Here is a 131,366-nt window from a genome sequence, read left to right on the forward strand (position 1 = left end):
ACATTTATTAGTGTTGTATATTCTAACTGTCATGTGTCAAATGTCAACATTACGTGCTAAATATGACAGAAAAATCTAAATCAAGTATTTTAAACTTTAGTTATGTGTGAATTGAATTGATAAAAGCTTGATTTGTAATTTGGATTGAGAAAATGCTTAATGGTTTAATTTGATTACATAATTAATTAACTTAATCTGAAATAATTCGTTAAACACCTTTTTATTTATGAGGAAAATATTTTAACCCCCGATTTAATAACAGAAGAGTCCGTCCTATCTAAGTTTAATAATAAAACCTTTGATAATGTTGCGAACTTAGGAGAATGATGAATTGCGTATACTTTTTTACTATAATGCCTAATTACTATCTATCTAATGTGTGCAGTGAAAGCGTGAATTTTGGTAATATATATATTGAATATAGCTAAAAATACTAGTATTCATATTTCAAAGTCGACGCGTTGTTAAATTTCGACCGCTGAATATACGTAGCTACCGTGTAAAAGGGAAAAATATCAAAAAATAAAGTAAAACCAAGTGACAAACGCGCCACGGGACTCGGTTCCGGCTACCATGAATTTGTTCGCTTTGGTTCCTGTTAATATTGTAGCTACATTTTATCGAAAGCTGAAAATTCTTTGAAATTACAGGAACTTTGTTTGTAAAACTTTAAATTAACTCACTCGTGCAATTGGTTGAGTATTTTTGTTGGTACCTTTGTTACAAGCAGTGTCGTGTATATTGCTTGCCGTGTATATTTTTGTACATATAAGTAAGGGTGTTATTAGTGACGTTTAATCGTGTAATTAGACTACAATTTGTTGGAACAGATGTTTATTATTAAATTTCTAACAGTCTCCAAGTTCTAAACTGTAAATATAGTAAAGATGTTCTTTACTACATGTTTGTGAATTCATATTTGTCACACACAATGAGATCTTCTATTCTATATAATTAAATCAAAAAGATAATAAAAATTCAATACCATTGTTAGATGTGAGCCATAAAAAAATCTCGAATAATAATTAATAAAATTATGTGCGAATATTTAATCAATGAGTAATCATTCACACATGATAATTAAATTATTGTGCCATTGAATATCGGTATCCAAACCTTATATTGTGACGAATGCTGTGTAAACTGTGTATTTATAGATAATGTATTTGCATGGTCCTGACGTTTTGGTAAACAATTTACTATGTAACATAAATTATAAATAGATATGTATTTTAGTAATATAGTTCATACATACATATACGGATCCGTGACCTTTTCTATATCTGTTTCCTTCATGATTTTTGTTTATAGTCTACTGATCAGCCTTTTCCTGTTGTCTTCGACGGGTCTAAAACTTATCCGTCATATCCAATGTAATAATTCAGGGTAAGCTAAAAGTAGATCGGTGGAATGATATTGCAATTTATAGCCATTGTTCTGTACTGAGAGAGTTCAATCAATATACACAGATCAATGGTTATAATTTGTCAGTGATGAGTCACCACATGCATCTTGCGAGCCTTAGGTTTCCGCTCACATCCAGCGACTATCAAGGACTACATTTGGAGGTAGTGTATCTATGTATTTGTCACCACCCGTAGGAGTTGTGTTCGTCAAAAGAAAATAAAGTAGGAATACATTTTTTTTAATTTCAAATTGGATGGATTCAATTCAATTCTATTTTTTTTTTATCCAACCCAAATCTAAATAATCAGACGCATAAGAACCACAAAATATAATAGATGGCGCCATGAAAATCAATGCAGCACAAAAAATCAAGCGAACCACAAACTACATTACGTACTTTCATTAACAATTAGTCGCCGCGTACGCCGGGCGGCGGCCAGCTAGCAGTATTCAGTGGGCATATTAAATTGCTCTGTAAAAGCGGATTGCCTTTGCTTTATTAGTCCACTAATTTGATTTTATGTCCAGCCACTGCGGTGCTCCCGTGACTGGAAAAGTAAATAAAATATGCGTGCTTTGCAACGATTTAGCTACAGTTTATTCGTATTCCACTTTAAAAGATACGTCTGAAGTTGTACAAACAGAAATACCTGGGGCTTGTTTGCTTTCAGAATGAAAAAAATATACAATTCCGTTTTTAAAATAATTCTGCGGAAGGCAAGATAGCCTGTTAAATATTTTTGGAAACTTTAGCTCAGAAATTGTATATTTATTTATTAAGTTTAGACAATATTTATAGATTTATTGATTAATTAATAGCATAAGAACGCTGATATAATGCGAAATGACGTATATATCTAAACAATTAATAATTAATTTTTTTGTTTCCGTTTTCATAGTCTTTCAGGCCGTAATCTTAATAAACACTCCCTAGCTATAAATCAGAATCATTTGTGCTAATAAAATGTACCAAAATTGCAAACCCGACTCCAGCTTAATCATTCTTTTTACATCCAATTCCACTGTTGTCGAGAAAAAGGTTAAAAAAATCATAACAGATTAACATAATTTGCTCATGCCGTACAGAAAGTGCCTCGCGGGTCGTATGCCATTAATTTTGCAGCAAATTTAATTAGCACAAGGGGTCAGCCAAAATACGTAATATAATCAACGGGCCACAGATACATTGTACTCTAATTAGATGTACATACCAAAGGACAAACACAAAGGTTATATTCCTGTTGATGCGACTTGGAAGCCCATTAGGAATACAAAGGCGAAATAAATTCTCTTATTTTAGCTCTGTCGAGTATCAGAACATTGTAAATTACCTTGTGGTTATGTCAAAAAGTAGGAAAACCTGTGACTGACTTTGGAAGCCAAGAAAATTTATTGACGTCACGTCAGATTTTCCCTTAAGTAGGAGTAGAAGCTCAAATAATCGTGAGATTGATATAATTTATAAGGACGAATTATTTCCTGTCTAAATAAATGTTATGTTTTTGACAGTGTCATTTCGCGCTTCAATTGTATTTTAATGAAGGTTAGTCCTACAATGTTAATAAAGAGTACTACGTCGTTATTTATTGAAGAAATCCAGTCTCTGCATATTATATTTTCTACACAAATACGAGTATATACAAGGTAGTTTATTTTTGGAATTTTTTTATCTATTGTGAATGAAATTTCTTTGTTGTGCGCCCTTTTTAAAAAAATGTCTGAAAACATAAAACTTACAGCAATCTATTTATTCTAAAATCAAAGGTAAATCCTATGCAGGATAAATATATGGATTTTAGAAAAATTACTGTCTTACTATAAATAGTGGTACATTTATATTTTTCAGTATAATTAAATCAAGTGCTTCGATGAGCGCGCGCAGCGCAGGTAAATTCAGTTTGTTGTTTATACCCAGTTTATTGAATTTGTAATTAAGAACGTACGAGATTTTTCATTAAAATAAAAAAATTAAGAGAAGATTTCCTTTTTAAAATGGTTATGCGTAGTACTATAGATTTTACTTGAAACCAAGTCACATAATATCAAATCGATATACTATTTATGTATAGGTAACATGATCAAAACACTCATACACGTCAATAAGAAAATAATAAAATAAAATGTACAAGCATTTACATTTTCTGGCATTTTTCAAATCAAGGATGGCGAACAGACGAGAATAATTGCCTATAAACATTCCGTCAGTCTTTTTAATCGGCCAGTTTTTTAGCAAATAACGTAAGATGCTGCAACCATTATTATACTTCTTGTCAAATACGTAATAATAATAAGATAATAAATAAGAAATACAATGTTTTACTTCTATCAGTAATATAGTGCATATTACTTGCGTCTTCATCTCCAAATATATATGATAAAATGTTTTAGATACTAAATAGAATCTTGTTGATATTATTTTGTACAAGAAACTATTAAATTTTCGAGAGATTTAGATAAATAATATAATCTACTAGTTAGATCAGGTTCGTTCTAACCGAGACGCATTGAACAAAACATATTTTATAACAAAATAAATATTGTGTGAATGTTTTGATCGCCTCGTTCTCCGATCGGCCGATATAACTTCAAGTCGCTAGAAAAGTTTTCGTCAATATCTGGTGTCAGCAAAATTGCTTGTATATATTATTCCAAATGCCCACAAAGAATTTCCAACTTTTATCCAGCCTTTTTTCACTTATCAATATTCCGATATGTGGGATAACGATTTTTGGCTATTTAGGAATGGTCTACGTATTTACCGAGGGCTCCATTGTAGATTCGAGGAGTGTTGCAAATTCGAGGGGTCTTACGAGAATGGTCTTGCGAAAAGGTTACTATGACCTATTTCACAGCGTTATAAGGGCATCTGAATGATTAGTAACAGTAGCTTGCTTTTCAAATGTTGAATGTATTTTGTGTCAGCATATTCGTAAGATTCCTATTGAAAAATGCCATAACATATTACTATTTTCTAATACAAAGCCAAATGAAGTGGTTTTGTGGCATTATACATTTTATAAAGTATTTATTTTTTGGCAAAATACATTTTAGAAGAAATGTTATACAAACACTAATAGTAAAAAACTTCTTCGTATATCTCTTTCTAAATAGGTTTTTAAACCACAGAATATTAGCCCAATACACTACACAAATAGGTCGCTCTCAGACGAAGAGTCGAGAAAACTATTAAGCTACGTTCGCACACGCGGGGAATGGGGGTTGCCTGATCCTGGACAGTACAAATAGAGAACAAGCAGAAACAACATGTTTTAAAAACGGGTAGAAAATTATTGTCCTGACAGCCTATACATCTAGAAAGAGTGTGCTTACGTTCTAATGTAATCTGACGATGAGAGCAGTGTCGGTTTAACCTGTGCCTTTCAACCAATGGATTTTTCTATCTGTACCAGTACTATTACTATCTGTACCAGTACTATCACTATCTGTACCAGTACTATTACTATCTGTACCAGTACTATTACTATCTGTACCAGTACTATTACTATCTGTACTACCAGGACCAGCATATTTTAGGTAGAAAATATTCGATAGAGACTTCTTGTCTTTAAATAAATCGATTACAGGAAGAGATGCAGGCCAAGAACCATAAAGCGCCGCGTCACTGGATTATCTTATGGTTATGATAATAAAAAACTTGTAATTCTTATTAATGATCACTCTCAAATACAAGTACGTCATTTAAAACGGTTATTACATAATTTGATCACAGTTTGGACTTATTAATAAAAAACTAATAAGTCGTATAATTGTGTTTGTTTTAAGGATTATTTTTTTAGAAGTAGAGGTGGTCTATGGAAAAGTTTACGATGGGTGAAAATTAAAAATAAAATACGTATTTATAGCATTTTACTATATCAATTATTACAGCTTGACTTAATAATCTATATGTACATAATAATCATATTATCACAATGAAATTATAAATAATAGCTTTAATCTTAATATGTAAAACTTTATATGGACACCATATGACTAATACACAGACTAAGACACCATATGTAATATTTATTTTGTCTTATATATTTTGTTTCTCAAGTCAAATAACATAAATGTAATATTTAATGTAATTCTTAGTTTATTTAGTCATGAGAATAAAATAAGGTCGTAACTGTTTTGTCTTAGGTACTCATGATTCTCAGACAAATTCTGTTTCTGCTATGTAGAATTCAGATTAGTACCCTGAAATTACAATAGAGATTCCGACGACGAAGCAATTTCGATGACTCCGTTTTTCTACACATTTTTCGTATCTTTCATTTCCGTACCACATATTTTGCGACCTTGCGCGATACAAAACTCAACATAAAAGTTTGTCAGTCAATTAATATAACTTTAATAAAATCTCCTTTAACTGATATAAACGAAGATTGTTGACATTATTTTCTTTGCTTGTTTTTAAGCAATCGAGTTTATGAGAGTTCTATTTAAATGTATAGTTTTCGTGTAAACTAAAGACAATGTTAAATAATCTACGTGACACTGGACACGTTGTCCAGTGTCACGATGAAATTGAAATTGACAACACATTTAATACTTGAAAGTACGTTTATTTATTATAGTCTTAGAATCAGACAGATATTGATGCGACATGAACCATATAGTATATATACTACATAAAAAAAACAACTACTAACTGTTTTTGTAACAGTTCAGACTCTTTCTTTCATAGCAGAAAAACAATTTGAAAGACAGAAACGAAAGGGTTGTAATTAAATTGAATAATTTTTCATAAGGTCATAAAAACATAAGCCCTAAAACTTAATAAGCATTATCTTAGAGATTCAAATATACACGTCAACGATGTTTATAAAACCGAGGAAAATTCTTATTATAAAATGCTTTAACATTACACTTTTTATGAAAACATTTAGCCTTTTTATGATGAAGCCAAATGTTGGGTTGTCGTTTTATGAACTCCAGGTAACTAATGAGATTTACTTTCGTTTTTGGACGAAATAATTCACCAGGAAGCAAATTTAAATTCCGTACAATTAGTTATACAGCACAATACGTACAAAATTTTACATTTCTGTATAGAAAACTTAAGAGTATCCGGAACAAAAATGCCGCAAGTAACTCGTTCGAATAGAATTCGTATAGTAAATTATAGAAATCATATGAAAAATCAATACATTCGAGCTGTCAAAAACTACCAGTGTATTGAAGTATATGACTTGAGGAAACTATAGGAAAGTTCGTGGTAAGACCTCGGGACGCACATGAGCCGTCCATTTACCAAACCGGCAGATTTACTTAACATAAGCTGTTTGCTTAAAAATATTAAACCGCGTTAAGCTTAGTTGAACCTGCACTAATTAGTTTTTGTGTTATGCATTCGGCAAATAAACGTTTTGCTTTACAATGCCAATTTTAGAATCATTGTTTGACCACAGTCGCGGTTACTCATGACTTACATATGCACTCCTTGCTTGTCAACATTAAACACTACACACAACACTATTTAATTCATCTCAAGGGCATCACTTATAAGTGGTATATTTTCGGGTTTAATGTTGTTGAAACGTTTATTTAGACGGAGATAAAATCAAGCGCTCTTCGTGGATTGTCTGTTTTCATATGTGCGTCTGCCAGTAGCATAACATTGAAATGAATATGCCTGATTTTGGAAAAAATATATGCCTGATTTTGGACGACCAGCGTTTTTTTGGCCATAATTTTGTATCAGTTTGGCACCGTCGTGGTCGGTGAGTATAATCGGTGATATTTAAAATTATTTTTACACAGTACATGATTTATATCTTCTGGGAATTAATACTTTCAATTAAACTCGGGGTAAATATTAATTACTTGCCAATAAACGATTCGCATATATTTACATTGATATAGATGTGTTTGATTAATAACATAGGGAGCTAAGATCGCGTCATAATATTTAAAAAAAAAACTTCTTAATTTTTTTACATACTAACTTTTATTACATGATTGCAAAAGACAGAATTTTTTTACATTTTAACATCTTTTTTCATCACAATAACGATAAATTAACAATTATGTTGAACATCCTAAAATTTCTTCAAAAAATCATAAAAATAACACTTTTAATATATATTCGCTCCATATATTCTAGTACCTTCTCGAACTAATCAGCAAGACTATTGCATAAAGCAATATAGCACATGAAAGATGCGGCGCACGCGACGCAAGGGCGGACGCTGGGTTCCGTACACAAGCGCGAAAATCAAGGAATTCGGCATGAGTTATGGCGCAATAGTGAACGTGGACACAGGCTGTATCGCAGTTTGATATATCTGGTGCATGACGTACGTGGAGAGCCATTAAGTACCTGGAAATAAAAGTTGATATTAACAAAATTAAAGTAGCAAAAGTTAGTATCTGTACTTGTAATTTTTAGAAAGATTCTCGAATGATTATTTCGAAAAAAAAAGTATCAATCAACTAGGTAAACAAGGCTGCTAATCTTAATTGACAAGTTGATAGTCTTTATTTTACTTTTTATTAAATTATTGGAAAGTATTACTTTTTCATACTTGACTATGTATTTAGTGACAAATATGTAACAAGTTCCTCCCTTCGTTTTTCAAACAAGTGGCTCTGTGTGTATTAATTATTTAGTCTTTATGAAACTATATGTTATTCGGCTGTGATTAGTTGACTTTGAAGAATGACATATCAACTAAGGATGCAACTTCTGTAAGATATCAATTTAGGTAGTATAAAATGTCTAGAACGTCATTCATCATTGTATAAGTTTTATATATAGTTGATATGTCATTCTTCAAAGTCAACTAATCACAGCCGAATAACATATAGTTTCATAAAGACTAAATAATTAATACACACAGAGCCACTTGTTTGAAAAACGAAGGGAGGAACTTGTTACATATTTGTCACTAAATACATAGTCAAGTATGAAAAAGTAATACTTTCCAATAATTTAATAAAAAGTAAAATAAAGACTATCAACTTGTCAATTAAGATTAGCAGCCTTGTTAACCTAGTTGATTGATACTTTTTTTTTTAAAGTATCAATCAACTAGGCGTTATTTTATTTTTTCTTTCTTTATTAAATTAATAAAAAATATTGCCTACAGGCTAATAAATAATGCTAATGTTAGACATACGCCTGGTTTGAATTGTTAAAGAAAATTTAATACTATATTAACAATGGTTATCTTACTTGTGTAAGTACGTTCGGTCGTTATAATTTCTTATCTTCTTCGATAAAGCATCCAATGACACTGCAGTGATTTCCCGGAGATTATAATACTGTGTCAAGTTATATTCGACAGCCCAATGCAATTCCCCTCTTTTGTTAGTTACGTCTAAGTAGAACTGGGTATAATCCAACACCTAAAATAAAAATAGGACTTAGTTTTTTCGACTAACGGTTAAGAATAAAAAATAAAAGACAATAATGCTTTTCGTTTGATTGCTATTAGTTAAATAGACCCAACACGTTAAAGAAATGCTGTTTAAATTCAATTACGGTCTATGTTCGTCTTTTGTTTCCTATCTTATGTGTTGGGAAACTTTGGTTTTGCCTGCAAGTACAATAAATTATATTAAATATTAAAATTGAAACGACTTCAAAGACAGCTGTAAACTATATAAATAATGAACAAAAACACATTTTTAATTTAGGATATTTAAGACATTTTTTGTGCTTTACACATTACTATATTAGCCTCAGGAAAATACTGTACTTTTATGACTTCTTATCCTGTAAAATTACATACAGTGAATTAAACGAACTGTATGTAATTTTACAGGTCATAGTAAATAGTCAAAGATTCTATACAAGTACAAGTATATAAACATTAAGCAAATACTGATTGCCACTTAAATATAATCATAGTTAATTTGACAGCGTGTTAATATAAACACATTTCGCACTACAGCGTGAGGTTGTTTGAGAGGAGCTTTGAATGCGATCAAACAACAAAATTCCTAACACGAATTGGGTGGAGAGGTAAAATTAAGCGGCATCGCGTACTTAGTTCGGGAAGTACGAAAATTCATTTACTATTAACATTTTAAGTGTGGGATTATGTTGTTATTAACAGCTAATCTACTGATATCTTCCCGCTTTTATGTAAGCATATTGCTATTTGTAAATATATTGTATAATGTGTAACGTTAATTTTACGTATATTTTGAATTAATTTGTGTAACAAGTATTTAAGTAGGATACAAATATATGTAGACGTATAGTAGTGTGCGAAAGCCCGACAGTGTATCAATAAAGAATGTTTGTATGAATTACAATATCTACAGAGTAAATAGCAAAGCTTCCTATATTAATGCAAACTTGTTTTCTTAATGTTTTTTTTTTCATTTTTATATAACCATTGAGAAAACGTTAATCCTCTAATCACTACGTCTGAAATTGATTAACTGATAGAATTATTAAACTTACTTTTCCATTATTTGTATCAAATTTGTAAAGCCTTAAGCCTGGATTAGACGTACTCCCAGCGCCCCTCGGCGTTACTGAGGGTGCTAATAACGCCCATGACACTGGACGACCTGTTAAATAAATTATCATATAACCGATATTTAAAAAAAAATATTTCGTGTAGAATTTTATTTAAAAAAATTGCGAAATTGCTCATAAATTATAGTTAGTATCAGGGCTTAATACACAATTCAATTAATTTCCAAAATCAATGCCACCTAAATTATTGTTTCGCTAGAAATTGAACCTGTACTAGGTTATCCAAAAAGGTGATTTCCAAAAAACTTTGCAGTCTTTTAACGCTTCTTAAGATAGCAATCCCTACTCAAGCTCATAATAATAGGCACCGAACTATTCCAGACAAGACAGATTGTTATAAATAAAGATATTATAGGCAATGTAAAATTAATGATGATTTTAAGTAGTTTAACTGGCTTATATTAAATTAATTGAGGCACTCGTAACTTTTAATCGTGTAAAGCTTGGGGTTAACTTTGTTTCTGACTTATAACTTCATTATTATGCTAAGGCTTTATTGCGTAATTAAGCTTTATTGACTTTTTATACGTTGTCGTTAAGCACGCACTGAAAGTGTATCGTATTCTTTATAACGTAAATAAAATGTGTCAAATAGCCGAACATTATTGTAGCTTTACTTAATACGTTTCAACTAAAGGTTTACTAACTTTTATGTAGTCTATGATTTGTCACTCATGTCCAAGCGCAATGACAGTTGACAATGTCTTATTTGATTGACGTTTATGACAATGTCCCTTGCTTTTGATGACTTAAAACCTTATAGTAAGGTATAAAAATAAAATACGGTCTTATGTTTTTACTGTTAAAAATAGTACCCATGGTAACAGACACCTTACTAATAGCTAGTCCATTGAGTAATTTTATAATATTTTCATAGAGTCGACATGCATTTAGATCGACTCGCGGAAGAGCCAAGGGGAATCTTAAGGCTTGTTTACGCCGAGTCAACAATGAATGTCGCATGCTACAAATAGAAAGTGTTTGCGGCATATGTGGCATACTAGTATTAGATAATTGTAGTGTATTATTAAGTAACCGGGCATTTGATTAAGTAGCCAAGTTGCAATATCAAAGATAATTTACTGGCCCACCCTGAGACTGTGATCGTAAACGTTGTTTGGAGAAACATACCTTCATTATACATAAGCCTAAAGGTGTCAGAATGGCGGTGGCCATAAAACTGCCCAGCGATGACGTCACTGAAAGCTTTGATAATGCGTACTAAATTTGAATTAGCTGTTGGAGTGAGTTCTCCACCTCCAGCCGCTGAAGAACTTCCAGCGTTGTGTCTCTCTTCAACACCTGGGCCAGCGTGAGCGACCAGATATACCTAAAAGAACGAATGGTATTATAACTAGTTTAAAAATATCCTAACTTTATAGTAATTGGATTAGGTTTTTATTTTGGTTATAGTTCCATGTTATTTTCAGTTTTTTGTTTTGTTAATTAAATTCATATTTTTCTTGTACTTTAGCCTCTGTAGGTGTTTCTTTTTTTTTATTTGCCCATATTAGGGTTGCCTGGAAGAAATCGATTGTTAGCGATAAGGCCGCCTGATGCCTAATAACTTATGTAACATACTTACTTTTTTTGTTGTTTGTATATTATGGCAACAAAGTATAAATAAATAACTTACTGGAGAAAATGTTAATATTTATATTTTTGTAGTGTCGTTCGTTCAATATAAAGCCGAATCATAAATATCTCCTAGTGGAAATTTATAGGAAGGTTAATTACGTATTATAAATAATTGAAATTATTGCCAACGACTTAATCTTTTAATGGTGTTCCATACTCACGGTAAGGCGGACAGATAATAAACATACCATTTCGTTTTTCCTTCTAGCCTTGCTTAAAACGCGTTCTAACCACTCCCACTGAGCTCTTCCCCTATGGGGACCATCAGTGGTGGCTGCTCCGCCGGCCCACAGCACACTATTTAGTACTACAATACGTAGCTTGCTATATGATTGTTCAATCGTGTAATAACCGCCTGAAAAATACTTATAATATCATAACAAATAATACATTTTTTTTAAATATATTAATAAAGTAAAAAACACAATATTTTGTAATATGAAAAATAAGTTGATGGCTACGCGTTATAATTATGACTAAAATAACTTTGGGTAATTATTTTCCTAATGCACCTCAACTTTTCTACGTTTTCTCGTATAATAATTCCTACGCTATAGTAAAACAAGACGTTTATTTTATTAAAAATTACAATCTTTTACAATACTTGTGGTATTGGTACCTGTTTCAAATGTGGTCAGCGCATCAGAAGGCAGCCATTGCATCCACATGTCAATAAGTCTTCTGGAAGGTGGAGGGTCGTTATGACCCAGAGCTGGGAACACAAACTGACTGCTAAATGTCCGACTTAGCAGATCAGTTACGTTCCTCACAGCTTCCATTCTGATTTCGTCACTGAGGTGCTCCATAGACGACGATAGGATGTCTCTATAATTTTTTACTAAATTAAAGTAAACGGTGTCTCACCAATTTGTGGAATTTAAAAAGATGATTTCTCGGTGTAACAAATCAGGAGTTATGACAAATTTATATTTATGTATTAATTGAACTTATTTTATTTTATTTATCGGTGTTGTATAAATACGTTTTCTTATGTAATGGGAGGCAAACGGGTTCACCTGATGTTACTTGATACCGCCGCCCATGGACACTCACGGAAGGACCCTAAGAAGAATTGATTCGAAAATACTTCAGTAGGCAGCTGGTTCCACATAGTAGTGGTGGCTAAGGGGCTGAATTTTCTTACGTATTTACAAAGTCTTATTTCTAGCTCTAGGAATCTATCTATACCTGCAACGACGCAGAACGACGCACGACGAAAGGTTAATAATATACTGAAATGGCTTGTAATAATATTCGAAAATAAAATACAGTATGCGTTTTGCAAAGTGATATAATAATTACCCCGTCCATAGAACAAACTCAAGGGTGTCTGGATGTCTCTCCGCCATAAACGAGACAGCACTCTGTATGAGGAGCCATGAGCTGTCACATGTGTGGTCTCGGTGGCGTCCATTTCTGTGGTTGTGGTCATTGTTACCACGATGTTTGCAGCCTGTTTAAGATAATTAGTAAATCAGTCCGTAATGCATTGAGTGACTACCTAGGTTATTGTCTTTTGTTAAAATAGCATTTACACATTAAAAAAATTAAACGTATAATTATAAGTTTTTAATAATAATACATGGCTTTAATCCGTTCAAAAAGTGTTTTTCTTGACTACCTAGGTTGTCATGGTCTATCTTGGAGCTCCTGCATTCCATACTGGAATGAAAAAATTATTATTCCTTAATTGTGCGCAGAATTGTGTATTGGTTTTTTTTTTGTTAAGCTTTATACAACTTAGTGAACAACTTATTAGTGAATATTCTAAATCAAGACTAAAACTTATTAATAAAAATTGTTTAATTCCTTTTATAGACTCGCCGACGTTGCATATAAGTTAAGAATTAACAATACAAAAAGACAATTTTGTAACCAGCTCAGGTAAAGTTTTAAATTTATTTTCACAAATAATTATAGTGCGACACAACAATTAAAATATGAAAATTTTTAATTCCATATCGCGATAATTACTGGACGGCGATGACACTATCAATATTATTTTCTCAATCTGAATTCATTGCTGATTTCAATACGATATGCATTTTGGAGTTTATAGTTATCGTATTATACGACAAAGAGAATATCTATAATTACCAAAATTTTAGTCTTATTTTAATAATCACGAAAATAACTAGTCTTGCCATAAATACTGTTACATAAAACCTTTCCTTTTTTTCAACTGTTTAATTATTTTGAATTTGGAACACGTATGTTATTTTAAAATCTTGTTTCGATTTCGCGCCATTTCACATATTTTCGACTTATCTTATCTTATAGACTTAAATTACAATATAGAATAGGCTGTTAAATAAAATAAGATTGCAGTGATCGCCTTGCTCAAAGTGGGTATAGAGCCTTCGGTCACATTCCAGACACTTCAGAAGCTTGGTATCAGCTGTATTTCGTATATCGTTCTATCAACAGATACAAAAACACTTCGCACAAAGACTAGAAAAGATCGGGGCGCTTTTAAAGCCAGAATTCGTCGAAACCCTATTGGGAAGCAAATAATCTTATCGCGAGAAATGAAGATTCCCGCTAGGACTCTATCGCGTCTCATAAAACAAGACATGAAGCTTGCAGCTTATTGTCGATGTATAGGGCATACGCTAAATCAATTTTTACAATTAAAAAGAGTGGATCCATCAAATGGGCTTCTGCTGCGATACGCAGGTGAAACGCATGGAAATATCCTCTTTATGATTTTCTTCTACTTTATAAGCAAAATCTGTATAAGTACACGCTCACATTTCTATAGAAGCTGCTCAAGTGGTTGGAACGGTACACCGTGGCATGTCTTATCAAGGAGTCACATTCAGTGACTTATTAAGTCAGTTATTTAACTAAATTATTGGGAAAAATGAGTGAAAACTGCAGCCAAAGTGTATCAAGATACAGTTTTGGATCATGTCGTAAAACCTCTCAGCAATACACTTTTTCAAAATATACTGTGGACTTACCAGCAGGAATCTGCACCTGGTTAAAGGCACGAAATACTCAAGCCTGGCTTGAAACAAACGTTCCGGCGTTTATAAGAGCTGAAGACTGGCCCTTATCTAGCCTGGACTTCTTAACCTTTAGAATTCAAATTATTGTCAGTTTAGAAGACATGACCTGCTCTTAACGACATTGAGTCTCTTAAAAATCTTTGGAGCAAGCAGTGGCGAAATTTCCCTAGGAAATAGTGCATAAATGCATAGATTCGTGGCCAACCAGATTAAAGGTATGTATAAAAGCCAAAGGTGGCCATTTTGAATACAATTTTTTTTTTATTTTTTGCTGAGACTAAATAAATATGTAGGTATAGATTTTAATAATATTATATTACTTCATTTAAAATGCATTTTCATTTGTAACAGAATTTATAGTAGAAGTTTGCTTATATCTAAAACATTGTTTATATTACTATTCCAATTCATATATAATCAGTATTTATTCTTGAGATATAAATTGGAATTATCCTGAGCATTGTCTCATATGACTTATCAAATGTTATATAATAACTGAGTTCGGTAAATGATCATAGGAATATTAACAAATTGTTCCATTATATTGTGTACTTATTTGTGTTCCGTTTGTAAATGAAATATTCGATTTCTCTCTCGCTACTACTTACGCGATTCTAGACTTGTTATGGAACAAAGAGTTTAGAAGTACGGCAGAAAATTCTTAGTACAAAACTTATTTTAACGACTGTAACATTGTGTAAGCATTATTAAATTGCAAACGTTAACTGCACTACGCGATACGTCAAGCTGAGAAAGTATATAATCATTTAAAGTTATTTAATACAAATTAAAACTGGTAGATACGATACTGAAGTTATTATAGATAGGTTTTAAGTTGTTGTTAATTGTATGTGAATTCATTGTTTTCAATACATAAAGTTACATGTAAAATATTGTACTATACATTCCAGATTTAAGGCGTAACAAAAGATTTGTATTAATCATTATACATATGAAAAAGAAATTTTTGCACGCATTACAAGTATAACAATACTTCTGATATCGACTGTACACTGTCTATGTTGATGTATATTTTTTATTTTATTTGAGTTTATTTCTCGTAAATTAAAAGCAACTTTTTAATATGGTTTATATATAAAATCTTTCCAAATTAGGAGGCTTTTACTTAAGTTCGCATATAACTGGCTGTTTATGTAATTATTTAAAAAATATATGAGTAACCTTTAACCTTTGACGTAAACCTTTAAGCCTTAAAATAGTTTAATAGTTTGTAAAGCCAAACAATTATGTTTATTTCTCCCTAATTTGAAATTGCAAAATTAATTTACTTTCGTTAAATAATAATAACACAAGTTTATGCATTTTAAATTCCCAAGAACGTGTCAATTATTGAAATATGTAAATTGTTTTCGTTTTTCATTAGCATTGCCGTAAACATAAACGTATAAATTCTGTTTTATTAAAAGAGACCGGTTCCTTTGACGTTATTGGCAATTGTGAATAAAATAAATTCGTATATATTTAAAATGGTATTTCATACTTATTCACGTACCTTTAAGAGTGTATTTTAAATTTATTATTTCCGTTTTCACTCTATGGCTAGGAGACAATTATTTAAGTTACTAGCAATTAAGAGGTGGCGGTCCATACTATGCCACCTTTTGGATGCCGATCATTTTAATTTTTTTCAGGATGAAATCTTGCAACAGCAAGCGAGGCCCTTAAAGCCTACATCCCTTAACAGATCAGCTCGGGTTTATATGGCGAAGCCGAATATCAGGTGGGTTGTCTCACCGCATCACATTCAAAGATATCATCCGCCTCACTCTTGTCTCAATATCACAATGTACTAAATTTTTGAACTAAAAGTTTTTGTTAGGACTTCAAACAGGTATTCCACCACTTGCAATGTCGTTTATTGATAAATCGGCGTGCGTATTAATAGAAGCAATATTGTAACTGCATTTTTTGATATTTAAATAAATATAAGGGTAATGTAACTGAGGTTTCAGTCAACGTCTAATGTCATTATAAATCTATACCCTTTTTAAGATCCATCATATTTCGAGCTCAAACTATTTATATAAAGAAAAGTTATTCAGAGACAGATATTAACTTGTAAGGTTGAGATAAAATTAATTTAATATAAAACATTTTTAATTTGAATTACACAAATACTTGATTCCAATTAAAACAAAGGAAAACTCCCGCTTTTCATATTAGTACTTGCAGTGACATGATTCATCGCATACGAACTTTGTTGCAAACAAAGGACAATTATTGCGCTTTCCGCGATACACTTTAAAAATTAAAAACAAAATTTTCATAATAACGAGCGTACCTCTATGGAACTCTGGGGAGTTGTGAAACGGGTCATAATGAAGATCTGTGATGTGCCAGAAGTACCCTGTAAAGAGTTTCATATTTTTTACACAAACTATGAACAATACAAGTGATAGAAAATATGATATTTAAACATTGCAGTTGTATATAAGAAAAGCTATTAAAAAAAATCTTCCTGATCTCTTAAAAAATCTGGTACATGGCAATACTGCTTCATCTTTCCATTTATGGACCCTGGGGTATTCTTCTTACCGAGGAAATAAATTTAATTCAAGCCAGCTTTTTAAATAGTCGTGTCGCACCTCTAGATTTGTGCTCAACGGTGCTTAGTAGGTAGAATAAAACAACTTGTGAGTTTACCACGCCGTTGCTTGCGTATTTCCTCACATTACTTTGTTATTTGTCCTCCCTACAAAGCCCCAGTTTGTGTCGGTTTTTTTGTCCTACAAAAAAACAACCCATGATCTTACCAGTGCTAAGATATTTGATATTTCGAGATGGAGGTCTGTTACAAATAATGGACTGTATTTTGGTTTCCGGGTCATAATGGCGAGGGCATGTTTCGTATACAGTTATAAATCGAGCTAAAAATTCTTGAAACTAACAGAAACAACTCTGTGAAATTCTCAGTCTCGTTTGTAGAACGCGTCAGAAAACACAGCGCATTGACACTTTTTTCGTACCCAAATCGTTATGGATACTTTTCATAGAAATATTTATTTCATTCTTCATAGGAATTTGAGTGAAACAAAAAGAAAACTTTACTGGAACCGTATCAAGTGGTTACATTGGTATCGTTTGAGCTTTTGGTTATTTAGAACTATTCAAAATGGTACGGAACAGCTCTGGAGACATAGAAATTTCTACGGCTTTCTCTCAAACTTGAATGTGGAGTTTCGGTCCATTTCCTTCACTATTGCGATGTGAATTTCCATGAAATCCCGACCGGTTTTGTACCACATATATGTGTTTTGTAAAATTTTCAGACTCGGAATATAAAATTCCATCTTCCATCCAGGAGCTCTTTGTCCGACGTTTTAGTCCATGATGATTAGCACTACTAAAAACTGCACTGTATTTAATCTGTTAAATAAAAAATGAATTTGGAACAATAAACAAAGCATCAAGATACTTTTTTATTCCCGATGCTGTTAAATTTTGATTTGATTGATTGAACATACTAAATATAGTATAAAAATAGTTAACTTACCTATTTTAGCGTCACTCAGGTTAAGCCAAAAGAGGCTGGTGATGAATATTGCAAAGGTAAAAGGGTTCATGTTAGGATGTTACATGTTGGTCTGACACGTGAATTTATGGTTAACATTATTTTACCTGCAACAATAAAGACAATATTCGTTAATTTAATTTAAACATAAAACAATATATAAACAAACAGTATGGGGTTACCCATTGTAACACTTAATATAAGCACCCAATAAGTTAACACATTAACTATAATTCTTGATCCAACAATTTAAACAATGTTTAGTTAAAACTGCGTAGTAAGACTGTACTCTAATTTAGTAATAGTGTATAAATGAGAGTGTTTGCCAACAAAGGGTTATATTTTAGTGTTTTATTCACGAAAAAGAACGCCATTTTTTTAAATAAAGTTATGACTACGTTCAACAAATCTGATAAAATAATAATGGCGCCAAAGCACCACAGACACAGACACCGCAACTATAGACTAAAGCGCGCCCTGTCACAAATACGGCGCGCTTCTTCTGTCTATGGTATATTTTATAAATCACAGATGTTTTCTTGGATTTCATAAAGTCATGATAAAAATAATCCTAACCTACTAGGCTAATAAAGATTGTTTTAGAAAAAAGTTTTAAACAAAGTGTAATATTTTTTGTATTATCACTTGCCTTAGGCAACATATAAACCGTAACAACATTAAAATGGATAAAAATGAATTTAGTGCTCAACTTCATGCAAATCACTTTTTATCTTTAATACGATTTGAATGAATAAAACTAAAAGTACATTTACATATTTTATATTAGATATCAAACTTCCGATGAACTATTCAACTTATACCCAACTATTCATACCTAAGGAAATAAAACAGTCCAAGCATAACAATCGATAACAGTTAGACCCAAACCACATACCACAAGTAAACAAAGCGAACTCTGAATATCAAGACGTGAAATTCTCTGTCAATTGGTCAAGCTCCGTAGCCCGAAGCTCTTGAGGCGGCGTGACGGACAAATGGGTGCTTGACATGAGTTAGAACCACTGGAAACTTGTGGTCCAAGATATAAAGTTTACGTTTAATTAAACTTATTGAATATTATTTTAGATGGTCCTGGGTTGTTGATTCAAAGTTAATAATTTAGAAGTAAATTCCTTTCTTCAATTCTTTTGCTACTTGCGAATGATGACATCATTGTGATTGCTAAACTCATACTTATGCTATTCACAATTTCAACATTTTATGTAGTTCCATTATTTAATATATTGAATTTTAAATGTAGTATTAATATTAATGTCGCGTTTTATAATTGTTTTGTTTCGTTAGCAATTGCCAATTATTGTATATTTAAAATACGCTTAAGCTTATAAAATGCGTTGTTGTAATGCGACGCACTCTTATTTGTTCAACATACAATGCTATCACAAATCCTTTACTAGGGTTTATATTTGTTTCCGGTTGACGAATATTAAAGTTTAATCATTCCTATTTCTTAAATTGGTAAAAAAATTTAAGGTAAGACAAGTTTTTCACATGAATGAGGCTATGTAAAATTTTCAATGGGTAAGAATATATTTTTTTACAGATATAATTATTTGAGATTTAGATTATATAGGTAAAGCAACAATTGTGTTGGCGAGGATATTGATATCTACAAAAAATATATAATTATATGAATTGTACTGTATTTCTGTATTACTTAAACGAAATATAAATAAATAAACAATAAACACTTTCAGTAGAATATTTTCCTTATTTATCTAGTCTTAGGTACGATTATAAAAGCATAAATATTATTAGGAAAATATAGTAGTCGAGGAATGAAATGCCAATAACAATGGACCGTGAAAAAGATACAAAAACGTGCAATGGACATGGTTAGCCTTTCCGACTGCAATCCTACCGCAATTATGATATCGGGATTACGGATCAGTATCCGTAAGTAAGTAAGTAGTAAGATATATTGACACAAAGAGACAGTTCTCTTTGTGTCAATATCTTTGAGCTCTTAGTTCACTGCTTTCACAGTATTCAAGTATTGATTACACTCCAATTAATGTTAGCCGGCAGTTAAATGTTGCAAATAATGGCTAGTTAATTTAATTATTATCGTCACTTTATGAATTAAAACTAACTGTTTAGTCTAAGTGTGTTTGCTAATGGAATTGTTAATTGGAACATTAGTCCGAATGATAAAAGTGTACGGGAAAAGTATTCCTTTTTTATGTAACTGGAGGCAAAGGGGCAGGAGGCTCATATGATGTTAAGTGATACCGCAGCCCATGGACACTAACATTGAAAGAAGGATCGCAAGTGCGTTGCTGGCCTTTCAATAATGGGTACGCTTTGTTGCTTGCATTTTATGTTCCACATTCACACTTGACTTGATTAAAAATATCATAATTCACTTATACTTGAAGATAAGATTTAAAAAAAATATCTCAGAAATAATTTTAGTACACATAAACATAAACATATTTATCCCATGATAAAAAGCTTGTATATCTTATAAACATAGTCCAATTTAAAACGAAAATCTCTGATATTTCGGATTAATTTCAAAAATAAAAATGTAACTTTCAATTTTACAACGCAATATCCGAAAGTAAACATTTGTACCACATTTATTTAAATTGCACTTTTTCCTTGTAACTTATAACTTTATGCTAATTATCTCCATTTATACCTACATCTATTTATTTTTCTTATTATTCAAATATAGGTAATTAGTCTACGCAGTTAGTTCTTTACGATTTTAGCCTTTAGCACAAACATTACGTAGAACCAAAATGTTAACGTTATCGAAAACAAAAGTAACAATACGTTTATTTATTCGATTGTATGTAAAATCTGTTCTTGAGTTCTCAGTATCAGGCCGTCATTTTCAAATTCTTAACGAAAGTACCCTTAAGTTCTTGCTAAAGGTACAGAGCCCGTACAAAAGTTAACAGTCTCAATACTGCGACAGATATTATGATTGTCTTTCCTACGAATAAAGACTGGGCACCTTTATTATATATCGAGGTCATAAATAACAAAATACACGCGTGTAAGGGAAAGGTATAATTAACGCTGTCCTTAATATTTAAAAAGATTTCTCAAGACAACTTTTCACTGTGCGCTGACCTATCACGCAAATACCAATTACTATAGAATCGATTTCTTATAAAATGGAATTGGATATTGTGAGGATACGTAAAGGATTTTATATTGATTAACCTAGTTTCGTTTATATAAATAGGAATTATTTTATTTTATTAAGGTATTCCTACAGCTACTCATTAAACAATATTCAAACAATTACATTATACACAAAAGCCATAAACGGAATACACATTCAAACATAAACATAAAGCACAGTATTTATACAAAAAATATAACAAAGTACAAATTCATACCAAATTCTAGATTATAAGTTCTTAGTTTCATTGAATAAATATTTAATATAAAGGAAGAATAACAAAGCCATTATTAATAAAATATACCAGAGTTTTTTTAAATATTTTTTTAAGCATTCTTTACTCACGTTAAATATATCTATCTAGTTGCTGGTAATTTGTGTTATAATTGGGTTTGCCTTGTATTGTATGATGAAGGGGTGTGAGTAAAAGCGACAATAAGTTATGGCAGGTGTAATTCTGCAATTATAATTCTTCCTCCATTTAAACCTCTTAACCTCTCATATCATTTCCATGTGTTTAATGGTGACAAATTCATTTTAATTTTCAATTTTTCTCTTTGAAAATTTATTTAAAATGTGACAATAACAGTACGAAAGCCTAAAAATTATGTTCTAGTCCTAATACAAAGCCTGTCGCTAGTTTATTATAAAACAATTACGTCTATTGTGAGTTTTGTTGTTGGGAAATTTCCAGTACATGGCTTATTAAGGCACCTCGGGTCAATCAACCCTCTTGTATTGTCACAATAGATCGTATAACAATTTTCAATGGTCTTTGTTACATCCTCCTTATTGTCAAGATACTTATTTCGAAATATGAAAGTGAAGTTGGGAAGAATCGTTCCTTTGATGTTCAAATTATATAATCTTAGCAACGAAGGGCTTTGTGTAGGCTTCGTACTTAATAAACGCGGCATTTTAATAATCAATCAGGTCTATGTAAATGAAGTCAGGTATGCAGTGAGCACATAAAACTGTATGATGAATTAAAAACAGCATGAAAAAGACATTATTCTCTTGGATGAAAATTCGTAAAGTCTGTAAATTTTTAGTGGAAGGATGTTAATAGTAAATAGTATTGTAATTATTGTTGCGGTGTTCTGATAAATGAGTTAGAGAAAACAGTTTTGTATTTATATTGTAGTAAACGGTTAGATGTAATTTATTATAAATTTTATTTATTTACACTTCGTTACACTACAAAATAAGAATAAAAATTAACATAATTAAATCAAAAGGAGGGCAACTGGTGGCCTTATCGCTTACGAGCGATCTCTTCCAGGCAGCCATTGTAAGTAAAGAAAAAATAAATTTATTAAGTAAGATAGGCAAGTATTGCAAAAATACATGTAATACACAGTTATTAAAACTAAACAGGAATAAAATATTAAAGATACATTAAAGATAGAAAGTAAAAAGACACATAAATTTATTATGGAAAATAAAAAATAAAAGAACATCATACTAAAGTTATAAGTAACTATCATACAAAAATGAATGTAAATCCTACATACATAGAGGTCCTGTCGCTCTGAACTTTTCTACCCACGACTTAATTAGCTGAATGCTAGGGGCGTCACTTAAACGGCGGATTTAAAAGCGATTACAATGACCAAGAAATTTGTGTTTAATGTTAAATTCGGGGCTGAGATATACTCCACTCTATATAATCCATAATTATCAAAACAAAAATATTCTCGAAAGCACATTCACTCGATAACACAATATATATGCCATGGCTGAAACAGTGATTCGAAATTCAAACTGTAACCGTATAAAGACGTTGAAGCATAAGGTTCATTAATAAGCTAAAGATTTCTTAATGTACATTCTATGTTAGGCTTCGTAAGCTCCCAGAAGACTGCAGTTGACCTGGAGCAACGGATTTGCATAGATTCCAGTACTTTGCATGCAAATGCTGCTATTTCGTTAACCAAAAACCGATACTTGCTTGCCAAAAGTAAGACTAGATGTGGCGGCTTTAAATAAATAATGTTTAGATAGAAGAAACGATAAATTTACATCGTTTCCGGTTTTGCATTTAACATGAATTTATTGCTACGTCCAAGATAAGGATTAGGTGTGGTTACTCCAAATTTCGTATATATATGTAACCTAGGAAACATTAGGAGAAGTATATTTTATAACACATATCTTTAGATGTATATAATATAAACACAACAAGTTATTATGCAAAATAATTTTAAATATTTGCATAATAGAAAAGTCAAGCATCTACGAGCATTTGTTATATATATATTTATATTGATGTTTTATTGTTAGATGTGCGATTAACAACATCCATAATAAAAAAGAAAATAAAAATAAAAAAGCCTTTTTAATTCTTGCAAAAGAACAAAGTAAACTTAATACAAATTATATATATATATATATATATTTATAAGATAACAAATTACACTATTTATCTTTCCTTATATTTATATCTATTTCCCAATTACTTTGCAAGAACCCTTCCGCAGGTGACGGCCTCCTCTAAGGATCTCCAGGTATCTCGGTTTTGGGTGAGTTGCATCCAGCTCAAGCCAGCCGTTTTAGCAATGTCGTCCCCCCATCTCGTGAGCGGTCTTTCCCTGTTGCGTTACCCAAAAGGGCCATCGATCATCAGTCTTGCTGCATGCCCTGCCCATCTCCATTTAAGCAATGTGCTCTGAAGAGCATAGTTAAGTAGTAGTAGCTTTAGTAACGTTTCTTATTTTGAGTGTCTTATTTTATTAATTTTTCTAATGTTACATGCACATATATAAATATATAAGATCCCTATATAAAGATACTTGAATATCGCTGTAACATTTTTTATAATATTTTTATTCTTGTAATATTTTTTATTCTAATACTTAGATTTTGGTAGAATTCACGTCAACCAAGGTCTACATTAATCTTATGACATATAATACATCCCTATAAAAACATAAGCCAAGATGCACAAATGCATGAAATGCCGCATATATGTTCTATAGATTTATGTGATGAATATTATTCGTATGATATATGTATTTCATAATAAGATTGATTTGATAAGCTCAATATAAATTTTTATATCAAAATAATATCACGTATATTCGCGGTAAAAAAGCAGTCGCAGTCGGTTTTTAATAAACACCAAAAAATAGTTAAAGTTGTGCAATTTTTATTAAGATGTAGTAGATCTTTTAAATCTAGAAGCTACATAGAGTGTACTTCTATGTTCCCATTTTTGCCTGGTTTTAAAATAGTGTACAATATTTTATGTTCAATAACTAACATTTGTAATACCCATATAATTATACCCGTTTCATGAGTTCTTTTGTACGATAAAATTGCTACGAGGATTATTGTATTTTTCGTCTCAGGTGTTTGCTTGGGAACATTTGGTGAGCGGTACATTTGTAGATAAAAGATAACTTTGTTTGATAAAGTAACTATAAAAAGATGTAAAATACTTGCCTTACATATTACGGATTAATTTACTTAGCATGATATTTTTTATGAGTGCAAGTAAAGTTACAACTTTACCAAATTTCTGTTTAATGAGTAAAAATTATATTTTAGTTTTATTTAAAATTATAAATCTCTTTTTATGTAACTAAAGTATGTGATTTTTCTCTTTTATTTGTGAGCTACTAATTATTAGATACGTCATATACACATTTATAAATACAAAATTCAATGTAACTATTCCAATGTGTTCTCATTAATTCAAACACTTTACAACGTGTTATTCACATGTTATACCAACACTTTTTAAATGGTTAAGTAATTACAAATAAATGTTTTACACACCGTCAAACGAATTACTTAAAATCCCATATTATATAACAACGCATAAACGGATTGCCCTTAAAACATTCATTAACGTAAATGTAACCGCGGGAAAAAGGATATAGTATACATTACATGGAGTCCGGCGACGCAGGTGCGCTTCCCTCCTGATTTATAATTTAAATCCTCCCTGTTAAGTGGTTAAGTCGATATGACGTGTCGCGCCGAGGGTTGTATTCCTTTGGGATATTTCATAATATAAGTTTATCATACTTTATAACGCTGTAAAGCTTTAAAGGTAGTTCTCATAGTTGGAGACGCTGCCTAGATAAATATCTAGACAGCATAAATAGCTCAGAAATCTGAACTATTAAGTGATGCAACTCGTGAGATTTTGTTTGTGTCCATGGGCAGCGGTATTTACGTCAACCTTTAGCACATCCGTTTTATACTATTGTACCTTATTTGTTATTAAATCAATTAATATAATTAATTACTTTGTAATATGTTTTAAATCGCGAAATATTAAATCCATTCTTATAACCTATTTATTTATTTTGTTTAAAGCGTAGCGTGATATAAGAAAATAAACAAGTTTTATGCACACTTCTTTACTTAGGCCTACATTAATTGGTAATAAAAAGCTGGTTATTTATATAAAAAAACTTCACTGAGTACGTCAAAGAAATTAATTTAACTTGTTTCCGCCATGATTGCCATAAAGTTCATACGGGTTAATCAAAAGCAGTAAAAACTAAGAAAACATAAATGATTAAACGCTGAAAATAGATCGAACATTTGAAAGAGTCTATATAATTTTTTTTCAAATGTTCGATTTTATTTTGAATTTACGATAAACTTTAGGAAAATGCAAAACACATTTGTTATAATTTTTTTAAGAACTTTATTCATATAGGTAAATATTTATTGACATCATAAAAGTATTTACAATAATTGAAAATTGTATTATGACAAAACAGAAAAAGTAATAAATTCCAATATCAATTAAGCAGACACTTTGTACATATTTCTAGGCTATCTTGAAGACATCGTCTATTAACTATCATAAGATTGCTAAGAACTGAATATATTTAATTGATTTACGAATTTAAAAACTTGAAAATGTATCTAATAGATACTATAAAAAGCAGGTTGATAAAAAGTAACGTAAACAAAAATAAACCCTCAAAAAATTGGGTCTTTAGAACAGATGGTAAATTCTCATTCACAGTTTGCACTTACAGATTAAACCATCTAAAATAGCGTGGAATAATAAAAGTTCCAATCCTTTTAAGCAAAAGGTCTAGAAAAACTCAAACGTCGCCCTAAAACGCTCAGTATGACTCCTCGATTATGTGCCGAATGCGGAACCCACTTGGTTCCACTTTGCGATTCTAATAACACAAGTTTTTCTCGTTCAGCTCACATAACATGCCCCGTTTGTCCTATAAGTACTTGTAAGCTCAGTTTCGTGTTTTCTAAGTCCACTATGGGCGGTAACAATGAAAATATAAGCGTTAAAAGATTGGCCACTTAGGAGTTTGGGTTTTCTTACAGCTCTTAGAATATTTACGAATTTGAACATTACGGATACGGACTTGATCGTTATCTATTTGGACTAGTGTTCATGTAGTCCATTGGCTATACAATTTATCAACACTGACACACCAACGATTTGTGCAGCTACCAATTCTTAGTTGGAGAACGGCTTAGAACCAAAAACAAAAATATCTATGTGACTATAGAACTACTACTTGCATAAGATAAAATATCAATGCAGATGCAGAAATGTTTGCCCCATTCTAACTTCCCAACACTGAAAGATAAATAATACAACCGTTTAATAATAATATTAATTTTACACGCACGCTACTTAGTTTATTTATATTTTTGTTATAAATGTTGACTTGGATAAGTGTTTGATATTAATTGCTAGTGAGAGCATACCTATATACTTCCACCCTCTTATATAATTATTTATATTTAAATAACTACTTACGTTACTAACGTAGTTGAAGATTCTTATAAGAAACCAGTATTGATTATTATAAAACACTTATGTCTTACCCTAAAACTTAAAAGTATTTTTACAATTATGTCTAACCCAAATTTACTTTTTGTACTTTACAAAACTTCTTTTGATGCATTATACCATAGAGTAAAGGCTCATAAAAGAAAAAAGGTTTACTATATTCCGTAAATGCATTGTTAAAAGTATTTACATAATGTCACAATAATGGGTTCAAGCTGTAAACGTCGGGCCTTCTCACTTAACTCATATCATAGGTTACATCCTTCTTGGCTAAAAGCCTTTGTGATATGCTAATAAGGGCTGGGTTGAACAAAACTCCGGAATAAATGTTCTTTAGAATTCTTTAAATATAAATAATAATAATAAGTTCTTGTAACAATAATCTATCTATATATATAAAATTAATCCCTATTTCCCTTGGTCATGGCATCATGTTTGCTGGACAGATATCGCAAATTATTTTTTTGTCCTGTTTGTTATTGACAGGAGACGGTTCTTATAAAAGAAAGAAAATAGCGCGGAAAATTAGAAAATGTAAGAGTACTTAACCACCATATTAAGTAATTCTAACTTTTGTTACGATACCAACTTTTTTATTAAATTTCATTCAAACATTTTTGATGTAATCTTATGGCGTTTGATATAACATTGACTGAATGCGTAAAAATATAGTCAAAGAAAACTGTATGTATGTAAGAAAACTGAATATCGTTTAAAACAAATGCTTCGATCGGAGTTATTGTATTGAAAAAAATATTTTATGAGTTAATTATACCAATTCAAAATCAATATTCATAGTTAAGACAGGGCAACGTCTGTCGGGTCCGCTAGTAAATGATAAAATTTTAAGCCCTTCAACATTTTGAAAATATTATAATTTAAAGAACAATTAAATTTTTATATTAAGCGATTTTAATATTAATAATAGAGTAATAATTAATAATTCTGTTTCCTATAGATTATTATCATTAGACCAAAGTTCAATTTATAGATAAAATTTTCTCTAAATTCTTAATATTTAAAATTATGTATATTAATAAAAACTTTTGTGGCTGTTTATATCTGCTTTTAAATGGTGTGATATAATCAATCAATAAATGTCATTATATTTAAGATAAACCTCTAAAATACACTCATGCATATAACCAAATGTTATAAGGATGGTGAACCGTGTTTCTACCATGGTTACCTATATTTTTAATGGAAAAATAGTATGAACAATCCAATAAATGTGACAAAAGGTTCCAAGGTTCCCAAATCAAAACATGGATCCACTTTACAAAGGGTGCGTAATTAGGCAACATGATTTGTATGATAACGTGATTTGACGAAAGCAACGGAAGCCTATCCCAATTCCCCTGATGTGTCCTGAAACGTGTCTGACGTCATTTCCTGTCTACGTGTCCGCACCCTAAGGAGGGTGGACAGGGGACATTATGATTTAATCAGAAAGAGAAAGCCGTCCTCGCATTTCCCAAATCTCATTATAAGCCCATATATTTTTGGAATGAATTCAAAACGAAGTCATAACATGACTTCGGGTTACATTTCCTTTTTTTTCTCTGACCTTAACTTCATTAAGTGTTAATTAAATAGTATATTTTCATTTTAAGAATATTGAGATCAGAATATTATATTATTGGCAATAACAATATATGTGACTCGGCGTTCAACTGTCACTTCTAATATTAATACGGATAATGTTAATGAGAATATAAGTCTATTGTTATGTTTTAATGATCTAAATTAGTAATATAAAATACCTAACCTGTTACTAAGTAATAGTTTTATAGTACGTTTATAAATAAGACCTCGTGAATATTGTATGAATGTAGATAGGCTCACAGCTAAGCTGTCATAGGTTTTATTCTATTTCCTAAGCTCGGTTAGCACTTATTTTCAGGTTAAATATCTTGTGAACCCATTTATAAACAAACAATTAATATCAAAAGGTGTACAATTTCCAAGAAATTAATTAGATAGAGATCAGAGATATATAGCTATATAAACCTCTGTTAATTGCTGTAATCAAAGAGTTCTTTATAAATTAACCTTTCTCGAGGGTGCTCTTATTTCAGTATTTACGTAAAATTGAGCTTTGTGAGTAATTACGAGTGGCCGTCCACTGCCTTAATCACACGGTGGAGGCTACAATGCCCGGAATCTAAACTAGAACCTTAAATAACTCGGTTTTATTTACAAGCTTTACAGGAAAATGTTGACACTATTTGTTTTGGAATTTTGTAAGTTGTGTAGAATTTTTTGCGCTTTCGTTATGCGCTTTGAAAGTTCTTTCTTGTTTTATACGGATGTCAGTGATCTCTATTAAAATAGTATAATAACTAAAGGTAATACTAATAAATGGCCATTTGTAAAATTGAATTTAGCTATTATTATTATTAAATTCGTTTAAAGCCAGGGCTGCACAGTTTTTGGTTTATTTAGATTTAGACCCACAATTAGTGTAAGCTTCTATATATATTTGGCCTGTTTCGTGGTTTAGGCTGTGGTTTCATCGCCTAATATATCTCGACTAATTTGCATAGTAAATTATAGTTTAGTATACATAATTTTATTATATGAAATCTTATTACATAAAGCGTCCAATACTCTTTTTAAAGTGATTAAGATCAACGATTAACAACTCCAATTATTAAGACTACTACCAAGCAGTTCAGTGTTGATATAACGCCTTAACATTCTCATAGGGTCGTTACAATGTATGTAGCAAGAGGCATCATTGTTTAATATTATAATGGGGTATACTTAAGACAAAGATGAAAAGATTTTAAAGTGAAGATCGGCTACCTGTCTTTCGTTAGAGGACTTTTATATTCCGTAATTTTCTCACGGCATTTCGAAACAACCAGTGCTCAGCTTCCTTTCACGGTGGCGTTCTTCAACATTATTTTCCTACATAAAAACTAGGACAATAAACCTTTTTTACTGTGAAAAATACAGCTTCTTTGGAATTCGCCGGGAAACTTTGTCATTATGCTTTGACGCCTCTTGTTTCGCAAATTTTAGTAGCTGCAGACCGCTCTTGTAATGTACCGAAACTATTTTTGCTGCAGTTTTCTTGTACTCATTAAATATAACGAGATTCCTGAAGGTGTTAGCGTTATACGACTTTTCCTGGATATCTTTATCTTTGCATTCTTTAGTGAATTTCAGAAATCCTAGCTTTAATATTATAACAATTTTACGTTGTAAACTAAGTAAACATTTAAAAATTAGCTGGCATAATAGGTTTTTTTTAAAACCTCAACAATTGAATAGGACATAGGGTAACATTTCTGCGTTGGGTTATTTCTTTTAGAGTGATCGGTCTTCTGTTCCCTTACACAATAAATCTTTTGCTGGAAATCAGTCCAAGTTCTAGTTAAACACAGTGGAATGTGTAAATATAATTAATTGTTAATTGTTTTAATTATCATATTAATAACAAATGCATTCAATTATCTATATAAAATTAATTTCGTTATATTTATACTTTATGATTGCCAGTAATATTGTACCCTTTCCTTTATTAATTTCCTTTTACCTCTTCCTTAACATGAAATTATTCTTATGGTCTTCTGTTCTTCCGTTTCGGCTTCTTCATTATCAGATGGGAAAAATATTTTGGTGAGCAGATATGCTGATTCTCGTGAGTTATTTTCCCAATTTTCCCATTCACGACTACTCTATATTTACCCTGCCATATACTTTCCCTATCTTGTTTGTAACTTTTTCAATATGGACTAAAGATTTTCTAATTTGTCATTTTTATTTCAGGTATCTTCTATTGCGGTTGCGGTTCCTACTATTCTGATGCCTTAAGCTTTCTTTTGACTTTTTTCAAATGTACCATTGTGTTCTGATTTCAGCATTGCTTCTTCCACTCTCCAATTATCTATTACAGCTAGAAGATTTTTGGTGCATACCGTTCTGTCCACGAACTGCAATATCTTTTGCCTCTTCTGATTGTGTCGAATGTTGGGATATCTGCATTATTAAGTATATGCATATTCATATCATAAAGTAAGTCTGCCATCGTTGCGCCTCGATACTCTTCTGTAAAGGTTAATGGCTAATCGAGTATATTATAGTTATACTAATGAGAATAAATAGTAAACATTAAATGACCCATATAATTTGCAACGCTGTGGAAATTTTTTTCTTAAGTTGTAGGCATTTAAATACGAGTGAGCTATTTTCTTGAAGGCCCTTAAGAAACAAATCTAAGTACAAACTAGCTGAGAATTTTAAAAGCATTTTATGATATGTTACAGAATTAATTTTTGTATAATAAATAATACGCCTTAATGTTGTCTTTTGTTTCGCGGGACTTTGAAAGAACTGGATGAATTATATCGAAATTAATGTTAGTTTCCGTAACATTCGTGGATAACAATCCATCCACACTAACACGCGTCAGTAGTAAAATTATGGCCAATTGAATTCAGGATATGCCAAGGTACAGTTTAAATTAAAAGTATATAAAGGATCCCAGCGTCCCATCGGAATAATTAAATAAATTACCAAAGTTACGTGATTGCTTAGCCACGTAATTCGTATGTAAGTACAGTTAACTGTTCTATTATTAAGTTTCGTGACCCTTATTAAAATATTCATAATTTCATACTATGAAATACTGATAAGGGACAGGAATTAATGTTATCCCTCAAAGTTGCCTCCAATGAGACTGCTGTACGCGTTCACTAGGGAGCCTCGTAGCAGCCTCTGAGTAATGTTTATTATACCCATTGACCGTTTTAACCCTTTCTACCTTTAACGTGAGTATTTTTTGTGCTTTTATATAACGAGGACAGGATATTTGTCGATTTTTCTCTAGTATTAACATCTTTTTATAATGAGTAGTCATTATTTTAGTGCTTCATCGGATGTAAAGTGATGAAGGCTTGCTGGCGAGATATCGATTGTATCAGTGAACATATATTTTTGGAAAGCAATGTTCCATAAATTAGTTGTCACCATTAAATCGTTAATTTTAAGCTGCGTCAAAGGTAGAAACTATCAATTAAATGGTCTTTAAAGACGAATTACATAAAATAATGAGATATACAAATAAATTACTTGTCTGTATTATTACGTGTATAAGATAATTAGAAATCTTACAAATATAGAGTTTAAGAGTATAAGTGATACTTCTTTTGGCGCGTTAAGGAAAAATGATGAGAGTAAATTTTTACGATGCCCACGCACACAAAAAAACCGACACCCTGAAGTTAGTTTTAGTCAACATTATAGTTTTTCTATTGTTAGTGTCGTATTTCTACAAACGTATAATAAATTTCTTGAAAAGATTTTATCTTGTTATGCCAAGGAAATATAAATTCTGACGCGTATACATAAGTTCACACACATTTTTTTTATATTAAAAAGGACACTTATTAAATTCAAGGCCTAAGGACTAATTCCCAGAATGTAAAACTTTTAGATATGTAAGGCACATAATTAGCCATAATTATAATGCAATAATCAAAGTTGGCAAGGAAGTCATTTGTCCGCAATTTGTTCAAAGTGAGACCAACGGCTTATTTACGTATTAATTAGAAAATACGAGAAAATAGTTAATTAGTTTGTAGGAAGTTGGGAATTGAGATTAAAACGAAAATAGTTCGCGAGTCCGTACCGTTTGAGTATACTTTGCAACTTTGTTGTAAAGCTTTTGATATTTACAAAAGTAAATTAATTTATTATTTGGCAATACTATCGTAAGGTAATCAAAACAATTTTACTACGTGATATAATTATAATGTTCGGTATTCAGATCCAGGCTAAAAAATTGAGTAAAAAACAGAAAAATCCAACGACTTAAGTGGTCTTGCAATCATCATTCGCCAAGTTATTTTTATAAAATGTCGTAAAAGACGATCCGCTGAATTTCTTGAACGTTTTTCTCAGTTTGGATACATGCTTGAGCATTCTGTTAAACTTGAGGAATTACATATTGTAAGGCTCAAATAGGGAATTTGGTTATTGACAAACATTTCAAAAGTTTTCATTTTCAACTTGACATTTACGAATGTTATTCATTATTTTATGTTTCAAATAGAAATTTTGGCTAGACATTCATATAATATATTACCAAAGCTCCAATATGCTTTATGTGTAATTAGCGCTTTGTGGCTTTCCATTTAAAAGCAACGGTATGTTATTCAAAAGGTCTGTATTACCAGTATTTTAAATGAATGAGTGAGCTCACTTACATATTATATGTAAGTTATACGTAATAGCATTAGTTAAAAATATTATTAATATTAATTGACGAGATATGAAATGATTCGTGACGAGCTACACATCGTATATGTACTTCATGGATAAATTTCTAAAATTAATTTCTAAACCAAGACCTACCATAGAGGTACAGATACCATATTTTATGGTATACCGAAGATATACCATAAAATATACATAATCAAAACTTTAAAGCAAAAGACGATATTAGAACGGATTATATAATGAAGCTTCCGTTTAGTAATGTTGTTAGAAAGTGGCTTAGAGTGGCAACGACTTTCAATCGAAACAAAAACGGAGTTCGAAACTCTTGAAATAACAGAAAATCTAATGGTTGGAAGAGATCTTGGAGATTATCTGAATTTTTTAAAGTCATATTCAGGAGAAATGTTCAAACTAAATACAAAAGCCAGCATTTTGTATTCTAGCCACATGAAAGATAATAAAGCTATAAAATTTTATACGATTGTTGGGTATATTCGTACATGGTATTGTATAAAAATATTGCTCTTAAAAAACTCAAGTTTATAAAAATCCTAAAAATGTTTTGTTCCTAAAAATCAGATTTTGTGATTCCAGTGTTGATATTTTGATGTAAATAAAAAATAAACGTATTAAAATCGTATAAGTTGTTTTGTTCCTTATCCTGCTACTGTGCAAAACCCTCTCAGTTTATAAATATTTGGAAAACACTCTGCTATTCGACAAGACAATCGAGTAAAGTTAAGTGATATCGCCATCCATAGATACTCATAGTTCTTCGAATAGGTGTCTATTTATTGAAATAAAATAAAAATTGATGGTATGGTGGAACATAAATTTTAATATTTAATGTTTTCAGTTGAACAACTTTAAAAAAAACGGACAGAGTACTAAAATTAATATAAACTTTATTATAATTTCTTTGTACCTTACAATGTATGTTATATACATTCATGTGCAGTCTCGAGATACCGAGTGTCGTTTTAATTGACTACAACGTGTAGAGGTATAATGTTAAGTTAATCCTACACTTATTTACCTTGAGCATGTTTAAAGCAGTCGTTTTTATTTATTAAAGTTACAAGTACTACATCATACATAGTACTAAATCTACTGAATATTTTACAAAATCTTCCATCTAAAATGTATGACAATTGAAGTAAACATAAGAGTTTCAAAAAAAGGAATTAAAAAAATACAACATAAAACATATACAAGATAGAATAAGCACAGAATAAAATTAGCAGAAATTTTTGGTAAAGTAGAAAAAAAATAGAAATAAAAAAAACATCAGCAAACAGTGAATTGGGTTCTATATAGGTACCCAATAATGCTTTCTCTAAAACCGATCAGCCCTCTACCGAATATATCCAGTTCCGCATAAGATATTCGTGCTTGGACTCCTAGGTTGGTTTTTGTAGGAGAAATTTGGAAAATATTTCCCGTTTTAATGATTATACCCAATAGCTCGACTATTGAATAGTAGTCCAACTTGTTTATACTCGTAGTACTATGTAATGTTATCTGAGTATGTTTGTGCCATATGTTCGGGATAAAAACTAGCTGCGTTAAAAACAAGTTTACTTATATGATTTTTTTACTTACCTACAGAACACATGGAACATTTTGCTACCCCACAGAAATTGTTCATATTTCTGGATAATAACAAAGAAATCGTACTAAATAAATCTACGTTTTTATATTTTTCATATATTTGTCTCCATAAACACATCAGAACTCAAGGAATAAATCAAATAAACATATCCGAATTGTGATTGATTTTGATTTATCGTATCGTCATAGATTTTTCTGTTAATAAATAATTGTCACCTTTTTTTCAAAAAAATCTTACAGTTCTTGAATATGTATAGTTGGTAACTCAATAAAGAGTGATCATCATTATAGTATCGATAAAATAAATAGTTGGAATTTACTTTGTCGTACAAAGTATTTCTGTACAAATTTTACATTTGACCTGACGAAGAATGTACTGCTTTAAATATTATAGTTAGAGTCCAGTCTCTTGAAATGAAATTCTTGTAGTTCTTACAAAAACAAGTATTCTTGATATCTTTATAATTATAAAATAGGTTTTAAATTAATTTGTATTTTAAGTTGTTTTAATTTAATATTTTATGAAATTCCAAACAGTACGAAAAAAGTATATTTTTACCTACAAACAAACATTATATGACTTAGCATTTAACTCTTTAAAGGTGACAAAATTCCGTTTAGTATTTTGTTATTAATTAAAATTTTACTATTAAAACCGTTCGAATAATTATGTCTTTACATATGAAATTGGCGTTTTTGAATGGCACGAATAAAAAGTTTTTTTTTTAAATATAATATATTTAATGAATAAAATTTTATATTGAGAGTTGAGTGCCAGATTGGTACCATTGCTTTCTATGCACTTTTGCCATTTTATAGGGAGTACATTGACCCCTTTAATAAAAAAACCATTTGGAAATCAATAAAATCATTGACAACTGCCCCATCAAAGTTAAATTTTTTGGAAAAAAATTGTCATTTGTTGGAGCAAGGGAGCATGGTGGGTGTCTTAGACATCCCAATTGAAGCAAATCTAATTTGGCAGCAGCAGCAGTGCAGTGTGTAGTATAGGGTTGACGTGAAGCAGCAGTGGCCTAGAGCGATATGATTGCAAGCATGGTTGTTTAACAGCTAGCTTTTCCATTATGGTTTGCAGTTGCTGACAATTGACATCTGTTATCGTTTGGCCAGCTTAATGAAGGTCATAGTGAATGACCCCGGCACTCGTCCACTAAACACACAAGTAACTTTTTCAGAGTAAATTTTTAGTTTTGGGCACGATTTGTCTAGTTTGTCTAAGTTCAGCCATTGCGATGAGCGCTTCCGATTACCGTACAGGGTCCACTTTTCATCACAGGTAATAATTCGATTTGAAATCCCTTCATTATTGTGCCGGTTGAGTAATGTAACGCAGCAGTCGAAGTGTGTTTGTCCATTTTCTTAAACACCACAGCCTGCAGCTATCTAGTTGTTAGCATGTAGTTTGGATGGATGGATTCGCTTCAATAATAGCCTTAAATTTTTCGTTATCATCTTTTGTCTCCATCCGACCACGGGGCTTTTTCTGCACTTCGAAAACGTTGGAACCAACTGTGTTTTCTTTTGCGATACCGCCGCCAGACACCATTTTCCGTTTTATAAAAAGAGTGACGTAAAGAAAATAAATATAAAAGGAAAACGAGATGAATCATGGTTTTCGAAAAAGTTGAATTTGAAATTCCCAACCAAAGCGGCGATATATGAAGTGAAAGTGGTCAGTACGACAAAAGGGCAATTTTATATGTAAGAGATTAATAACCTTAGAGCTTAGAGTAGTAGAAATTCCTTATAAAAATAATCTTAATAATAATTAATAATCTTTAAGTTTAAGTTCACCGTCGACTTTGATCGTAGTACACTAAAAGGCGCAATAAAGCTAAACAATTTCAGCGATACAATATCAGTCTAGCGATGGTTTTACAAACGTAACACAAGCTAGAACCGGCTACAACCAGATATTGATACCGCATGTTGCATGTAATGGCCCTGTGCTATCATAAAACATAGGTACGCCACCGGAATCCTGGTACTATACATTGCTATTGACGGTTGTTTTGTGTGATTTTAATAGTCGAATACTAAAATTTCAATAAATACTAGTTTCGCACGTAGAACTATTAGACTACGTTCATCTATCACAATTAACGGATAAAGATGAAATAATTAGTAATAAATTAGAGAGGTTATAGTTACTAGACGTCTGCTAAGAACGGAATTTGCGACGGGGTCATATAAAGGATCTTCATTACTACGTGGGTGTCATGTCAACCCGGGAATAATACTCTTTTCTAAAAAGGCCGGCAACGCACTCGCGAGCCTTCTGGCATTGAGAGTGTCCATGGGCGGCGGTATCACTAAACATCAGGTGAGCCTCCTGCCCGTTTGCCCCCTGTTCTATAAAAAAAAATACACAGAATACACCAGAATCGAATAAATGTAAACAAAATAATATATTATATAATACCTAAGTAACAATATACTCGTGTGAATTGTCCAGAAAATATATCGAAAAAAACAGACAGATGCCATAATATTATAAGAATGTTATTCATGTAATATCTATAAAAAGCGTTTGATCTAATAAAAGAGAGGCATAAAAGCGACGCGGCAAGATCGATGCAGATGGAATATTGACATGCTCGTAAGAATCTGTCCAAGTTATAAGATTTGCGTAATTTTTATAAATACCTTACTTAATTGACCTTAATTTTGTTTTAACATTTTTTATGATATTCCACATCGAAATTCTATATACCATCATAGAAAGTTGTTAAAAAAAAGATACAAAACTTGACTTACGCATAACTTAAAGAATATAACCCTTTCATAACAAGTAAAGGAGAAAGGACCTTCTTGTGAATTTTGCCAGTGTTAAAATGTATCGTTCTGTGTGTATACCGCAACATTGTTAATGCGCACGTGAGTGGCGCTTTTCATGTGTTAATATCTATACAATGTATTTATTATAACAGCATATGCCAAGGAAACAGATACTTGATTTAACATAAACATTACTTAACTTTGATTAATTTCGTCAAGTACTTAAATTTAACAACCGTTTATTTTGTATACTAACTAAACCTGTTCTAACGCATATTTAAGGAAATTGTTGACTTGCATTGTCACATGTTGAACAGGAAGTTGGTGAATTTACAGGCATGACCTATAAATTGCGAGATCGTTTATTACTAAACAACATGTAAGGTGCATAATAAGAAACCACAAATGCTGATTGGTTTTCGCTCGATTGACGAACACTTGTTCAGCCAATGTTCAGAAAGATCTGATGTAGTATTGGATGAACCTAGATGTGACTAGTGTCCCAACGAATGGACGACAAAGAAAACTGTCTACTCTAAATCCTTCTTTACAATCATACTTGACAGAATCCAATTATAATTTCTACACAAAAATATCTTAATAAATAGTTTGTTCAATAAGAGCAAAAAGTTCCCACCTTAAACCACACTCAAAAATAGCATTTCATTTTCTCGATTGAGAACCAAAGAACTCTTTGTAAAAAGCCGTGTCATTGAGGCAGCGACACGAAATTGTTTCGACGGTAATATCCTTCGAGTGCAGGCAATTTGAGAGTCGCTAACAAAATAGAAAATTTGTTCAGCTCTGATTTCTGTTTGCACGAATTCAGAACGTTTAAATTGCTTGATGTATCGCATTTGGCTTTCACTCAACAGTTCGTTTTGAAGTATCCATGTATGTCAATAAAACTAATAATTCTCTTGATTTATTCACGATCTGGACGTCCGCTAGTGATTCTTGGAAAGGACGCTAAAGGGATTATATAGATGATATAAAGAATATGTAATATAAAACTATGTACATCCTCACACCTTTTTCCCAAAGGGAAAGGCGGAGACCACGATGACCACTTGTTACGTACCTTTCTCGCTTCTCATCCACTTTCATGATATTTACCATGCATACTTGTTGGTTGCAAGTACATACGACCTTTACTATTTCTAATTGTACTTTTCTTTACGAAATATTTAATTTAAAACATGAAAGAAACATATGAAACACAAGACCGACAAGGCCTACCGACTAACACTAACTAACACTATTCGTAATTTCTACTACTCAAAATTTTTATAGACTCTAATGACCTCTTTTAAAAAAGTAATTATCTATTCCTTTGGATAAAACCCGGTATTTTAAATATCAGTTACGAGTGCGATTGGAGATAAAAATAAAAGGTCAAACATATATCAAGATTTATTCTTAAAAATCCACAATACCAAGTACACAGACGCCGAAGTAAACCTGTAACATGAAAGTTTATTTCAAATCTGACAAACGTTCAGGACGACATAACAATGCAAAGTACGAACTTGTACGGGTGTCGCAAACTTTCTGGGATAAAAACTTTCCTATTTGTTAGCTCGAGTCCGCTGTATGCATGTGAAATTGCATCAAAATCCGCTTAACCGCCGTACCGTGATCCAGTAACAAACTGGAGAGTAGTACAATTTGATTGAACTAACGCTTTTTCTAGGTTCTAGCTTGGCACGTACGGGATTAGCGGACTCGTTGATGCCTCTGTGTTTTTGCTGAGGGATATTGAAACGGCCGAATTTCGATACGACAGTAATTGACAAAAAATCCATGAGATTTGAAATTGGAACAAAAAATTTTATAGAGTACCTATTTGATTAGTTTAATCACAATTCTTTGAACAACTTTTAAATAATTTGTTTTATGTTATTTCATTTTTTTGTACCTTTCCCTCAAAGGTCAAACCCGCAAGCCCCCCGGCGTTGCAGGTGTCCGGCGGCGATTAGAACCTTAATCAAAGTGGCCCAGCTTGCCATGTCCAATAAAAAAAATTCAAATGGTTTCTTCATAACGAAATTAATAAGATAGCTAGATAGTATAGCTAGTACTTATTCGACCATAGTAGACTGTGAAGGGGCTCGCCCATTAAAGGCTAATTTAAGGATGACAATACCGAGAGTTTGCACGACAGTTTAGTTTAGATACTGAAACCTATTCACCAGATTACAAAACCATTTCTTTATCTTTTTTCAAGTTCCATTTTTCAGCAGAAATTTTTTGACAATTTAATAAAAGCTATTAAGTTTCCCTCAGCTCTGTTTGCTTACTGTGATAAGTACACAACAGATATATGAATTTGTTACAGAGAATACAAATTAATTTCTATGTAAGCACAGATATAAAAACAAGGTACAAGAAAAATATCTAGCAAAAATAACAAGGATTTATATCAAAATAATAATAAATGGTATCCCTGTGACGTTTCCATTTGTCTTCCTTCTGTGAATCGTGTAACGACATCATTTTCCTTCCCATGAGATTTTCCGCACAAAACTTTTGGGATACGCCACGCCCGACGTTTGATTCGAAACTTTTTTTCATATTTGTATCATATCCATTGTTATTTTGTTACAACTTTCAGAATAAGTTTGGCAATAAAGGTATGTTTTTGGAAACAAGTATACGTTTTTAAGCCGAAAAAGACACAAGTATAAAAATCATATCGAATTACTAACAATTTTTTAAAATATGTGTTTTTAAGATGTAAGCTATTATTTATCCCATAATCCCATGAGCACAAACCACAGACAATATCAGTAAGAGACCATTGAGAGTAGTACCAACTTTACGGAACAAAATAGCTACGTTAACGAAATTTCACTTACGTTCCGTTTCACCGAATAGAGATGGATGGACCTTCACGTCTCTCTTGATCAAATGAAAATTGAAATGACAAACTAAACCAATAACATTATATGGCAAATAGACGTAAAATTGGCGCCCTAATAAGGAAATGGTTGAATTAAAATCCTAAAACCAATATTTGAAACATAAAATATTCCAATATACACGTGAATTAAAAAACAACCTATTATATCTATAGAGTTCGGAAAAAGTCGTTACAAATTTGAAACCAAGCCCAATGTTGATCGCCCCATTCTTCCTTAGGGGTCTTTTCTATGGCATTTTTGTACGCTTTCACCGCATCTTCAGGGCTCGTGAAGCGTGTTTGCTAAGAAGTTGTTTTATCTTTAGTTCTTGGGAATAAATGAAAACACTAAACACACACTAGGCAGGCCAAAAAGAAGATGGGCTTATGACTGGATAAATAGCCGGAAAAGACTGGCATATCATTGGCAAAGATAGAACATCTAAAATGGGTTGGAGGAGGCCTTTCTGTAAAGGGGTTCATACAAACATATTCACAGGTCATACACTGATTTAGCTATAAGTATGTTTTGGGTCTAATTCAGTAATATTTTTGAAGGCAAGTTAAGTAAGCAATAATTGTATGGCTACACACCTAAACATTTTTTGTTTCGCTGGAATACAAATGCATACACACCAAACGCGTTAAGCACTGAACCAAGTGACAATTGAACTATTGTGCATATAGAGATGCTCTTTTATTAATACATAAATCTAGAAAGCTATATTTACGCATTGTAATGATCTTTATATCAATTCAATGCGTAAATTGCCTTAAAAGCTTAATGAAGTGGGAATATATTTTTCAATATGTTTAAAACAAATGTCTTATTATTCTATTAAGTGCTAAAATGACCACTTATTCTTTAATACCCGGTCTCGAAACATGCACAATTACGTGTCTAGTACGAAAATGCAACATTGCGTGCTACACACGAAATACGTGCATAGAAATATAAGCTAAACTACTCAATAAATTAAGCCCAATTTTCTATAATGTTGTTTTCATGCTGTTGGTTGAGATCCTTATCTTCAAGAACTGTAATAAATTTCAGGTAACCACCATGCTTATGTGTGAAAATATTGTGTGTGTTTAACTTGCTAGAATTATATTTTATTTCATGTTTCCCGTGGGTTAAAAATTCTTGACAAAATTTTTAAACCTATTTAATAAGACAAAAAAAATTACATTACTAATTTGTACAGTATTTATTCTTCTTTATTCACGAAATGTACGCTTGTCCGATTCGAAGTCAGGACACTATATGTATGCACTCCGTAAGTAAAAAACGAATTGGATTTGATATCCGGGAATCATACTTAGCGCTAAGCATTGACTTTGAAATTTCCTCTAATTTCAATACAATTTTAATAGAACGTAGTTTGATTAAAAAACAACATTTATCTGTAAGAGGATTATTTAGATTAAAAAAAAAGAACTATCTATATTAACAATTTCAATGTAAGCAATTATGTTCAATTTAGAAATAGGCGATATTTATCAAAGCTCTAGAAATTATGTAGGCATCTGTTGTACTGTCAATGTGTGAACTTTTGACCTTCGTATCATAAAGCCAAGTAGACAAAAATAGAATATGTATCAAACAATTTAAACATGATAATGAAAAGCCTATAGATATCAGAACGCATAGAATGTTTTGAGGTATTTATAAAAAAAATATTAGCCTATAATATTAGTCTGTGTATATTTATCCCATTATACTATTATAATTTTAGTTTTTGTTTTTAATGGTAACACTTTTAAATTACACAACCAATTTTAAGCATTTCTTCGTAAAGCTATATTATCCATGTACACTAACATCACGCTACGATAAAATTGATTCAATGCACTTGATTCATATTGTTGCAAAAGCTTTCCTTAGTTCGATCTCAGAATCGGGTCGAATTAAAAAAAATATATTTATAGTGGATAGTTCATTTATAGGTAGGCTTTATTTTAAATCAAGTTTAATTAAGGCGTAATGTGGGTGAAAACGCAGTTTTTTAGTTTCATATTAAATAGTATATCTAAGCCACAAAATGTCACATTAGAGAATTATGTATTAAACGGAGTATTCTAAAACAATTTTAATTTATTATAACACTCAGTTGTTATGTAATCCAGGATATCCGCGCTATACTTTAACGAAGATAGACCAATTAAAATATTGTGTTGATAAAGATATTGAGCTTTATTAATACGTCTCGCAATTAATTTCCATAAATGAAATTGGCTTTAAATGTATCTGTTATATTATCTTACTTACATTACGGACTTATCGTAAATTTCAGAAACAAACGTTGATTATACATTTAATGTCTAGATATTATGTCAGCCGGCAAATCGAATTTAATTAAAGCTTATTAACAATTGGCTAATATAAAAGTTGGTGTCAAAACTTCCACCCTTTTGTCGGCATAATTTTGCTTTAAAACAAACTTCAATATTGAATTTCCAAGCTTTGCTGCCCGTATTGTTTTCTATTGATTTGTTATCTTAGAATAAGTTATTTAATTGATAAACTCAGTGCAACATGTTTTAGTTTAATTAAATGTCCTTTTCGCCGGATGTTAAGGTTTTCATTTATAACATATACTTCTTAATAATGTTTTGGCGCTTATATTTTAGTAGAAATACAAAATAAAATCTCAAGCAATTACTTCTGTATGGAAATGTTTGTAAAAAAAACTACACATTTATCTCTTAATATGACCTGTTTTAATTAAGTGTGTTTGACCCTCAGTGAATTATATTTAACCACTTAGTATTCGTATATCATGTGTGATTACAGGAAATCACAATGTAAAAATATAAAGTATGTTTCAAAGTAATAAACTCCATGTTCAGAACACGTTAATAGAGGAAATGGTAAATCAAAGTAAAATCCTCAAACAAAGTATTAACATAAATGAAGCTCTTACGTTTTATATTCCATCGACGTTCCGATTTAAATGTTCTCCCAAAGTCTGTACATCAGTCACGAAATTAACAACAACACGTGTACGAAACACTCGTGAGTTCACAGCTTAACGCCCACACGCGTCCGCTCCAGTCAAAGGACGAGCGACGAATGAGTACTACACTCAGTCGCCCTATTTCCCTCCCAACCCCCAGGTGGGAAAAAGGCAAAAGGCATGCTCAACTAGGTACGGGCCGCGTTAAAACACGCGTAATACCTTCTTTCAGACCGTTCCATAAAGTCGAGAGCTTTCCATTTTTATTTTCAGCTATTCCACATTGTGTTTATGGATCATTTCTATTCTTTGTGGTTTTATTGAATTTTATTTAATTAGAACCACTTGTCATTTGTATGTAAGCGTTAAGTAAAGTGTGGAATTGCCTTCGTTTAATACAAATCATTATTCCGGTTTTTATACAATTTTCCATTTTATCTGATTCTCTACAAGATTTGAGTAAATATTTCAAAATATTATGAAAATATTTCGCGTTATTTGACATTCAAAGAACAATTGATTCAGACTTTCTTACTGTCAATGAAATTATAATTGGTCTAAGCTCTCGTGTAAGGTAAATATAGTAAAGGCGTTCTGGCGCAACAAAGTCACTAATATTGGTGTTAAAAATGTTTTCCTCTATAATATTAAGTTGTCGGGTTACGAAAATAAAATTTATTCGCTTCCTTTCTTCTTAAACGTAATCTTAATCTAATAGTTTGAGGGGGATTCAATCGTGGTTTTCAAACCCGATTGTTTTTTTTTTCGCAAAATGTTTTTATGTGCCCCGTATTATATGAAGCTAAGTTAAGCTAAAATTGTAAAACAAAAGGCCATGCGGAGTTGTTATTGTTAGTTTTTCTCTGGAAATGTAATGATTAAAATTAATGAGTTTCTTCCAGTTATAGACAAAACAACAAGCTTAACTGAAGTTAATAAACAAATAATCGGTAAAAAAATGTTTTATCTTATTTGTTATAAGATAAAACACAGTTCACATTTTAAAGCTACGAGCTTTTGGCTTCACGAACGCTTATTCCATATTCAAAATTAAAAATACATCGTAAAACAAACGTGCATTGAAGTGTCATTTTAAGCATGAACACAAAAGGCCACAAAATAAACACCTCCGGCAATTGTCGGGTTAAATTCCTGTATACATCGCACTGAATGGCATGTAAAAGATTCGGTACATGTTTTATATATCTTGGCCTCACGCCAGTCCAGCCATGGTATACCCACTGGAATTTTGCGAATTTCTTTTCAAAGGTAGGTAAATTGTGAATAAGTAATGGGGTGTGAAAAATGAATTTGAATCATGTGTAAAGAAATAGTTAGGCCGGCGGGTGGGTCGGAAGTTCTGCAATCTCCGTAATGACGTAATGGTAGACAAATTTCTATTAAATAAATACGATACCATAAACTCGTTGTTTCATAGGGAGTCGAATCCTGAGGACCTAAATACTCCAAGTGTATTTCTGACCACCTGAAAAGCCGTTTGCGAATGCATAATTTTATTACAATTACTTAACAGTTATGTGTTCATTGCATAACAAGAAGTCCTAATAATTCGAAAGTATGATTTGTTTCTTTGTTTGTAAGAATGTTCTTGAATGACTACTAATATAAATATAAATTGTGCTATATAGCTTATCATTTATGATATATTAGCCGCACAACCTTAACGTTGAGTTGATTCTATCATGAATTCCTACCTCCTAGTCTTTACTTTAGTCAAATTATTATTTAGCTATTAAGATGAACTAGGTTTGCGTATTCGATAATCGAGAACTGTATATGTTTTTATAACTTTGTAACGCGTTTCGAACATGAAGACTTCCAGCATTAATTTGCTCCAAATTTTGAAGTAATACAAAAGATCTTCAACATTTTAAGTTGCACAATAGAATGTAATTCCTTGGTATATTGAGCTAGGTGATAAAGCATAAATTCTAAGGTAGTGCAGTAGAGTAGTGATAGAAGCGATATAAAAAAGTTAAATCTTTTTTCGGTATGTACTGCATTTTTAGCCCAACAATACTAATTATGTATTTTATGCTTACTGATAATGGTTTAAATTTTCTATGAAAACCGAACTAAATATGGACCACATTCAATAACTGAGGCAAAGATGAATCGTTTATTGTTCGTAGAATCATATTCGAATACAACATTATTTTGTTTGATCTGAAAGTTTAATTGGATAGGCAAATTTAATTGGATTGCAAAGTTCCCCTGCCGCTACGCGTATGACAGAGGTTCAACCCTAACCACAGGTAAAGCAGCAAAAACCACGAAAGGCTAACCATAAACTTTGATTAGATTTTGTTACACGCCGCGCCACGGTACATTAAAATGCGTGAATCTCGCCTGGCAGAATTGAATTTTCTAGGTCATTGCTTCACACAGTTCGTCTTGAGATTATGCATTATTTTCTCCGTCCCTTTGAAGCGCATAGTATGTCCATTTGTGGGATTTTCCTCAAGGAAAATTCCATTTGCATAGAAAAGTTCGATGTGTGAGGAAATTCCCCTGCTCGAGACTATTTGCAATACATTATAAATTCAATAGGTGACACGTAGTTGGAAGAATAGATTTAAAGGGACGTAAACGTATGAAGATATTATCATAAAAGGTAGTAGATTTCTTATACAAATATAATATAGATGCGTGTCACGAACAACCTGTATAAATAAGGGCACGTTCCTGTTTATTGCCGACGTCTGCAATTTGTTTCACCTGTAATTTGATGTATGTACACTGAACTAAACAGAATAAAGCAGAGATTTACTTATAAAATTTCTTATTTAATATTATAAAATTTTGAACTTAAAAATTATGGAATACGTTTAGTTTGATCAATTCAAACACTTTTTCGTATGGTAGTAAGAAGTATTACAGTATACGGTTCCACATTACAACGTCCATCCAAGACCAACGTTAAATTAGCAAAAAAGCGATACATTTCATAATTTCTGTTATACTTTTATTCTATGTATTTGTCTTTTAATTAATACTGTTGCAACATGTTGTGCTTAATCTTGTGAAGCGTGCTCGTTTATAAAAATTTATAGAGTCGTTCGAAGAAAAACTGTCGCACAAAAAACAGCGCTGCCGTGCATACCAGATGCTTGTTTTTACAATACCTATTCACCATTAAAATGCAAGCTACAAACGAAACTGTAATTGAATTTTCGTAACCATTGTCGAACGTATACTTGAACAATTTTTATTGACAGTCTATATAATGCTTAAAAAAATTAATTCATAAATATTTACATAACTTTAATAAACTTTATGAAATCTCCTAATAAAATAGCCTAAAACTTATATTTTACATATATTATTGTGTGTAAATCTGTAAATTCCTTTACAGATTAAAATATTATTTTAGTAATGTTTTTTATATAATAAATAAACATATCATATGAGTTCTTTTAGTGCTATTCTTATATATTGAAAAAGGGAATGACACATCTTTAAATAGTATTTTACAAATATTAAATGCGAGTGTAATTTCTATAGAATTACGACCTTCACTTGCGGCACTGAACTTTATATGCACAAAGCTCTAGTTAATACTACCTTTAAAGTTTCTTAGTAATTAGAGGAATGTTAAACAGTTCAATAACAACGCTTTAATGAAGTAAGCAAACTTAAGTAGAAAGCAAGTCTAAGTAGAATTTAATCAGAGTCGACACGCGACGTCAGTGTGCCTCACCAACGTTGTTTCTCAACTATTATCTTGTCAATTTGGTTTAGATTGTTTACGGCCTAGTCAAAATCTATTTCAAAGTAGTTTTATTCGATATTTAAAATGTAATACGGAAACGTTGATTGTAATTATAATCTAATATACAACAGTCGTTATACCAAGTAATGACTCCACTCTATATAAGACTTTTTCCCTTAATGTTTAAGAAGATACATCAAGACTAAAAATAATCATATGTAGGACTCAATTTTATTCAATATTTCCTACATCTAGGCACATGGGCTCCTTTAATCGGTGGCTAAATATGATATGTGTACTTTCTAATATCATAGGGTGGTGGGCTTTCGTGAATGTTTGTACAAGTTTAAAAAGGTTATGATGAAATTATTGGCACAATTATTTATTTGACAATTGACGCGAAAGAATGACGATTAAAGGCTATCTGTAAACCTTTGGTTTATACGTATACGTACATTTAAATTAAGAATAATCATAGTAGTGTCTCATATAACGTCCTTGGAACATACTGGAACTCTTTTTTACACTTATATTATGTCTTAACGTTAGCACGATGACTGTCACGTATTCAGTGGAGGGATTACTCAGATCTTTTGGATAAAAAGGTATTTTAAATATGGCTACTATATAGCTATTATTGACTACTTATTTAATCAATTCAAACAATTTAAAGGTGGGTAAACTTAATAAACCAATTTCAAAATTCTTTCTCCATTAGAATGTACATATATATAATATAACTCTCTGTTTTTTATCAAAGCATAAATATAATCTAATTTTAAATGTATACCTGGTTAGCCTAAATCAAATTAAAACAAGCCTTAATTAGATGATATACTATGCCGTACATATGTACATATCGTTACATAATTCAAGTAATTGTGTCATAGTGACCAGATGTTGTATGGCACGGCGTGATTTACAATGGACTAAATTATGTCGAATGCATAAATGGGAGCTATAATAATTATTGTATCATATTATCTTAACTATAATTTGCGTTATCAGTGAACAAGTCATATAATAAAAATATATGCCTTTTTGAAAGTAATAAGTAAATACCACAAACTTCGTATTGTTAATTTTGTTAGTGGCTCAGTTGCTTTCTTGGTAGAAACTATTTTGGGTGTGATTTTTCTAATTGTGCAAACAATCCTTGCTGGTACAGTGAAGTTATAAAGTGTGTACTAGAATCATAATGGAAGACGTGTGTGAAAGAAGGCCTACTTATGTATATCGAAAATATATAAATGTATAAAGAAATACAGCTGCCAGATTACCCAGTCAGTGGAGAGAAAACAGTCCGTCAAAAATTGTATCGTATGGTTGTTGGTTATTTGCATTATTTGGTATCATCTTGATTTTTTATAAAATGATCAATGAAATAGACGAAATGTGCTGCAAAGATAGATATTAGAATTCCAACAAACAGATCTCCAATTAAATATTGACAAGCGTGCGATATTGCCTCGTCATCATGAGTACGTGTCAGGGGCGATAATGAAGAGGGAAACGTCAGTAAAAGACCTAGGAGTGCGAGTGGATGCCCAACTGAGCCATAAAATCCCTGAAACCCTTACATTAAAGCCATCAAGCTTTGGTTAGAAGTGTGTTAGAGTGTAACTCATCTGTTGGGCTCCGTATGAATCAAAATACTGTCTTATGTTGGAATGCATACAGGATAATTTATCCTACACGATACCTTTATAACATACTGTATGGCATTTATCCCTACTATCCTTTAATGTACCCAACATTATTTATCTTAGGGATGATGTGGTACAGGAAATTTGGAAACCAGACGGGACTGCCAACTATGTACTGAAAATCTTGGGGGGGGGGGAGTATGCAATCAAATAACTGGGTTTCTTTGTACTTATGGGACCACACGATTATGGGACATGTGCGGTGCGACGGCGACGGCCAAGGTTATTTGAAGAACAACTCTGTGGTTAACAGTGTGGTAAACAGAAACCGGTTATCAAAGATGTTGCGCCGTCACTATCAACATATTTATATGTTCGCAGAGTGAATTCACAGTAAAGATATTGTGTATGTTATGGTTTAAATATAAATACTTTATTTTATTTGTTCTCGACATTATCGAATGGTTTTAGTCTGTAAGGAATATGTATTTCTGTAAATAAATACAATTTTTTAGAACGTAACCTTCACTAGGTATAAAACTCATATATTAAAGGTATGCCGTTTTATTTTTTAACCTGTAAGGGTAAAAAGGAAATTGGAGTGAGCTCGTTTCGTGTGATTTTATTTTTTACATGCTAAATAGAAACAAAAGATTACTGTTAGTATGAATATTTATTCAAGAACATTCTTTTAATACAAATATTGTATTGTCGATTTAAATATCAATATTTAAATACTTAGCAATCAAAGAATAAAATATATTTATATAAAAAACTTTGAATTTTATCAAAGTAAATGTTGCTGAAATAACTACACGAAATTTTATAATGTACATTCCAAGATTTTTGCTATAATTAAAAACAAATAATTCAACTTAAAAGTGAAAGTGTGATAAATTTATTTTGAATAAAAAGATGTGTTGTAATGTATGTCTAAGCAATGACGCTGGTATCAGCTGCCATTGTCATTATATGTCACAGGCCTCGTTAATTTACGAGGTACAACGTCAAAGTGTAATTAGTTTAAAGCCGTTAATACTTGTGGTTTATTCGATTTGTCAATATGACTAGATCGGCAAATTAAAGACATATATACGATAGTCTATACTAATAGTAATTTCATTACATTATTATTAATTTCGGAGAAATGGCGTTAGTGTCAGCTGCCATTGTCGAAGTCAAAGTCAAAGTCAAAAATCATTTATTAATTTAGGTAACACGATGTATACTTATGAACGTCAATAACAAAGAAATTACACATTAAATGCTTCTTATTTTGCATTTACTGCCAGTTCTCAAATCAAGGGCGTAGAACGGAAGAGAAGAACTGGCAATAAACTCTCCGCCACTCTTTTGAATCGCCAAGTTTTTTTTTGTTTGTATTACACAACGTTTGTAAGGAACTGCAACCATTACACCATGTTCCACGTGACATATTTAGTAATAAATAATAATAAAATTAATTAAAGCACAGATATGTCTCAGACTGTCCGTCGCATATAATAAGCAAATATTTTAAATTTTTTGTCACAAGCCGAATCTCTTTTTTCACCAGAAATGCAACGTCTGTGGTCTCAACAAAGTCGGATTCTGCCGCATTTCTGTGATTATATCTGAAGAGGCATGTGAACTAATCACAGTCAAACGAAACGCGGCGTACTTTCGTGTTTCGTTTTATATTTTTACTTCGTCCTCCCAGTAACTGTATAAACCTATTGCGTGGTTGTTTTAACTTCTCTTAGGTAATTTTATATATATGAGAATTCATTACTCCTTCGAGTGCTTTACAATAGTCCATTCTAGTACAAAATTTTCGCAACTTTCGTGTAGTATTATAAAGTATTCGTATACGTTTATACAATAATATCAGTTTTTGGCAGCTGGAAATTATCGACTTACGATACAATAGTTTTCTAAACGTATTTCATTCGAGTATTGTACGTTCCTGATTTTGTGTAAATTGTCAAGCGCTTAAGTTTTCCGTACAAAAATATCCAAAAATCTTTAATAGCTAATCGACTTTATGTCTTGTTTATTAGCATTGAGTTTTTAAAACATTCATAAAAAACATCATAAAATCACCCACATGCGTGAGCAAACACATTAAACTTTTATACGCCTTCACGTGTCAATCAATCGCGCGCTTGAATAGACAATCTTATCATTTATTAATCGCATAATCTATATACACAAAACATACAAGGGTTTCACTCGATTCATGCAGCACATTTTCGAAGCATTTTTGGAGGACACAAATATAGGGTTATTTTATTGAAATGAAACGGATTAACAGAGTTAAATTACTTGATTGGTACACGTGATAGCAATAAACTTAATGTCATCCTTCTTATTGCGCTTGATATTACTTAATTATTGTAAGGACCTATGTAAAACGAATTATTAACATTTAATTCGTATTACATAATGAAGTTATGGTGCATCCCCACCGTTATTCGTTGGAACCCATACGTTAAATATTTGGATATACAAAAACAGTCTAATTAAATTTCTAAAATGTATTTCATCCTATCAAAGTTTTAGGTCGAGAATAATTTCTGATACGATTAATTTACTAAAATAGAAGCAATCAATTATAAACTGAGCTATCTCATTGAGATCGTCTCATGTATTTTCATTCAAAAAAAATATGAAAATAACTAATGTACGTGATTTTGTTTTTAATTTGGAATATATTATTGAAATTACCTTTTTAACAAACTTAAAACAATTCTGTCGTGTAACATTTTTTTGTGTATGGTGTAGTTCTGCCGCCGTTGGTCCAAGACCAATGGAAATATGTGTCATGATTCCGATTTAAAGAAGAAGTTTTCAGAATATTATAATAAACTGTCATAACTTGCGATTCAAACATTGTAGTACACTCGGTATTATCTTATAATAACTAGAACGAGAGCTAAACATCATAAACTATCTTATTATTATTAAAATTATCTTATAAATGTCAAAGTAATTCTAAACTTATTTCTAACCAACAGTATGACGTATAGTGGTCATGACAAAACAAATCCCAGTAAACTTTAACAATATTATTAAAGTGATCATTATAGTATATTAATAAAAATTCAATTCAATTTCTTGATAAAAATATATATATATATATATATATATATACTTTATCAAAATATGCACTTCGTTTTTGCTACCATCGAAAGATAGGAGCGATACATTATCTTTGAAGTGATACTCAGCATATAAAAATCTTTTATCCTTTTCAATGATTTTCGTGTAATAGACTCTTGAATCTTTGTTGTAACAGTTACCACATCGCTTATTGCAGCTGTAAACTAAAGCTTAGCTGTCTAATATAAATTCAGTGACTAAAAGATAAACATTCATACGGGATTAAAACGTTTAATCTAAGTGTAATATATTATTTGTACATATAATTGTAATATTGTGATAATTGAATGCGATTTAACTAATTTAAAATTTATTCGAGGATGCTGTTCCTTCCACCTAAAGAGAGCAGAGCGGTCAGAAAACTTTGATAGCGCGATATGTAGATGTGTCAATACATTCTTAAATGTGTGGTCCTCGTGTAAATTAAAGACTTGCGATTAGCCTTGACAGTTAATATTGATCTAGGACGCGGAGGAACTTAATGTTATATGATATAAAGAATAAAGAATATTGATAGTGCATTTCTCATTTCAACATGAGCTCCACTCAGATTTAACCTAAAAAGTTTCTATTATTCACAACACATGAATGCGTAACATTCATACAACCGCACAATGCTCGACCCCACCAAATTCATGTTTACGTCAGGAACACTGCAATGAAGTGTTTCATATTACTCCATATTAAAAATTCTTTTCGACTCTATTTTAAACGGTATAACAGCCTTTTTCGATTGTAGAGCTCGAAAAATTCGAAACATCAATCTTTCCGACTCATCCATTCAGTCAATTTAATAGAAATAGAATGAAATACATTTGTTGCTTGGTGTCGCGAAGTCTGATGAATACGTTACTAATTGACGTATCGATTTTATTGCGCAATGCTTATAAAAGGTAAACAGTTTTTATAAGCATTTCAAATAGCTGCCACGGGGTTGTTGGTAATTTGATTTCTAGGCAGTGTATTTTGATAATTGTTACTATTCAGGAAAATTATATATACCGAATGTAAGAGCGAGAATTGTATTTATAATCTTTCATAGAGTTGGTTAAAATAATGATATTATTATAGTTTACTATTCTCGGCAAATACAGGTAGAATAAGAGAATAGTGAAAAAAAATTGTTGCTATATACAAATTATTAACAAACTAATACTGCTATTTTTTGAGCAGTGTTGGCTTTAGCATGCGACTCTTATCACTGAGGTCGTAGATCCGATCCGCGGATATACACTAATGCACTTTCTTTCTATGTGGCCATTTAACATTCATTCGAACGGTGAAGGAAAACATCGCGAGGAAACCTTTGATCCAAAAAGTGGACGGGGTGCGTCAGGCACAGAAGGCTGATCACCTACTTGCCTATTAGATTAACAAATGTTCATGAAACAGATACTGAGGCCCAGATCTTAAAAGGTTGTAGCGCCATTGATTTATTTTATTTTTAATATGGCTGTTTAATACATATATTTATTTATTTTTATTTGAAAGACGGCATTAAAGCATTATTAGAAGTGCAGAAACTGTAAAGTTTATGAATTATTTCATTACACGCAGTATTTTATTACATGAGACAATTAATGTTATAGTTTCGTTATTTATTTTGTAATACTTTGGCCGTTTTAGTTTTGGTCTTTGGTTACTATTGTGTTCACCGTTATAACACATTATTGGTCATATCTGCTATTTCATATATTAAAATTAAATAAGAAAAAATTCCAAGAAATCAACGTTTATAACAATGTTATATAATCGCGATGGCTTTATAATAACAAAAAATGTCAGATCATTAAAAATCATTTGCATACTTTCCTCCTATCAACTTATTCAAAAAGGTAATTCATTTGTCGGTGAATAATTGAATAAATCACACTAATGGATGTAGGTTTTAACGGATTTAAGCAAATGGATTCTCTATGAAAAAAGACAGCGTGTCAGATATAACAACGCCCTATCCGCATGCTTAATTTTAATACAGGTAAACAATTTATAGCATAGTATCAAGATCATTATCGGGACCTAAGTTTTGACTAATTGACACTGAGTTATTTCTCATATCGTTTTAATGTTACCAGTTCTATACTTTTTATAAAAATAAACCCTTGGTGCCTGGATGCAAAGATTCACTGAAGTGTCTGCAAGTACTGGAGTATACTGAGGGATTGTTGGTCCACCCAATCGCATTTGCCTATAAATACTTCATATTTCATGCTAAATTATTTGTTATTTGTATTAAAATTTTATTCACATATATCCGAAGGAAAAACGTCTTTTATTAATACAGTTTTCATTAAATATCGACAGGATATAGAATTGATGTTTCATCGCCATATTACGTCTGATTTTCTGTAGACTCCGACCAAGTACTCCCACAGCGCTATAAATTGAGTCCACGACTGTAAATATGCCATATTAAGGCTATATCCTGATGTAAAACTGTTGTAAATTACTGTAAAATATCCGTTTTGTTGTTAATAGTGTTATATTTTTACGTAGTTAGTTCTAACGCTATTTATGTTATTTAATTAGTTTTGTAATATACCTTGAAAATATTGTGTACACATTTCAGGTGACAATTAAATTACGTTATTAGGCTTTATTTAAATGTCGCATGTGATAGCCTTCAGTAAACGCCTTAAGAAGAGCCTCAGATAAGTACTTACGGTACTATTTATTAGATATACATCAGTTACATTGAACATTTATACCACCGGAGTTATGAAGATATTTGAATTATAATATCACCAATGTTGTTAAATGGCTAATCTCAACAGGGGTAAGCAACCGTGGCCGTATCTACGAGATGAACTTTCAGATATAGAATAATCACACAATAAACAATGACATGTATCGACTGATTATAAGGTAAATAGTTTGTATATAAGTATCTAATAGTCAAGTTATTTATACATACCCTACTTAGAAACGCAAATAAGGAAAACTTAATAAGCTATCAAGAAAACAATTTCGCAGTCACTGTTTCTATTATCTAAAGAAATAAATAAAGGTGAACTGAAAGGGAAGGGCGTTAATATAATCTTCTAGTGTTGGGATAAATTAATCCACACTGTCAGCACAAAATACCCGAACAATAACTGGATGGAGTGTTAAAGTCGACACTACTGTGTCTACTATTTACCGTTTAAAGTATGGGGATTCTCATTTTATTCTATTTGCAGTAGATAGTTATTGAGTTCTTACTAAGCTTTTTTTTGTTACTAATATAGCTTACACCTATCGTTACATATAGAAATGTATAAAATTTTAATATATTTTAACTAAGATACAATTATGAAATTAATAGATTAAATAGAATCTGTATCTAACTTCTACAAACGAATAATAATAAATCATAAAATAAAATAAAAATAGTTGTTTAAAATTGTCATTAAACTAAAAAAATGAATCAACGTTGATCTAAAACAACTATTACAATTACTTCAAAATATCATCAAAATGTATCAAATATATAATTTCCAAATTTCATTTACAACATATTAGCTTGATTTAAACGAATACTAATTGAATTAAGTGAAACAATGAAAAGATGTCTCAGTTTGTTTGTTCAAAGATTGAATTTCACTTCACATCCGTTTAGTCTCATTTCTGAGTAAAAGCTGTTGTGTCTCAAGAAATTGCATTATAAACTCTTTGCCTCTCGTAGCACTGCTACGCGGTGTGGTTGCGTAGCTGTTACGTGCTACGACTGAAACCACTACATGAACAAGATAATTGAAAAACTTCCTGTGATCTAAAATTTCTCTGTATAAATGGAAATTACTACAAAACTTTTTGCTTCTTAAACCCATTAAATATTAATCATATTAGGATATAAACATCTTGCCATGCAAAGTATATGTGCAGTCTTTCTAATAAGGAAATAATGATATCAAAATACTACAGAGAGACATCTGTCGATATCTGTAAAACTAAACTGTCAATGTCAAGTGTCCTTTTGTTATTTTTTTTCTATTAAATTATTTAGTCGTTACCATGTAACAACGTATTTCACTAAAAGGAATTATCCAAATCATTGCAGACATCTTCAATTAATTGAAAAAGTCCGTTTTGTTGATTAACAATGAATTATATATATTTATTAAAGTGGTATATCCCTACAATTATTTCAATAAGACGTCGCCGTATTCTCTTAATTTGTAGACCGTATCGTTTAATAACCTAGCATAAACATCAAATATCCAAAGGACTCCTATTATCCATGAAATGTCTCTGCAATTCTTATTGCTACCGAGTTTAACGTGCTTAATATTGTGAAACTGGTGGCATTGGGAATAGTTAGACCTCAGATAATTTGATCAAAGTTTTGATCAGTTTGGGATTTCAGTCTTGAGAATTGTTAATTCAAGTAATCAAATCGAAGGAATTTGAGTCTTGCGAGTTTAAACACTTAATTAGCAAATTACTGATAAGTTTGTTAAAAGTGAGAAAGATAGGAAGGTAATTAGTCAATTCATGTTACAAAAAATATAACGAGTTATTATGGTGTTAAATGCACACATAGAAATGCACGCATGAATTCATGGCTGATAGTCTTATGCGACTAGGCCAATACAACTCTACTAAATGAAGTAGGGAATAAATTATTTATAAGGATGAGTCATCATTAAAAAAATATTTTTATCACAATACTAATACTATTGGTAAAAAAATTTTTTGAGGTCAAAGAGTTTATTAAGAAGTTTCAGCAAATAATAAATAAAAATTATTAATTAATTATGCTTACATAAAATACTTTCTATTACAAGAACAGCGGTTCAGTTATATTTATGTAGACACTTATAATTTGTTGTAGAAGAAACGTTTCGGATCCCTTCAGCGAAATCAGGGTGGCAAAGTTTTAAAGTTACAGTCGGTTCCGAGCTGGACTTTGTGGGATTAAATTAAAATGTAGCAATTTATGGGAAAGGAGCCGTCATAAATTTCAGCTTCTAATTGGCATTGCACGGTAAACTGTTTGACGACTGGCGCGTTTTATTGAAACATCGCGTTTTGTGCGTGATAATCCTGAACCTTGAACTCAAAGTAATGGGTTCGAATAAACATTTACCCTTACATAAACGTACTAAAGCTAGCCTAGCTAGCCTCATGTACATGAATACGCCGTCCTTATCACTGTCGTGGCATTGTTCCTTTCATTCTAGCGTCTTGTCTATTATTATCATGATGCCTCCTATAGAGTATATGGTGCTAGTTTAAAATGTTACGCCACGGATGTCTTAATTTGTAGCACTCCCAAGTAAAAAAACTTGATGTTTTTCTTAATATTTTAGTATAATAATTGAAAAGAAATATAGATAAATAGAATATTACTCTACTTTTATTCGCATATTTAATTGTATATGTCATTTTCACGGGGCTTGTTGGAGGTAGTGGTATGAAGAGAGAGGCCGCATGTAACAACAATATTTTAATATATTTTCCTTTAATCAGTATTAGTTACTGCCATTTTGTTGTATTGGAGATGAAACTGGCGTGTATCTCGGAATACCTACAGACTGTATTCAAGATACGTCTCCGTCACTTAATGTATTTAAAAACTTTTATATATAAGTAATAAAACATATACTAACGTAAATTAGGCACATATTCAAAGCAAATACTTTAATAGCTGCGATAAAGCTATGCGTTTATAGTTGGAATTGGTCCAAAAGTTTTAATTAACTGACCAAATCCGGTTTCATGCAAAAAATCTATATTTAACATCTGCAATTTAATTTAAGTAGTTGGTTGGTGGTATATGAACCCTAACCTTAATTATATAAAATAATATATATGGGTAATGTACAATAACAAATGATGATCCCTGCGGTTGAACGAGGCGTTTCGGTTGAATATTTGTTTTTTATTATTCCTCTCCAACTGTGTGTATAATTAAATTTATTTGGCTATAAGCGAATCTCTTCATTGCCGTCTCCCGAACAGACCTTTTACTCTGTAACTTCCAAGAGCGATCCCGATCACTATGAATTTTTGTACCGCATGAACAATAGGACATCTTTGCGAGTGCAGTTATTGCGAGAATTATATTATATATTATAAAAACGACGGCCCAGATATGTAATATTTTACAATGTTAAAACTTAAAACTTATAACCTTAAGAATTCTAAATTCAAATTTTAATTTAAGATTTCCATTAAACTTTGTAGCAATCAATTTAACACGGCATTCAATCTAAAAGGAATGCTTTGCATATTAGAAAATGTACAAGGCGATGTTTTGAGGACACTGGTTGAGGTGACCGCATTTTCATACAAGCCTTTTGTGTTCTATACATAAACGACATTAAATATTTATGTGTACGTACATATTTCACTACTGAAATTTCATTTTACGCCACGGCGTGAATGTAGTATCCAAAATAGATTTATATTAAAGTTGTGTATGTGAAATTAAAGAGTTATTTGACATCATTTTATGGACTCTATTTGTAGGGAATTGTATTATTGAAATAGTTCTATTGACACCTTCATAGAAATGATTAGATTCAAACAGACGCGGGCTACTGATATTAATTCCGCCTCAGTTATTAGCTGATAACGCATAAAATATACCTGATGGCTCTTAACGTTACGTGGGGCATGATGAAGACCCATCTCTGCCTTTAATTGTGTTTTACATTTATTATTTTTAATTTTCTGATGATCATTTAATTATATAAGTAACATAGTTTTTTGGGTCTTAAACAATTCAGTTTCCTCACGACGTTTTTGTTTGACTTAAAAGCAAGTTAATTGAGTATGGTATCAATGATATGTTGCAACTTAGCATTAGTCGGTGATATATTTTTTCATCTCTAAAATGTGTGTGACTTCTAAATTCTGGGGTAGACTTAATCTAGTCGAATTGAACCCCAAGAAGAGACAAAATTTTTGAGACACCATTTGTCACTACTGCTCTTTTCGAAGACACTCTTCTTAAATCCACAGCCAGCATCGGAATGCTTGGCGTTGACATATCGAACGACGAATCAGTTTCGCAGTCGTTTGGAGGGAATGGTTAAATTAGCTTCCATAAAGCTTGGTGTGCTCAGGAAGGCAAGACGGTAATTCACTTCGGGCCACCGCCTGCAACTGTATAAAGCGCAAATTCGGCCCCATATGGAGTACTGTCCTCACCCCTGGGCGGGAGCTCCCCAGTACTAGTTCTTTTCACTTGACCGTATTCAACGAAGAGCGGTTGGAATAATTGACCAACAAGTCCTCTCCAAGCGGCTTGATTTCGGTATTGCGTAGAGATGTGGGGTCACTCTGCATCATCTACCACATTTACCATGAAGAGTGTTCAGAGAAGAGTTCACCCGTATCACCTTGACATCAGTCGTTCCACAACTGAGCATTTCTTAAGGCAGTATTTGCAGGCCGCGCATCACCACCATGTGGAACCAGCTGCTCATTGAAGTATTACCGAATCAATAAAACCGAACGACTTAGGATTCTTCAAGAAAATAGTACCAATTATTTAAAGGCTGGCAACGCACTCACGCTCACTATGGCTTTGAGAGTGTACATGGGCGGCGGTGTCACTCAATATCAGGTCATAGGCTTGCATGCTGTTAAATAAAAAAAATATTTCAAATTCCGTTTGTCAAAATCGCATGCTTAACCCCTAGACTAACACTGTTTCCAAATTTCTAAAAAATCATGCTTTGACATATAAGGCTTTCATTTGAAGGTAGAACACCTTTTAAAAATCTTCTTTTTAATAACATTGAAATATCAATCACTGCAATCAAATTAAATTTTTCATTGCCTTTATAAAAGCAATTTTCTTGATAATATAGCCTTAATCAAAGGTTTTAATGAGAAGGTATTTTTATGGATCACGTTTATAACTTGACCCAAAAATATTTAATAAAATGAATTAATAAATTCACCGTTTTAAATAATATACTGTAGGCTTTATTGGGATATCGAAATAACTTGATCTGAATGAATGATGTATAAATTTGGTCTATGTTATATATATACAATTGTATTAAAACCTCAAATTATTTATGATATGCGAGATTTTATCTTGTTTTCCAAGCTCCTTCCTGTATCCCAAAATGTCCAAAAGAATTTACGGAATTTACACTGATGCGGAGCATATTATGAATGTCTATGCAAAGTCAGTCGTGACAAAGTATGCCGATGCTAATTCAGAAGGTTATGAAACTGGAGAACTGAACTGGTTTAAGTCATATCTTGATTATAGGACTCAGTTAGCAATTATTGGAGGCGCTGAGTTTACTCCCTATATTGTGCTATCTGCTGTTTACCAAGGATCCTGTTATCCCTTAATTTTATGCAAAAATATAATGCGCAGTCATATTGAATACAGTAGCGTTATCGAATGGATTTTAAGATCATTCACTCGATACATTAATTTCTTTGACAGAAAATTAAAACTGTTTTGACTAATTTGATTTTGATGTTATTAAATTATAATAATGGCAGTTGCCAAAAGTGCCACTGCTCCAACCTTATTAAAAATGACATTGGAATGACATGGGTAAACACGGGCTTGAAGCACGAAACTAGAATGGTTAATGTTTTAAAGAGTTTTACCAACACCATCACCTAACTATTGGGTATGTATTCATCTACAGAAATGTACATGGATCTCCCCTGATGGTATCAAGAAAAACGAAATAGACCACCTTGCTATCAGATCAAACTGGCACTCGTCGCTGTTCGATGTTCAATACCGAAGAGGCTGATATTGACAGCGACATCTGGTTGTTACCGAAATACGCTTCAAGGTGCACGACCAGCAGATGCTCCTGGTAAGGCTGCAAAAAGGTTCATCGTCACTAAACTGCAGGATCTTGAAACTATGAACAAGTTCAGGTATGAATTTCATAACTGCTTCACCGGACTTCACGCTCACGATGACTCAATAGACAAAGAGTTCCCACGTTCAAGAGCTTGTCAAGAGCACGCGGGCGTTTGACAAGGCTGTTTACTCTCACCACTACTTTTCCTGGTTGCTTTCGACGGGATTATGATACCATAAATAATAACTAAGGGTTGTTAACATCGTATCACTTAAATAGTTATTTAAAATTAGTAACTTATAAATATAGGTACATTTATAAGTAATTTAAGTATAGTATTAAATTGCCTTCAAATTAAATGTACTTACAAAAATCAACCAAGAAAACAATGACGTCACTACTAAAAATAACTGGAAAAATCCAAAGTTATTAAACGAACCAACAGACCATAGTCATTAGTCCCCTCGTTAGTACTAATCATATCAACGTCACTTGTCAGCACGGAATGAATTTCAGTCACCATTATTACCCATCAGCCATATACAAGTCGCGGCGTCAATTATATTCGTTAAATACAAGTAGTTGAAGCCTTCATTTGTCAAAATATTTGAAAGCCGTATATTAAATCACTGGTAGCATTAATTAATTTTGAAGCTCTCACAATAGTAAGTAGGCTAGCGTATGTAAACGCTACGGCGTAGCAAATCTACGCTGTGAAATATTCTTGTTTATATTTCGAACAATAAAACGAAGAGCAAACTGTAAACGTAAAATAATGATGTTGTTGGTATTGTTTAATTAATTGCATAAATCTTAATGCTTATTGTAACAGTGAGTAAGCCTGGTGAAGAGTACAACTTATAATATAAAGGCGATACTCAAATAATTATTTCCTGCAAAGGTTTAAGCACAATTTTTTTGTATCCTAGTTCTCTTATACCAAACTACATGCCTCGTCATAGGATAGTGAAAAAACGGATAAAACTAATAAAAATTGCACTTGATATATAACAAATATTTATGGTTAACATTACATTAATATTAAATAGTTAACCACTAGGTTAGCATAAGGCTAAGGATACGGCTGTCAATTGCGAGTTTAAATCCTAGCTAAATATCTATATGCGTAGGGCACACACTTAAAAAGAATTGATGCAGATGCTGCGTCTAAAAGGTGTAGCATAACTAATTAATATTTACTATATTATATATACGTACTCCTCGAATGTATAAAATTGATTCAAATCAAAAAAACGCTCCAAGGCTTAGCTAAATTACTTCCTAGTTCAATGGCCAGCTGAATGTTATTTGAATGTGCGTTCCATTCAACCGTTTTGTGAGCGACAATGGAAAAAATGGCTGAAACGGGAAAATGCAACAGCATTGAAGCATCGCACCCGCTCGCCCGAGATCGTGTTACGCCAATGCCTGGCTAAATCGATTTTAATATTGTACAGATCGACATGGCTTACATTGAATTGTTTTACTAAATTGAGTATTGTTTCTGTAAAAATCCTTAATAAGACGCTAACTTCAACTTCAACTGAGAACCGTTCTAAATTCGTGTTAAATTTATAAAAATAAGAATAAGTCAATGGCACTACAACCTTTTTAGGTGTGGGCCTCAGATTCTGTATCTGCTTCATGATCTTTTGTTAATCTAATAGGCAAGTAGATCACCCTTCTGTGCCTGACGCACGCCGTCGACTTTTTGGGTCTAAGGCAAGCCGGTTTCCTCACGATTTTTTCCTTCACCATTCGAGCGAATGTTAAATACGCACATAGAAACTCCATTGGGCCACAGTCGTGGCTCGAACCTACGTCCTCAGTGATGAGAGTCGAATGTTGAAGCCACTACGCCAACACTCCTCTGTATTACATATAAATCTTATTATTTTTTTACATAGTTTCAACTTTTGGATCGGTGTATTTATTTATTAGGTATTACAGTAATAACTAAGAGATATTTCGGATTATTGCTGTTAAATTTATGCATTCATATTAATTAAAATTAATAAAATCATTGTATTAGCTCGTTGGTACTTTGCGTTAACAGAATATCGTTGAAAGCGAGAAATCCGGTCATAATCCGATTATAATAAATTGCATGAGGGTTTTCAACTTTATTTGAAGGTTTACTGCCCTTGATACAAAAGCGTTATGTGGCGATATTATTGAATTCAAAATTAATACATTATTAAAAGATAATTTAATTTAACTAGCTACCGCTTACTATTTTGCCTGCAATACCTGAATGGTAAAACACAAAAAAATAGATTATAACAACAATTTGGAACAGGATTATCTGCTCGGATTATACATCAACATTTTGCGAGAGAACAAAGAGAAAATAATATTTGTAAGTAGCACAATTTCTACCTAGCATCTATACCATACCTACGGCACACCCATACCAAGCAATATTTACCATATTTACAATTATCGATTAATAAGTGTTTGTATATTGTGTATATAAGTTTTCTATTATTTGCCTTAAATGAGATTCCGTTGACAATTCCTTCTATCTATATGCTTTACCTTAAGAATTGTTTGCTTTTTTATTTTATAGTAATATCTAGCATATATGTATACGTATGCTGTAATAGTATTATATCTTTGAAACTTTAACCATTTCGTTTATTACAGTAACACTAGCGGACGTCTTCATTTCTCAAATATTGTATAGTATTGCAGTATTGTACTCCGACTCGTAATCAATGGTTTGATTCTCGTATTTCAACAGCGATAGGACTGCAACTTCTAGAGACTCAACACTTGATTTGAATATTTATGCCATACGTGATAAGGCGTAGATTTCTACGCAATCTAGTACGACAAACGCCGATTTAAAATTGTTCAATTGCACCAAGTTGTTTGCGAATGTAAACTTTATATTATCTGTATACAGTTGAATTTTCATTATTGTCGCACTGACAAACTTCACAATCCAATCGAAGTAAAGTTATTAGAATCTAGACACAATTGTACGTCAAAGTAGCTCAAAGATCATCTCGGTTGAGAAATGAAACCAAAATGAGAAAAGTTTTTCGTCGATACACTGCACTGTGATTTAGCTATTGAAATTTCATGTTTAAAATAAATTATTATGTCCCTTGAGATTACGATTGTCGTTAACAATTATAACCTAATCGTTGTACTTAAAACTTGTTACATACATAACGACAAGTAGTATGCGGAAGTTCCGTAACTCAGTGTATTGGTGTTTTTATTACCTGTTTATTTCAGCCTGATTGGGATTTAAATTAAAGAATAAAAATACCACCGTCCTTTAAAAGGAAATATAGAACACCACAGAATTATGAAGAATATAATGAATAACAAGAAGAAATATATAACTTTATCACTGCCCTGATGGCAGCCATCATACACAGATCATATTAGTCTTCGGTTTAAGGAAATTATTATAACTATATGATAATAATTCGACTTAATTTATAATATCAAACAGTGTCAACTTGGTGTGGCTCGGTAACCACGATTGCTGAAAAGTACGTGAGTAAGTGAGTTGTGTGAAGAACGTGATTCGTATAAAGCAGTTTTATTTAAATTATAGACGTTTTCACAAATATGTTTTACATCCAATTAAAAATGTGGTATTCAATTATTTGATCATAATGCTTCACAATTAAATTCTTCAGTGCGTGATGCATGTAATATTGCTCATTAAACAAACAACAAACGAATTTTTGTTTTACCACGTTAAAGCACCACAAAGTTAAACACTAATAAAGTTTTTAAACTATAATAGAAATGGGATCGCTCACGAGCGAGGCTTAGACGAGAAAAGTTGAACGGGTCGGCCATCGTGTATGAGGAAACATCAACTTTTTAATTGTTACTACTTAAACTGGCTTATTTCTCTACACATATCTCTTGAAATAATTGAGTTTTACCCTTGTTTTACACGTAATTGAAAAAGAACCTTCATAGATATAGATCTAGCTAAAATTTTATTGTTTCCATGATAACTAATTTAATACAGCGATGTAAACTTTATAATTTTAAACTGAATATGGGGTTTATGGTTTGTAAATAGGTTTTAAAAAAATAATGCAATGTATTGCCATCAAGAAGTTTGATGATGACAAGTCTTATTCTTAGATTGCATCTGTTTCTTTGATTATTCATGTAGCCTGAGACATGCCACCGCATCAGCTTAAAGTAGCAGGCTTAGTTGCAAGGCCAATAATGCACAGCACCATAAATAGTTAAGTATGTGAATATAATTTGCATTTGTGTACAAAACAAAATTAATGGCAAATTAAACATGTTGCACGACCACATGGGGCACACCTTTAGTTTGGATAAGTACCTAATTTCCATTAAAAACCACTTAGTAATGATGACTTTTTATGTTTCGCAATATTAAAGACATTAAAAGCTTATTTGCAATACATGTAAAATAAATAGACAATTTTTGACGTTTTATCAAATACTAAAAATAACTAGATAATAGTGTATTGATGAATTAACTTAAAAAAAGTAGAAAGGTGATTTAATTCTTATGAATAAGATAACCTGGCTTGGGATTCTGTTAGACACTCTTCAAACACTCACAGCGAATTCCTCACTCAAATCACTCGTAAAGGAATCAGTGAAGGAGGAGGAACAATAACCGCGGCAAGAGCATCGCCCGAGCGAGATTGTTTTCAAAATCTAGTGATTTTCAGGACAGCGTTATTAGTGCAATAACTTTTACAATAACAAATATATCTTCTTCAAATTTGGAACAGATATTACAATATTAACTAATATTGATGTTAATTATCAATCATTTTATAATAATCGATATCTATATGTACTTCGATTAAAATAACAAAGTAAAAGAGTCAACTGCCATATGTTCGTTGCTACTTGGGACCCGATAACTATTTATATAATGATATATTTTTATTAATGAGATGTTATTAATCATATATACATTGCAGGATAAAATATCGACACTCGAAATAAAAAAACAGACTGGACCTACTGGAAAGAGATTTATAGGACGATAAAAGAAAAGATGGATAGAGAACATTATAGAACTAGCGGGGAAAAACTGGGTGAATGTTGCAAGACAAAAATAAAATAGCAGGAGGCTTTTAGACTTAAAGGGGCCACTAAAAAATAAATCTAACTTAAAAAATTTAAAAGTTATACTAACACAAATAATACTAATATTAAGGAATGAAAACTAATCACTCGTTGTATGGATTAATTAATAAAGCTTTAATAATAATAATAATTAATCATATATAACAAATGCATCGAAACCAATATAATAACGGTTGGCACTAAAATACCCTGCAGTAGTCTTAAAATACTGCCAGATATCCTTTTATACTACGCTTACGAACCTTAAATCAAGTTTTATAAAATTAGAGATAATACGAATGGACTGCTATCAGCTAGGTACTATTGTGTAAAAATTCAATAAGTAAATAATTAACATTTACACGTGTCCCCAATGTTGGTGTTATCTATCTCTACAAATCTACAAAGTGAAGAGATCTTCACTTTTAAAAACATCACTTTGTTTTTGTTTTTTGGCAAAACTTAACAATCATTTGTTTCTTTTATTAAATTATATTATTGTTACCGAGCGTCCATGACGGAACGGTCAAGTAACGGAACGGTCAACTAAATAATATCTTTGTTTATAACTGACGCACCCGAATTGCCCGACGCCCGACACAAAGTCAACTGTATATGTCCATTTGTGCTTAGCTATTTTGTAAAAACAAAGAATTCTGTGTTGAATTATACAAAACAACAATTTTGAAAAAAGCGCAGATGTTTGTTTTTGTTCTTTGAAATTTGACACTCAAAAACAACTTGCACCCAAAAATTGTAGGCATTTGGTATTGTGATAATGCCATCTGACATTTCACGTGGATTAAAATCGGCAGTGAAGTCAATGTTTTACGTCAATTTAAAAGTTGTGCTTTCCTCGGTCATTTCGTGATTCACATGTGATTTACCCATTTTTTGGCGAAGTTATAAGTTTTCGTATATGAAATTTGTATTTTGGAGTAACTTTGTTAAAAAAAAAATATGGAATGTGACGAAAATGTAAGCACGACATAGCCAATTATTTCTACATTCGCTTTTTTCGAATACCCAAATATAATATATAATAATTGTTTTGAACGAAATCATAAATGTTTGCTTAAAAACGGTAAACCTTTTGATTATTTGCAGCAATAACCTTATCATTTACATCTCAGATCCAATTTAGATGCATTCTTTATCCTGTTATCTTTATTTGTCATGTCCACCATGGAACGAGAAATTAAATGATCACGAATGTCCTTGCTTAATATTTTCTGTGAAATATTAGTATTTTTATAAGTACTAAAATTATATATATGTAATAACTTCAAAGCACACGTTCAATCACATTAACTATTTACATTCAAGAATATCACATTTGTATCAATGATAAGGCAATAGTGCAGAGATTTTCAAATTATTGAATTTCGACTATCCTTCAATTTATAATAAATGATATCACAGCCAAATTTAGGTATCCATATTTTTATAAAAATTGATTTAACATTAAGCCTTTGGATAAAATTATTCTTGTGTACGAAGAACACAACTATTACTATAGTAATCTATTACTATTACTGTGTAACTATTTTTTTTAAACGTATTAAATATTTGTCTATAAATAAAAAAGGTGGATATTATTGGAAAGCTTTATAGAGTTTGAATTCGTTTTTTAGTCTTTATTATACTTAAGTTGTACTGTACTTGCATTTTATAGGATTTTTTTGTGTTACCGAAATAGTATGTTGAAAAATTATAATATCATTAAATTATACGTGAAAGATATTATATTGTAAGGCTTATATATTTTTAATTTCTGCTTCGTATTTTACGGGGTTACTCCAAATTGACATAATGACGGGTAGGTAAGTTAAATTTTTTCCAACATACCTTGTATTCTGAACAATTAAATTAAAATTTACTGGATCAATTTAAATTAATACTTTTATTATTTCATTAATGAAATTATTTTATATTTGAAATTTTTTAACCGACAATTTTATTATATTTAACAATGTTGTTTGGATTGAACCTATTACGTATGACTTTAAATTTTCCATCAAATAAATAAACATTGTTAATCTCTTTTCTGGACACTGCTCATTACTATAATTCAAAATTTAATTAATAGGGTAATATAAGCACATTTTTTCACTATGATAGCTATTATTAAAATAATATTTTTGTTTGTTTGTTTTTATGAATATTATTATATTATTTTTGTGTGTTTGATCTCTGAATGACTTAAATAGATTGCAATAGTCAAGTCGTCTCAAAAGTACCAAAAGTTTGTCTTCTTTATAGATTCCCTATTAGATTATAATTACTCTAACAAAATATTTGATGAAAATCTTTAGTAACGTTTGAAGATCCTGTTTAGTTTAATTGTATGTATTGTGTATTATGAAGCTATATATTAATTATTAATGTGTACAAGCTATGTTAACAAAAGACAATACCATGAAATTGACATGATAATCTTTTTGTTAAGGATATTCTTAAAATAATAACAATATATCCAGATGATAGTCCCTTGTTACTCAAACATATTTAATAATTTTAAGTTGTCTGTCCCCCACCCCCACTAACATTTCACAAACACTACGGCTTGTCAGCTTTCTAGTTGTAATAAATATAAACTCTTAATTGGAAGTTATAATGAAAACACGTAGCCTAAGATGCACTATGATGCACATATATATAAAGAAACTTATTACTTTCCTTTAAGTGGCAACTTTGCAAGATATGTTGTACGGTTAATAACATCTTCACAATATTCTTAATAGGTTATTACTGGCAAGGCTTATTTTTCTTTTAAAATATTTACAATACATTAAACATGTGTTTTTTTATCTATTTAATATTTAACCTATAAAGTGTTTGTTGTACTTTCCCTTAAATAATCAATCTAAATTTAATCAAATAATGAAAATTAACACTTTTTATAAATAAAATGTGTTATTTGTCACAATATTCATAGAATCTCACTTGGTAATTCAGCTATAACTCCCTCCACTTACCAACACAAAGAATGAACGCTTAACAGATAGAATCCAAAAATGAGGATAGTGACGAAGGGAGCGCTGTTAGAGAAGTCAGGTGCTCGTTGAAATCACGGATTATCAGAATACCAAGGCTGTACAGAGTTATAACTTTTTTGAAAGTTATAACGATGGATTGATTTATTGTCGTCCGAGACATGATTTTGTCGATGTTTATGACTAAAAGTAGAAACTTCAGAGTCTTAGAGTATAACCACGGCTGATTGACAGAAATTTTTAATTACCGTTAATAGAACCTAATTTTTTTAATTAGTCTTTGTTTATATATTATATATGAGATATTATAATAACTATTTATTTAAAACCCACTTCAGGTGAGCCTTTGAATTAATATTTCAGTGGAAGCAACACGAAATTTCTATTTACACACGGTTCAAAGTGAGGACTGTTTTGAAACGCAGACTTTTCAAAGCAAATCACAGAAAACCGACAATTTCATATTCGCATGATTACGTCGGAGTCGGCCATATTGTTAATGGGATTCTAATTTGGATTTCGAATTTGAAACTAACATCGGTAAATCCCGCGCGACCGTTGAATAGTTGGGCTCTACAGATGATTAATAACTCGATATTAATCAAAGCATTATTCTGTCGGACATATTAAATTCCCAAACGAATGGTTGTTACTTTCTAACTGAACAAGTAGGTTTTGAATTACTGGAGCTCATATCTAATTTACGAGATATTGTTCTTATAACTGAAGTTGTGTTGTTGCTCGGTAAACAAATTCGATCACACATATTCATTTGTAAACGTGATTTATGTGATTATTTAAATATTTTATTGGTACTCTGTGACTTCCAATAGCGATTTCGGCTAGAATGCATTCAAAAACGTCGATTGCTTTCGCTGTTAAAGAAGTTCGCACTGGTCTGAGAAGGACAAGTTAAGACACTCAGCCGGGTTTTTATTTCTTATGATCATAATCATAAAATGTTTAGGATGGTGCCCAAACTATGTTTGCATTAAAAATGTTCCTATTTATATAAAATATTAACCTACATAGTAGCCATGAAACATTTTATCCGGTAGATACAGTCAAATATTTCATGATGGAAAATATAGGGTAAAAAGTAAAAATATTATAGTGTGTATGGCAAATGAGGTAGAGGCTCACATACTGTTAAAATATAGTGTGTGCATGATCATGACAACTTACATTACCAGAATACTCTCGAGTGCTTGCTGGTCTTTGAGTTTGAATGTATGTATATAATTTACAAATATTTATAGATAATTGTTTTGGACGTTTTAAAACTAAAAACAGTACCGCTGTCTAGATATTGTTATCAGCTTCTGTATCTTATTTTATCTTAATGCTGTTGTGTTGTTCACGATGTTTCCCAACGTCGTACGGGTGACTGCAAAAGTCCATGGGTGCACAACTGTGATTCAAACGCACAATCTTAGGGTTTAGAGTCTACACTGCTCACGAGTAGTGTAGCCATTAAAATAAGATTAATGGGAATAGTCGTAGCATTATATGTTAAGCGGAATCAAATCCAATATAAATGAAATTTAATTTCACCGCCAAAAATGTCCTATTAAATGCCGCTTATTACTCTTGTAAAAAATAAAATGTAATGGTTGAACGTCCGGGGTCCTCACAGGGGTCGCTAATTCGCTTTTTATTACAATCGTTATGCCAAAAAAATATTCAGCGTGTGCATATTTTCGCTATAAAAGGTTAAAATTTACTATAATGTTATGAAAACGCTGAGTGTGCTAAAATTAAAGATTACCCTCTTGTTACGTGTGACTTTTAAGAAAAAATCTTTATGGACAATTACTAAAATTGACAATGTATATAAATTGTCACATGGATTTTCTATGTATAACATAGAATAATAACAATTTCAACAGCATAGCTTGTGCGGCTTGTGCTAGGGGTTGCAAATACAGGGGTCTAGGCTCCGAATATGATTTTGTCCCATAGCGCTAAAGGTTAATCGATATATAGTATAAGTCCCGAGGAGTCCGAAGAGCTGGCAGCTACCTTGCACAAAGAATTAGTCTAGCTATTCACAGGGGGAACGCTGCCATTATCTTCGGAACCTGGCCTAAAGGGACTCTGTTTAATAATATATTTTAGTAATTATTTTTTTAAGATTACTTATTGTTTTTTGTTATATTAATTTATGTTAATTGTAGGATTACTTTATATACGTTTGATTATATTGAATTATATCCATATTTTTAGTTTATGTACACATTATCGAATGTAACATAAAATTCAGAAAGAAGAAGCAAGAGTGTCCGTATAAGATTTACATAAATAATTGCTATAAGTTCGCGGATATTTTTTTTACATTAACAAGAGAACATGGCTTATGTTAAATGTTCTTTTTCACACACTTTAAAATTAACTAGCCTTTGGTAATGACAACGTCATAAACCAGCTAACTTTTATTTAAGGTACCTAGGATTAACAATAATATCTTAAAATAAAAGTTATACCTTCTCAAATGTATTTACATTTTTTTAGTAGAAAAAATACTCACAGGATATTAGTTTAATAACTACAATTGCTAACACGTGTTAGGACACATTAATGGTTACGGCAGAATAAAATAACAAGAAGTTTAAACTAAGGCTTTTAAATTGATTAATGGAGCATTAAGTTCTATATACATTTAGTATATAGATTGATAGGTGTGATAATTTATGTATCCCGATTAACATTATAGTGTTATTGACACGACGAATATATTGCAAATTTTCATCAATACACATTAAATTGATATTTGTGATAGAATTCTCCCTTTGCAGCATTCACTGAATGAATAATTAGCTTCTGAAATATGTATTTATTGGGAATAATTGTTTGTGAAACACACGAGTACCAATTTGTATTCAAGTTGCATGCTGCAGCGTGCCTGTAGCTTACGTGATGTAATCCTAATAATTCAACTCTCTTGTTTGGGATTTTGATTGTGTAACTGTTCGATTAGTTTTAATCTAAATCGATATGATTAATTGAAATTAATTTATAAGTTCCCTGTGAGATATGACACATCAATTTTTGTGTAGATTTCACTAATATTTCTTCTTAATAGTCAAGTTGCTCAGCAACGGCTATCCTACATAATAAATACTACATTTAAATAGAATCAAAGCCAAAAGTCGTTTACATCTTAAGAATTATAAACTAACCACGAAGTCGGTGAGAGGAAGAAGTTTAACCTAACAGAAACAAATCTTTGTCTGTACTTAGAATTTTTATTAAAATTTAAGATAACATGTGCAATAAGGGAATAATAACTCGACTTCTCTGTGTAACCTTTGAAGGAAGTGTGAACGTAAATCAACAAAATTAAAAAAAAAACATTTTATGATTTTTTTATATGTCTGCGTATACATTCAAGGCTTTCAGTTTATTATATATTGTGAAGTAAAATAACTAAGCCCACCCCGCGACAGCTGACGTATATTCGCTAGAATAATTTATCTTAACATGTGGATTACGTGAGGGAATAAGCTCGGCAGATACGCTTATATATTTGTGACAGTTTTGATATCTTTCCTGGCGTTAATTATAACCTTAATTAACGATTGCTTTATTTTACATTAAAACGCAAAGATAACGTTTCAAAAGAAAACTCAATTCATGAAAGACATATTATCTTATATTTGTAAAAAGTCTTGCCATTTATGATTTTATTTTGCGACCTAAAATGTTTCTATTTGACTAAATTTGCAACCGAATCGCGAGTCTTCTAGTTGAACGCTTGATTAAGCAACAACTAAATCACTTTCCTACTCCTAATGTTTAAAAAACAAAATATTATTGCACATTTTAGGTTAAAAATCTTTTATCATACTAATTAATAGATCAATTTCTTTACGTATATTATGCTTAAATCACAAGTTAATATAAGTTACATACTGTGGCGTCCCATTAAGGACTACGCATTTAATTTTGACATTAATTTCATTAGTCAAATTTTTATTCGTACGTTTTCCGTTTTTATGAGGAGTTATATAAGCCGTTTTTGTGTTTGTGAGGTTCACTTCTATGAGTGTGTTCTACCTGAGGTAGAAGTTACATACTATTATGTAAATATATCAAATGATATAAAATGCTACTTTAATAAAGTAAATCTTGTAATGTGCGTAAGCATGTAGCAACATCGTAAATCCAATCGACCTTTCGTGGTTCCAAGGACTCGCATGTCTTCACTTTATATGTGTCGGAGTAAAGTAGTTAAATCAGAGAGTTAATTGAATCTCTGGACAGTTAATTAAAAATCGATATTCAATCAAGTCGCTAAAGTTTCGTCAGACAAGTGAACGAAACGTTTATCGAGTTTCCTAAACGTTCTTAGGCAACAAGACTAACTCAACTTAACCATTTACAATAAAGCAAAACACGGCATTTCCAAGCTCTCAGATCTTTACGATCACACCGAAATAATTATAACAAATGAAAAAATAATGGGTCTTGTTAATCAACACGCTGGCTTTCAGTCAGACAGATAGTTAAAAGATTTCGACGCTGCTTATTTTAAATCAAAATACTAGCGACTTGATTAAATATCGACATTTAATTAACTGTCTAGCGATTCAATTAAGTCTCTGATTAAACTACTTTACTGCGACATATGCAACCCGTCATATATACATAGATAGATATATTATGTTTGGTGCACAACCAGAATTTGAAGCTGAATCTAAAGAATCTCACTTCGCACAAAGAATTCCTCTCTTCTACGCTGCGTTTATTAGATAAATTTAAAAATACGATTAAAAGGGGTCAGGCGCATCAAGCAACTGTATAAATTTAGTTCAGTTCAAAATCTTACTCACACTGAGTTAGATAAAGTTTTTGATTAAAGTCTTTGAAGTAAGATAAGTCTGAGGCGAATGCAGTTGACGGAAAATGTACATAAATATTCATTACGTATTTTATGAGTTATTCAATTTATCCTCGCATTTATGTCAGTATCAAACATATAAATAGGATACAAGTTTTAATCTGATTCTTATTTAAATATTACCTAAATTGATGTTAATCGATCAATATTTAAATAGCAGACTATAATTTAACTTAATAACATGTCATATAACATGTAGTTTATACAACTGTTGCATAATGAAGGTGAAGAGTAACCCAAGTGGCGTAATAGAAATAATCACATAGTTAATTTCACAGATAATTTTTCTTAACGAATATCGGAAACATAATACTTCTAAAATAACTTTATCTGATAGTATCGATAGATCACGTACCACGAGCGTATTTATAATGTACAAAGCAACTCAAGTTAACGCGGAAACCAATGAGATTTAATTATTAATTTTTACCAAAATCTGCTTGTGTAAAAAAGGTGAATGTTTAGTATAAGGTAATATTTCCTATCTATCTAATATAATCTATATAGATATCTAGATAAGGTATAATTTAATAAAATAATGATCATAATTATCGTGAGTAATGATAGATTAATTTGACAAGCGCCACATTTTGCGGTCACGCGCGCCATCAACGTCGTTTTAGACGTGATTAATAGATCTTACGATTAATATTTAATAGCTTTGAATGAATAATATAAAAAGGTAAAGCTCCAAGTTTATATAAACTAGGTTCCTTTGGCCATATAATTGCATACTTAAATATATACAAATATGATGTGTTTTTGTAAATTAACTGTTTGAATAAAATTAGTAATTTGCAATTTAAGCTTGCTCTTGATACTAGTAAATGAAAGAACACAAGTCGTTATGAAGAATAGGATATGTGGACAAATAAACTAAAAATGGTAATTTTTATTATTGTTTAATTGTTGTTATTAGAGCAAAATTTCGTTTCTAATTAATACATAGATACATAAAATTAGGACACGCTAACTGAAATGAATGATATTCAAAATACCTTTTGTTTATCATGACTTTTATCACTTTTCCCTTTAACTTCCGTTCAATGATTTATACAGTAAAAACAAACCTTTGAAAGTACCTCATTGACGCTGGTGGAGTTTACAAAAACAAATTGCAATTTGTATGATAATGAAGTATAAACAGATCTGCTGATGACAATATATTCAGAATACCACAGTCTTTTGTCATGTTGAAGTTGCTTCATTCTTAACTTCGACAACAAAGAAAATTACTAGTTCTGAGCACATATGCGATGATGTCACTGCGACTTAGTGTAGTCAGACAACGAGCCAAACTAACGAAAACTTACTTTTCAGCTGAATTGAATATTTGTTTATATAAACAATTTAATTTAAAGTGCCGAATTATATGCGATTAGATTTTTAAATTAATTTGAATTGAAAATTATAAAAATTTCTTGTGATTTGTGTAAACATATGGATTGACTGTCGATCCGAAATGATAAAGCATGGAAACATATTGATACGTTTTGTATTGAAAAGATAAAAAGTACGATTAGATGTGATATAATACTAGTCAGTAATAAGTAGTTTAGAACTCTTTATAACTTGCTTAAGATTACTACTTTCATTCGAAATAGTTTCTAGTATTTTTAAATTGCTTTAAACCAAATCTAACAGGAAACAAATCCTTATCAGAAAACAAATTGTGATTACGACGTGGCCGACTTAAATAGAAGCATGAACAGAAAGACATTAATGTTTTCTTGTCACTCGCTTTTAAAATTATGCGTGCCTGAGATTGAAATTAAGATTAAGTATAAAGACATGTGATAATAATAAATATTAAGCTTGCATGAAATTATCTAATAATATAAATAATACAGTGGCGGTAAAACCTTCATAGGTCCGCACATTTTTGTTCATGTTTAATAGGCAAATAAATGTATTTCAGCTTCTTGAGGCATGTGCTGTCTGAGTGAAGGTCTCGAACTTTTCTTTGCAAGTAGTCACCAATTCCGCTTATGATCTCGATTCTGCACCACAACTGAATATGTTTGTGAAAGGCTCGAGAAGACTGAGAGATGAATGTAGGTTGATACTTCATGATGAATACGTCATAGATTTCGAATCCTCATTTTTTACGATAAGTTTAAGAAGGTTTTAATTGTGCATATGGGAAAGAAATAGTGCCGAGATGTTTGAAGAGACGACATCAATAACGGTTAATCAATAACACAAAGCATTATATTAAGCATCTACCCACACTACAGTACCAAATTTTCTACTAAATTCAATCCATAATGAATAATTAGTACAGTTCGCTTGAATATAATGTACTGGACATCTAATCAGAACCTAAATAATTGATCAACATAAGCCTACTATTCAAATTGATGTCATCTCCATACGCCGGGATTACGAGCACAATCGTAAACTGAGTGTAATTTTCACTTGGCCCATAAAACCTGCCGCTGTATGAAGCACTTGACCAGCATATCATCTCAGTTTTATTACCGCCATATTATTTCACGTATACCCACCCTCATACAGTATAATTTCCTATTTATTTTACTGCAAACATGTCTACGGTACTACAATGCCTACCGACATTGCTACGATGCTACGGGCTACGATCCTACGAAAAAGCTTGGTGTTTTATTTGTTAATCAGTCTAGGCTGGATTCAATCACAGACTGGATTACGACGAGAACTACAGATTTTAATCTGTACCAATGTTTTGTTGGTCTTAGTTTATTAATGTTTTATCGAGTTTTAAATCCAATTCGTGTCATGTTCTGTTTTGATGTGAAAATATTGGAATTGTATTTCTTCTATACACAATTTCGTTCTTACCCCATTAATGTTTCACATATCAAAGATATTGGAATGGAAAAAACAATAATGATACGCCTCCGAATGTAATGCGAGACAAATTGATATGGAAATAGGACCCCTGAATCGAATATCATTCATCCTACATACGTAACGCTATCTAGAGTGATACGAGTGCGTAAAATAAAAATAACGAGTTATCGTTTTTATCATATTCGTTTATCGTTTTATTCTATAGAAATCGTATATAGACACAGTACATGATTCAATACCTTTCAAAATTTTAGATAAATATCCGAAACAACATCAAACAAAATATTTTTATTCCTATATATTGGTTTAGCTACCAGTTTTTGAGATTTAAACATTTTTTATTACCTTAAAAACGTTTATGTCGCCTACATCGGTTTGTGTTATATTAAAAAAAAACTTTGAGTATTAATGTACCAATATTGATTAGACAAAAATATACCCATGACTTCTGTGGCTTGTAAGAGAACATTAAATCCTCGCCATTCTGGTTAAATATGACTACATAATTTTGAAATTCAGGATTCAAAAGATGACTTCTAGAACATTGAAACCATTTCAAGTATATATTGTCTTATCTCCAGAACATAAAGTTAAAGTACACTCCCTACGTATTAACAAAAGTCTGCAATCAATTCCTACATACATTCTGTTTGCGTATGACGCGACATACAGTCAGTTATTTTACTGAATATAGATTAATTATTGCTCGTATACCTAACACTTTTTTCTAATTATTAGTTATTATATTATTGGATTGTTATAATATCGATCTGTGGACATTTGCATCACTTATTCGCGCATAGACTATCGTAGCTTGGTTAAAATTAGGCAGTTTCTATATCTCTAATTTTAATAAAGATATACTGAGGTTATAAATGTAAAAACTTCAAGTAAAATCATTCACAAGCTAATTACTTCACAAGGAACAGAGCTGTGTGTGTCACTTGAGTAATAGTCAATTCCCTTATTGAAAATGTTGGGTTCAAACCCCGGGTGATTAATGTCGAAATCAGATAACTGTATAAGCAGTTTATGCATTAAATCCTACATTTTCTATTTTATCAACTATATCTAAAGTACCATATTCAAAAACGTTTGCTTGATTTACAACTTCTAATTGTTAACTTTTAAAGCACTTCTAACGTTTAAACTGAAAAAAAGAAACGGATGAGTTTTTTAATTGAAACGGTGCACTTGGAGTGATAATTTTTGAAGTGAAACTTCTTTATCGGCGTTGGAAAAAAAATTACCGTCACATTTTTCTATTACGCGCCATCTTTTTCAAGTCCCTGCCACGGCTGATTCGATGAGATTCGAAGCCATTAATAACAAAAATATACAATAACGATAACAATGATAGTTATAATTTTATTACAATTAATAAGATTCTGTAATAATCTTAGTAGTAATAAAGTAAAATTAAATAATTGTATTTTTTATATTCCTGTCTATGATAATAAAAGCATTTTGTAAACTTTATCTAATTAAACTTTATTTGACCAATTTCTGTAAAGTTGCATATCATATTTCGAAAATTGAAAGAAAAAAAAGGTCATAAAGAAGTTTACTTCATACGTGTGTACCGTGTAGTAACCACTGATAATAATGCATAGTGTAAATACTAATTTTGTTTGTACTATTCTTAGGTATGAATTCATAACCTATAAATTACATGTTACATTTGCCTTTTCACTGTTTAATTTGTTGCGTATTTAGATACACGTTTTATTGACTCGTTCTGTTTGAACTTACTTAAAATTTGTCAAACCATATTGACTAAAATATATGACTCATTCTCGTTCCATTTTATAACCTGTCTCATAACCAACCTCATTAGTAATATATTGTGATATAAATTAATGTCTTGACTATTCAAAAAAGACATTTATTAAAACATATATTTTACTTAGTATATAAATAGAATATGCCTTTGTTAAAGCAAACTTTCTGTCTATGATAGGTAGTATTAGTTTGAAATTTTTCTGCTGTACAAAAGGCTTGTAACAATTTATTCCGCTTCATAATTGTTATATATATAAAAATAATGTATTGTTATTTAGTACAATGTTTAGCTATGCACCTAAACTTGGATATTTAAAATGATATTTGCAGGATAATGAATAAGACCTGGGGACCTAAGGGCTATGACACGGCATGCGGCATAAAGTCTTTTCGGGTATCTGGATTAAGATCACTGTCAATATGAACGAAAAATGTGTGCAAATAGAAAATCAATGATAAAAAAGAAAGTAGTAATTATCATATAAATAATTTCAATATTGATAAATTAAGAACGAGGATCTATATGAATTTGGATGGTGAGAGCAATTATTGAAATACTATTCATGTGAACAAAAAACGTACGTTTAGAAACAAAATCGATGGGTTTAATAAAATCTAATTAGTTTAATGAAACCATAAACTTAAATATAGATAAAATTCCAAATGCAGACCTCTGGAGCCATGTAGTAGTAATTACTGCATTACCACAGTGACTCAGAGTAAGTCTTGGCTTCCAAAGTTAGAGAACGCCAGCTTTGCCCATCTCATGCTACCGCTTTTTCGTCGGAACTTGAAGCTTGCGCGTCTCACGGCGTATTCCTACTGGAAAATCATATTTAACAGTCGTATGGATTGAAAGAAAACAATTTTTAAAGCTATTTGTATTATTATAAACTTATAATTATTTACAAAATTTTAAATTTAAATTTTCCCGACGTTTAGCATGCTTTACAGCGTGTGTGGTCACGGTGACTGAAGACAAAAGGTGTTGATTGTTAAAAGTATCACAGCTGTAGAAAAAGTTGTGTTATCTGTATTTATTTCTCCGGAGTTGGTATCGACTAAAGGTTTCGACTACTAGCACGCAAAACGTTGGAAAAATTTAAAATTAAAATTATGTAAACAATTATAAGTTTATAATAATTGTTTTAATTAATTTGTAATTGTTTTCTTTCAATGTGTAAAAGCTATGTTAACCAAAGAGTCGTATGGATTCTTTATTGAAATGATACCCAGACAATATAAGCCTAGTAATAACATGCATCATACAGAACTTATAATTTTAAAAAGGTTGGTAAAGTTTGTTCTTGTCAAAAACTTAATCCATCTTTTTGTTTCTGATTGGATTAATCCGTTTAATACACTTAAAGACAGAATTAAAAATGATGGAGGAGACACGATTATATTTTTAATTTTTATTAATAATAAAAATCACCATTGAAGCAGAGACTTCATCATAAATAAAGTATTATTATTTTCTTTAATATACGAGTAGGATTCTGTGCCAGCTTACCTGAAATCGTTTAACCAGAATATAAACCCATGACCTCCCTAATTCACCATGAGTGTCAATCACTAAGTCACGAAGGCGGATTAATGGTTACGCAGAAATGTAATTTGTATGTTGAATAACAATGTTTTACTTTGCTATATTTTTTCGTTTGAGGGCTTATTCAAATCTATGATATTGCAGATTTCGCTATCCAAAATCCGTATTAAAACCACGATACGAGCCATTGTTAAAATTCATGAACGTTGTAATTCTGCCTTTTTTATCTTTATTAAAGTCCGCGTATCGTGACTGTTGTTAAAACGATTGGTAAGCATTATCGCCACATAGTTGATCTTACACATATTTTACATTTACATGTACTATCAAGCTATATAAAAATAGAGCTGACCAAGACAGAAAACCATAAGGAGATATAAATTTTAAGATATCCCTTATTCAGGTTTAGGTAGGATATTTTCTGTAGAACTTATCATCTATATGCTCGTTGAAGACAGTAGAAGAAAAAAGGGATGTGGAAGTATATATGTTAGAAGTTTGAATATCTATCTTATATATCTTATAGAAATTCTGAAGGCAAAGCAGACTTATAAGTACAACACAGCGGAACATTCGTTCGAATGGCTTTTGTTTTGCAACATTCAAATTCAAATGTCTCTATTATGTACTAATAAGATCACGGTGTCTTCATCTACGTGACATCTATATCTTTGATATTCGCATGTGGCCCTTATTGAGCACTCAAGAAAGCCCCCGACTGAGTTGAAGTGAAAACCTTGCACGCAATAAAAAGTACACGCAAACACGCGATCATCGCTCGCGTGATTCATGACACGCTCCCGAGTAGGTTGTGGGAATTATTTGATCAATGGTGCATGAGTGATTGCAACCATCCAATTTTCTCTATCAGATGTCGTAATTAACATTACGGTAAGTTTTTGTTTGACACAAAGAGTTTAATTTATGTATTGGTCATGCTCATTATTAGGTGATAGCTAATAATGAGCATGACCAAGTTTGAACTTATAACAGATAACTATGAAAAAATACAAAACGTTCTACCACGATTTTTGATTACAAATCAAAAATATAAAAGCAAACCAATAGCAAAGTATAAAACTTACTTGCCCACTGTTGAAGTTGCCGGATTTTTAACAAACAATATTTTTTTCACCTATTCTTACTTCGAATAACAATGTAGTATTATATGAAGAGAGCATTAGCTAATTGAACATTAGTATGGCAGCGTAGTAGAGAATGTTATCTTTTGAACACAAAATATCAATCGTTTATATCGGCAACATTTATAGAAGGATAATTCTAAATTTACATTTACTGTTCTGAAATGATGGGCGTATAACGGTCGAGAAGAACTAGCAATAAATTATCCGTCACTGTTTAAAATCGCTAGGTCTTACGAAATGTTTGTAAGCACCACTTAGTTATTATAATTTAATTAAATATTTATAATACATAGCCGATGTCCAATAATTACCAGAGTTTATAACATTGGATAAATGATAACATTATTTGATAAACTATGTTGACTGGCAACAAAATTATAGAAATAGCCAGTGCTTACACTTCCGGCATCCAACAATTGTCCCCCATTTTTTATAGGACTTTATACAACATAATTTTATTCATAAATCTACTGAAAGTCCCTACAGGTTTAATAAGCTGTCGAATATATTTTCTAGAGACGAAACTAAATCCCACCAGTAGCGTACCTACTTGTTCAATTATAGCTTTTGCACTAGGGGTTAGATTTTATTACTTTCTAGGCCACGACTTATGAACCCTTTTGATACGATTAAAAGATTAAACGTGTTTTCAATTATGAAAGGTTTATTTATTTTAAAGTGTTATTAAACTGAATTTTATTTGCCCTTTTGAGTGGACTATAACAACATAAGCGGTTAATAAACTACTGCATAGCGAATGCAAGAGAAATCTATTTTATCAATAAGAATATTAACAATTGGTATAAGTAGCTCATTAAGAGTATTTAGGATACTTTGAGTAGTATTTGAATAAATAAACAACTAATTAAACGAATAAAAGGGTACTATCAAATCTAAAATACAAACAGCGAACATCATCGTTAATTAATCGTAAATCGTAGCTGATTTTCACGTTATTTATATATTTAATTAAAATTGTAAATCGGCCCTTAGAGTACTGTAAGGAACGTTTCTTACCACCTAAAATAATAACGGTGTCGCAGCAACCTTTTACATCTGGGCCTCAGATTTCTCTATTAAATGAGAGAAAGACCTACCTATCACGATAGGTGATCAGTCTTCAGTGCCTGATAGATCGATATCGACATTTTTATGGTCTAGGGCCGGTTTCTTAATGATGTTACTGGCTTCATAGCATTTACACCAACATAGTCTATCTTATTTTAAAGATCAGATTATCAGAAAATAAAAATTGGACTAAAAAATTAACTAAGTAATTGAACATTAATTTAATTATTAGTTAGATAAAGTTGTTATCATAAAGCATCCTTAGAAAGAACCAAATTACAATAAATAATACTTTAATTAATTCTAGGTTTCTATTCGCCTTGGGCTAAGATATCAGGTGAATTATCAGCATATTAATTATGTTTGAAATAATCGTTAAAAAAACATAAAGTAAGCAGAAAAAACGTAAAAACAAAATATACTCAATTCAGTTCACGAACATTTTTACAGCCCCTTATTATTCTTGGGTTGATCTGAGAGTCTCGCTTAAAAGGCAAAAATGGTAGATTACCTAATTGAAGTCCAAAGAAATATATACTCCAAGATGGCTACTTCAGCTTAGGCAGGTTGACACAGCAAATGTCTCAAGTAAACATCAATCTGGTCGCTAAACCTTTGACTTGTGCAAACATGCGTTCACAGCGGTTATTTTGATTACATCCGGGAGTATTTCCTTCGAGATCATTCCATGCATACTATAAAATATTGAACAAACATTTTTGTGAATATACTTGTATTATAATAAAAAATTTAACACTATGCACTTCTACATTCTGTTTGTAAAAGCCTATTAATACTATTAACTAATAAATATATATTAACCACTATATTTAAATATTGTCTACTGGTACGGGGCCGTTCAAGTATTACGTAAGCACAATAGGGTTTCTTTAATTTTATTATTTGGTGATTACGTAGCGTTTTTACACATATTATTACCCAACCATTGCCTAAGCTTTTAAAACGAAAGGTTTTTTCAAGGATTCCTAAAAAAATAATACTATTATTTTTGAGAGCTTTGCTTACTTTTGCTGACAAGAGGGGGGAGGGCTTGGGGGAGAAAATGCAGAATATCTGCTTACGGCCTTCGATGAATAATGTTTCTATTAAAAATTATTATTATTATATATACAGTAAAAATGGAGCAGAACTATAACGGAGGGAAAGAAACTAGAACATATTCGTTGCATTGATTTACATTGGCAAAATTGCAATTTGAATTTTGCATTTGACGTCCACAAAGCAATCTATTGAGATCTGTACTGGGCCCTTTGTGACGACATCTATTTTGTGTAATACATAAAGTATACTTTAGCCAATCAAATTTTGAGATTGGCAGGCAGAAAGCAATCAACGGATTGCTTCGGAAGTCAAATCAAATGTCTGTTGACGTGGTTTCAGTTGTGCTGCGTCATATCCTGTGATATGCAGATGATAACTAGAGGTTTATGTTGAATGATTCACTCAATTATATTCTAAACTTCGTATAAATGTTTCATTTTAATTATTATGAAACATTAACTACTACTTATATTACTTGATTCTTGACAGACCTTAATCTACAAATAAAAATATAAAAAAAGTCTTACTAACTTGAATTCTGGTTAATGATAACCAATATTTCTGAAATACTCACTTTATTTGCGTATATTAAAACTGGAAATAAATACTAAACCATTTAAGTGTCCACAAGGCCCATGAATTAGACACGATTAGAGATGATTAGAGATTTTTGGAACGTTTTTTTCAAAATCACTAACTAGATCTAAGATCATTTTAAGATGTCTTTCTACACTATATTACTAATATTAGGTCCTTACATATGAAATTGGCGTTTTGTATGGGAGGAACAAAAAGTCGAATATTTTTAAATATAATACATTTAATTAATCAAAGTATGAACCATTGTTTTCTATGAACTTTTGCCATCTCATAGGTAGTTCATTGATCCATTTACTTAAAAAAACAGTCGGATGGGAATCAATAAAATCTGTGAAGGCGATTTGGACTGCCCCATCAGAATTTAATTTTTTCCCTTGCAAGAAGTTGTCCAAATTTCGAAAAAAATGGTAATCTGTTGGAGCAAGGTTCGGGGAGTACGGAGGATTTCTTAGACATTCCAATTGAAGCTCTTCTAATTTGGTAGCTGTCTGTTGTGCAGTGTGTGGTCTAGCGTTGTCGTGAAGTAGCAGTGGCGTGGAGCGATTGACCAGCCTAGGTTATTTAGCCGCTAGCTTTTCCATCATGGTTTGCAATTGCTGACAATAGACATCAGCCGTAATAGTCTGGCCAGATTTAAGAAAACTGCAATGAACGATACCGGCACTAGTTTACCAAACGCTTACAAGTAACTTTTTTGGGGTTAATTTTCGCTTGGGGCAGGATTTGGCTGGCTGGCCAGGACCATGGTTGGACCATTGCGCTGAGCGCTTCCGATTATCGTAAAGAATCCATTTTTCATCACAGGTAATAATTCGGTTTAAAATACCTTCATTATTGTGCCGGTTCAGTAATGTAACGCAGCAGTCGACGCCCGTTTGTCGGTTTGCTTCGTGAGTTACCCACCTTTCAAGCTTTTTAATCTTTCCAATTTGCTTCAAGTGAATTAAAACAGTTTTCTCACTAACACCGCAGCCTGCAGCTAACTCGGACGTGGTTTGCGATGGATCCGCTTCCACAATAGCCTTCAATACTTCATTATCAACTTGGGTCTCAGGCCGTGCACGGGGCTTGTTCTGCAGGTCGAAATTTCCAGAACGAAAACGTTGGAACCAAAAACCATACACATCATTCACCCTTCGAGTCGTTTCCGCAGCACTAGTGCCACGGCGGAACTCGTACTCGTAAATAATGCGATACTTTAAGTTTTCCATTTTGTAAAATGAGTGACGCAAACAGAAAAAAACAGAAGAAAAAAACAAATGAATGACGGTCATCGAAGCACAAATACATGAGTAAATAGCTGTACAAATTTGAATTTGGAATTCCTTACCAAAGAGGAGAATATCGTGATTAAAGTGGCCAGTACGAAATACGCCAATTTCATATGTAAGGACCTAATATTTACTTTGTATTTTTGTGCAAAAGACAAAAAGAAGCAACTAGCTTCATTGAAAATTCAATTCTCCAATGTTATTTGTGTGTAAAATTATACGTCACCGTACAATATTAAATCTGACTTCTATCGATTTTGGCCACAATTGGTATTACGTGTTACGTTGACGAACGAAGATTGATGATCCGTTTGACAAATGATTATGAATCGAACACGAGTCTACCAATAGATTCAAAGATATGTGATGCAACAGAAAACTGTAAGTTGTATGTGCGAAGAGCTAAAAAAATACACCCGGACTGAATAAACAAATTTCAAATGAGAGAAGCGACTTCCTCAGGTATCTTTCGATTATTAGAAGTGTTCATTTTTAAAGAAACGACGTCCTATGAAATGATCTTCACGTTATTATCCTACATAGAAATATAAATAATAAGTAAATTTATCGTATTTTTGTTAAAAGAGTCTAGCCGAGGAAGTTCTTACAAAATAATGAATGGTTTTAACAAAGAGCGTCACCTTCAAAGGTATAAATAAAAAACCAATCTATTTGTAGAGTTCCTTGAGCACTAGAATCAAATATTACGCAGTAAAGAGATTACTTTAATAGATACTGCGCACACAACATACGCTTTCTATAAGGTTATGTGGCATCCTGTGACACATATGTGTATAAAATATGAGGGCTAGAAAAAAATCTGGCTAGTATTAAGGAATATGAAGAAATAGGAATTTTAAACACTGCAAAATAAAGATAAAACATAATAAAATAACAGAAAAAGTAAATAAATGTCTTCTAGTCGAGCACTTTTTTCGAGATGAACGAGTGGAGCATGACGTAATAAATGGTCTACCCAGTCAGATATTAGATAGCCTAACGCTAACCACCATATATAGTAAATTAAAAAAATATATTTTATATGAATGTGTCGCGCTCCTCAACAAGACTTTTATGGTTGCATTAATACAAAACACATTGCGATCATATTATATTATTCTGTAAAATAAAGCAATTAAAAAGAATATTGGCTCCAATAAAGGCTATGTATTTATTTTGTTATATCTAAAATTTTCGACACACAATATATTAAGGCACTTCATGCATGAGGTAAAAAAATGCCTTTGGACTTTTAAATAAAACCTTTTTTAAGCCACACAAACGCGGATACTTTATATATCTTAGTCGACGTTTTGAGTACTATTTAGTGTTAGCGAGAAAATTTTATAAATTCGCGTAATAAATAACATAATAACAATAAAAGGTAACAAAGACAACTATTATTTTAACTGAACTCGGATGCCATGTACTCATATAAGTATCGCATCTGCGTTGGGCATTAAAGTGGGTGTACGTGGTTTTATCAACAGAAGTTTCAGTTTAACAAAAAGCATACAAAGATAGAACTTCAAACAAATAAATTCAGATAGCACGATACACTGCGGCCTTGTTATTCGTATTCATATGTATTTTAGAAATTTCGGTGCATATTTTGTAACTCTCCCTAAATAGATTCACTGTATATTCTAAACTTTATTTTTATTTAAGGATGTACTGAGTCAACTAAATAGATAAAAACAACATTTATCATAAACTAGCTGCTCCTAGCCCTATTACGAGTTCAAGGAATAAATAAAAAAAATACTCAAATTGGTCCAGGCGTTTTCGAGTTTTGCACTTAGCAACATATTTTGCGATTTATTTTTATTTATATAGATAATAGAGAAATGCTCCAGGAATGAAATATATAAATGTTTGGGTATCCTAATTACAAACAGTACTATAACGATTTTGATCGATCTTGGGCAGTTTTCCTAACCTGGGATATAACTAATTTAAATAAAAAATAATGTCTATGTGTTAAGTTACCGAGCAATTTGTGGACAAATATAAATACGAAATACACTTATATATATCATAGCTGGGAATCCTAAATATATATTCAATTCCAATAATATCACATACATATAAGTCAAACAGATAGCCAGCTTCTTCAAAGTCCTAAAACAATGTAAAATCAATTAAAAGAACAGATGAACAAAACGTCATCGCCTTAACTGACACGCGCATCATTAGTCACCATTAACAAAATGTTATGATAATTAGTCTTAGTTAAACTAAATCCTAATTTTTAATAAAGAGAAATCTTGAAAATGTCAGGTGGTTTATGTTTGATTGATGTAATGACGGTATTTGTCTCTATTCTAAAATCTACCTGAATGTACCAAAACTTTGGTTAGGTGTTCTGCGGAGCGCGAGAGCTTCTGGCTCATAAAATCTAATTGTAACTTTTTAATACCATCTGGTAAGCAAACTCACTAATGGTTGTAAAATGAAAAAAGTTTACATAATTTACAAATTAGCACAAAAGAATAATTCAAATTTCGAAGCGTGATTTAATATGTTAAATGTGTAAATAGTTGATAATATTCTGTTTAAATTGAACAAAATAATATGTTAAACATAAGAAATTTCTTAATACACTCTTTCGGTATACGAGCTCCGAGGTTGAGGTTGCCTTTTAACTAAAATGTCTGAAAGTAAAGCAATCGAAATTGTATAAAAGTTAACCGCAGGTAGTCAACTGTTTTCTTAGATAACATGACTGCACCAGCTGTTTCTCTGAGAGCAACTTTGAATTTCAATCAGGCCTCTGTCTTTCTACTATGTTATAGTTTGAATCACATTATTTTTTTAACATTCCTCATTTCTTATCTTATTTATAATTGCGAAGGTATATTGATACCTAGATCGGTATGTTTAAGACCATTTAAACGGTAATTTGATTATAAAAACGGTTGTTATTGCAGTCACGTTAATAAAAAAATAAAAATATGGAGCATCTAGAGAACAATTTTTGTAAAACGCTATAATAATATTATTATCAGGATTATTTTTCGAACATTTAAATGAGTTAATTTAAGATTCTAAAGTAAATTTATTAAAGTGTGATAAAATATACGTTCGTATCGCATATTTGGACACTGACACTTCTGACCAGTTCTCGCTCTTTATTTTAGATCTAGTAAATGTAGATTTTGAATATATTGTTTATATTCATATTCACTTTGTAACTTATAATATAAATATTATATTGAGATTTTCAAACATAAATTTACCCAGATGTGTTTTCCATTTGCGTTCATTATCCAACTCATGGTGAGTGCAATTGTTGAATAAGCAATGTTAATTAATTTAAAAACAGTGCAGACCCAAGCTTATTTAGTTACAACTCTAACTTGCAAGTTTTACAATAGCGAACCCACAATCAGCTCCGCTAATTATTTCTACTATTCACTCCTGGTTTTTTGTTGACAGCCGACTGTATTGTAAACAGGCTATGCACAAAAAGGATTTTATAAAGGTGCAACTAATGAATGTTTTTATAGTGTGCCTTTAATTAAAACTATTTGCTTTTTACATTAATTATAGTCGTTATTTTCATAGTATCGTTTTTATAACACTATAAAAAGGGTAAAATAAAGAAAATATTCAGTGAATTTAATTTTTTAATATTGAGAATGAAATATTTATTATAATCCGTGAGGTTTTGTCTCACAAATCTTTTGAAATTTCTCTAAATTTTGGTAAATAATTTACATATTTGAGAGAAACTGTTGTAATGAAGTGTTAAAATATATAATACCAATGAAACGCTTATATTGTTTAGAAATTGAAATTGAATTACAAATTTAAACAAAATGCAATATTTTGAATTTAGAATGACACTTTATTAAAATACCATACCAATTCATATCAATGTATGGAAATGTCAAATACCTACAGAGATTGATTACTTGACAGGATAGTTTGAGGAAACACGTTTCAGAGTGGATTTATGGGATTATTGAGCATGTTATATCATCTAAGTGCAATTGCTCGGAATAATCAATGTTATTATGCTTTGAACGTCGCGTTTAATCACTCCACGAACAAATTGATCAATTATGATATTAACATCTTGATTTTGATTGACGCTGGATTTATTGCGATCATGTGCAATAATTTTCCTATATCGTATATACGTAGGCATATTTAAGCTTACCTAAATTTCCCTGTTAATTTTTAATATATAATTATCGCCATTGTTTGGTTTGTAAGAGATCGATAAAGACATTTATATAAATTGTTATGATATAAGTTTACAAATAACAAACAGATGTTTATTGTGTGTGTATTTATGTGTTGTAATCTTACTGTAGACACTCATATGCGTATTATGGCATAAATAACATAGCTCATTATCTAACATAAATAGGCGTTATTTCAGAGGTAATCCTTTATTTCACCAAAAAATTCAAACACAGATTTACAACACAAAATGGAACTTATACAATAAAGTCTAAAATTAATTTCGTACTAAATGAATTTGTTAAACAATATAGTGTTCGTTAAATTCCATTTTTGACTAAAATTCTGCCATTGTTCCTCTGTAATTCAATATTATTTGGTGTGAACTATTGTCGTAACTTTCCTCGTTAAGGTGTGTTGACAGCACTCGTGTTTTAGTTCACAAACTACTGTTGTCAAAATATATTTGGCTAGAGACTACACTTAATTATATTTATAATTCTGTGATAGCTTTGCGATGGAACTATAAAATAATACGTTCCTACAAAGTTGTTGCTTTAGGTAAAATGTTTGAAGTTACGTATATCGTTCGATGGGCAATTTTAAATTAATTGTCAATGCTTATCAGCCTTGACCAATTCTTGATACTCCGGAAATTATCTGTACCAATCAAACTGGTTCCCAGTTTGTTTTGTTTCTTGCCTTATGAGCGCCATTAAACAACTAAGATAGCTGTCATAATACTCATATCTCATCATAACATATTTGGAACCATTGTTGTTATACCGACATCGTTGTCGAAGTGGTATTAATAATGAAAAAGGTACCGAACGATTATCAAATAAATAGATATTTTGTTTATAATTACATAATTATTTCATTTCCGTACGAAAATTTGATGTTTACTTAAACAATATAAGGTTTAATTTACCTCGTGTTCAATCGTAAACTGAATCGGTCCTTCACTAATCTGTGCTTCATTAAACTGCCTTTAGGGTATTAAACGTTGTAGCTATGACATGCCATTCTAGTAATAATTTTAATTAGGTAACCTATCATACAAGGGTTATCTTTATATATTATTAACTGAATAATATAATTATATGAGCAAGAGCTGCGGAGCAAGTGTGTCAGGCAGGGCCTATAAATTTTTTCACTTATCCTTATAAAACTATTCATACAAAATATCTCGGCTTTATTGCTTTCCCACTTCAAGATTTTCCATTCAAGTAAATCTAAGATTTATCAGTATTTTCATTTCCCTTACGTCTGTACAAAAAATATTCTTTTAGAAATTCAAATTGCTAGCAACTTAAAAGAAACAATGAACATAGAACGTCCTTTATTCATTCCGGAAGAAGGAATCTGTTAATTCAATGAAAAATCCGGAAATCGGCTCCATAATGAAGTACTTAACTGTTCCATTGTTTTTAAATTTCGAACGATCCTTTTAAATAATTACGAGATTCGAAAATGTTACCTTTTATCTTTGAAACAGCTCTTAATGAGTGCTGTTTTATGTAAATTATTCTTAAGAATAACGAAAGAATTGGTTCAAAATAAAAAACTACACACGAAACAAACTTAATGAACCAGGTTATCTCTTGAGCGTAATAAGGTGTGTGAAGTGCCACCATTTCTAATAATCGACGAAACTTGGACCGACTATATTCTAAAATATTATTATAAACAGGAAATAAAATACATTAAATCGTATGTTTAATAAACTGCTGGACCGACCGGATTTCTACCTCATATACATTATTCACTTGCAATCGGATATCGAATTCAAACCGCTGGGGTCTGAACGGACATATAAATTACACGAACCTTACATAGGTAAGCCTTACATTATCGTGAATTCTTGATCTCTTAGTTCATAACTTTAATGTTTACGAAGATAAATTATAATGTATCTACGTTAATATCAATTATATCCTTATATAATTCAATATACGGGATCTACATGGGAGCTCAAAAGCTTTATATGTCAGTATCTTATGGATAGTGGTCAAGGTATAATTTTAATCCACAGATTGGATTTCTTATTTCCAATATTAAGTTGTACTTCTTCATAAGTTATATATTGAAGAGCGAGCTCTGTACGTAAGCAACATAAGTGAGCTGGGAGGTCGGAGTTTACGTTTCGTATTTAGGACATATTTAGAATGAATTATAAAATACATTTTCTCAGAACTATTTTTTACAATAAAATCCAAATTTATATTACTCAAACCAAGATTTTATTTCTTTGTATCCAATGGATGTCGAGACAAAGTCAGGTCCTGTTGGTACAACCTGTTGCGGAAGAAATCAAATCGCAGTACAGTTTTTTCAATTAAAAAATCTTGTCACCAAAATGCAGTGAAAGACAAGTCCAGGTTCAGCGAAAAAATCTCTGTGATAGAATAACATCATGAGTAGGATATGACTAGGGTTATAATGAGAGGCTCAGATCTCATTCCAGAACCAATGGCTATGGACGGCTATTTTATGGCTTATATTACAGCCATAATAATAATAATTAATTAATGCACCCCGTTCAGTCCTGCGACAGTCAGTGAGGTGCTTGATCGTAGTTTAAAAAAAATTGCTATGTGTAAAGTAGAAATTTATATATTTGTTATTCAATTACATACTTACATAGTAAACTTTGTTAATAGTTCAGTTTAAGGCCGTAAACTTAAGAAAATATATTAATTTAACTTAAAGTTAAATTCGGTTTCTTTTCCATATTTTCTCTGTGTTGAATGTAATATCTATGAATGTAATATATATATATATATAATCGTTTGAATGGTTAGAGTTATAAATTTACAGTTTATACGTTACTGGCCTTAGTATATATAATATAATTAGTATACTAATTATATTATATATACTAAGGCCAGTAACGTATAAACTGTAAATATATATATATATATATATATATATATATTAATGATTTAAATATGTTCGACGTCCTGGTGGATAGAAAAACTGTGTACAGTTTGTGTTTCCACCACACCAACTTCCTTTATATTAAGAACACTTATACAATAAATAAATAAATAAATATATATGTCGCAGCCAACTTAGCTTAATTAGCCTTTCAATAAACAGCCAAGCCTTTTAACTAAATGGTGCCGTTTAACTAACGGCTTGAAAGATATTAAGAGATATAGATAAGATAATCTTTGCTTTAAATTTCAACGGCATACAATTATTGTCCTACAGATGTCTCGAAAAATGTATTCATACATCTTACGATATGATCGAATACTAATAAATTGTACCAAAGAATATAACGTCTGTATTCAAATTTAAGGGTCCTTTATATTTCTAGCTTACCGAACCGTATTTTTCTTATGCCCGTACCCTATATTAAATTATTGTAACGAGACACTATTGAAATCCGAAATTATTTCTTTATCGAGGAATTATTGATTTAACAATGTGGAATTTGGTCGTTATTGACTTAAAAAAATCAGCTTGCCTTCTGTTCCTTGGTCTAAGACGTGAAACTCACGATTCCTATACCATGTGCAACGTTATCTGTGAATAGTTCAGATATTGGGATAAATCAATTTGTATAACAACTTCAGGGTTGAGAGTCACATATCTAGGCTAGAGTCATTTAAATCATAGATAAACATATTCTTAAAATATAAACTTATTTATTAATAAAAAATCATTTTAATGAGAATTTTTTAAATATTTTAACATAGTTTCATTTTCAATAATTCGATATAAAGTTAGGTCTCTATTCAAGATAGATTTATGCGAAAATTTGTTATTTATTAAGTTATAATAAATATATACTTCTATAATATTCACTTTTTCAAGCAATATAAATCGTTACAAAGACAATAGTTATTTGAGGCCTATACTTTTATAAATAAAACCGTAGATCTAAGCTTCGCTGCACAATATAGAGCATACTATAGCGATTATATCGCCATAGTATCTATTATTAAATTTATAGAATCATTGCAATTATTTTAACATGAATTATTATTTAAGCGTCAATTGTCTGAAGAACAGTAAACGTTTGGTATGTTATCTTCAAAACCTGAAAATGAAATGTTATAACGATTACATAATTATACTTATTATTTATTTTTTAAAACACTTTATTACATTACAATATAAAAATTAAACATAATTAAATGAAAAGGAGGGCAACTGGTGGCCTTATCGCTTTCGAGCAATCTTTTCCAGGCAACCACTGTGAGTAAAGAAAAAATGTATTAAATTACATAAGGTAGGCAAGAAGTGCAAAAATACATATTACGTTATAAAGAAGAAACTAAACAGGAACAAAAAATAAACTAAACTGATATTGGATACATGAAAAACAAAAAATAAAAAGTGCACATGAATCACGATAATCTCAAAATGCACTTGGTGATCCTGGGTTTGTTTTTAAAAGATATATATGCAGCCCCAGTAACAGCTCTGTTTCAAAGTCAACATAACAAACTTACCAATAGTTATTTAATATGATAAAATATGTATTTTAAGGAATAGTTACTTTAGTGGTGCCACTGTGAAACAGGTTGTGTGTTAAAATCTAGACTGCAAATATATTGTTTAAATAAGCACTTGCCCGTGTAAAGCAAACTTGGTACCGGCATTACTTTAGACCGTAAATTTTTTGACAGGTCGAGCATAAGTCACACTGCCGATGACCTACTCGCTTATAAAGAAAAATCAATTAATGAAATACGAGATCTAACCCTAAGACCTGTGTATGTAACGCTAATGAATAATATTAAAAATAACAATTATACATACAGCGGTCATTGTAATTAACGACAAATCTTTTCCACTTATGGTTTTTAAGCCGAACTCCTTTGTCATAAAAATGATGATAGCCAAGTACGCTTTCCTATCTTTCGGTTTTAAGCTGGTCCATTCATAGTCAAGTAGTGCCAATTTTACTTCGTTCATCTAAAAATGTACAAAATAAATTTTTCATACGAGATAAAAATATGGGTCGCCTTTTTCTTTCTTTTAATTGACTTGCTCTTGAATAAAGCGAAGAAACCTGTCTTACTCAAAAATCGACTACGCGTGATAGCCGCAAACGCTCGTGACCTACTTCCTTATAAAATGGAAGGCATCGCACTTGCGAGCCTTCTGGCAATGGGAGTGTCCATGGGCGGCGGTATCACTTAACATCAGGTGAGCCTCCTATTACATAAAAAAATATATGTAAGAGTCTAGATGCAATAATTATAAACACTTTAGAATTATAAAAGCTACATAATACAATTTGTAAGAAAGTTACTAATTATTACTGTAATTGAACTGAATACTTTGTAAAATCATAGTTCATGATTGAGGAAACCTCCAAACTTTTAATGCATAGCTTGCCAATTTGTTACTTTATTAAATATCCGAATCAGACCTTAGTTTTAATCTGTTCCCCAAACCAATTGTAAGCGAAAATCTCGGCGAACATTGGAAGCATATGGGGCGCGAATCGCCAGTTTATTTCCTGAAAACATCGTGTAAAAATGTTAACACATGTACCGTCCGTATCCTTTGATATTTTACCCTTGTCAAATAAACGTTTAATTTAATCAGTCCTCAAACAGAAATTTCAAATTGTATGTTAAATAACATAAGATTAATATCTTTGGTCTTATACGCATCGAAATCTTTATGTATGATAGGGCCTAATTAGTCACATATACATACAATATATCAGAAGAAATTCTGTTTATTTTTATTCAATAAACATTTATGGGTACATACCCCAAAGAAAATACTAGTTAGTAGTCACCTAAACTTAAAGTTTAATAAATTTATTAATGATTGCATATACGAGTATTTAATGCTTTTCGGGGTTTGTTCTTTCTAATTGTATGCTTAAAAAAGGTATCAAAAATGTTAGTAAAATTTCAAAGCAAATTAACGAGACAGATGAGTTAACTGTTCAATTTGTTAAACAATGGTGAACTGCAATTCACGTGTATGAAGTAACTGCATATGTCTTTGTAACATTAGTAGTTATAGAATATTCAAATTACCTTGCTCATTAGTAATAGATTGAGACAGATACACATAGCAGCATTGCACAGTGGTATAAATGCAGAAACCTTATACATTTTGATCAACGACAATAAGTACCTAAAACACGAATTTAATGTTATTTTAATACTGTCTATTATAGTAGTATAAACTCACTGCAAATCTATCTATCTATTAATTAAATCGTTAATGTAAATCAACACCGTGAAGATATTATTAAACAATTAGATAGTTCTAATTTTGAGAATTTTCGCCGGTAAAGTGTATTTATTTGTAACATATATTATATATAATAAAAAACGATTGCACTAAAGATATAGGCAAAGATGGAATACTTAATCGAACATAAAAATCAATAAAAAATATTGTATACATTTAACTAGTAATAACAACACAGCCTGTGTTGTATGTGGTGATAGTGAATATAGGGGTGCTCACGATGCAGGTGATTTGACACTTTCTACAATCTTATTCTTATTAAGCATATTCTGCGATAGCTTAAACAAGTCAATGCTTGTATGTCCGGGCTGGGCGATACAAAACTGAGGTTTTGGCATAGTTAGCAGCAATATAAATAGCAACGTGAAACAAGGCAATATTATGAGTCTGGTAGCCAGGAACATGGATGTGCAATTTTTCTAGAAGTATGATGCAATGACATTTATTTAATAGTATTCTATTTTTTTTTGGACTCTGACGATTATTACGCTCGATATAATTGTGAGCCACATAAATCGTAAATTTTAACTACTTTATTTAGACTAAAACATTTACTATACAACCATAGTTATATTATAACTTACTTGTTTAATTCAAGATGAGTATAATAAAATTCACGTAATGCTTTTGTTAATGTTTCAGCGTATTCGTCGCTTCTCATATTTATTTCAATTTTTAAAATACTCACTAACCCCTGATACGCCGCAAATAAAAAATATATCAACGCAACAAACCACATATCCAATATAATAGTGCTGCTTATTTCAAGCAGGAATATCGTATGTAAGAACCAAGCTATCTCATAATACGGACTGGACATTGGCATCAAAGTCATTGTGGATCTGGAGAGAAGGATTCGCGTCCCAGCTATATAATTCCACAAAGTTGTTAGTTCGTAAATCGAAACTGGTACTATTACCATACAAAATAAGGAGAATACAATTCTATTTCCAGTCTGAAGTACCCTTTTGATATCCGCAGTGGGGTTTCTTCGTATTACGTCTATAAGAATGTTCTTTACAGTTGCGTAGAGAGCGCGGAATGTGAATCTACTTTTTATGAACAATGCCATTTTGACCGGGAATATTATTATCATGATAATGGTGTAGTATGCCTCTGCTTGCAGATCTTTATCGTCACTTGTTTTTAGGCATTCCAAGGTCCCAAGAAAAACGTAAATGAAAAGGAATAAATTTAATAGTTGATGGATATAATGCTTTCTCCAAGACCATCTTGGGTCCAATACTTGCTGTCCGAAAATGCTTTGGTACGCCAAAGCTGGGAGGAAAATATCGTCGACTTCATTTCTGGGGCCAACTGTCTGTATGTATTTGGAAATTGTTTTTTTGAAAATGTTAGTCATTTTCTCAATGAGCTACTAAGTGATTATTTCACGATCAGAGTTTATTTATATATTGAAAAGTCTGTACAGTGTTATACAAAAGTCCTTAAGCAACTTTCTTTAAAATTAATATTTACTCAGTATCAGGTAATATTATAAATTAAATATTAAAGGAAAAATTAAGCTTTTCCTAATTTTGATATGATATGGTTGGTAAGTTATAGATCTTATTCATGAGGGAAGCCTGTTGGAAGCCATGCCGATCTTAGATTGCACATTCATACGACTGCATTAAGCTGTTCTTAACAGTATATAGACGAGATGAACAATGATGATGATAATAATGAACATGTTTAGGTATTACGATATACTCTTAAATGCAAAACCAGACTGCAATGTTATTTAAAACTTATTTTTTGCTGAATTTTCATTCAATATTACCATTAGCATACAATTTACCTTTTGTACACAACTGTAGTAGTACTAGCAATCAAATAACATACAATATGGCTAATTAATCTTTTGACGCCCAATACCTGTTTCAGCTTTATTATTCGCTATTACCTATTTCAGCAATTATTTAATTATATAAACGATTGTTCCACTCGAAAGCCAGCCATAAATGAAGCACAATAGAACCCATATTAACATAAATAAAAGTTTCGAAGAAAGAAACTAAAATCCATTTCTGTAATTGAACGCTAGCGGTTCTGCAATGATATTTTATAGTCAATAAAACACTCATTTAGAAAACTGATTTATGGAAGGCGCGTACTTTAAAAGTCATTTAGAAAATTGTTTTTAAATCGACCACGGTTTTAGTACAAGGAAATAGGTGAGGCTTAGCACTAACTATAGGCACTGGTTTAGATTTTCTGCTTAGTAAAATACATTCGTTTGAAGTCGAGCACACGACTTGGTAATAGTAAATTATGTATCGCTACAGCCCTAAATGGGCCATAGCCACAGATTACATCCGTTTCTTCGTTCATATTTACTTTATAGACAAAAAAAATCAAATTAGGTCATCGATTATCTTATAGCGGGTTTCTCGCGTTGTTAGCCTTTACTGTACCGATTCGTGCGCAAGAGGATGGCACTCTTAAGCCACCATGCCAACACTGATCTTATGATTCCCTGACATATGTGGTACGCAACCCCTGGCAAATTAAATTAAAGTATATGTTCATAAATTCGTTATTTCTGAAAACCTCAACAAATATCTGAATCTCTATCTCTAGCGAAATATTAAAATAAAAAAAATGCATAAATTCTATCAAAAATTCTAAGGCGTTGTTTGAGGAACTGAAAACAGACTAAATTGGGACATGGAGCAGTCAACGATGAATTAAAATTTGTTGCGCTATAAGTCCAATTCAGAATCTCCACTACAACTCCACATAACTTAGCAGCTCCAGCTCTGAAATATTTTAAAAAAAATGTAATATGTATAATAATAAAAACTTTGTTTATAGTCCCCACACTAGGGAGTCCCTGTGTTGTGGGTAACTAGAAAACAATTATTCCGTGGTACATAGTACATGTTAAAAACAGTTAGTTTAAAAAAGTAATTTTAGTGTTACGACTATATCTTATAAGAAATTAAGTATGAGTGAGTGATGATGTGGGAGTGTGTCAATTGGTGCATATTGACATGTATTTGAGAGTGTGCCTGAGAGTTATGTTCGTGCATTGTCTGTGTTAGTCTTTGGCACCTCAAAGTCATGCCAAGATACGTAGTAATAACTCTGTTGATTCGTTAACCAATTTGGCTAGTGTAATTTTTATGTTATTTGCGAGTTTGTTTCTGGATAGTTTGACTATCTCAGAATCCATAGATTAGTAAATTTTATTATAAAGAAATGCAAAGAAGCATTGGCCAAACTCAGCCCTTCGTTTTGGCGTTGGGAATTCAAAGCGTCTGTTCTTTGATATGTCCGGATTTGTTAGTCCATGAAGTTTGTGATATCTTATGAATAGGTTTTTGTTTCTAGGTGGAGTTTGACTGTGGGGTATCTAAACGGTCTACGATAAGCATCTTCAAGAATTGCTCATTATGCACGTTCAATCTTAATCAGTAATATTCAGCCGTTCCTCCCCATGCCGGTAGACAATGTTGGAATGGATTGACAATGTGCTAAATAAATTATTCTATCGATGGAAGATATACATTAGCTTTCTGATCCTTGTAGTCTGTGTGTGAATGTGCATTTCCCAAGTGAGATGACGATATAGATTGATATATCAAGGAGTAATAATAGTATTACTCATTGATAGTTTGTGCTGTCGGTGTAATCAATAACTGGACATTGGGATGAATGTTGGTTATGGCATGTGTGCAGTGTGCAGTTTTATGACTGTTAGGTTCATTGGGCGGGAGCTATTTGTTATGCTAAAACACATGAATTTGGGTTTGCTAAGATTTAGACTGAGCAGATTGTTTTGAAGCCAGAAAAGTAATAAATGCAGTTAGAAATATAATTTATATACAATTATTAGAAATAAATAACTTATAAATAGTGGTTGTCTGGAAGAGATCGCTCGAAAGCGATAAGGCCGCCAGTTGCCCTCCTTTTGATTTAATTATGTTCAATTTTTTTATATTGTGGTGTAACGAAGTGTTAATAAATGAATAAAATAATAAATAACGTGTAGGTATAGATATTACATATTGATTGAATTAATAGATGAACATAAATGTCTAATGAAAATAATACAAGTATTATAGCAACAATTACTTGATAAGTAAGTAATCAATAGCGCTACAACCTTTTCAGGTCTCGGCCTCAGATATCTGTTTCATGATCATTTGTTAATCTAAGAGGCAAGTAGGTGATCGGCCTTCACCAAACCGGTTTTCTCACGATGTTTTCCTTCATGGTTCGAGCAAATGTTAAATGCGCACATAGAAAGAAAGCCCATAAGGGGCCAAGCGGGGGATCGAACCTACAGTGATGAAAGTCGCACGCTGAGGCCAACACTGCTCAATTACTTGATAACTTATGTTAATTTCTTTTGGAATTCTGTTTTTAAATTTTGTGTATGTTTTTTACGATAAATGTTATCAAATATACTTTGATCAACCGCCGAATATTCATAATATTTGTAAAGCGTCTCCAATGCTTTAAAGCTTCTCGTTTTGTTGGAATTTCAATGAAAGTTCATAAAACTATAGAAAACAGTAAAAGAAGCAGAATGAGCCAAAAAAAAAGTATGAAAGCAAGCATAATAGCAAGTATCAATCTCGTTTATGCGGGTTATAATTAACTGTCACTTATACAGATTTCATGATTCTTGCACTCATAAATGGAGTTTTCTCGCTTACCCAGTTCTCACTTACGCAGATTTGACTGTATATATATTTGGTTTTAGACGTATTGATCGAAAGGAGATTATTTAAAAGCCATTGAGACATTTAGCAAATACCTTATTGAGCTGAACGTGTGGCTTGTTTCTAAGTGTGTGAGTAAAAAATTATTGCTGTCTTATGCTGCTGATCTTCAACATGTATATGTTGCACCCAATTAGCTTAATAAGCCGTTCAATTAACAGCCATTAAATAGCGCCGTTTAAACAAGCGGCCTGAATGATATTCAGCCGTAGCGCTTGTACCATTTTAATAAATTTATATTATCTATCAACAAGCTAGGCAAGTAATGAAACGTCATCGATCTATGTCAGTTGCCTGTTCGATCAACTGGCTGAATATCTTTCAGGCCGCTAGTTAAACGACGCTGATAAGTTAAAAGGTTAGGCTATTATTTTTACGGCTTATTAAGCTAGTTGGCTGTGATATATATATACATGTTTGCTTTAAAAGTCACTTTATTAATCATGACTGAATCCAGTAGGTATATACGTCGATCTACTCACCAAAAGTAAAAAAAATTCTTAAACAATTTCTTATAACTGAAAACATCAAGGAAGGTAAATGAAACAACTCTCAGAAGTATAATAAAAGTTTATATAAGTAAATCATAGCATTGACGTAGACATAATATAACTAGCACAGTGTTTTAAGTATATAATTTTTATTGTGAGCATATTATAAAGATATACTAGCTTATTATATCCAAATGATTTAATGAATTAATAGTACGGATGATACATCAATTCTTCCCCATATTGAAGTATCTCCCGTACGCAAATGACCATGATACATTTATCAGTTCAAGTTTATTAAAAATATTTTATAATCTCTAATTTTATTAACTCGCTTGTGCGTTGCGATAATCTAAGCTCCCAATGTGCACGAAGCCTTAAGACTATGTGTAAACTTCCCCAATTTTACACATTTTAAGAAGAAAATTTAAACTTTATCTCTCGACTCCCACTAATTCCAAACTAAATGATCTATCCTTTATTATAATTTCAAAGCGAAATAGAAGCTTTCCCATCTCGACATTCTCAAAAAATAACAGGTCACTCCTAGAAGGAGGTGGTCCCCATTAATATAACTAGCTTAAAGTTTTTAATAGAATCTATGGCATATCTCATCTAGCGTAAACTTATGTGAAATTCAAAGACTATACCTAAACTCTAATAATAGACATTTCAAATTATTCACCTACAAAGAAGCTAAAAAGCGATACCATTAAGCTAAAAAAGCTAATTCTATACCTACATCGTTCTGGTGCTCTATACTTTAAAGTGATTGAAACTGTAAAATGTGGTAATTTTAAACTTTATTTATGTGTCTTAATACTAATTTATGTTGGTATATTATTAGGTTAAAAATGTAAGCTTTTCATTAAGAGGCACTTTTAAAAGGTATTCACCACATCAGTGCGTTGCCTATTAGCAGTTATAAAATGCTTAAAATATAAGCGCCTGATAAATTTTATCACAAACATTTTATAATTTGGACATAATTTGAATTATTGCAATTTCCCTTTCTACCTTGATGTTATTTGACTTTCAAGCGTCTGGTGGGCGTATTTCGACGGTCACCGAAGTGGGTCCTGTGGTGTTAGGGGATCGAAGTGTAGCTGACCTTAAAGAGGTGCCCGAATGACCACTGCTTGCTTTCGAACCACGACGAGAACCTGTTATAGTAATAACATCAATTCGTGGACGAATTAGCTTAACGCTACAATACATGCAATGATTCAACCAATTCCAAGTGATAATAAGCCGTCAAACCCATGCTTAAACAAAATTAATTTACCATGCAGGAAAAGTACTTAAAGTAAACTTATGTCTATCACATAATGAAGTTTCTCCTACTTAGTCTACCTTAGTTTGTCCTAAAAATATTAACACTGTGTAATTATTAAAACCAACTGGATATTTCATTAATATCGTAAACTAACAATGGATTAGAATTTGACTACTCCAAAAATGTATGCTACTCAAAATTTAAAACTTGACTTTAGACTTAAACCTATAAGAATTACTAACATAATATATCAAGTATATACATTTTCGTATTTACTACGTTCATGTTTATCTCACCATGCCTATTTTCTATAGAAAAGCGAAAATTTTAAATAATTTCAAGTAACCTGAGTGTTTTCTGTGGAGCTGATGGCTTTGGTGAGGACGTGCTGTTGGTAGATGAAATAATGTATGAATTACACAATGATGGTATTTATTAAAACCACCAATTAAACATATGTCAATCAAAAATAACTTCACAATATCGATTGATATTATTGACTTATATTTAAGTCGTAATACAATACTAAAAATAATAACAAAAATTAATAATTTATAAGATAAATTATGAGATGAACGAGTGAGGTATTGTTTTACTTTTAGTATAGCTTGGCCTACCTCAGAAAAAGACATGATTTCACCCAGAAAATTACTTGATAATAGTTTATTATTGAATTTATCACTTACTATACATAAAACACAAACAGTACATAATAAAGGTATACAGATATATGTAAGAATGTGTTTTGTATTGTTAATTAATTCCTTAATGACACAATTTATAAATTACAATGTTAAATTACATTTTTTATAAATTTTTTTAGAAAGTAAGATTGATTGAAGCCTATTCTTACAATTCATAGATGGCGGTTATAACAAATGTAGGTTAGAAGCATAGCTAGACTTAAAAAGTGAAGAAACAGCGAGAATAAGAAAGTAGAAAATTTTATTAGTCTTATTGAAGCGCTTCCTTTTTAATTAATGTATAAAAAGATGGAGCAAAAATCAATTTAGCAATTACTTGGTTAAACGACATCTAGGGACTACGTACCAAATTAAAAGGTACAAGTCAAAGTTTATAACCAACCTGTCAGTTGTCTTTAACGCCATCTGGTGGCATAATAAAAACGCTGCATTAAGACCGAGAAGCCGTGAAGGGAATGAACAAAACCTTACTCAAAACAAGTGAAATCTTTCCTTGACGATTAAATACTATGTTTAGAATATTTACAAAGTAGTCTAGATTTATTTAAATACATTCTGGTTTCTGATATTTCGATATCGTTTTTCATCTTAGATTATAGTTGTGATTTTTAAAAGATACATATTAACTATTAAGATTGGTCTTTGAAAATCATTCTCGGTTCTCTTTTACGGAAAACACAATCGGCCTGTAAAGCTAAAAGTGGATGGTAAGAGTCACTGTATTCAGTAAGGTTGTTCGACATTAAACATGAAATTGAAGCTGAAGTAAGTAATTATAATATATTAAATAATATGTTCACCTGGACTTGGTGAATGAGGTCTCAGTTCCTGCTGGCTAGCTTGTCGTGACGGTGGTCGAACGCTTACTCGGGAACCGCGTCGATCCTGAAATATTATTCATATACATTTATAAAATTGATAACACTTGTTACATTGCCTGGCGATAATTCAAACTGCTTAAACAACGTACTAACTAGTATTAAGGTATGTCGGATTACAAATTAAATTCTTTCAAAATTATGAAAAAAAAACAAAAGGTTGACTTTGAACTTTTGACTAAATCACTTCAAAAGCATTGTTGGCATAAAAATAATACAGATAAATAAAAACAAGCCCTTGGTAAATTATGGTTAATTTCATTATTCAAGATTTAGTGTATGATTCTATAGAAAATGAGGAATTTAGAAAAAAATCTCATTTGATTATAGCGGTTACCTGAGCATGCAAAAGTTTTGAGTCTCTTAGTAGAGACACGTTCATGAGTCGTGGATTAGGAGTGTTAAAAATAGTTCTGTTCTCCCTCCATCGGGCTCTGAAAAAGTAAGATTTATTGCGCATGTATTTTATTTATATACTTTGATATCTTCAAAACCGATACAATGTAAACTACAGATCGTCATTCTTTATGGCCTCAATTACATTAAGTAAAAAAATATCCTCACTCAAATGACGTCACTTGACATGACTGCAATTTCTATAGAGATTTATCAATAAGTCTTAAAATCACGCGCTTTGGAAAATAATGAAATACATTTTAAAATTACAAAGTAGCCCGACTGTGATCAATATAAATAGTGCCTAAGAAATCGCAGGACTCGTTTATGTTTTAAATTTAAAACAGTTAACACCTTTAAGCATCCGTTTGAAAAAATCGTAATTTATATTGTATTTTTAAACTTAAGAATTATTGGTCTTAGCACAAGTGTTACCTGCTAAAAAGCCGCAAAACGACACAAATAATGACGAACATCAGCGCCATACCAACCAGTACTCCAATCATAGCCGGGTCCAGAGTCTTTGTTGAGATTTCTATTTCCTTTTCCGCTGAAATTTTTGAAATAAATTAAACTAAGTGATCGTTAAAGAGGTAAAAAGCATAGATATGCGATATCCATGCGAGCTATGGATACTTAATAAATTGAAAATATCACGAGAATGAATCTCGACTTTACTTCAGAAACTTTCTTTTGATTCAATACGGCAAAACCATATCCTTATTAATTGTATTTTTTTAAGCGATGCATACGGATATTAAGATCTTTCGTGTATATGTAGCATCCAAAATATTAAATGGGGGTATAAAGATTCTTTTCTGGTGGTATCAAGTAAAGTCCTTTTCTTGATAATTATTAATGGCTCGCGCAGCTTCTGCTTGATTTAAATTAAATAATAAAACGAGTGTTTATCAATGTACTAAGGTTAAACAATTTAAAATTTATACAATGTGCAATATTTTTGCAGATTGCAAATAATGTGCCTAATGTATGAAAGAATTGGGAAATGAGTAATTGGAACCGGCAACGAAGCGGCTTGATACAATAACTTACGGTTACACACAATGCCACCATCCACTGACACCTCAGCGACCAATTCATATTTGCACACGCATCGTTCGTTCCTACACTCAGTTTTGAACACAACGTCCTCACACTGCTCATTGAAAATACAGGTTTCGTTGATGCCAGCAGCTGAAAATTTAAATTATTTAATTAGTTACTATAAATTGTTATTTTAATAATAATAATAGCCTATTATTTCAGATACTTTTAACACAAAAACACATTTATATTTCTATCTAATCTGTGTGCCCTTTTTTGCCAAAGGCCTCCTCCTCATCCCGCCATTCCTGTCTTAACCTTACCACTCTGCTATGTACCGCCTGCTGCTTCCTTATTTTGGTGTATCCACCTAAATTGTCATCATCTTTAATTGTCCCTTTTGGTCACCAGTTTAGTACTTTCTTGCTCCACTTTTCTGTTCCTCTTGCCATGTGCCCCACCCGTTTCCACTAAGTTTATTTTGATTATTGTAACATCGGACACTTTGTTTGTTCTTTTTCTTTTCGTCTGTATCACATCGTTCCATCGATGTTTGACACACCAGCTTTGTATGCTGCGCTTCATTGGGCGCCCAAGTTAGAGATATGTTAGTACATATTGAAAAGCATTATTTTAATTACAATGCTTGTATACTTATTTTTCATGTCTCCTATCAACTTGCACTCTTTTAGATAAACTAAAAATCTATCTGTTTTCATCACAGACTTTTACATAAAGAGACGAAAGCCACTTGTGCTTTATTTAAAATGAACAATTTGTTATTGAAACGTATTGTGAAAATCAAAACATAGCTACTTTTTACTTTGGTTTAAATAAAACAACTACTAGTGACGTTCGCAATTACGAGAATACCCAAGTCCGAATAGATTTTAGGATGAAGTTGTCTAGGAGTACCGTTCATACATATAATTGATACAGAAGCTTAATATATTTTGGTTAATAAAAATCTATATTATGCCACATTGCGGAAGCTAAATGAAAAGTATGTTGACACGTCACCGCCAAATGGTGTAGCTTGGTTGTGTATACTGCCAATATTCAAACAGAGGCAAGACAAAAGACGGAAATAATAGTTTTCAATAGACAAGTATGCAGGACAACTAACCACGACTGCATTAGATCGATATAAGCCAAAGTTTTAGATCGCGTGTCGTCACCACGTCAGTTCTTTGTTCTAGTAATTACTTACACAATTTATAACACATTTATTATTAATTTAGTTCTGATAATACCTCGCAACAAGGCTGAAAATGATTATATATTTTTTTTTTATTTCTTGTGCAACAGAGTAATAAAACAATGCGGTGAAGAACAGAGGCTTTTAATTTTTACTTTTTTTTAATTTTATTTAATTCCAATATGTCTTCTGTATATTCTTAATCAATATTATCATAAGTAGTGAGGGGAAAACTGTTAATTTGTATGTTAATTTAGAAAGTAATTCCAAAGATAAACTGAAACCCTTTCTTTCAGGCCAGTATACCAATAAGAATCTCAAGATAAAATATCCAAGCATTGCCCAAATTCGTGAGCTTAAATGGTTTCATATCCCTTAAAATTATATGTGCATTAAAATATTGTTAAGGAAGACGGATGATATGACTTAAAAATTCTTAATTTATTAAAATCAATAGCTTAACGTTCACGTTCTTGAATATATACGTTACTAACTATTATATTATAATAATAAGAGACAGAGAATATTGAAGTAACTTAAGTATCTCTTGAAAATTTTATAAATGTTAGGCTGATGAAGAAAGTTTGGTTTTATTCACTGAAATTTTTCTTTGAAGCATTTCATTATTTTGCGCAACCATTAAAAAGTTATTTTCATTTTACTTCTCTATACTCGTATTTCAGTTTATACTGGGTCACTAAACATACAACATCCCCTACGAAACAGTGTAACAGCTATGGAACCTTTTTATAGTAATAATACATGCTTTCCGTAACTCTGTATTCATTTCATTTAAAATTTTCTGTGTGTGTGTGGTCAACATCCTTGACCACAAATATAATTCTCTAAATAATTATGTAATTCTATAAATAATAAATGTAATTAATTAAAGTTGTAAGATATTATGACATGGACATAGACATAACATTTATTACTAGCAAAACACACACACACACAAAAACATAAAATAACAATAATAAAAAATTAAAAATTATAATAATAGAGAGCTAACTTTTTTTTAAAGAAAAAGGTTTAATTGTGTAATGCGTGTGTGCTGTGGTTGGAAGCATTCTACCAGAGACCACAGCAGCTAGTTTGCGCCTTCTATATTTTGTATATTATAATACATCGAAGTATTATTTGGTTGGTAATATGTTCAGAAATTACTGGTATAAATGCGATGTTATGTGTTGGTTGTTGTTCAAAAAGAAGGCCTTAAATATCACGCTATGGTTTTACGCGAAAGATACACTCAATACAGCGCAGTATAGTTTGTAATTAATATTACCACGTTGTTCAGTAAGCGTTTCGGTTCCATAGGCCAAATGGTAATATGTCAGATCAGTTCAGATAGGTGATTAGATAAGACGTTTGTACATAGTATTGCCTTTTGTTAAAATAGCTTTTGCACATTAAGAAAAACACTTTGTGAACGGATTAAAGCTGTGTATTATTATTAAAACTTATAGTTATTTTATAGCTTATTAAGTTTTAATAGCTATAAGTTTTAATAATAATACATAGCTTTAATCCGTTCACAAAGTGTTTTTCTTAAGACGTTTGTAGCTAATTTGCACTGGTATACACATTTGTCTCCTTTCATAAGATATTTTAGATATAAACCTTTTAATAAATAGTGTGTATATTTATAATTTTTATTAAACCGTGCCAACATTGGATATCAATTTCAAAACCATTTTTCTTACAAACTATAACAATTCAACAGAAAAATACAGTATTCTCAAAGTGATAATGGGCATAGCGGTTTTTGTCATTGTTTGGCAACGGTTGTATTTCCCGAGCTTCGGGAGAATATAGTACTATATAGAGTGGTAAAATGCATTTACTTCGAGCATAATTAAGTAAAATTATGTATTTTATGTCAGAAAAGATACATATTGATTTATCAGTAGCGAGATTTGATTCGATAATTCAGCGCCAATATTTAAAGACGTCCGACTGACCTTGGACACACCGGCGACCGCCGCTGACCGCCCGAATTGTTTTCGATGTACACATGATACTGACTTATATCTCTTTCGAACATGGTGCAAAATGCATTGTTTAAGGCTCTAAAGTACGGTACATTTTACAAATATGTACATAATTATATTTGGTTAATGGAAGTAAATATTTTCCTAAATGTCTGACACAATAGTCATCTCAAAATATTGTAAATAATATATCGTAATTCTGGGACTTACGTTTTCCACATTTATCCACGTGATTAGTGACCGGTACATCAGGGTGACAGCGACAGATCTTATGAACCTCATCACACACGGAGTCGGGGTAACCACACTCCATCACCGTTGAACAGGTGTCACCATACATCATCTTTCCACGTTTTGAAGGATCTGTAAATTATATGATAACTGTGCTCTTACTGAAAGCTGATTTATTCAGTTTTGTATCTTTAATCAGTTATATGCTTGTAAAAATCTTGGACACGGTTTGGCAATTTTTGTTTATAGACACGTAGGCCTTCTTTGGATGACACACACAGTCTATTTTTGAGTCTTAGACGTGCTCACTGTGTTTTCTTTCACCGCATGAGTCACTATTAAATGACAAAGACATTTGCACATTAATAGAAAAATGCAGTGCCTCACTAACCGGGGTTCAGACGTGGCCGAACGGGGTCGAAAGCGCTACTAGGCGCAATTACACGTTTTATAATGGAACGGGTTGGGATACGGTTCATGTGAACTAATTATCCTTCAACTTTCTATTGTTCAGTATGAGCAAGTCCAGATTTGATAAATTCTCTAAAATGGCATGAGTTTTAATAACCTTGTATAACCTTTTTAACACATACTTAAATTTCAGTAGGTATATCTGTACAATCTTGTGCAATGAATGCCTGAGTACCTCTCTATTCTTCTTTAGTTATGAAATGTTATCGCTTATGTTTTATTGTAATGAATTCATTTAATGAAATAAATCTTATTTGTCAAAGCTACTCTAATAATGAATATTTAGAACTCCAAACCTTTTTCTTATAACAGAGGGCAACCAGGCAGAGGCTCACCTAATATTAAATGGTACCTCCAATGGACACTCATATTCCCAGAAAGCTCGCAAGTGCGTTGCCAGCCTTTTACGAATTGGTTCGCTCTTTTCATAAAGGAGCCTTAGTCGAATTACTTTTCGGAAATACTTTAGTAAGCTGACATCACACAGTTATAGTGTCAGGCACCACCACAAACTGCCTTACAAACGCTCGGGGTATACTCTACCTTGACATACAAACAACCCCTCTGTGAACTCGCTATGGTAAATGCGGTAAAGGATGCAGAGGGACCTTACATGTTACGCAACGCCAATGCTATCTTGGGTTTAATTGTAAAATCCATGTGTATCTATATGTTACGTATTTTAGGTGATTTTTTCCATAAGCAAATATGGTCCTGTTTTTAATTATTAAAGCGAATTATTACTGTTTCAACAATATGCCAAAAATCAATCCCAGTAGTGAAATATATGTTACATAAACCAACCAAGACTCAGCTACGACTTATCGTTTAATCATTAAATTGCGACACAGATGTCTAATGCTATCAGACGTATCGGCTATCGGACGAATAACTACGTCACTTAAGGGTCAGCTGCTACTTAATTACTACTAGGTTGAACTACTTGAACAATATTAGGATGCTTAAACAAAACGATTATTATCGACACTACTGTTAATATATCTATCTTATATCAATGTAAATAAATCTGTTTGGATGGCTAAAAACTTAAAAATATAATGAAATAGAAAACTTGTTTTTTAATATAAAATTAGATTTAAATTTTAAAGCTCTTCAGTCCCTATGATTGATTAAAATTTAATTTAAATAGAAAATCTTAACACTAAACATTATATTCCATAATTACGTAAATAACGACACTAAATTGATATCTCGTATTCAACTTTCTCAGCCTAAAGACTTAACAATCTTCATCGAACTTCACACTTACTACGGTATAACCAACCAATTGCGATTGTTGTACCTTTATTTATCTTAATAAACAAAAAACATCTAATGACAAACAACTTAACCAATTTGTCAACGACACTCCAAGGAACTAGCGTTTAAGATACAGGCTAGGCCTGGTTGAAACACTAGTGCTCATATTATGCATAAAATTAACCAAAATGAATAATGTATCTCAATGATTCGTTGCCTTTGCATGTTTACAACCTTTAGAATGTAAATACAAAATGTAATTGTTTTTGCATCAAATAAAATGTTTTTTTTATATAGTTACCAAACACAGCAACGGTAGTAACATCCAGCTCGGCCAAGGAGGGCGCGAGCGCCAGCAGCGCTGTGAGCGCGGCCAGCACCGCCCGCCCACACCTCGGGGCCCGCATGCCTCCCGCTGCGCCCGCGTCACATGCCAATACACCTAAAATATAATAATGTATACTTAATAAGAAAACATGACAGAACAACTTTGCTACAGTCTTGCACGCAGGTCAACGGTGCGGAGAGTGAGGATAGGCAGAGCTGGAGTGACAACCGTCACTGAGAATGACATGGAGACGGGGATGTAAAACGAAAGAAGTGAGTCATCATTTCGATTTTTAAAAGGAAAGAGGGATGTGTGTCTGAAATCTTAATAGACATGCAGTTCACCAATGATAACCAAACTAGTCTTTGTTTCGTCTTTCATATTATATATAGGGTATATACTTATAGATCTCTTTGCATCACTATTATCTACGGTATAGTTGAATGTACATCAATATAAAACTAAAAATACGTAGATTTTATTTATTAAGCGACTTTTTAGGAAAATTTTAATTAGTTAATTAAGATATAAAATTTTACAGAAGGATTAAAATACAAACTTTTAAATATACCCATACTAATCTAATAAAGGTCGCTAAGCACCTAGACCCAATAACGTAATCCTTGACGACCACAAAATTTACATAAATATTAAATTTATTATATAGTATTTATAATCTCATTGGCTCTTTGAAGCCCTTACCTGATATTATCTTTGAAGTTAAAACAAATTTTAATGGAGTTGTTCATAAATAATATAAATAATAGAATTGTGTAAATAAATAAATTAACCAATTATTTTCACTTTAATATAGCCTCATATTTTGTATGGATTTTATTGAGTTGGATTTTCTTTAAAAGCTGGTATATCTGACAAACGCCCATAGGTTTTTACTAAAACATATTAGATAAAGACGGTGGACGCGCGATGGGAGCGATTCTACACATTCCACTTTTGTTTTCATCTCTATCCGTTAACCTCTCAGTATAGTAGGCTGGACATAAAGATCCTTCTGGAACTCTCAATTTCTTCCTTGGATCTGTCCAAGATCACTTTTATACGGGTGCACTTTGACTACAGCGTAACTCGTTAGGACCAATTTATAATATAACATTTTCGGATAATAATTAAATTTCTCGTATTTAGTTGAGTATATGCAAAAACATAATATATTTCATATTCATATTAATCTAAAACTAAAATATTATGTTATCAATGTTCGAAAGCTTCTGCAAATAACCTTGAACTTTATGTATACGAATACGAATAAATATAATTAATATCTTAAAGACTTAAAAATATAGATTTTTTAATATAAATTTACTCATACCGGTTTCGTTAGATCTATTTGTTTCTATTGCATTATATTTATTATTAAATTTATTAGTTAATATATAGATTATTATTGCTAAAAATAAGTTTTATTGCAAATTATTATTATACATATTTATACGAATTCGTTGGATTGCCAACAAATTTATTAATGTAGTTATGTAAATGATAGCGTTTAATATACAGTGTGATTTTTATGCCATCAGAAAGTTACGTAGTTTGACACACATACTCGTATAATCTAGTTCACTTACACTGAATATATTGCACCTTTGAACCCAACGTTTTGATAAAACTTACAGGCGCCTAAGCACTATTTCGATGATTAACTACAGAACTAACGAATGTTACGTTTTGCGGTATCATTCCGCAATTCACTGTTGATAAATTTTGAGTCATTTCCGTCACCGCATCTAGAGAGTCCTATATGTTTGGCATTTACTATCAAAACTTTATGAACTGTGCACATGAAATTCAGCACATCCTATACGTTTTGTATTTAATGGCGTGGTGTTTTAAACCGCTGCCATAGACGAAAAGTATCAACACTATTTTGTGATGCTACTAGAATAATGGTCCTGTATATATCTGCTGTTGTTTCGTTTGAATACCTACCAAAAATGTATACTATCTCCTTTTTCCATTTACTTATGGTAAAATGGTACCTATCTTTATCTCAGAGAAGTGTTCGATTTCGATTCGATTCTTTATTTACTTTATTACGAAGTCTTCAGGTCATCAGGTCTTTGACAACCCAAGCACGTCAGTCAATTGATTTTTCAACTTTACATTATAAGTACTATTTTTATCCGATTTTTGGCGACGCTGTAACTGTCAGCCACTTTGAATTTTAACACGGCTGACAGTTCTACAATCTACAAGCATAACATTTATACAAATGAAACTCGGTGCTGGAAATGATCCTAGAATACAAAATTTTATTTGCAAATACTACAAATTAAATTTGCTGTGGATCGGGAATGTTACAGCAAAAAGTTCACTGCACGCTGTATTTACTATTTTGATATATATTATGCTTATACCGGTGGTTGGAGACTTTTATGATACTTAGGATTAAAAGCTTGTTAAGGAATGTGAGTATGAAAAGTACAAACAATGTATTTTAGTAAGTACTTATAATAGAAATAGTTGTAAGTATTAAGGTAGTATTTTTTTTAATTTGATGAGGCTTACATACTTCATAAATATAAGTTGAAAATATAAGAATATTTCTCAATTGAACTTTTCACAGCTAAGGTGTTTATTTGTCCATTACTAAGATTGTTTTAAAGGCAGCTTCTCCGCATTAAATTCCGCAAACGCACAAAAAATATACGTCGAAGTTTTTCGTCCAATTAGATTTCAGAATTTGGCATCATACTAATGGAATTTTAATATCACAAATGCAAAAATAATTCTATAAAATTGCTTCATCAATCACTCGCAGAAATAAAATCGCTACGTAGTTTGCTAGCGTCAGCTTTGTTACAATTTGCCTTGAAATCGATATAGGGATACATTAGTAAGGAAATGTATTTTCTCACAAAATCAACAGTACTTACGCCAGAAGTAGTATGATCGCTATAAAATGTCTTGCACTATGGCGTAGTGATATCAACCCTTCGTAAGAGCACAGATTATATATAAAAACGTCGTATTACGATTTTTATCTGTGTAAATAAAAAAATCTAACAAAACTTCTCTTAAGTTAAATGGAATTTATTACAGTACTTACACAATTCTAGGTTTTAAGTGCGTTTCAGCAATCCTGGTCAAGGAAATACGACCATACAGTTAACAGATAAAACATTTTACATTACAATTGGAGTCTAAATGTTGCCATATTTACGCCACGTATAACCGGGATGTCGAGATAAACATGCAGCGAACATCAAAATGCCAACTGAATTTATAATAATTTGCGATATCATTGGGAAGTATAAAAACTATTCTAAATATAGACGGTTACGTTTTTAGTAGGTCGCGAAGATAGGTAGACTAGACTGCGTGTTTTATTTTTATTCTCTATAAAATACAGAGTTCAATTTTATATTAGGCATTTAATAAGATCTTTTATGATCGTATTGAAGGCTTAAGATGTTTGGGTCCATAGAATTTTTTAAATGTGTAAAACTCAAAATAACTTTATTCATATAGGTAAACATATAAGTATGTTTACCTATATGAATAAAGAACGACAGAAAAGAAGTTAAATTAATCGTAAATTTACAATTAAATTAAAATTAACATTTACTTCCAGTTCGCAAGTCAAGGGCATAGAGCGGGCAAGAAGAACTGGCAAGAAAATTTCCGCAACTCTTTTGAGTCATATTAATTGTTTAAAACTGGAGAAAATCAATCCCAAGGATTTATTTTTAATTTTATTTTTTATCCTTATTGATTAATTTACGTTTAACGAGAGCTTTGACTTATTTAATGATAATCCTCTAATTTCGCTTGGTTTGTTGTAAAAACAAATACAATTTCCATATAAGGAGTAATCTAAATCTTCTTGAGCCTAGTTGGTCGTACGCTCAAATTAGTTCTGTTTCGAGTATAATAGCGGTGAAAGTCCCATTTGTTTTAAAAACAATGTCACTTCATACAATGATTTAAGAATGTGTGGAGGAATGATTTTATGCGCTTTCTCCGACCTACAGGGAGAATCTTCGACTAGTCTAACAACTCACTGGCCTGCCCGAATGACCCAATGAATAAGGTCTAATCGAGTTGTACTTGTATGTATCCATAGCAGTCGGAATAACTTCGAATTAACGCGATGCAGCGTGACATTTCGTAGTGAGTTGTAGGCGAAGATAAACTTGTAAGTGTCGCTACAAATGGTTAAAAAGGTCTTAACGCAAGACTTGATTTGGTTGTTTTGTCTACACTGGATTTCTCGGTAACTTGATGCTGTGACAATATTTTTTTGACATATTTTAATTACGAATAGGAGGAAAGTGCAAATTGCCACCAGAACAATGCTCTTCGTGCATTGTTTAGCGCAAGTTCTCATTAATTAGCACAGAATCGAGCTTGGCCCGTGAAAAGAGTATAATAGTATGGAACGAAATAATTAAAAAGTAGTGCGTGCGACACGCTTGGAAAACCCCATTTTAATGAATGCGGATTGTGCTAACAATACAGATTAACATATTTTGTAACTGTTAAAAATTCACAATACACGAGAATGAACGTTTTTATATCAGTATCGATGAAATAATTAAAATGTTCATCAGCGTAAAGCGAGCCTTTGTTTCAATGAATAAAAAAAATATACTTTTGATATGAAGCGTAATTCTAAAAAAAACTGTATTTTACGTTGTTTTTTAGAGTGTTAATCAACTAAATGGTGAATGTTACTTTATACATGGCGCGCGTAATTTAGAAAAGTACACTGTGCGCTGCATTCAGCACAGTTTACCAACACACTTCAGACCAAATTACCTTCTGTGACATCTATTAAGAAATATGACGTATTGCATTGCTCTATGGTTGTATTTTGTTTGTCAACGTCACGCATGCGTAGTAGTGGTACCGCAGTGCGCGGCGCCTTACCGACGAGCTTAAGCGTGAGCTTCCATCATTAAAGCGGAAAACCGTGACGTATGTACAAATGTTTGCAATGTTAAAACATTTGATCCAACTTGCACTACAAAAACCTGCAGCCTGGGTGTAATTGACCGAGTGACCTATAATTCGTTAGAAATTCACGTGAATGTTGGTATTTATTGGCCCTGGGTATATTAATCGGATCGTTGTTCTGAATATATAAAAACTCTGTTAAATTTCAAAAAGATGACCTAGTTTTATGATTAATTATTTGTACTATTGAGAGAATCGAGAACCCAATTACGACGAAGCTGTGATTTTTTGTAATTAAAGTTTAACGGTTGATGAACAGAGATGTGATCAGAATAGTAACGAAAGAAATTCTATGATTACTAAAATATTGACTGGTCTTACTAATTGTCTTGAAATTCTAACGTTACAACAGTTTTGCACTGTATTAAAATACACACGCACTCACAATAAAAAAATATTAATTATTTTATTCAATTAGGCTATATTTTGCTAAGTACATCTATATATATATTATGTAGTACCTGAGACTACCTGAGTGGTACTTAGGTTAAAGAATAAAGGGTATTAAAAAAAATCCATTAATGTACAAATTGGTTTTGAACCGACATCTCAGACCTGTGAGTGGCTTAAATTAATGGGCTAACGTATTAGATATATACTTTACATTAATTTATTTAGTATTCAATTTACATTAATTGCTGAAGAATCATTTTTTGTTTCACTTTTACTTCCACAAAATGTATTATTTGGCCATACAAAAGTATAATATTAAAGCTATTAAGTCATTAAAACTTTCTTGGTACAAATTCTCGAAAGATGTATACACTATACAGTTTTCAGAATTACACTTAGGAAAACTTAATGGATGGTTGTTATAAAGTTTTTAATTCTACAGACATGCGAATGCAAGCTAAATCATTCCACTAATAACATATGTTTATAGATAAGTGGAAAAGTATGTTACGAAAATTTTTTACTGGCTTATTAATAATGACACGATTTTGCTTAGTATAATTTGAACGCTATAACGCTATCTCTATGTTAGGAAGTTGGCGGCTGAAACTCTCAAATGACTTAATAAAACCGTGTACTGTCAGGTGAAGTTGGCGACGTCGGACATCTGTCCCATCGAGCTGAGAGTTGCGTTGTTTCAGCGTTCATACTGTTTAAAATGTACATACATATTTAAATATTTGTCATGACCCCGTGGCCGAATGAGGAAAATTGTTATTTTAAATATTACAAAGCTAGGCATGGCAAAGTTTTTTCTTGAGTAATTTTTTTTTAACCTATTACAAAAGGCAATTTTTTAGCTAATACTATGTACTCCCAATAAAAGCTTAAAATTGGCTTGATGTTGCTCTTACCACTGTTGCCTTTTTTCATTTTAAATACATATGCATTACAATGTGTAAGGGTTTCCAGTTCTTCAATAACAAACTTAATTATACATTCCTTAAAATATTTAATTTATGTATCATTTAATTACATCTTTTATTTTATTTATTTATTTTAAGCCTTGTTTTAAATATATGTGTCCAAAAACAGTGTAACCATTTCAAGTTTGTTGTATGAATAGGCCCCATTACAGCTAAATATCCATAAAATAAAGTTAATTTTTAAAGTCAGTTAGTATCAGCAAGTTATTCACTCAATAAAGATGTTAAGTAAAAGTACAATCTTTCGCATCTTAATGATAAAGCTGTCAACTTGAATAAATGAGGCCCAGTCGATTTTTATTCATGATTCGGAGTCAAGCTCCGCTGAAATTAGCGTTTCCAAAGTGCCGGTTTTTTATCACGACCTCCGAGTAATTATCTTTTGTCAAGAAAAATCTGAAGTAGCACTCATCATTGTCTTTTTCTGTTAACATAAGCTGAATTATATCCGTGTGCTCTTTAGTAAATGTCAAAGAACTTTTTTATTTTTTTCTTAATTTCAAGTTGATTCTATTTTTGTCGATTGTTTGATGTTTAAATCGTATAAAACTCTTGATATTTAGTAAAGTGATATGGGTGAAAATACTATAGGGAGGAGGATATCAAATGTCAAGCTGAATCTTAAACGTAAGAAGCACTCCGTGTGTTTGGGACTAAGTGATAGCATCGCCACATGCATCGTTCGAATAGAATTCGTGTAGGAAATTATACAACTATAATAGAAAATCGTCTTTTGAACTGTCGAACCCTGAATTTACCGTATTTATGTACATAGCCTGGTGTACAATTAAAAATAAACAATATATTACACTTGAATTTGGAATCTGTCATTTTATATGATTATTCTGAGTTTTGTCATGTTGGCCAATACATTGCACAATATTTTGCGATATTAAAATGGAGTGGGGTGATAATGAGAACCGAATCGCTGTGATTACATTACACAAAGTAGGTATGGAGCCAAATGCCATTTTTAATCTCTCCATACACTTGGTATTAGTAAAATATTTGTGGACCGGGGTATTAATAGGTACAACGAGAGCTCCTCTGTTTGTGACAGAAAAAGATCTGGCCGTCCACGAAAAGGGCGGTCAAAGCAGTAAGGGATAGAATCCGAAGTAATCCTGTCCGACAATAAAAGATTTTATCGCGGGAGATGATGAAAGCATCTAGAACATTGCCGCGTATATTAAAGATGCATAATTAATTGCTTATAACTATATATAAATCTTTTGCATGTTACATGCTTTGTCAATTTGCTAAAGCTTCGTCACACATTGAATCATCGTTGAAGAATTGGAGAATGATTCATGTTACGTAAAATAAATGAAATAAGTACATAATATAAAGACTCCAGTATACAATTTGTAACTAGTCCTGCTATTTCAACGCAATCGATATCGGGTTTTCCATTTGGAAAGTCCTGGAATATACCTGACATCGATAATAAATTCTAATACGGAATTCTATTCTTGATGGCTCGGATATCGGCTATTCACGTCGTAGGATCGAATGATTATTCATATTCTTGTCTCGATCATTCCTTGCATATCATGCATACTTGTTTAATGTAAAACGTGAAAACATTGGAAATGTTAGGAGGTTTAAGATTCGTAGAGTTTTATACTTTTCACGAGACATATAATCATAATAATACATTTGACTTAGGGTCCTTTAATAAAAGAGCGTACCAATTCTGAAAGGCCAGCAATACACTCGCGAGCCCTCTGGCATTGAGAGTGTCCATGCGCGGCGGTATCACTTAACACCAGAAGCCAGTTTGCCCCCTGTGCTATATAAAACAAAATATTATTTTATTCATTAACTTAAATGTTATCTTTATGAATTGCTATTAAGATCCACCGTTATTATTTCTTTTATTACATTAATTTATTGTTACAAACAGGTAACTTACATAGAAACTGATCTGTTATTATCATAGTACAACATTATACCCGGTATTCATAAACCTTTCTAGAACACTCGCAACTTACAAATGCTCACCAAACGCAACCGCAATGTATAATCAAAATTAAAATATTTTCTGTTCATGATCGCTTAATACCAAAAAAATAACGCCTAAATTCACGCAACTCCCAATACACTGGATTTTTTTTATAAACACTGGTTTGTGCGACGAACATGATGTGTATACTTTTGGTATTAAAATAAATCTATATTTTAATTACTCGTTCCCTCTTTTATTATCAATGTGTTGTATGAATCATATATACCAAATTATAAAAGAGAACGCTTTGATATTTATAATTTAGCTTCTAATAAAATTGGTAGGGCTTATTTATGGGAAACTGCACGTGTGCTTCTACTTCAATTGCTTTGAACATAAATAATATAACACGGTTTTATATTAAACATGCAGTTCTTTTAAATTTGTCTCGCTATGTTGTAAATTGTGAGAAATATAACAAATGACGCTTCGAGTATACGATAATTCATGAAGCCTGGTGTCGGATAAAATTTCATCAAAGTTATACATTCTAAGGGCATGTACATAAATACCATTATATAATATGATAACTATGCAATACAATTCATTCAAATTATTAAATAAATTAGCTTTAAAACGGAAGTAATTTTTCTCTTGAAAGCGAAGATACTGGATTCGTGTTTTACGCTGTAATGCAACAGAGTATATAGTATAACTATGTTTAGTAATTAGATATCAATATAAAATGAAGATAAAATCAAGAACATCTTAACAAAATGTTACATTCTATTATCAACAATTCTACTGCTACCATAATCAACTGTAAATAATATGAATTAAAATGTATCATATACATTGACTAAAATAAAGTGACCGTTTTCCTAGCTACATTGCTAACTATTTATACGTAGCTATATCTACCCATTAGCATTTGTATGAAGACGACAAGGTCTTATAGTGGTAGACAGAGCATTTCCGTTTCAAGATAACGTAATATCCGTTGCTTAGTGCGTATATCCGATGGAGAGGTTTTAACTTCATAAAGTCTAATAATTACGTATCTTTAAGAGTTTCATGCCTTGGACGTTGGACGCACAATACATTAAATGAAATCCAACTATTTCTTATTGAAAAAACAACAATTTTTTTAACCGGACCGGAAAGCTTTTTGTATTATTATAAACTTATAATTATTTACATCATTATAAATTTAAATTTTTCCGCTTCGTTCGACGTTTCGCGTGCTTTACAGCGTGCGTGGTCACGGTGACTGAAAACAAAAGGTGTTGAATATCAAAAGTATCACAGCTGTGAAGAAAATTGTGTTATCTGTATTTATTTCCCTGAAGTTGGTATCGACTAAAAGATGCAGAAACTATTTCTTATCCGTATTTTATGCTTATACCCCTAAAGAAATAATTCACAACTTTATTATTATGAATTTTGAATGCAACTTACAAAGGACTTAATATTTTTATTCATTATTATAAGCAATAATGATATAGTATTACTACTTTTAAAAATATGCATAAAAATGGTAATATTTTTTTATATATTTACTAATATTTACGATAATTTACTCAATTTTCATATAGGCGTAACATACATTATCTCTTAGGTAATATCCTATCGAATCATAGATAATAAACGAACTTGTCAAACCTATGATTGACGATACCATTCTATAGCCCGTTTGAATTTGGAAATTGATAGACGCAATTTCCAACGTGCAATCTGTGCATCGCGATTTTGACATTATATGAGCGCTTTGGTGAGGACAGAATACAATATAAGCTCAATGTGCCGTTAAAAAGATAAATAGAAAAATCTACACTTGTATTAATATCTACCTATTAGGTGTAGTTTTAATTTGACTGCCAATTGTATGTATAATGTAATGTAAAATTTACGTTTTGTCGTACTGGCCACATTGACCTCAAATATCTACTCTTTGGTCAGGAATTCTAAAATCAAGTTTTTACAGCATTATCTCGGGCTTTTCTAAAACCAAGATTCATTTCATTTTTCCCGTTTAAATATTATTTCTTTTCATCATTCCATTTATAAAATATGGAAAATATACTGGTAAGAGTTTCGGCGTGGAACCAGTGCTACGGAAACGGCTCGTTCGTGCGTTTTCGTTCTGGAAATTTCGACCTGCACAACAAGCCGTGTGGAGGAAAACCTAAGTTGATAACTATAAATTGAAGGCTTTGTAATTGTGAAAGCGGATCTATCGTAAACTATGATACTTTTTTAAATTCTAGGAATAAATCAAAACATACGAATTGTCATGGCTTTGAACAATTTAGGGGATAATGAAATAATTAAAATTATTTTGCGAAGTGTTTATAATCTGTTTTCAAATAACAAATGTACTCGTTACAATGCGTCTCGGGTGTCTAATAAATTGTAATGCGTCTATAAAAATATCGTAGAATTTCACCAGTAAAATACATCAAAAGCTGAAACGTTGCAAAACTTCAAATACGAGTAGATTTTCTCTTAACTTTGAATTTTTATATTGAAAATGATTAAAAGTGTCGAGATAGAAACTCGTTTTGTTGAACGTAATATGCGAATAACCGGTGTTCTATTTGCAAACTATGAATAGCAACTTCTACAAACACAAAGAACGGCAAAGAACAGGTAAAGTAGAATTTTCTTTGAAAAAGCTTAATCTTCGCTTTTCTAGAAATATCATATTGTTTTTTGTAGTTTAGGTACGCTATTGCTATGTATTATTTATAAGCAATCCTCAGCAGGATAAACTTCAAAGATAATATAATAAACGTTTCTTAGCAGTCTATATTTAAATTATGGTAAGTGTTTAATAATATTAATGCGTGCTTTGTTTTATCTTTCAATTTAAATGTGTTGTATTTAATAAAGAAACGATACATTACAGAACTATGAGAAGTAAGAGAGTTCTGATGTTTATACATTTTAAGAAAGATATTGTAATGGCTTGGTAGGTAACACTATTTCATTGACCACAACTCTAGTGCCGATAGTTTTTACCTAAATTTCTTTGCATACACTATAAGTATTCAGCTTATTAATTATTAAAGGATATTACAGTATAATATATAGTTGTGACTAAATTATTTTTTATAACCTATCAGACTCAATGCAAAAGCTATTTCTCAGAGTTTAAATCTTGTAATGTTGATAATAATGTAATGATTTGAAATAATTTACTTTAGTTTGACGAATCGTTTTTTTTTTAAGTTTTGAGGTTAGTTCTGCATCCAAAATACAGATGCTACGAGCGAGCTACTTACTTTAAATCCTAGTATTCAGTAGTGGTGGAAAAACTAGGGAATTATTTAGACCATCATCTATTAGCCGTAATTACTTGTTTACCACATATTCCCTAACTTATTTTGGAACATGTCATGTACATAGGCGAATAACCTTCGCTAATTTCAAAAACTCGGTTAAAATTTAACAATGTTGTCCAGCTCGCTTCAGAAAATACTTTCAATTTGGAAGCTGACCTCTAGAATGTGTTCAACTTGGCCCAACTTTATTGGGTACAATAGAACCTTATTCAGTTTAAAAGGACTATTGTAACTATATCGACTCGATTGCGAATTGTTCGGCGAGTGACCAAGCTTTTAAATTATACTTTCTTGCGTATGAAAAAAAAATACCGAGAAAGATTCGAGGCAGTGAATATTACATAAAAAATTAATAATTCATGCAAAAATCTTACGCTAAGAAAGAAAATATATCAAAGTTTCATACGAATTTTTAAATTAAATCTTTTTCTAATGATAAATATACTTGCAACTTCTTTAATGAAATTAAAATAAATATTAAGAACTAATTATTAATACAGAAGATCGTAAAACCTAAAAAATACACTGTTACACATTTAAGTAGTCAATTGGGATGTCTAAGCACACATGACTAGAATGAACTTTTGGAAAGCGAAGCTGTTCTCTTCAGTCTAGTATTTATAGTGAAATGAGCCACCATCCATGTTATTAAAAAGATTTAGCCATAAAGTTCAAAGCAAGGTTAATTGCTCAAATTCATTAAAATATAAGCTTTTGTCTTTACTAGCGCATGATACCAGTTGGTACAAGCCTTTGAGTATTAAAATATTCACACTGATATGGGTTCAGAACTCAAGCCGATTCCGACTAAATGGCTTCTTTATATTCCTTCTGTGCAGCGAAAATGTAAAATAGAAACAAACATCATAGATTGGCTGTATTTTATTACATAATAGTGGAGTTTCTACATTTTATCTATGTTCGTATATATAAAGGACTTAATATATTTGATTTTTTTACCTGTTCATTTGAACCCAGAACTTTAATTCATGACAAACTTTATTTTATTCTACTATGAAATTTTGTAGTACGTTAAGAGTTATGTTAAAAAGTCATTATAGTCTTTTAGGAATTAATATCAATTATAGTAATAAAAAAGATTTTAGAACAAAGTTTTTAGTAAGCATTACATGATAAACTGTTTATTACACTTATTGAATATTCTCCTTAAAAGTATTATGCTAAATCGCTACAATCACTACGTTATAAATTTATATATTCTTACCATTTATGATACTATAAATTGTATAAAAATACAATTTATAGTATCATACATAAAACTCTCAAAATTATTTAAAAAACATGCCATTTAACTATTAAAATGATTTTAAATAGCAATTTAGTATTCCACAGAACTTGGCAACGATCGTAAAACCTTTTTCATCGACCTGTATGAAACTTGCACGAGGTGAATTTCGGTGCGTGACCCGAGTGCGGAATATGAGAAATATTATCTCGACAGAAACACAGGCTGTTTTGCCCTGAAAACATTCAAGAACATATAGACAATATATACAAAATTGTATGAGCCAGCTATAGTTCTTTACGTAAGGAATCGTCATAATAGAAAGCGTTCAACATATTATACTCGGCATTAAATGATATAAGTAAATATTACTATATAAATCCTTTAAGACATAGTAAATATTTGTATGATTTAAAAACTAATACATTATTGAAATACATATATTAACTGTAACTGTACTGAAATATTTATTTATTTATTAACCTTATTATTTATTTATTACCTTATACAAAAACATACATATAAAAAAGCATGTTACATAAGTGATTAGGCAACTGGCGGCCTTATCGCTAACAAGCGATTTCTTCCAGGAAACCCTAATTCGGAACAACAAAGAAAAATAAACACCTATAGAGGGCAAAGTACAAGAAGTGCATAAATAATTAACAAAAATTTCAAAATAACATATAACTATAATAAAGTAAAATCTAAAGTATTTTTTTTTAAATGAGCAATAATATGTATAAACAAAAATGTAAAAGCTAATCCAAGGGTTAATGCAGTCACAAATAATGCAATCGACAACACTTTTTGTGTATAAGAATAGGACATTCTTGAATATTCAAGGCATATGCCTGAAACATGAAAGCCTACCTGTCAAAATCCCATAATGACAGATAAGAGATCTTGTTCACCTTCAAAGTTGCCTCTGTAACTAGCTGTATTCATGGTCCTCTTTAGAATTGTCGGCTACTTACTATCAAGTATAGACGTTACACAACAACAACACAAAACACAACAGATTCAATTGAAAGCTAAAAAGACATATTGCCCTATAGTCCGTTGATAAATTAGGCTGTATTTTTGCTTTAGCTAAAATAACAATTATATATGTAACATTAAAGTTGAAATTCATGGAAAGCGTACTGCTGCCAATCTTGCTAAGTTTCTAAGTGTAATTTTACGTAAAAATAATTAAATAATATTTACTTTTAAGGTTATGAAGAGTTCTTTAAAATTTTTATCGTATTAGTGACTAGTAACCTAGTTTAATTTGAACAGTTGAGTAACACCGCAAGTGAAAATTAGTGTTCAAAGTCGGTTTAATGGGTTATGGAGAGTTCAGTAACATTTCATACATTATTACAAATTGTCATTCTCTACAACGCCAAATGCATTGAGCAATTTGGCACATTCCTTAAGCGTTGTAGCCAACTTTAAAAATGTATCCTTTAATGATGCAAGACGGATTAGTTTATCAAATTTATTGCAATTCTTAAATAATATTCGTAATAGTTAAAAATTTATGAAAAACGGCTTAATGTAGAAAGTTGCCAATACTTTTATTAGTTTTCGAAGTAATCTCCGTTCCTCTCTACACATCGTCGCATTCGATGGAACCACTTAGAAAAGCAGTGGACCCATTCTTCCTTAGGGGTCTCTGTCAGGGGTCCGTTTTGCGGAGTGCGCTGAAGCATTGTCGTGGTGAAGGAGGATCCTGCTTCGAGGGCGCTTCTGTGCAATTTTTTCAAGGAAACAGGCAAACAGAAATTGACATACCAGTCTACGATAACTGTCTTTCCGTCTTCTAGCACAACTGTCGCGAAATGACCTTTCCGACCAAAGAATGAGGCAAATATCTTTTTTTCTTGACTTCTTCCTTTCTTTACCTTAGTTGGCCGATCCTCAAAAGGAAACACCCACTGAGCTGATTGTCTTTTAGTTTCGGGTTCATAGCAATATATCCAGCTTTTATCATATGTGACGATGTCAAATACAGCATTTGAGTAACCGCCGTTGGACTTAGCTAACATTTGTCGACACCTGAGCCTTGCCCCCTACTAATGCTTAGGCTTGCCCGTATCTGCTGGTAGGTGAGTAAGAGAGTGCTCTTATCTTCCTCTGTCATGCATCGCACAGCACTGATGTTGTCTTCAATAGTTGCTGTTAAAGGACGTCCCTTACGGGATCATCATTCAGATTGATCTACGTCCACGCTTAAACTCGTTAAACGAATTGTAAATAGTGGCACGAGATTGGTCTTCGTTAAGAAATGGTAATCGCAGCCTATCATAGCTTTGTTGTTGAGTAAGCCCACAACGAAAGTCATAATAAGTCATTGACCGAACATTTCCGACCGAAAATTTACCGAAACTTCATCTTAAACGACGCGACTGACGTTTCGGTCAAATCCAACAGTTCATCGCCGCATTACGTGAGTGATTAAATAAAAGACAAAACGTTGTTCTTCTTTACGTATTCTGATTGGTCAAATGAATCGATGAATATAAGGCACCATCATTTCGTTTTAAGTTCTAACTGCAAGGTATTTTTGTAAGACTAGTGTTATATAGATAAGAAATCATTGTTATTTTTAATTTAGTATTGTTTTCGAAACGTTTTACTTATGGACTATATTCTGCCTGAAAGTGTTCACTAAACAAACAACTATGTCAGGTGAGCACTTCAATGCGTATAACGCCAATTATTCTGGCAAAAGCACGAGAAACAATGCAGTGTCGACATGACCTCCAGTGAGACATGATAACATCAGGAAACCTATCAAGTTTTATATAAACCTAAAAAATAATCCATTTTCAAAAGAATAAAAATAAACCATTGTGGTTTTTAAAAGTACCGTATTCACCCGATGGGGCATATAACTATTCGTCTATTTTGATAGTAATATTGCTATTTTTTAAACAAAAACGACAATTTGTTAAAAATGTGATCAGTTTTTGTATCTACCGTCCTAAAACCATAATTGTTTCGCCCAAAATCGAAGACTAGGTTTTAACAACTCCATGGAGGCCAATAGCAGTAACATTTAATTTGGAGTCACGAGAACTATATTATGTTATAACACGCGACAAAAATATACAGGCGTTCATATTATTCTACATAGATTTACTTATATAAAAGATATTTTTACTTTAATCTTAATTATTACTTAAAATTTAGATGATTTAATAAAGTTTAGGTAGTCCTTACAAAATAATTATAAATTTCAAATTTCCTCTAGTAAAAAAGATAATACACATTCAAAAATAATATTGCATCAGAACATAGATTCGCATCAATACTGGCGAGCACTGGCGAGCACTGGCGTCCGTTTGTCTATACATAGCTTAGTTATAAACGAACCACGCAAATAACTACGAATTGTGAACTATATTAATTAAATCTTACTTTATTTTTATAAATAGGTAGTTAACCATTAAATTATGATTTCTAAGATAGAAATCGTAAGAAGTCACAATATAGCGTGCTTATCTGTGTTCATAATCAAGTTTTCCCGGAAGCTTATGCGACGGAAGTGCTTGGTTTTCTGTGTATATAAACTTTAAGTAATTTCTTTATACGTTATACCATACTACATTTAACACTAAAGTGGTTGCTAACACAACGTTTAAGCTATTGCATAATCGTTAAAAAGCAATCATAAGGGTATCATGTCATGTTTTGAATTCCAATATTTATTCATATATAAATATTTTAACACTGTTAAAGCGTAGTTCAAAGCCCCTTAACCGATTTTATCATAGTGAAACAAGGCTTTACCCATTACAAAGAGGTCTTATTAAAATAAATTATAACCCAGAAAATGACTTACCTTGTCATTTTACCGCACAATCAACCAAACACGAACTAGTCCGGCTTGTGCCACGCTGTATTGAACCTTATACCTCCTTGCCACATGTGTCAAAATCTTGCTACGCCAATACTCCTGGGGAAACACTTGATTTTACAAACTACTGGTCCATTTTATAACGAATGGGTGATTCTATATTTAAATTTTTAACGTAGCAATCGCTCCGCTTTAAAAGGCGTAGTACGGGCGTAGCCGCATAGCGTAGACTACGGTATACGACGAATACATTTTTAGTGATGCTATTAAAGCTATCGAAACTTTAAGCATATTAAGTGTTGAGGAATCGATATTAAAACTACAAAATCGTAATTTTGCGTTCAGCCAGCACCAATAAAAACCAATTATGCGCAAAGCATTGTGCGTGTATGAATATGTTTGTTTCCCAATGTATGTGGAAAATATTAAAACATTATATATCAATTTGTGTTTTTTAATAAACTAGTACAAATTTTCAACTTAAAAACTTAACAATGGGTTAACTTGTGTTTGGTGAACTTATGTACCGAAACTTAACAGTTGTCGCCGGAAAAGAAAGTCTGTAAAACATAGTTAATTTTAAATACGTCGATAGCTATATGTGAAGACACATCACTAGCACTTACAGTAGCCGGCACATGCGCAAAGGTAGCACTCCTCATCCACAAAGAATATTGAGAAGAAAGTTCCGTGCAAAGATCGGAATGAGCCTCCCAATTAAGGCTTTGTTTAGATTGATTGCGGTTACTTTCAAGTGGAGAGCGTTTTATTTATCTATGATTTATGTTGACTATTAAAAATAAAAAATCTATATTCTAGACTGTGGCGTGATATACAACTATATGTATGAATGTTATAGATATAGCACATTTCTGTATCAGTTCAGATTTTTGTTTAATAGCATCTCAGCCCAACCAACAAATGATTTTTGTAAAGTATAACGGCGAAAAGACGTTGTAAATTAATAATGTACATACTTCTGTGTGAAAAAAAATAAAATTGTAAAACAAAAAACAAATTATGTAACCAAAAAAAACTACTATTACCGTATTTGAAAGTACACATAGCGCATATAAAAAAATTGTATCGACCATATCTGTTTTGTCTTTTGTATGGACCCGATTTGGGTAAAAGACTCTCTCAGATTTGCATAATTTAAGTATTTTACAGCTTTCGGAATTGAAATAATCTAGATATAAAGTTAATCTAGGACGAAGCTCGGAAAAATGGTGTCTCTACAAAGTGTTTATGAATACATGCAATCGATAAAATTCTACTGCAATAAGGCTCAGCCATCGCATAATTGCCCTCACTGTGGAAAATGTTTATATTACCTACGCTTATTAATTACTAGCCAAACAACTTCACGTGGACGAAAGATGAAAGAATAATTTTATAAAGCATATGGATAGCCTTCATTGAGATGTAATTATTTACAGTAATACCTACCACAACATGACGTGGTGAGCCGCATGTTGATAGAATTGTTGCAGGTGTTTTACATTTTGTAAAAATCCTTGGCGATTTAAAATTATGACGGAGAGTTTAATGCGAGTTCTTCTCGTACGCTCTAAGCCCTTGAGATCTCTACTAAATGTAAATTTGGAAGCATGCATTTTTTTATAATTCATAAGTGTACATTAATTTATAAACATACATAGATTGAAATACACATATTATCTATGTGGATTCTTTATTAGTTTTGTTATATATAAAACAAGGTCCAAGTTTTGAAGAATTATCTGCATTATATAGGTCAGGTTAGCCTCTAATTCATGTAAAGATTAATCTTACAATATAATATTTCTGTGTTATTAAAATGTATGATACGGACTTCAATAAATCATTATTTTATAAAAAAAACAATCATTAAAAATATAAATATATTACTTTTTAATTAAATACATCAGTTACGTGACTCAAAACGTTCAGGATCGAATCGACGTATCATGCCCGTAAATAATGTCTTCGTCTGTCTAATCGTACAATATTGAATTTTACTTTCGTCGGAGATTTTTTTATTGAAATATATAATAAATGTGAATTTTGGTCATAATTGGCACAATTGGCATTTTAAAAAGTATGGAACATCTGCTAAATAAGAACGATAACTTTATCTAAAAATTTTCATGCGATGGTCAATATAATGCACTTTCAAGTTCTGTATAAATTTATTAATAAAGATATGTAATAATCTATTTACATTGAGAAGCCAGCAGGAGAGTCTTATAAATATATCCTTGAATACGCGCAAGTGCTTCGGGAATCAGGTTTTAAAATAAAATAAGGTACACAGTTGCTTCTTCTTTCAAAGCATTATTAATTACATTCTACTTTCTTTGAAATATATATGTCGTTTTTTTCAGGGATTTTATACATGTTTTTGGCACTGCACAAAGTGTTTTACCGGGATCTTAAAATTATGAATCTTTAACCAGACTTTTTCAAAGCCTTAACCTACATACTTAACAGAATTAATAATTACACTTTTCATAGGTTCTATAGTCACTAATGAATAATCTGAAATCGTCTTTAAAATTGTACTTCTATAATTATTTTGTTAACTACTTTCAATATGAAAAAAAATGGCGCTACAACCTTTTTAGGTCTGGGCTTTTTAATTCTGTATCTCTTTCATGATCAAATGTTAATCGAATAGGCAAGTAGGTGATCAGCCTTCTGTGCCTGACGCACGCTGTCGACTTTTTGGGTCTAAGACAAGCCGGTTTCCTCACGAGGTTTTCCTTCACCGTTCGAGCTAATGTTATGCGCACATAGAAATAAAATCCATTGGTGCACAGCCAAGGATCGAACCTACGACCTCAAGGATGAGAGTCGCACCCTGAAGCTACTAGGCCAATACTGCTCACACTCAACACTTTCAATATAATAATAATAATAATATGTATAGTTTTTAGTTCTGGTCGGTTATTGCAAAGTGGGTAGATCACACATCAAATTTAAACCTACCCTCATTTTCTTGCCATCCACGTGTATGTTCCACAAATCTATGTGAATCCGGACGTGCTCCTACGAACCTTTACAAGTCGCTTTAATTACTGTTTGTGATTGACGGAACCAAAGCAAAGCCAAAGGTAAGAAAACGGTAAGCGTATTGTCATTGACTACTTATCAAATCAAAGTTGCAGTGCACTTCCTCCACTTCACCTCATTTTCGTGATTTCTGTATTTTATTTCATAAACACTTAATAATAATTCAAACTGTTTAATTTGTACTACTATTAAAATCATTGTTGCCAGATAATAAATGAAAACTATTTGGCAACTCACAACATAATTTTATACTTCAAGCTATATATTTCTGTGAATAAAACCTCATTTTAACTATGAAAATATTGTTATTTATTTACTTTTCGCTTGAACTACTCAAGATCAATTATACTCTGATTGATACTCTGATGTCAATAAGTGACTATAGCTACCTATAAGATTCGATCAAGTGTCCATAAAATAGTATATTTACTATATACTATTTATAGAAAAGTGCATTCCGTTATACTTTGCTACAAGATAAAGCGAAACTTTGAAAATTTGATATGTTATTATGTACGGAAAAGGAAATAAAGAAGTATGAAGAAAAAGAAAAAAAAAACGTGTTCATTGACTAAATATTTTTGAGATTATACAATATGGTAGTGAAGCTTTAGCGTTTATTGTTTATACATTTTTGAATCATCTTTATTGTTATTATATCAATCAAATTAATATTAATTATCGCGCATTATCAACGCATCGCGCAGGTGTGAATTGTATTATTTTACTATATATACGTTATGCCATATATTTAGTACGTTTAAGATTAAGTGACGATTATTTTACCTAAATGCCCTGTATATTGTGTATAGTATTTTTTTTTCTTTTACATACATTTTAATTATAGACATGTATTAGAGAGATGAGAATCATAAATTAGTTAGCTTGGACACATTAAACGTTATATTACATACTTAATATAAACTAATATATTATTTGCGTTCTATTATAATTTATATTGCAGCTCTTTGCGCTTTCTACAAATAAATTAAAATAAACTTTAAAAT

At 31.5% G+C, this 131,366-nt stretch overlaps 3 protein-coding genes and 1 long non-coding RNA gene across 11 annotated transcripts; 1 reads left to right on the plus strand and 3 right to left on the minus strand.

Annotated features, from left to right (window-relative positions):
- Positions 1–7,453: 7,453 nt before the first annotated feature.
- LOC123710879 (acid sphingomyelinase-like phosphodiesterase 3a) lies at positions 7,454–43,588 on the minus strand. Its single transcript, XM_045663163.1, has 10 exons — positions 43,501–43,588; positions 18,068–18,192; positions 16,856–16,921; positions 12,845–12,995; positions 12,162–12,367; positions 11,731–11,897; positions 11,036–11,234; positions 9,827–9,936; positions 8,588–8,760; positions 7,454–7,732 (listed from the first exon to the last, which is right to left on the minus strand). The coding sequence occupies exons 2-10, from the start codon at positions 18,135–18,137 to the stop codon at positions 7,513–7,515; spliced, it is 1,362 nt and encodes a 453-aa protein (XP_045519119.1). The 5' UTR covers positions 18,138–18,192; positions 43,501–43,588; the 3' UTR covers positions 7,454–7,512.
- Positions 43,589–53,866: 10,278 nt separating this feature from the next.
- Positions 53,867–67,144, plus strand: LOC123712199. Its single transcript, XR_006754061.1, has 3 exons — positions 53,867–54,031; positions 54,828–54,918; positions 65,780–67,144. It is a non-coding gene; the product is annotated as an uncharacterized LOC123712199 (long non-coding RNA).
- Positions 67,145–93,320: 26,176 nt separating this feature from the next.
- Positions 93,321–96,923, minus strand: LOC123712476. Its single transcript, XM_045665584.1, has 5 exons — positions 96,145–96,923; positions 95,341–95,440; positions 94,716–94,805; positions 94,100–94,255; positions 93,321–93,374 (listed from the first exon to the last, which is right to left on the minus strand). Exons 1-5 carry the CDS (start codon positions 96,921–96,923, stop codon positions 93,321–93,323), a joined length of 1,179 nt encoding a protein of 392 aa, XP_045521540.1.
- A 3,924-nt stretch (positions 96,924–100,847) lies between these two features.
- On the minus strand, positions 100,848–127,525 carry LOC123714534. Of its 8 annotated transcripts, none has more exons than XM_045668847.1 (9): positions 127,291–127,525; positions 110,538–110,678; positions 108,485–108,637; positions 105,092–105,232; positions 104,474–104,588; positions 103,980–104,076; positions 103,565–103,649; positions 102,407–102,448; positions 100,848–101,926 (listed from the first exon to the last, which is right to left on the minus strand). In XM_045668847.1, the coding sequence occupies exons 2-9, from the start codon at positions 110,641–110,643 to the stop codon at positions 101,820–101,822; spliced, it is 846 nt and encodes a 281-aa protein (XP_045524803.1). In that variant the 5' UTR covers positions 110,644–110,678; positions 127,291–127,525; the 3' UTR covers positions 100,848–101,819. The 8 variants fall into 8 exon arrangements, with proteins under 8 accessions (XP_045524803.1, XP_045524768.1, XP_045524786.1 ...); XM_045668812.1 differs by having other exon boundaries at positions 100,848–101,947; XM_045668830.1 differs by lacking the exon at positions 127,291–127,525 and adding an exon at positions 113,632–113,713 and having other exon boundaries at positions 100,848–101,947.
- Between the last annotated feature and the right edge of the window lie 3,841 nt (positions 127,526–131,366).

The sequence above is a fragment of the Pieris brassicae genome, chromosome 1, assembly GCF_905147105.1.
Source record: "Pieris brassicae chromosome 1, ilPieBrab1.1, whole genome shotgun sequence".
Classification (NCBI taxonomy): domain Eukaryota; kingdom Metazoa; phylum Arthropoda; class Insecta; order Lepidoptera; family Pieridae; genus Pieris; species Pieris brassicae.

Excerpts from the sequence above, each read along its gene's own strand:
- LOC123714534 (XM_045668812.1), bottom strand. The coding sequence starts at position 110,643 with ATGCGGGCCCCGAGGTGTGGGCGGGCGGTGCTGGCCGCGCTCACAGCG. Across the intron at positions 105,233-108,484 it reads CGTGGATAAATGTGGAAAAC|CTGCTGGCATCAACGAAACC; the intron begins GTAAGTCCCAGA and ends TTAAATTTTCAG. Across the intron at positions 103,650-103,979 it reads CAAAACTTTTGCATGCTCAG|GATCGACGCGGTTCCCGAGT; the intron begins GTAACCGCTATA and ends ATAATATTTCAG.
- LOC123710879 (XM_045663163.1), bottom strand. The coding sequence starts at position 18,137 with ATGAACCCTTTTACCTTTGCAATATTCATCACCAGCCTCTTTTGGCTT. Across the intron at positions 9,937-11,035 it reads TAGGCTTATGTATAATGAAG|GTCGTCCAGTGTCATGGGCG; the intron begins GTATGTTTCTCC and ends TTTATTTAACAG. Across the intron at positions 7,733-8,587 it reads GACCGAACGTACTTACACAA|GTACTTAATGGCTCTCCACG; the intron begins GTAAGATAACCA and ends TTTTATTTCCAG.
- LOC123712476 (XM_045665584.1), bottom strand. The coding sequence starts at position 96,923 with ATGACTAACATTTTCAAAAAAACAATTTCCAAATACATACAGACAGTT. Across the intron at positions 94,806-95,340 it reads ATCTATTACTAATGAGCAAG|GAAATAAACTGGCGATTCGC; the intron begins GTAATTTGAATA and ends CGATGTTTTCAG. Across the intron at positions 94,256-94,715 it reads GGGAACAGATTAAAACTAAG|ATGAACGAAGTAAAATTGGC; the intron begins GTCTGATTCGGA and ends GTACATTTTTAG.